Raw genomic sequence first — 144,179 nt, 5'->3', positions numbered from 1 at the left:
TAACAGAACAGAATAACAGAGTTGGATGGGACCTTGGAGGTGTTCTAGTCTAACCCGCTGCATAGGCAGGAAACCCTACACCATTTCAGACAAATGGTTATACAACATCTTAAAAACTTCCAGTGTTGGAGCATTCACTACTTCTGGAAGCAAGTTGTTCCACTGATTAATTGTTGATGTACTAATGATTTCCCCGATTCCAAATACTTTAACTGTAAATATAAATATAAATATATACATATACATATACATACATACATACATACATACATACATATACACACACACACACACACACACACATACATACATACATACATAATCACAATAAAAATAATACCAGTACAATTATAAAATCCTAAATCTACCTATCATTTAATTTTGCCAATAAGAATTACAAAACATCCATTCAGCAACTGCTCACAATCACTTCCACTAATTGGTCAATTTCATTTAATATAATGGTTTTCAAATCTTTTTAAGTGCATTCCAAGAGTGCAGTTCATACCAAAGCTTGTGATGAGATAAAAGATGAATGCAAGCACACCTAGTTATATGCACAAATTTAGGCGTTGTTAGTCAAGTGTACATTCCAATGAATCTCTAAATGAATGAAATACTATCTCTTTCTGGTATAAATATTATCTATTTGAATACATTCTTTTTTTATATATAATTTTTTTTTATTTTTGTTACATAGACAACATATACACACAACAATAGAAAAAGAAAAGCAAAAAAGAAAAAAAAGAGAGAGAAAAGAAACAAATGTATTTGAATACATTCTTACTATTTAATGCAGTTGTTTGCAGATACAAAATATGAAATGGACTGGGGGGGGAGCTTTCTACCTTGTAGATATTGTTTCTGTTCATTTGGAGATTCACTAATATGATCTGAGAAGTGTAATGGAGTCTCGGTAGCATTGTCAAGAGGAGCAATGTTGTCCATTTTTATTGCTGATATATTTTTAAAAGACTAGCATACTTGGATAACAAGTGGTTCAGCATATTGAAGGACTGGCTAAACCAGCTGTTGGTTGAAAGATATTTCATTAACTGAATCTGCCATGGAAAAATGGTCCTTGAAGAGAAATAACATTTCTCAATTAGCGATGGCACCATACATATTTTCTTCTGAAAGTGCTTTACCCACAAAGTGAAATTTATTTTCTGTGTACTGCAAAACTCAAAAGTTCCAGTTATCTGGATGCAGCTAAGAAAAATATCCTAGATAGGTGGCTTTCACACATTCTACCACTAATTTTTTTTCATAAGCTATAATGTGCAACACACTGAAATTACCAAAATTGATTGATTTGTATTTGTATTATGGATTTGTGTTATGTTAAAGGTGTGCTATGAACATGAGGAAGAGAGAAGACTGAAGTGCTAAACCAGGCTGTTTTGTGTGAATGTACCATTTTTCACATTCCATGGGCTCAGATATCTCCCATAAACATCCATCAGAGGGCTTTATTCTTACTTCCATAGAGATATCCAGTTCCTTTCTCTACAAGAGAAAAATAGGTGGGTCTTTTGAGAACAAAGCACAGCTGCATTGAGAAGAAAGTGGGAGAGGGAGTCTAGACAATAGTATTGTTTTCCTATGTAATCTGATTAAAGTGAAATGTCACACACACAGCCCAGCATTCCAGATAAATGAACCAAACTCTAGCTTCAGAAAATTGATGGGGTTTTTTTTTTGTGCAAAGATAGCCAGGAACTATCCACTAGATTCTTGATCTGATGTCCTATAAGATTCTATTTTTTTCTGTACAAATTATGTATTAAGTATATACTGGACTTTAGCCTTGACTTCCATTGTTCAGATTGGGCAGGAAGAAATTATTTTTATTTATACATTCCAGGGAGTTTGTGTCATATCTAAATGCAACTTCTCCCTTCTCAATGGGAGAAAATATTCACTGGTAGCATCTTATGGTCTGTTTGAAACACAACATCTACTTTAAAGTGTATCCTTTTTTTAAAAAAAATCCCTAAAGTTGTGAAATAGACCGTTGGCTTACCTGAACGGTCATTCTCGGGGCACTGCGAAGAGAGCCCAAATGCTGGGTTAACACAGCCTATCTGCCCTTGGACTGAGTGATGTTTTTCTTGACCACGCCTCCCTTTGCCTGCACATGCTCAATTCGAAAACGAAGGAACCGTCCTGTAATCAATTACAGTCAATACAGCCACATCGTTCAAATACAAACACCCGGGTGGGTTTGGGCTCTCTTCGCAGTGCCCCGAGAACGACCGTTCAGGTAAGCCAACGGTCTTTCTCCAGTGCACTGCTCAGAGAGCCCAAATGCTGGGACATGCCCAAGCTATTGAGTCCCAGGGTGGGGAAGCGCCGAAGCCTCTGGCATTTCAGCCACTCTTTGTAATACTCTTCTGCCAAGGAGGCTTCGGCTGAGGCAAAGGTGTCAATCTTATAGTTTCTAATAAAGGCCGTGGGGGAAGCCCAGGTGGCCGCTCTACAAATGTCTAGGATAGAGGCCTGGGTTGCCCAGGCTGCAGACGTTGCAGCGCTCCTGGTGGAGTGAGCGGTGATTCGTCTCAGAGCCGTCTTGCCCTGGTGCTCATATGCCAGTTTGATGCAAGCACGTAGCCAACGTCCCACAGTGTGAGAGGAGACCTTGCGGCCCAGGGACGCAGGGAGGAAGGAGACAAATAAAACCTCTGACCGGCGGTAGTCCTTTGTTCTCTTTACATACGTGCGCACGGCCCGTCTCACGTCCAGCTTGTGCCACTCACGCTCCTTAGGGTGAGAGGGATGGGGACAGAAGTTGGGCAAAATAAGTTCTTGAGTCCTGTGAAACAGGGAGTTAATTTTCGGAGCAAATAACGGATCAAGTCTCAATATTACTCTGTCCGGGTGAACTACGCACAAATCCTCCCTGACAGAGAGCGCAGCAAGCTCGGCTACCCTGCGAGCGGATGTAATGGCCACCAGGAAAGCGGTTTTGATGGTGAGGTAGTGCAGACTGGTCTTTTTCAAAGGCTCAAATGGGGCTTTGGTCAGGGCCTTAAGCACAAATGGAAGATCCCATGACGGATACCGGTGAACAGTTGGAGGGCTGATGTTCGCTGCTCCCTTGAGAAAGCTCTTGATCTGGGGGAGCTGACTCAGCAAGCGAGAGGAGCCCTTTGCCAGGATGGTAGACAACGCTGCAACCTGGCGTCTGAGGGTGCTGACTGCAAGGCCCTTATCCAGACCCTCTTGCAAAAGTCTAGGGTCTGGGGGATCGAGGCTGAGGAGGCCTCTATGTTCCTAGTCTTGCACCACCGTGAGAAGGCGGCCCAGGTGGCATCGTAGATTCTAGTCGTAGAGGGCTTCCTGGACGCTTGGATTGTTCGAATGACCTGGTCAGAGAATTTTTGCTTTCTCAGGAGCTCCCCTTCAAGTGCCAAACGGCTAGCTGCAGCCACTGGGGCTCCGGATGGGTGATGGCCCCCTGGCTGAGGGCAATCTTGTCCCGGGGGATTCTCCAAGGTCTTTGAACTGAGAGGCTGACCAGGTCTGTGTACCAGGGCCTTCTGGGCCAGAAGGGAGCCACCAGAATGAGGTCTGCCTTTCGGTCAGGAGCTTGTTCACCACTTGAGGGATGAGCGGAAGTGGAGGGAAGGCATACAGAAGTCCCTGAGGCCACGCTGACCTCAGAGCATTTGTTCCCTCCGCCTGGGGCGAGTGGTAGCGACTGAAGAAGCGTGGGAGCTGTGTGTTGTTGTGTGTGGCAACAGGTCTACCTGTGGCTTGCCGAACCTCCTCACGATCTGCTGGAACAGGTCCGGGTGCAGGCGCCACTCCGAGTGGTCGATGCGTTGGCGGCTCAGCCAGTCTGCTTCCCGGTTGCTTACGCCGGAGATGTGATCTGCACTGAGAGAAGCCAGATGACGTTCCGCCCACCTGCCCAGCGCTTCTGCCTCGAGCATGAGGGCCTTTGATCGAGTGCCCCCTTGCCGGTTTATGTGCGCTTTTGTCGCCACATTGTCTGTCATCAACAGTACATGAGCCCCTCTTACTAGAGATGCGAACTTTCTCAGCGCTAGGCGAGCTGCCCTCAGTTCCAGCCAATTGATGCTGTGGGCGGCCTCCCTCTGAGTCCATCGGCCTTGGGCTAGGTGGCCCTGACAGTGAGCGCCCCACCCCAGGAGGCTGGCATCCGTGGTGACAACTAGTCTCTCTGGCTCCTTGAACAGGCAGCCCTTCCTGACTGCCTTGGACCTCCACCATGCCAGAGACCGGATCACCTTTCGTGGGAGCCGAACCCGCCTGAGTGAGTTGCTGTTCCTGGCCCTCTGCACTGGCAGCAGAAACCACTGCAGCTCCCTGGCGTGAAGGCGAGCCCAGGGAACCACCCCCAGGCACGAGATCATTATCCCTAGGAGCTGGGACAGCTGAATGATGGGTACCGACCTGGCAAGGCTGCAGTGCTTCACTCTGCGTCTCAGGTTCGACAGCCGGTCTGGCGAAAGAATACCTGGCAGGAGGTGGAGTTGATGACCGCACCCAGGTGCTGTATACAGGTGGATGGTCGGAACTGGCTCTTCTCCATGTTGACAGAGAAGCCATGGTACTGCAAGGTCTGCACAGTTAGAGAAACATCGCGGTGTGCCTGCTTGGTGGTGAGAGAGTTAATGATTATGTCGTCTAAATAACATTCCAGACGAACCGGATGGTTGCAGAGATGAGCCGCTAGCACTGCCAGAATTTTGGTGAATGTTCTGGGCGCAGATGATAGCCCGAAGGGAAGAGCCCTGTACTGGAAAAGCTTCCCTTCCGCGTAGAACCTCAGGAACCGCCTGTGGGCCACATGGATGGGGACATGCAGGTAGGCCTCTTTGAGATCTATTGATGTCAATAGGTCCCCCTCCCTCACACAGCCCAGGATGGAGTGGAGTGACTGCATCTTGAACCTCTTGTAAGCCAGATTGCTGATTTAGGCTCTTGAGGTCCAAGATGGCCCTCCACCCCCCTGAACTTTTGGGCACTAGGAAGAGGATCGAATAGAAGCCCCTCCCCTGCTGATCCCTGGGGACTGGCTCTATCGCCTCTATCTCTAGGAGATGGCAGATTTCTGCCCTCATGCGTTCCCTCTTTTCTGGGTTCCTGGGGGTAGGACAGCGGATAACCTTTCTTTGGGGAAAGGATAGGAAGTCCAGGAGAAGGCCCTTGCGAATGGTGTTGAGGACCCACTTGTCCGATGTTATCTCCTCCCACCTGTCGGCATACAGCCGTAGCCGACCCCCGATGGGGGGATCCCTGTGACCGTCACTTTCCCTTACGAAAGGGCCGGGATCCACCACTGTTGTTTCCTCCTCCTCGGAATGGTCTCCGAAGGAAGACTGGGATTGGTTGGCACGAGCCCCGAAGGATCTGTCTTGGTGCCTATCCCCCCCTGCCTGAAAGGGCCTCTGATAGGGGGAAGGGTGAGAAGATTGTCCTGTTTCCTGGCTCCTGTAGGGTCTCTTACGAAAGGACCCCGCCCGTTTCCGGTCACCCCTTTTAAAGGTTGCCGGAAGGATCTTGCGTTTGTCCTTGGTTTCGGTGACAAACTTGTCCAGGGCCTCTCCAAACAGAAAGCCCCCTTTAAATGGGGCCGATGCCAGCTTCCATTTAGCCTTCATTTCGGCCTGCCAGTGCCTGAGCCATAGGAGGCGGCGGGAGGTGATATTGGAAGCTAGAGCTCTGGAAGAGAATTTTGCTGCTGTCAAGGTGGCATCCGCCGAATACTCGACAGCGGTAATAATCTTGGTTAGCTCATGGCGCCACCTAGATTTCCTGGGCGGGGGTCTGGACCTGAGTTGGCGCAGCCAGAATAGGGTGGCCCTAATAAAAAAAGGAGGCAGAGGTGGATGCCTTGATGGCCCAGGCAGACACCATGTGTGTTTTCTGACATGCCTTTTCTGACCTCTTATCTTCTGCCTTAAGTCCCTCTAGGAGCTCAGCTGGCAGGTTGGAATTGGAAGTCAGAGACACGACTGGGGCATCTACTTCTGGGAATTTGAGGATTTCCTCCATTTTATCTTCTACTGCATATAGAGTTCTATCCCCCCCACTGGGGTTTGTCTCTTTGAACAACCCATGCTTAAGATCCTTGGAAGTGGAAGCCTGAGAGGCCTCAGGCCTGGAGGTGGGGCCTAACTCTGTGGCCGTCATGGCTTTGTGCAAGATAGACTTGAATAATGATGGTTGAAACAGGCCAGAGAATTTTGGCTTGTCAGGGGTGGGGTTTTCGTCTTCGGAAAGGGCGAAAATCTCCCCTTCTTCCTGCTCAGAACTTGATAACCCAGAGTGAGAGGGGCTTGAAGATGGGGAGGAGGATACAGGCTCCCTAGAGGTGGAGGCCCTAGGTTTGCGTTTCTCCTTTGGGGCCTTGCCCTTGCGAGAGCCCTTGCGCTTAATGCCTTCAGCTATCCCTTGGGAGATGGCTAAGGCAATTACCTCCCTCATTTCATCCGAGAGAGCAGGACTTTTCCCCCTTTTTTTCTTTTGCTTACTGGGCCTGCGCTGGCTAGGCCTGCCTGAGCTGGATCCACCCTTCCCAAAGGGGGAATTCTGGACAGAATCTCGTTCCTCTCCGATGGAGGAGCTAGGGGAGTCGGGGTACCCCCAAGATGCTTCAGGAGATGGATCCCTGGATGCATAGTTATCCCCAGACAAGAATTCACTGTCCCCGGGGGATTGGGCCTCACGATCAGGGGAAGCTGACTCCCTGCTGCGACGGTCTGGGCTAGGTTCTGGCTGAAGGGGCCCTGAAACCTCCCTGGGATCCACTGTGGCTCTTGGAGAAGACCTTTCAAGTGAGCCTTTGTGCCCTTTGCCTTTATTTACAGAGGGATCCAGCTTGCAGCGCTTGCTGGAGGGCCCCACCTGATCCCCTAAGGCCTCCCTGCATTCCTCAGCCATTTCAGGTCCCCACGAGGCCTGGAAGATGGCTGGAGTTGGGATGGGCACGCGCTGGCCTTTGCAGTCCAAAAGCGCTGGCAGAATCTCCAGGAGGGAAGGGCCGCCTTGGGGTCGGATTTCCTTCCTCCCACCGCCCTCGGTTCCCCGAGACTTAGCTTATCTTCCGGAGGGAGAGACTAGCTGGCTTCCCAGACTAGCCCCCAGCCTCCCCGCGGCGTTCTGCAGTCGTTGAGGGCTCGCTGAGGCTCCGTTGGCTGGCTGGGCTCTTCTTGCTGCCTTGTTCCTAGCACGCTCTGAGCTCTGTCGCTCTGCCCAGTGAGTCGGAGCGATCCAAAATGGCGGGGGGTGCGCACGCAGCCGCTTCCCGCTCTTTCCAGCCCTGAAAGGCGCGCGAAGGCTCCAGCCGTCGCTGCTGTTGCCGGGCAAAATGGAGCAGGCGAGGGAATCCTAGCAATCCGGCTCACCTGCTTTAGAGCCTTCTCAGAGCCTTGCTGGACTTTTCCTCCCCCTGGGACGCCCCTGTTCCAACAGGGAACTTGGTTTATCCCACTAATTGCTCCCTTGCTAGCCAGCCCCCGCTGTGCAAGCCTTTCCAACCCCCTGCAGTGCTTGCAATTAGCAACAGCAGGGAAAACCCGCAGCCCTTCTCTTAAAGCGACGGAAGCCTCACTGGAGGCAAATAGACAGACCTGATGTAGAAGCGTGATTTCCTCTATCTGAGAATTTAAACGTGGTCCAAATTGGGAAACTTTTTCCAGCCTTTCTGCTCTTAGACTGGAGCTCTCCCAAAACAGCCCTAACTCGGGCGGACTGAGTTTTCGAATTGAGCATGTGCAGGCAAAGGGAGGCGTGGTCAAGAAAAACATCACTCAGTCCAAGGGCAGATAGGCTGTGTTAACCCAGCATTTGGGCTCTCTGAGCAGTGCACTGGAGAATGACCTATTACCCAAAAGGGTTAAACTCTTTAGCCATACACCTGTAATCTTCACGGTTAAGTTGTGAAATTATTTCATTCCTGCTTTCGGTGATAGTTACCTTTTAAGTGTCAGAAAAGTAGCATAAGTTGTGACAGCCTTATTTCTGTGCTCTGACTAGAAGGTAGGTGGTATGAGCAAGAACTATCAAGCTGCTACCCAAGGCAGGAAAGAGGCCTTTGTTCTCAAAAGAAATCAGAATTCTTAAAAAGAGGTTTGAGGCCTCTAGACTACCACCCACAGGTTCAGTTGAGAGTCTGATGATGATTTTCATCCATCGTGTTCAAAGAGAACCTTGACATCTAACAGGTTGTGGGCTGTCCACAATGTGTCCACAGGTGGCTGGTAAGGCCTATATGGGCAAGAAATGTTCTGCCACATGTCGGGCAGACGTGTGGGTACCATTGTTGCAGTATCTGCAGCTCTGGCTTTGTGGAGTGCTCGCTTCTCTTGTGCTGTGGTTGTTCTTCTGTCCTCAGATGTCTGGCAGCCTTGGTGGATCAGCGTACATCGTGTTGATCGATCTTGTGCCAGGGTTTCCCAGAAGGCGGTGTCAATTTCCAGGGACTTAAGGAGGCTTTCAACATGTCTTTGTGTCGCTTCCTTTGTCCCCCATTCAAGCATGTCTGGGCTTTCATCAGCAGGGTGTGAACTGATGGCAGGCTTGCTCTGGAGAGGACTTCTGTGTCTGGCACTTTCTCCTGCCACTGGATCCTCAGTATTCAATTGGCCTAGCATGCCTCTTGTATACAGTCCAAGTCTCACTGGCATATATCAGGGTAGTTAGCACTACTGCTCGGTAGACTGATATACAAGGGGATATACACGAGAGTCTGACATACAAAGGGAGACCCCCATCTTTCTGTAATGGAATATTTACAGATCAGGACTTATCAGCTTGCACTTTCAAAATATTAAGCAAGAGTCTGATAAAGCAATCCCTTGGTTTATGAAAGCCCCTAAAAGGATAAACATGGCTTCAAAATGACACAGAAACCTTTGTTAAGAATCAAAGTCTTGCTTAAACTTGGGATAATTAGGTTATTTCTATGACACTTTTAGGATTATATCCTGAAAGAACTGTGAGCCTTGCTGACTTGGTGGTTAACAGAGAAAATTGACCTGCATGTTTCTTTAGATACATCCAGTAGAGTTGAATAATTAAAAAAGCAGTAATCATTGAAGACACAAACACTGATGATTTAAATTTAAAAGAAACAAAGGCACATTGTTTATTACTGGAGGTTCGCTGAAGGGAACTGACTTCTCGGTCTGCAAATACAGGATTGCATTAGAAATGAAGGCAATTCCAAGAGATACTTGGGCTATTTATGGGCAAGGAAGCAAAATATTCTCATTTTTAATTCACCGGACCAGAATAATAAACACTTCCTATTATAATGTAGCCTCCCAATAAATTATTCATATTGGTTTGGGATTTTGGATTAGGAATCTTCTTTGCCAAAACTGAACAAATATATCTAATAGTTGGGTTATTGTGGGCAAAGTTTCTCATGAAGTCATGCTGCCTTGTGCCAATCCTGTGGCTTTAAATCAATGTCCTATATTATGTGTTGTAATGAAGTTTAAACTGAGTACTAATAACAAGTAATTGACCATGAACACAAGCATTAATTAGTACACGAAGAGCAGGATTAATTAGTATCTTGTCGTGTCACATCATGCACCAAAGGAGAAGCAGCTGATATCCAAGTGAGCCCTATTAACTAAGGATATTGATATAACTTCAAAGATCCTAATATGATTCATATTCAGGACTGCCAGATCACCAAGAAGTGTTGTTCAGTGATATGGAAGTTTAATTTATAATGGAGAACATTTTCTGTAGTTGAGGGAATATGTTACCCTTCAGGAATTGCAGCTAACTTTGCTTCTCATATTTTGAAGTGCATTTTGTGTCAGTATCACAAGAGAGGTTATAAAAGCTTTACATAACACTCCAGATAGCAACATAGTTCCATGCACATTCTTTCAGCACCAATAAATGCACATTCTACTCTGTTAACAGAGCTTGCCTGCTGCTAAGTGCTTAAGGAGTTTATTACTTATTTATTTAATCCACTTACTCTCTGTGTATGTATGTGTGTGAAAAGGTAGATCAAAGCACCATTATCTCACTTTGCCCTTTAGTATATATATATATATATCTAGAAATGGATTTCCTTCTTGGGAAAAGAATGGAGAAGAATAGGAGACAGGAAATTTTTCCCACATGGTTAATTAGTTTATTACAAATTATAAGCATTTTCATAATGAAGACATATAGGACATCAAAAATGGAAACAGAAACAAGAGCGCAAATCATATATACAAATAAATACAGTAATCAGTTTGGAACCAGATTTAGCCTTTTACGTAGTTTCTGGCTACATTTTCATATCAGAAATTTAGCTACTGTTTTTGAGTATCCTTTTCACTGCCCAACAGATGTTCTCAATATTACTACAAAGAACTGCCAGGTTGCTTTGCTGTAATCAGAGTTATGAAGCTGGCACATTTATTCTTGCAAAAGGTACAAAAGAGAAATATGCAAGTGAATTACTGCACTCTAACTCTTTCAAGAGCAGATGTTCTGTTCAGGGTATATCTACTGTACCTTGCCTGCAGATGGCATAATATTATATTGGGGCCTAGTGAAAAGATCTTATAACTGTGTACTGTATGAAGTGATTTTTCAAATAGCTAGGACATCCATCATAAATCATAAATAATTGATCTATGCTGATCTTCAAGAGATCTTAACTTCAAGCAAAACATCCCCTTGAAATTGTACTGTACAGCAACATGCCCCCATAAGATCCTACTTGTTCTGCTCTACAGCTTTCTCTTGCAATTGATAGAAATAATTTTTGTGTTAGAAACTATCAATCAATATATACAGAAGTCCTTTTAACTTTTCATAAGTATTGGTCAAGGCTGTTAGGTGATACAAATCATCTCATTGTTCAGAGCCAAGCCAGAATGGAGCAACATAGAAATCTTGGTAATAAACAAATACAGCATACAGCTTGCACTGCTTCTTCACTTTGATGGGCAAAGTGCTTCACTGAGATGAATCAAAGCTGTTTTGCACAGGTGTAATAATCCAAAACAAACTGAGATTAAACTGGCTGCATCACCATCACATAAAATACCATGGCAAAGTATTATTTATTCATGCATTCCTGAGCACATTTTCTTGAAGAATCATTCAAACTGTTATTGCTAACCTCAGGCAGGACTTCTTAGAACTAAAAAGCAGTCTTGCATGTAATACAAGCTCCTGAAAGTACAACTGAACTTCTGGATGATCACTGTCATAGCTCATTTAAAGGCACGTAGAAAAATATTTAGACCTGCTAAAGTTATGACATCTCCATCTTCCTAAAACCAGGCACACATAGAGTAGAAAAGTAAAGGTGTGGTTATTAAAATATACACTTGCTACAGAATTTGATTTGTAGAACAACTGTGATATTAAGTGATCTGCCAACCCTTCCAGCATTTTTCAAGTGGTCTGTGAAATAAAATTAAGCTGAATTATTTTCCTCAAATGAGTGTGTGACATTATCTATTACTTTCCATGGGGCTCAATGGGCCACATTCACATTAAGATAATTCTCAGCTTTATAGTCTAATGTATTAGTTTGCTTTAAAAGAGTAATAATGTCTGTGATGGAAGAAAATATGTTCATTAACATGCCATTTCATTAAAATTAAAAAAAAACTTTATTTCATAGTAGTTTGGACTGAATGTTAGTAAGATCAATGTCTAATTTCTATCTGGTCCTTTCTACCTGGCAATCTGTAAAAAGTATCACACATGCCATAATATAATGTATATACCAGGATTCTCGAAGAAAACCCTCATCCTGTCTCATCTTGACTAGAAAGGGAAGATGGAATACTCAAATACCAGTAAAATTAGGTCAATTTCTGAACACAAGGACTTAATCAAGTTGAAGCTTCCAGTAAAATGACTGCTAATTTGGGAGAGAAGGTAATTAGGTAAAGTGTGATTTCCATATTTAATATTCAGAAAACTACCCTCTGGTTATATCAAAAAGTTGTGACTGCTCAGATTATACCAGTTTATACTGTAAATTACTCTATCTTGCTTGCTTCTTTGCATAAACAGTTCTGTGATTATTGTTTGAGGTAGTTTGTAATATTCACATTTTGTTGATTATATTGCTTGCAGTACAAATGTGAGTCCACAATTCTCCTATAGGAAGAAAAGTACAAGGGAGTTAAGTCACTCAGAGACACCCCATAAAAGTGGCCGAAACTGTAGCTATCTAAGCCAGATCCAGAAGTGATGAACTATGAAATGTGAATATAAAGGCAAACACTAATAACAATTAATTTGAAATTATATAAACACAAAATATACACTGAAGTTGACCTGGTATGTTGAGTTCTTGATTCTGGAGTTTTGATCAAGGATGTTGCATGTAGATGAATACAGCTAATCAGTTCACCCAATGATTAAAGGGAATGGCAAGTCTTTCATGGTTGCTTCATTGTGGCCAAAAAGGGTGATCATGGAATGAATTGGCAAAGGACAAAAGGAGCATATGCTTTAAATTCCAATAAGGTCATCCTAGCTGCCTAGCTAAAGCAAGTATGCACCTATATTGAACATCAGTGATATAAAAAGATGATTGAGGCAGATTATCACTTTCAAGAAAATGGCAAAGAAAGTATTACTTATGAAGTGCCTAAAACTCAATCACGTGACCTACCAACACTCATAAGTGTGAGGACCAGTCATAAAGTTATTTTTCCAGTGACCTAGTAATTTTGAACAGTCACTAAACAGGCAAGCAACTTCTACCAGTAGTATAGCAACATCTATGAAGATATTGGAGATAGAAATAGACATGGGGAAAAAAGCCTTCCAAAAGGAAACTAACGATCTGCAATGACCTGCTGTAGCACCCTACGCCCGAACATAATGGATGACGCCATTGCCCTGGAAGCAAACTTCATGGCATTCAACATGGCATCAGCTGAGAACTGTGCAACTGCCACTAACTTGTTTAGGTCTTGGTGTAGCCACACATCTTCTGGGGGGATGTGTTCCTGGATCTTCTCCATCCACAAGATAGCTGCAGGATTGAAGAACGAGGCTGACGTTGCTGCCTTGATAGCCCAGGCTGCCAACTGGAATGTCTTCCTCAGCATCATCTCTGCTTTCCTGTCATCCTCCTTAAGGTTGTCAGCCACATCTTTGGCCACCAGAGAGGTAAGTGACGCCCAAGCGACCACAGTTGGGTTCACGGTGGGCAGCTGCAATGCCTGGGAGAAATCTGACTCAATATTATAAAAACGCCTATCATTACTGACAGAGTTGGGAAAGGCGGTATGTTTTTCCCATTGTTTCTTTACCACCTCCAGAAATAGGTGAGGGGCAGCAATCTCCTCCTTAACCATCTTGGATTCAGAGAAGGCTGGGCCCCGAGGCTTCTTTACTGCACTCCCCTCCTTGGACCCCTCTGTAGTTCCATCCTTAGCTCCTTCCTTGGACTCTTCACCCTCCTCAACCTGTGCAGTGGCGCATGCCTTGTGCAGGAGGGATCAGAATAAATTTGGCAGAAAAAGGCCAGTGAAGGCTGGAGGATCTGGCTTGGAATCATCCTCATCCTCAAACAAGTCAAGATCCCACTGGGCCTTATCCCCTGACACTGATCCTTCGCTAACTAGGGAAGGAGACACACGACGGCTCACTGGGGCAGAGAGAGGACATGTCTGAGAGGAGCTGGGCCTGGGGACCTTGCCCTGGCCAAAGCTAAGGACTGGGCGGCCTGCTGCTATAGGCCAGCAGCAATGCCAGAGGAAATGGTCCTCTCAATAAGATTCTGCAACCCCCTGGGAAGGTCATCGATATCCAATGAATCCCAGCCTGGATTCACTGGATCCTGAACTGCCCCAGCCTGGGGAGTCAGGATAGGCCTAGGCAAGGCCTGATCCCCAGTGGGATCCACCTGAATGCAGGAATCCTCCAAATCCAGATCCTGGTCTTCCAGGGAAATAGGTGGTGAAGGGGAAGTCTCCCTCCAAAACCTCCCAAGGGAATCTGGAGAACCTGGGTGGAGGGAACTGGCTGTGGTGTACCCCCCCAAAGGAGACTTGGAGGAGAGGCACTTAGCCTGCTGTGCTGGGCCCTTAGCTTTTCTGCCCTGGAAAAGGTCTTAGATAGGGCCTTGTGCCTCCTAAGCTCATCCCTCTGTGTGGCACATGAGGGATGAGAGGCAGCAGCCACTCTTTGAGCCCTAGCCAATGCTGTGGGGCACTGCCTGGAAGAGGAGGTTCTCCCCAGGGAAGGGTGGAAGAGAAGGGGACCTTTGTGCCTCCTCCGCCATTTGCCATGTGGCAATACTCATGGCCCTCCAAGCAAAGCCTCCTCGATGCTCCCTCCGCTTCACTCTTCAGCTGCAGCAAGGCAAAGAAATGGGAAAGATACCTCCCAGGCAGTCCAAAAGCTAGCACTGAGCTCGGTGGGCTCAGGGACTGCTGCCGAGGCTTCTCTCGGCTTGAGACATCCATGCGCCATTTCACACTCCGTAGCTTGCCTCGCAGCCTCAGAAAGCCTTCACACTGTTCCCAGCACTGCAGTGGCTCGATCCCAGCTGCCAAAGCCACCGCAAGGGATTTAGAGTGATGAGAGGCCATGGGGCTGGAAATGCCAAGCCCTCAAGCCTCCCGATCTCTCAGGGACAAGAGCTGCCACCACATGGCCAGCACGGCTCCAAATGGCTCACCGCAATGGCGACTGAGCCTTCCCAGCCTTCAACAAGGCAAATAGTGTCCCTAGAGGCCAGAAATAGAATGCCTCAGCCAGGCAACTTACTGGCAGAAGGAGAGGGCGATTCCAAAGGAGAATGCAATTGCAAGGAGGGTCCAGTAATGGTAAAATATAGGAGAGAAAAATTATAGGTTTTGTTTTTGGCCGGATTGAGATGAAACTGAAAGTCAAGGGTGGAGCACATAGGCATGGCTTCAGCTTCATCCCAGTCTCGTGGCCAATTGGGCGTGTTAATACTACTACTGGAGCCTCCTGTTCCTTGCTCCGGAAAATGTATTAAAGCAAATGTAGAGCATTACCTTTCCCCTTCATTTAAGTATCTTAACTGAACTGGACAGCACCATTTCTCTACGTAGTGAGCCAAACGTTGCCAAGGCTGGAGTAGAATTGCTTTAGCTGAATGAGTAAACAAATATAAGATTTCAATCATCCCATCATCATGACAAAGGTGGGAGGCAGAGTTTCTGCTTCTCTTTTTAGGGGAAATATTCTGCCTTTTTAATATTTCCCTAAATATTTCATCTTCTTGGAGAGGGGTGGATTTTAACTTCCTAAAGTACAAAAGAATATCATCTCAAAAATGATAAAATGGTGCTTACTACTGGAAGGAAAACATCATATAAGTTTGATTCTTGGTAAATCATGTAGTTTGACACAGCATAGCAATGATGTTCCGTTGCCTTCTTTGCAGAAGTTTCTTTTTCTATTATTCAGTCTAGCCTATAATTTTGGGATATCCCATCTAAAGCAACTGAATTTGTTCATATTTACCTTAGTTTTTATACATGTTGTTCAATGCAGTTATTTTTAATGTGCGGACAAATAGTACAATTACGATACTGTGAGTTGTTAATTATTGGGTGTCCAGTAGGTATTATCAGGAAATTAAATCAATTCTTTCTGGGATAAAATCTCAACTGTCACTAATAAGGATTCTCCTAGAAAGCAAAAGGTTTCTTAAGAACAAAAACCATTTCTTACTTCATGGCTGCTAGAGTTGAAATTTACTTTTGCCATTCTGATAATTATTAGCTTATCTTTCCAGTGGCATTTTTTTGCAAATAGCTTGCAAATACACAGTTAATGCAGTTTGTAATATGACCCTGACATTATGTGCTTTCTAAGTTTTATGAAATAATTCAAACACATGTGCATGTATAAAATATATTTTGCTTCCTCTTTTATAGGAATGTTGGAAGAAATGCCCTTCTGGGTTTAGTTCCAAGTGGGGAGACAGACACTGGAAACATGGTGGCTGTTTGGAAATATGGTTTTAATGGTGGACAGGATCACATGCCTTGAAGATGTTGGGTAAAGAAAAAAAGGGAAGAGATGCTGAGAGTGCCTGACTTTTATACCCTCTGGGCTTTTGAATTTGAGCTTGTATTCTGATTGGCTGATTGGCCTCTGTAGGCTATCCTGAGTCCCAAGCTTGGTTGACTCTTGCTGGTTGATAATGTAATGAAAGCGCTGTTCCTATTATGACTCTGCCTGAAGGAAGTAGATCTTCATTATATAGAATAGACTGACCCAGGCCTTAATGGTCCATTGACAAAGGGTGTGTGTGAGTTTCTTCCTCCCTTTTAGGGGAAATATTCTGCCCTTTTAATATTTCCTAAAATATCTCATTTTTCTAGGAGATAGGCGGGTGCTAACTTCCTACAGGAAGAATAAAATCTACCAACTGGAAGATAAATTGAAGCTGGGAATTGAGCATCAGTGTTTTCTCAAGTTTGTATTTAACTCTTTTTGAAATGCATATACCCCATTTAAAGATAAAAAAGAAACGTACATAGATTATACTTGGAACCAACAGTTATTCATTTTTGCACAGGTGCCAATTATTTCAACCGTGTTTATACTGGAGATTTCCTAACAGATTGTGTTCAATTACTAATTTTTGTTTTTAAAAATAAGCAGGGATCTGGCCTGTACTTTTTAAATTCAGCAGATTAAATTATGTGTTTGGATAGTGACACATGATATTCTTGAGCTGTCACTCAACGAGCAGGATCTCTTGAACCTATGGTGTCTGTTTTTCCTTCCTTCCTTTCTCCTGCTGACTGAAGCATGAAGTGTTAATTAACTGCAAACATGCAGAAACAAAGACAAAAATCTTTCAGCCAACCATTTGTTTTCTTTACAATTCTAAAGGGCATAAATACCATTTAATATCTGTGAGACTTTGTATGCAAACTCTAATCACTTAAAATTGAGGTATTACTTGATCATTATTGAACTTGCCTTTAGAGGACACATTGGACCATCGTTACAAATATCTTAAAATACTAATGAAGGTTAGAATTAAGTTCGACAAAATGTTCTAGGAAAAAATAGTGTGTCACATTGTAGATAATCTTATTGTGATATCTCTTGTAATAAATGCAAACTGTTTTCTTACTTATGGTTTATCTCAATAGATAAAGGTCTATAACAGTGGGTCGCAACCTTCCTAATGCCACGACCCTTTAATAAGGTTCCTTATGTTGTGATGACCCCCAACACAAAATTATTTTATGTTTTCCGTAGTTTTTTAAAATATGTGTTTTCTGATGGTCTTAGGTGACCCCTGTGAATGGGTCGTTCGACCCCCAAAGAGGTCCCGACCCACAGGTTGTGAGCTGCTAGTCTATAACAATCTTTTCTTTGAAAACATTAATAATCAGTACCAAAATCTACTCCAGAATGCAAACTTCCTAAGTTAAATAGAAGCTGACTGTTTGATGGAATACAATTTTTTCCATACAATTTGCATTGTTAATTAACGATTTAAACTGTATTCAGCAAATCTCTTTCCAATCACTTTTTCAATTTTTCCATGTCTCTCTAGAAAGACTTCGTTGGGAGTAAACCCCACATTCTATTCAATATATAACAGTATGCAATACAGGGATATTGTGCATTTTGGCTTCCCTAGCCAGTCATGTATAAGGGGCAACCCTGGAATACTAATTCAGATTCAAGCATTGACTTCCCATTATTTGAGATCCAGGCTTATAGAAAATGCAATAATTAGCTCAGATGGCATAGCAAAATAAACTGGTTTACCAAAATTGTAAGTCTTCAATTAAGGAAATAAGAAGAAAATGGAGTCGTGTACACATGTAACAATTGTACATTAATTTAACATTATGTATTTGTTACCACTAGCTGTTCTGCCCCAGGTCACGTACGCAGATGCAGGTACAAATAAATCTTTTATTGCACTGTTAAACCACAACTGTGTTAGTAAGCCTGCACTCCACCTTTCCCCACAAAACAACCACACCGTCAATGTAACCCAGCTGGGTCCACTGGTCACCAGAACCAACTAGCCCCCCAGGCAGAAAGAAAGTCTAAGTCCACAAACCAGGTGCAGAGTTTTCCAAACTATTGTCTGTAAGTTAAAACCTAGAGTCAGAGTCCGCAAAACAAAGTATGCAAATCCAAAGGCTGAAACTTGAGTCAAAGTCCACAAGTCAAGTTTACCAAAAATCAGGGGAGCATGTGCCAAGACAAATGGTTGTTCTTGATGAAAACACTCTCCCCCCACAATCTGGTTAAATCACCCTGAGCCAGGTGTTCCTTATAATATTGCCTCCTTGCAAGCAGCCTCACAACCTCCTCTGCACTTCCTTTTGGGCCCATATATTGGATGTGGGGGCAGCTGTTCCTTATCAGAGATCTGTTGCCTCTTGTCGCAGCTGCCCCAGGCGGCTGTGAAAGACAAGGCAGCGAACCCCACATGGCTTGTTCAAACAGCAGAAGAAGGAACAGGAGGGGAGGATTCATTGGACAAGCCCACTGGCGCACACTGCTCTCTCCTCTGACAGCCGCCTCATCTCCAGCAGAGATGGGCAATCCATGCAATTTCCTCCCTCTGTATGGATTCCCCACTACCTTCATTGGAAACAAGGTGGTTATCAGAGAGAAGTGGGCAGCGCACGCCACGTGGGCTTGTCAGGGGCCTCCGGAAGAACCGGTACACTAAGGCACACTAAATTTCACCAACCAGTATGCCCGTACCGGTCTGTACCTGCTGAAACTCACCCCGATGTATCCTGTTTTGCCCTTTTTTAGGCAAGTGGGTTCAACTGAAAACCATTTAAAATCACATAATATTAATGATACACCGAAATGCTATTTTATACTATCTTTTTCTTAGCTGGAGTCTTCCAGATGTGCTGGGACTTCAACTTCCTAGCTGTAGTAGCCACTAATCACACTGTCTGGGATACACAGTCCCAGCACATCTGCAGCATGCTGATTGGAGAAGGTTGTTATATGCTGTTATAAAGGAACAAACTCAATATACACCAGAATAGACATGCATAGAACTAATTCAATATTTCAACTTCTTCGACTTCTACTTCCCTACCACTTCTGTGGATGGATGGAGGATTTCTATTTCCAATTTGGTAGTCTATTCCCTGCTGCCTTTAACATGCAAACACAGAGCTTTCTAAAAAGTTGAAAAATCTATTTACAAGGGCTCCCAGCTGAAATTAGTTAAAAGAAAATTGTGGATAGAACTGCCATTGTTTTCACTAATTCATGCTTTTTGTGAGCAAAAGGTCTTGCCCCTAGGACAGAACCCTAGAGAGAAAATTAATGAGCCCTTAGCAGTCCCTAAGTGTAAATGGCAATATTTTTCAGCTGTTCTTCGTTGTTACAAAGGACTGCAAAAAAAGAAACTTTATGAACGGTCATGTAATTTAAGGATAATTTGGCCAGGAAAGGCTTTGATAATCTAAAAAGATAGCTACCCAGAGGAAATCCTGGAATTACGATACATAAATGACTTTGATGTTTCCAGGTTTCAGACTATAGATATAATTTTTCAATTCTAATGAGTTTACAATTATTTTTTCCTGCCAATACTGAACTCAGGAATCCAATCATGCAATAAAGTTCAGACAATCAAACAGTAAATCACCAAAGGCAGTGACAAGGCAAGCCACGGTACAGAAACAAAGAGTCAGCCCCTCTCTCTTTTAACACTGTAGATATTACCTTGCTGGGTAACAAAATGTCTGCAGGAAAATAAGCAATGTCAGAGAGCATCAAGGGCTTCTCATTTTTACCATGAGCTACATATATGTTCTTCTATTGAAAGAACAACTGTAAAGAACTGAAAGTACACCTCTGTAAAAGCTTGAAAACAAAAATCTTGGAGACACAAAATTGAATTCTTTTTCTGCAGAACTTCTGGAAGCTCGGGGAGAAATTTCAGCCCATTGTCATTGTATTGGTTTGGGACTTAGAAATCATTTTAAAAAGCACATACACACACCAAAGAAAATGGGAGCTTCACTAAGGCCTACATAACATAACCCAGACAAGTTGTACTATTCACCATTAGAAGTCTAAAACTTCCCACTTTATAATCCCATAAGGGAAAAGCAGAATACTATGTAGTTCATTTTAACTTACTACATATGTCCTTTCAATTATGCGGCAATCTCTCCATCGTCCTTCTTTCTACATCACTAATTGGAGACTATTACTGCATGTTAGGAATACATTTCCATTCCATTTAAGACAACCTTTGTAAACTGTCTGACCTAGTTTTAAGCTCTTCCTTTAACTCAAGACAATTGTATTTTATATACTTCTTTATAAGCTCTTATGTAACTAAAACAGCATTTTTGAAACAGAAGTTACACCTCCTATATGCGATATAATGAATAGAAGGCAATTCTTTTTGATAGAAGGCAAAAAAACCCCATCTATTAAATATGAAGCTTTTGAAGTTCTTGTTACAGTTCAAAAACACCATTTTCCAATTCTCTCTAAAAGGTTTTTTATACTAATCTGGAAATTTATCTGATCAGTCAAACCCAACTTTTAGTGTTATCTAGTTGTTCTTTATAACATATCCCCAAAATTCCCACCAGTATGGCTGATCTCACTGGGAATTCTCGAAACTGTAGTCCAACGCATCAGGAGAGGACTAGGCTGGGAGAGCTGTGTTAAACTGAACATGTTTTTTTCTTCTCTTCCCACTTAAAGCTTTATAGTTCTTTGAGATTTTACCTATCAGGGCTGTTTTTAGTACTTTAAGCTAATTTAACAGGTAATGATATATAATTTATTACATAACATACTTACCTTTTAAGCATGAACTGATAATTGCCTTTATATGACTAATATAAGAACCATTGATTCTAATATAACTGGTTGTAATTAACAATGTAGATGGACAAATAGCACATAATGTTTTATGTTGTACTTCCTTGTTTTAATATAGATCACATTTGAATTTATGTGGTCAGGTCAGGTTGGCATTAGTCACACCCAAAGTAAATGCAGCCCCTTCAGTTGTGTATTATGATCTTTCAATTACAGAACAAATGCTCCTTCATCCTCCGTTTTTAATTCTGTAATGCCAGGCAGGAAGTAAAACCAAACTTATTAAGCCTCATTTGTTGCTAACACACCACATTCCATTCAATGGTTAAAAAATATGGCTTAATCTTAAGAAGACAAAATTGTTACTGCAGTAATAAGAACGTGTTGAAAAACCATAACAAAGGGTATGGAATTTAATTCTTAGTGTGTAAGACTAAGGAGACTTTGGATATGACGTGTACTGAAGCACTTCAAACGTTCTCTGCACTGAAGTCATCTAAAAGTTTAGGCTCTGCATGAATATGAAAAATGTTTCTGCTAGTTTAAGGAATCCCATCATTAAAGACAATTCAAGTTTTGAAAGCAGTCACACCTTTTTCAGGCTTCTGCAGACACCTGAAAAAAAATCAACTCATAGTCCTTATGAACACAACTGAGCCCCTAATTTATCTTGCTAAATGAGGCAGTTGTTAAGTGAATTTTGCCGCACTTTACGACTTTTCTTACCACACTTGTTAAATGAATCACAGCAGTGTTTCAGTCAGTAACATGGTTGTTAAAGTGAATCTGGCTTCCCAGTGGTCTTTGCTTGTCAGAAGGTTGCAAAAGATGATAATGTGACCTTGGGATACTGCAACTGTCATAAATATGAACCAGTTGCCAAGCATCTAAATTTTGATCTTGTGACCATGAGGATGCTGAAGAGTTCATGTGGAAAATGGTCATAAATCTTTTTTTTTCAGTGCCATTATAACTTTGAACAGTCACTAAATGAACTGCTGTAAATCAAGTACTACCTGTACTTTAATAAATACCAGAGAAATGCTGTGTTTTCACAAGATCCAAATCACTTCTTCCAAATCATTTTTCAAGTATCTAATGGTTGGAATGAAATATGACTGAGCAACTCGCTTTGCTAGTTTTTTGAACAGCAAAAAAATAAAATAAAATAATAAAATAAAATAAAATAATAAAACTTGAATACGTCCAGCTGCCAGTTATTTGCCACGATTCTCCAAGGTCCATACATCCCTATGAAAGTTTTATTTTCAGATTTTTCATTTGTAAGACTGTCAAATACTTACAAAGGGCTTTTGTACAGCCATGTCAGCAGTTTATAAGAACTACATTGTTCTAAAACTATGGCAAAGGATAAGTCCGTATCTATAACCAATATCCAGGTCTCTCAGTATATCACCTACTCACTGCATTGAAAATGGAGTTGGTTCTGTTTTTTCCTGCAGAATATTTAAATTGGAAAACATTTGTTTTGATTTCAAGACAGAATATTTTTGTATTTGTATCACACTTTTGTAGTAATTTGTATAACCACAGAAAGGCCACAATAAATGGAGGATCAGTAGCAGAATTGATAAAAGAGAAAAAACATTCACTTTCTAGATGAGACTCTACCAACTCAGCACTATTTGCTTCCTGGTCTAGTCCCTCCCTGAAAAACACTTTAAACAGTCACATATTCAGTCAAGAAGAGGACAACTGCCCAACCAAGGAGAGATAATAATGTTATATACCTGAGGGAAATATGAATATCTGCCACCATAAAATTCTGTATGATGAGTACAAATGGGAAAAAAATCATCAAAAAAACCCCAAACAAAACCCACAAGAAAAAACAGCTTCCTTCATTTCATAAAAAACATGTTAAGAAAAGCTCTACTTTTAAGATCTTAAAATTCTGTTTCTTTTTTAAAACGTTTAAACTGCCAGCCAAGAGTATCTCAATTTCTAAACATAAGAAACTTAGGTGGGCTGGGAAGAAGGATATTGTGGCAGTGATTTACCATCATGAAAAGACCAAACAAATAATCAGAACATTTTTGAGTTACAATTGTATTACTTTGTATGCTCCATTGGTTACTGACTCTGATTCAGAACTGAACAAACTGCCTTTTGTAATACTATGTTTGTGAATAGGTCTCCTTTAGGTGTCACTTCCTGAAATAAAACTGAGATGAGTACCACTAAGGCTGCAGTGCATTTGCATAGAAATAATCTGAGAAATTTATTAAACTTCTTTGCAGAATAGATATGATGCAGCCACAGCTATGTATTTGTGCAATGATACTTTACTGGTTTTAGTTGGGATTTAGTCCAAGCCATATGAGTGCAGAAGCATAACTTTTGATATGCACTTCATACCCTTGCTAAAAACAGTATACAATGTTGGGAATATAAAACCCAGAAGCGATAGGGTTAAAACTAGAACAGGGTCATTTCAGCTTAAGTTTGAAAAAAATAGCACAAGTCTTTGAATAGTTGTTACTATGACAGACTGAATTTTATCATAGATTTTATCTGTTATTATTTTATTCTACAATTTTAATTGTATATTTACTGTGTGTTTTTATTGGTTCTGGTCTATGGTCTATGGCTGTAATAAATTGAATTGACATTTAAATTTTGAAGTCAATAAGTATTATGAATATGTAGAATCTGTTATATTACTAAACTTTGGTCTTAGCATATTTCAAAACAAGCAAGTAAATAATATTAAGATAGCCTTGCCTCACTTGCAGGTAGTTCTCCACTTATGACCACAATAGACCCAAAATGACCCAAACTATGTTGCTAATCAAGGCAGCTGTCAAGTGAGTTGTGCCTCATTTTGCAATCTTTTTTTGCCACAGCTGTTCAATGAATCATTGTATTTAAGTGAATCATGTGCTCATTAAATTAATCTGTTTTCTCCCATTGACTTTACTTATTGAAAACTAGCTGGGAAGGTTACAAATGGTGAACATATGACTCCAGGACAATGTAACTGTCACAAGTACATGCCAGTTGCCAGGTACTCAAGTTACGATCACATGACCATAGGGATGATGCAATGTTTTTTCCCCCCAGTGCTGTTGTAACTTCAAATGATCACTAAATGAATAAGTCGATGACTACCTACATTTTAAATATCAGTAAATCTGACAAAAAAGAATGTCTCTTGTAATATCAAAATGCCATGCCTTTGATTAAGAAAAGAACAAAATGGTTATAGCTGTTCAGTGTGTACAATAATTCTATTTTTGTAATTGTACAAATGATAAGTAAAGTCAAATCTCTATAAAATCTTGGAAATAATCCTCTTTTTCTCATTATTCAATATTAGTTACATTTTAAGATGTAACATGTAGGCAATATATGAAAAATAATCTTAATTCCTATCGAAATCACACTTTGGAATGTTCTTTATAAGAAATATTACTTAGCTTATTAGCTCTTATCTGCAAATTACTACATTTTCACTATACGGTAATCTTAAAATGAAAATGTTCCTTTTAAGGCTTACAGTGACTACTATAGGTATATAACACAGTGCCACTAATATAAATGGATTATATAAGGTTTCCACATAGTCATATTTTAGTAACATATGGATTTAAACTTGATCCCTAGTAATTATATGACAATGTTTTTCAAACTTGGAAACTTTTAAGATGTGTGGATTCAATTCCCAGAATTCTCCACCCAGAAAGTCTACAGACTTAAAGTTGTTACATAGCATGGCCATGTTCTTAGTTAATCATATGCTGGTAGTTCTCAACTTGGAACTATTTATTTAGAGACCATTTGAAGCTACAAAAAACACAGAAAAAAGTAACTCATGACCATTTTTCAGAGTTTCAACTGTTGCAGCAGCATCATGGTCATGTGATCAAAATTCAAACACTTGGCAACTGGCATGTATTTATAGTGGTTGCAGTGTTCTGGGCTCATGGATCACCCTTTGCAACATTCTCACAAACCAAGTCAATGGGCAAGCCAGATTTATTTAACTGTTTGACTAACTGAGTTATGGCAGATTTTAACTGACTTGGTTTGATATCCTAATTATAAATGTGTTCCTTGGAAGTTGAAATTGCTCTAATGTGCAAGCAAGCATTTTTTTTAAAGTTTTCCCAATCTTTTGACATATTTTACCTATGTAAATCACTTTTATGCTGTCTTGCTTAGTTTACTCTGCAAGTTGATTTTTACTCTTTTTTAGAATAGTAGCATTTAATGATGTTTTACCTTCTCTCGTTATAATTTGTATTCATTATAAGACTGTCTGAATTATTTCTAGATGTTATTTTATCTTGGTATCTTATTTAAGAATAGAACCCTCATGTGAAATATTTTGTTCTTCAGTTAATCGATTATTTAATATTTTTTTGATATCTCAAAGCCTAGAATATTATTTTTACAAGCTGCATTTTGATAAAACATAGTCCAGATAAATGAGAATAGAAAAACTACTTAGCCTCAGTAAGCAGCATTTGAGAACTGATCAGGTCTGCATTTCTGCTATTAGTAAACAATATTTTCAGAGTTTTCTGAAAAACTGTAATGTTGAGCAGGTTTATTTGACATGCCAAGTAGTGAATGATTAACAAAATTGCCATGTTAAGTCTGCCCAACTGCCTTTGATGTTACTATTGTTGGACTGCATAAGTTTTGTATTTTATACAAACCAGGAACAGCAACTATTTATCAGTACCAATCTTGCTTAATTGTTAACAGAAATATAAACCAAATTATATTGTGTAAATCATGTCAAAAGGTTTTATTTAAAGTGAGTGATTTAAAAGTACAGGTAGTCCTTGACTTACAACAATTCATTTAATGACCATTCAAAGTTACAACAACACTGAAAAAAGTGACTTATGACTGTTTTTCACACAACCTTTGCAGCATCCTCATGGTCATATGATCAAAACTAATCTGCTTTGGTAACTGATTTGTATTTATGATGGTTACAGTGTCCCAGGGTCATGTGATCACCTTTTGCGACCTTCTTTCAAGTAGTCAGTGGGGAAGCCACATTCACTCAACCATGTTACTAACTTAATAACTGCAGCGATTCACTTAACAATTGTGATCATAAAATGGGGCAAAATTCACTTAACAAATGTTTCACTTAGCAACATAAGTGTTGGGCTCAAGGACGACTACACCTGTATAAAAATGTCAGGCATTTTTTATTCTTATGCCAGCCCTCCCTTCTTGTCACCTACAATTAAAATTGCCCAACTTCCCCCATCAGAAAAGAATCTTGCTAATCCAGTTAGTGGACAGAGCAAGGAGCTGCTCCATTTGCAACTCTTTGAAGAGCTTTCTCACCACCTACTCATTTCAACACAGACTTGATAGGGATGGACTACTCCTCCAAGGAGCCTTGTAGTAGAAAACTCCAATCTTCACACACCCTTATATTTTTAAGTAAATTAAAGATACATAATAAGGCACAAAGCCGGAGTTTGTAGCAAACTCCTACAATTTGAATATGATAATATGCCAAAAGATTTTGGCTTTCACAATTAGTGCTCATCAGGTGGGGTGGACCACAACTTCCCTAATTCTCAGACCTTTGATCACAGGCTGGAAATCACATGAATAGACAACCTGCAGTTTGAGAAAAGCTGTTCCACTTCCTTCCCTCCCTTTATTAACCCACCCTACATTCATCTCCACTTCCCCTTCTTGTTCCCAGGGACATTCTCACTCGCGAGGAGAGCCAACCACCTGCAACAACTCCGCGGATATTGCTAACTCATCCCACACCTTCTCCTCGCCGCTTCCTCCTCCAGGTCGGCGCCCAAACCTGAACTTAAGCTCCTGAGGTGATCACATGGGACAAGCAAGAAGGAGGGAGGGCAGAGCTAGGAAGGTTCCGCGGCTGCCTCTTTCCATTGGCTCCGCGGAGGCACGTGGTGCTCCTCTTCCCACCGCTGGCTCACAGCTGGGCAGCCCCGCTCTGCTGGCAGGGAAAGAGCAGTAAGAGCCGCTCCAGTTAAAGTGCCTTAGAGGAGCGTGGAAGAGGAGGAGGAGGAGGAAGAAGAAGAAGGCGGCAAAGTGTTTTTTTTTATTCCCTTGGATTCAGGGGTCTGATTGAGTAATTACTGTTTGTTTTAGTGGCCGAACTCTTCATTTCCCTTGGAGCCATAGAAGGCAGAGATCAGAGCTGCGGAACGGGCGGCGGGAAGGTAGGTCTCGCTGAAGGTAGTTGCGACGTACGGGTTTTTTTTCCCCCCAAAGCGCCGGGATACACCAATCTCTTTCGCCCGTTCTTTCTGCTTTTTCCCGCGCAACTCGCCCTGAAGTTGCGGGCTGATTCAGAAAGAACCAGGCTAGGCTCTCCCAAGAGGGGGAACGGCGAGGTGAGTGAGACGCGCCCGCGCTCCTTCTGCGACTTCCCCGCTCGCTTCTCCGGGGCTGGTTCTCTTTCGTGGGGTGGAGAGCGCGAGTTTTGGGGGGGTAGACCGATCGCGGGCTGTCGACGCGCGGAGAAAGGGAGGGAGTGTCTTTGCGTCTAAAGCCTGGCGCGAAAGCTCGCCCCGTCCAGCCCGCCCGGTTGGCTGAAAAGAGATTTGGGATGGCGCGGTAAATATTTTGCCCAGGCTCCTAAGAAAAAGAGATCTGCACGGGATAGATCTAATCGTTTTTTCCGGGTTTGCTTATTGTGCTGGTGCATATATAGATAGATTGTATACTGTGCTGCATAGGAATCTCAATACATTTTGCGTTGGGGGAGAAAAAAGTTCTTTGGGCTAGCTTACATATATTAAACAATTTTCAAGTGGCCGGAAAGATGTTCGGTTCCGTACTGCGTAAAATAGGAGTTGCGTGGCGATTGGGGGGGGAGGTTAAAAAAAAAACCCTCCAAAACTGAAGCTGGAATCGCCTCCATTTTCCTAAGCGCCCGGGGCAAACTCGGCGAGGCTGCCTTCGGGAAAGGCTAAACAGAGCAAGCGGCTTCATCTCCGGATTGGAAAGCGGGCAGCTCACGCCCTGAACGCGCCTCTTGGCACTTCGCCTCTTCTCCTTCCCTTCCGACTTTTTCATTTATGCAGAGCGCTGCTGGAATTTAGCAGTTTGGCCACGCGAGCTTCATTCAATTTAATGGGGAGAAGTTGCATTCCCTTCTGTCTTGCCCTGCATTGTTTCTGTCTCTTGGCTCTCTTTCGTCCTTCTCCCAAAAATCTATTAGTCAGTTTGCCTGATGCTGGACTTGTGGGGTTTAAAAGCCTGTGTGTAGTGGGAAATGGTCCAAGCCTTCTTATGCAGTCCAGAAATGGATGCTCCTTACACCCACTCGTTCCTCTAGTGGTTAGATTTTTCATTATTGTAATCCTTTATTTTAAGCCCGAGATCAAAACACACTTAACTTGATGTAAGCAGTAGAATTTGTTTTGAGGCAATAATGAAGATGGGGTAGAAATCCATCAGTAATTCTAGTACTCCGAAGCCTATGCTTCAATTCTTCTAATGATTGCAGTTCTAATTAGTGCTAGGAGATATATTCTAATATGTTAACTATAAATGCCCATTTTTTTATATTCCTCATGGCACAGTTAACAGTCAAGAAGATTAATTTGGCCATAGATTGCACTTCAATACTTTTTCAAAGATTTTAAAATAAAAGCATATACTTTGAAAAGCAGAAAGGCTCTGGTAGTTTTTCTATCAAAACAGAATTTATCATCATGAATCTCTCAGTCTTAAGTGTTCAGTTTTTTACAATTTAATTCTTTTACTTCCCTCAGTAACAGGTTGCTATGATTTTATATTTTTTTATTCAAATGTATATTTCTTAAAAAATTCCCAAGAATTGTAGTTGAAGAGAAAGAATAATCCTGGGAACATTTCCTGACATAACTTTGCTTTAGTATGAAGATTGGACCTCCCTAAAATAATGTGTATGGGTGTATGTGTGTGTGTGTAACTAATATATGTCTGTTTTTCTTATCAAAGCCTAGTCAGCAATTATAAAAGTAATTTATTTTAATAATATTAAATATATATTTAGATAGAACTTTGGAATATTTAAGATCTACTGATACACAAGAGTTGCAATAGGCATTTTGAAGTTAACAGTAAAAATCATACCCAATGATTTCGATCCATCAATAAAAGGATAACAGATTAAAGTCTTAAATTTTTTAATTGTTTTCTTTTCTTGTTTGAGAACTTTCAGATCTATTGCTTGTTGAGTCTTGAAAATAATTTCAGCAACTGATTGCCATTTGATATAATTATCAAAAGTCAGCATCTTAGCTAGGAAACCATTCTTAAAAGAAAAGCTGTTATTTTTTTTTAACTTACAAGTTTCTTAAGGAAAAAAAAACAAGCACACATTTTAGGAAGGTAGAAGTTGCCTCTGAAAGATCAAAAAAGTTCCACTACAGGAAAAGGCCTCTTTTCAATGGGCTCAATTGTTAACATAATTGGAATTTAGCCTAAACTGTGCAAACCTTTTGTAGGAAAACTTTGTATTTTCCTATTCTCGAGCAATGTTTATTTTAATATAAATCGTTGGTTGAAACCCTATGGCCTATATTTCTACGTCAATCTTATTTAGTAATTTTAGGAGCCATAAAGGAATATCTATGAATATCTATGATGTAAACTTTGTGAGTTGCATCCAGTTAGTAGGTGCAGGGACAATTTATATTTTCCTCACACTATCCAAACCCTGCTGGGGAATCATTCAGAGCACATCTGGGAAATAAAAGGAAGGGAAAAGTCCTGCTGCACGGGCAGAAATCTTTTCCATATGGTTGGATTTTAGTCTGTGTTTCGTTCTACAGATAAAATAGTTTGAGTAGTGGAATGTGACTATAGATTTTTCATGTGACTGAGAAACATTTGAATGTTTAAAATATAGGTGAATGCCTAGAAGGCTGTATGCATATGCATAAGGTATAGTTGACATTTTTAAAGTGATTTGAATAATAGTGCATTTTCCTTGATCAGTCATATTCTGAACTCTCTTTAGAAGTGCTTTGAGTTTATTCTAGGTAATGGCTCTTCAAGCACAAAAGTTGCACTAGACTCTTTCTGTTGTGTCTTGTTTATCTTTATCTTCCATTCAAACCAATTCTAACATTGTTGGAAATGTTTTATTGTTGCTTTTATAGAGGTTTTTTTTTAAAAAAAATATTTACTTGCATTTCAGTTAATCTGCCTTCTGAAACTAGCCATTTGGCAATATTTTTACAGTTTAGCATTAGAACTATTCCATGTTTCATATTCAATTCCAAAAATACCTTTTGGAGTGTATGATAATGTGAAGCCAATACTAGCTCTTTTTAAAATAATTACATAACAAGTCAGAAGCAATGCATAGACCCCATAAGGTGAGCTAACCAAATCAGCACTATTAAATCATCTGCCAAATTATAAATACACTATGAGGCAGAGGTATTTGTTACAGGCAATTGATAAGCAATTCTTACACACACACACACACACACACACACACACACTTTGGAATGTTAACTACCCTAGGCAAGAACAATAGGAGCACTATTGGGAGGTAGCAGAAGAGAAGAATAACATGAACACCTTTTTAAATATACAGGTAAAAAGTGAAAAATTAGAATATCGTGCAAAAGTAAATTTATTTCAGTAATGCAACTTAAAAGGTAAAACTAATATATGAGATAAGACTCATTACATGCAAAGCAAGATAGTTGAAGCCGTGATTTGTCATAATTGTGATGATTATGGCGTACAGCTCATGAAAACTTCAAATCCACCATCTCAGAAAATTAGAATATTATATGCAATCAATAAAACAAGGATTGTACAGAGAACAATATCAGACCTCTGAAAAATATAAGCATGCATATGTACTCAGTAATTGGCTTGGGCCCCTTTTACAGCAATTACTGCCTCAATGCGGGTGTGGCATTGTTGCCACATCCTGTTGCTCCTTGGTCCAATGTCCTCTTTTCTGATGAGAGCAACCTTTGCCAAAAGCACTAAAAACTGGTTCAATGAATGTGGGATTACTGTGCTTGATTGGCCTCCCCATTTTTCCTCCATACTCTGGGTCCTTGGTTTCCAAATGAGATGCAAAAGTTGCTCTCATCAGAAAAGAGAACTTTGGACCACTGAGCAACAGGACTTTGAACCACTGTGCTTCATTAAGACCATGGTCAACACAGCTGTCTACCAAGAAATTTTGGAGCACTTCATGCTTCCTTCCACAGACAAGATTTATGGGGATGCTGACTTCATTTTCCAGCTGCCCACACGGCCAAAAGCACCAAAACCTGGTTCAATGACTGTGGGATTACTGTGGTTTTTTGGCCAGCAAACTTGCCTGACCTGAATCCCATAGAGAATCTATGGGGCATTGCCAAGAGAAAGATGAGAGACATGAGACCGAACAATTCAGAAGAGCTGAAGGCCGCTATTGAAGCATCCTGGTCTTCCATAACACCTCAGCAGTGCCACAGGCTGATAGCTTCCATGCCACGCCACATTGAGGCAGTAATAGCTGCAAAAGGGGCCCAAACCAAGTACTGTGTACATATGCATGCTTATACTTTTCAGAGGTCCGATATTGTTCTATGTACAATCCTTGTTTTATTGATTGCATGTAATATTCTAATTTTCTGAGATGGTGGATTTGGGGTTTTCATGAGCTGTACGCCATAATCATCACAATTATGACAAAGCACGGCTTGAACTATCTTGCTTTGCATGTAATGAGTCTTATCTCATATATTAGTTTCACCTTTTAAGTTGCATTACTGAAATAAATGAACTTTTGCACGATATTCTAAATTTTTGAATTTCACCTGTATTTTCTTGTATTCTTCTGTCATGTTTCTCCTTTGTAGTTAGAAAGTCCTAGAGTTCTATACAATTCTAATCTTGAGCATTTCAAGGGTAGGAACAGAAAGGAGCTGCTAGACAGCAATAGCTTCCTCCAGTTCCAGGTGGTCCCTGGAATGTATTTAGAATGGGTTCCCCTGCTCCTCCTCTCTTTCTGCATGTGTGTGAAATATAGTATCATAGATACTATATTTCTGAATAGATTTATTTTTGTTTTGAAGTGTTAGATTTGGGAACTGATTTGTAGTCTTGTAATGTTTTTTGTGTTAATATGTCTCAAAGCAGTTTACAATATATCAGCCACAACTATTATTATTATTATTTGCCCCTGGAATTTTATGTTGTCAGTTAGTCTGGAATAGTATGTTGTACAAACCCGGCCTGAAACCTTATATCAAGTTGTACATTCCAATAGCATTTTTATGCTTTTGATTAGAAAAACTTTTAATTCATATACATCATAACATTTGGAGTAAGCTGGTATCTTGGCAGACTTTATAAATCCCACTTAATATTATTTTATTTAATTTAACTCTGATATTATTGATAGTAGGTTTAGGCTTCTAGTAAATCTGCAAACCTATGCAATTTGTTCAGAAAAAGAAAAAAGTATTTTTGGATATAAAGCAGTCACTAGTTAAACAGGACAAAATCAGAATAATTTGCTATGTTGTGATGTCAGAAACTGCAACATGATTTATACTGCAGCAGGATAGATGAACACATGATTTCCTGTCCTCAAAGGATTGCAAGGAATGTTTATTACTTTTAATTTCCTTGATTTATAAAATCTCATGGTATTCAGTCACTGTCTCAATATTTCCAGCATGCATCTGAGCAAAAAAAAAAAAAAGATTTGTACAGTATTTAATTTGTCACTAGCAAATAACTAATTTTTAAATGAAGTCAGGTTCTTGATTTGTGCACGATACAAATTCTTAAGTCTTCATTTTAATATTTTTGTTAACTTTTCTCTTACAGTATGGAAAGCGTTCATTCTGAGTTATGGGGGGGGGGGGACTTATTGAATGTGCTAATATCTTAGCCAGTAGCGTGGAGTCTCTATTCATACCACGATGATTACTTTTTAATATTTTTTAAAATGAAAATATTAAATTTTCTATGGGATTTCTGATGTGATGCATGGTCATATATACTGTGTGGGTAACTTTTAGTTAGGCTTTAAACTGAATGATGATATTAATTTTTTCAGCCTGAAAGTCATTGATATTTTTAACCTTCTCTCTTTTACCAATATTGCCTAATTCAGTACAATAAAACTTCTAGTTTGGAAGAATAAAATTGTTACGTTTGTATTTCTCTTACATCTCAGAAAACTTAACGGTAGCCAATTATTTGTGCTTTTCTGCAGCTCCCAAAGAATTGTATAAAGATCTAGGCAGAAAATCCATGAATTCCTTTAATATCTGTCCCCTTATGAGGTAGACCAGACAAGCAACATAACCAGATAAGCAAATTCTACTTTATTGTAAAGCTACATTAACAGAATCTTTCAAGTCTTGGCAATACTGACTTTATTTAATGATAAATATACATAATTATTTAAATAGTTAATATTTAATAATAAATAGTATTTGATAATAATCCCCTCATCTCCTTTACAACCTAAGAAACTAGGGAGAGTCCCTTCTGAACCTCTTTCTCTGTCCATTATCCATCTCTGGGCCTTGTCCTCTTTTATCTGACTTTTCCCAGTATTTCTTTATCCCATCTCCCAAGGTCTTTCTCACATACAATTATAGTTTCCTAGGATTTAATTCATCTGGCCCTGGACATTTAAATCCATTCAAAGTAAGTATTCTAAAAATTTGCTTCTATTACCTTAGATACAGTCTTGTTGCTTTATCCAGCTCACAGGGGCACTTGCCTGCAGTTCGCATACATGGAACTATGGGCCTATCTGCCACTCTCATGCCCACCCCACCCCTCCCCACATGCCAAGCCATCAAGCTGGGAAGGTTACGGATCGTTGTCCTAGAACTGTAGAACAACTACTTTTTATATCAGTTCTAGAGAGGGGACATGAGTGAGTGGATGAAATTATCCAGAACAGTGGAATCCAGAAATGATTTCTTGAGAAGAGGGCACATCAATACCTCTTTAAATAGTTCTAGAAATGCCCATTCCCTCAAGGTCAATTGACCATTACTAGGACCCACCCATATATCACTTCCAGGATGACTTTTACTCTGTCCACACTTCCTTGGGTCCAACAGAATCAAAATGTTCCCAGATAACTGGGTAAGTTCTTCTCTCCAGACACCCTTGAAGGACCTGCAGCATGCTTGGTCTCCAACTAAGAATAGATCTGAGCAATTTTATCTGTTAGATGAACTTAATTGTTGCTCTAGGGTTATTGAAATAAGTTCTTTGAAGTTTAAGATAAATATTTGACTATACAGTATTTAGTTTTATTTTTTCCTTAAAATCAAGAATTCTAACACTACACACTCATCTAAAGTCCCAGGATCAATAACTTCAATTCCCAGTAGAGGGTTTGAACCCATCAAATAAATATCTGGCTACCCAAATCTGAGAAATCCCAATTCATATGATTTAATATCCATATCTCCTTGCTCTGAGGCAATAAGGGAAGATGGGCTGTATACATCTCATGGATAAAGTTTTAAAGAAATGAATAATATACTTTATAGGTATATAGAGCCTAGTAAGATTTGAAACTTTGCAGTAATCAACTACTCAAGTTTCAGCAGTATAACTATGGGGCTATAAATGTGTCAAGCTATTTACTTTTAAATATAAGCTGGTTTTAAGTTCATTGGTGTGTTATGGTTCAGTGATTATGGTATTTTTACAGGTTGATGGTCTGGGCTTTTTGACCAGTTATGATACTGTTGGCCTACTTTAGTCAGGACTTTAACGTTAATTTTTGTAGGGCAGTGATTTGCTAGCTCAGAACTGAAGTTTCAACATTCACCAGGTCAAAATGGTTACATCAGGATAATTGGAATTGTGATCCATTCATTTATTTTCTAAAGCAGGGGTCCTTAAACTATGGCCCGGAGGCCAAATACGGCCCACCAAAGTTATTAATCTGCACCTGAGGAACAACAAGGCTGCCCCACCCACATCGGCACAACGCCTCCTCTATCTTCTGGAGACCGAGGAAGCCAAAAATGGGACACTCAGAAGCTTCAGGAGGCCAAAAATGGGCCCGTTTTGGGGCGACAAAATGGTTCTGGAGGCCAAAATGGGTCTGTTTTTGGCCTCCCCAGCTTCCAGAGGGAGGGAGGGAGAGGGGGAGAGAGAGAGAGAGAGAGACCACCTAGCCACACCCGCCCAGCCAGTCCAACCCCCCAACAGTCTGAGAGACCGTGAATTGGTCCCCTGTTTAAAAAGTTTGAGGACCCCTGTTCTAAAGCTATCCAGTTGCTTGTATCTTTGGGCAACTTAGTAGGGTTTAAAACACTTGGCCTTGCGTGATGTCAGAATATAGTCAAAGGTAAGCAGAAAATTTTAACATGAAAACACTATGTTCTGTTTTGAGAATCCTGGTAACCAAACAGCATTAATTATCTAGCAGTTCTCTAAAGTTTCCCTTTAATATGAGCAATGTTTTCTCCACAATAATTAAACATTATTGCTTTGTGTTTATGTTTTACTTTGTTCCTATCCAGACTTCTTGTACGGCTCTCACATATTTGCTTCATTATATTTTTATGTGGTAGTGTATGAAATGAACTGAGATTTCAAAAATATTCTCCTTTTTGCTTCTGCATTTGAATTATGATTTGAGTATAGAAAACAGCCAGCAAGCCATCAGATGGCATTAATCTATGTATATAGTTGTACATAGATTCACATGTGCACTTTTCCATAATGGAAATTATTGTTATGCATTCTGTAACGGCATATTTTGGATGTGCTTCTTAGGACCTAAAACTTAAAAAAATAGAATTGTTTCTTTACTCCCAATTTAGACAATAAAAATATTGCCATAAAGCATGTTAGGAAAGGAGGAATGCTAACTTTGTATTAGAAAGGTTCAGGTACAATTAATCAGGTGTGGGGTAATAAAGCCAATTCTACACTAAGATAAAATGTTTCTTGTTTTAAAATTCCTGTGTTGGCTTGCTGCCTCATCTGATTTGAAGGGTGGTAGTGTTAGTTTTACGTATGTTGGATCAGCTTGGCTGCTTTTTTTGTTCATTTTGTCAAGGTGTATCTTTTCATAAAAAGTAAATAGCAGTTCAATCCTTGGTTCTGAAAGACAGGACTTACTATTATGTAATCAAACCTTTTGTTCTTTAGTAACACCCATTCATCTTCATGTTGCTTCACCAAATAATTGTTACCTTTTCAGGAATGTTGTTAATAATTTCATATTTTAAAACGATCAGAAATGTCGGCAGGTCGGCGGTTCGAATCCCTAGCACTGCGTAACGCAGTGAGCTCCCATTACTTGTCCCAGCTTCTTTCTGCCAACCTAGCAGTTCGAAAGCAAGTAAAAAATACAGGTAGAAAAATAGGGACTACCTTTGGTGGGAAGTTAACAGTGTTCCGTGCACCTGTGGTGTTTAGTCATGCTGGCTATATGACCACAGAGACTTCTTCGGACAGCACTGGCTCTTCAGCTTTGAAAAGGAGATGAGCACCGCCCCTAGAGTTGGGAATGACTAGCACATATGTGCGAGGAGAACCTTTATCTTAATCCTAGTTATGTGTCCAGAAATGCTGTTGAACACAAATATTCTTAAAGAGTAACCATGTAGCCTCAAATTTATTTTTATAATTTTTAAAAATACCCTTTGTAACTTTTCAAGCTAGGCAAAGAATTATTTTGTACTGGCAAATGAATTGTATATGCTACAGAACCTACTATAGTTGTCTTGTGAACTTCAATAGACCTATGTATTTAAATAAGCTGAAATTTTCTAGGATTGACATGTAAAACATCTTTTCTTTAGACTAGGCATGTCCAACTCACCGCTTGTAGGCTGCATGGGCAGCAAGTACTGCAACCCCACAAGATCATAATTTTTAACATTATTATATGATTTAAATACATTAACTATATTATATATGCAGCCCAAGATAATTCCTCTTCATTCAATGGGGCTCTGGCAAACCAATACATTAGAGACTTTATTGCAGTAGAATTGAAGTATTTACTTCTGCAAGTGCTTAAATTTAGAATAGTGCAATTCTTTCTTCTAGAATGCTAACACATTCTTAAATCAATATGTGAATCCAGAGATGATATGAAGGTTTTTGAAATTCTTTTGGGGACTGGAAGAATCCTTTACCCTTTCTTTTGGACAATCTAAGTGTTAATTCAAAAAGGCTCAAAAAAATACTTGCTGCCAACATTGTCTTTAAAAAAATACCCAAGTTGAATTGATGTTGCATTATTTTCTAGAACATTTTTTTTTACAACTTCATCAAATGTACTAGTTGTGGAGAGAAGAGAGGGGGGGAACATACAAAGATGTTAATTTATGTTTCATCTGATAGTATGCTTATAGTTTAATGTTTCACCACACGAGGTAAGAAAAACCTAGTATATAATTATTCACAAGGTTCTACTTAATTTAATAGCCTACTTTAAGAATAAAACAACGGAATGGATTCCTTAGTCTTCTGTGTTTCTTTCAACAACAACAACTAAGCTGTATATGTGAAAACAAAAAGAAGAAATTGCACCAGTATTTGGTTCCAATATGTGGAGTATATTTCCTCATCAAAGGAAATCTGTTGCAATCTCACCAAGAAAAACCTGAGAATGTTTATTAATGCAATTGCCGTCTTTCTTTTCTTTCTGCTTAGCCTTCACTGTACAGTGTGCCTTTTGGAAATGAAAAGGAGAGCTGATAGAACATTCCCTCTAGCAGTTCATATTATACTCAATAATATTAAGAAACATTTTCTGATTTAGCCAATTGTGCAATATTTTTCTACAGAAATAGCTGGTCTACAGCAGCCTGGCTCATTTTTCATGTTAACACTTATGTTTGTTAAGATGGGCTAGCCAAAAATTGTTTTTTTGCAACTGCCTACTATTTAGAATTTGACATGGCTTATATATTGCTTCTAAATAAATATGATGTAATTAGAATGGGACTGTTTTCTGAGACTGGATTTGTGGGCTTAAGTCAGATGAAGTTACCCTTACTGAGAGAAATGGAGAACTCTATAGCAACTTGAATTAGTTTTTCAATCAAGTGGGATACTGAACGTATTTTGAACTGCTTTACCATTCAAAAAAAAAAAGATTTGTGTATATTAACAGTGTTTAGTGATATTGAAAATATGCAGTTATTGCATACCGATACAAGTCAGAAAACTGAGAATTACAACGTAATGTGCCGAGTTGTAAGAGAATTACATCTGCATCTATTTCTCTTTTTGCAGTTCACACGTCCTTCTTTAGAAAACAGAATTATTTAACATGTTGTCTATTTGTTGTTTCAGCTTTAGTGTCTAATTGGTTTTTAAAACAAGCCTATATTGTATTTAGAGCCGTCTAAGTTGAATGTGAGAAAGCTATATGTCACAGTAGCTGCATCTGACATCTCCATGAAATGTCACAGTAGGCACATTATTTATGTATTAACCATATAGCTTCCCTGCCGCAATCCAGTGTCTCTCAGTGCCTTGCATAAAGCACATAAAAATCAGTGTAATTTAACAACAAAATAACCCAAAAGAAACAAGAATACCTTTACAGGTTCAGACAACTCCCAAATTGAGCAAAGATGTTGAGATACTTTAATTTTTATTTGAATCTGCAAACCATTAGATTTCTCCTTTTTTAATTCTCTCACAGACATATACACAGCTAGACACCAGTTGGATGTCTTCCAAAGTATGACATCACACTTAATTCACATGAAGTTTTCGACAATAAAGTGTATCTTCCCAAAAGGTTCTTTTCAAAATCTATTGTACACTAAGAAATTCTGCCTTCTATTGAATGCTTCTAGATTTCTATGCCTACTCATTTAACATATATACATATAGAAGTAAGATAAAAAAGGAATTGAAAACAAAACGTATTTCTTTGCAGTTAGCAAATCATGCAATGCTTCTGCTCTTCTTTTAGGCATTTGGAAAGCATCTTCTAGTGGTTACTATGTTCATGCTCTTATTCGAGATACGTTGTGCTTGATTATTCAAAATCCATATTTTACTTCAGCAGTGTGCAACCTTTGTGGCTTGGTGGCCCAGCTGGAGAAAGACAGAGGGAAACTGGGCCATGGGAGTGGTGGGCTATCATGTGCGATGCACATGCACCTAGCTCAACTTACACAAGGAGCGGGCCGACTTGTAGAAGTGCCCACCACCCCACCGCTCATGCAAGTTGATCTGCGTGCACATGCGTGTATACTCCAGCCAGCCCCTCACATGGCCCAATTCTGAATAGTCCATGGCCCTGTAGTGGGCAGTGGCCTGAGGGTTGGGTAGTCCTGTTTTACTTAAGGAAAGTAATTATTGCCTTTATTTGCCATTATGAATAGCCAATAGAGGTAGTTCTCAAATTATGACCAGTCTTTTGGTGACTGTTTAGAATTATACTAGTGGTCAATCAGGGATTGCATGACTGATCTGTGAAGTTGCAGCTGTCACAGTCTCCCCACAATCACCTGGTTCTGTTCTGGGTGCTCAGGCACCTGGCTTGTGATTACAATGTCACAGTGAATTGCAAACATGTGATTGCCATTTATGCCATTGCAACCTTCCTTGTCAGCTTCCCACAAGCAAAGTCAATAAAAGGGTTGACAAGAAGGAAGGTCACAAGTCTGCTCCTGTAAGTCTGTCGCAGATCTCATACTCTATAGCAGTGGTTCCCAAGGTGGGCCCCACACCCCACAGAGGGACAATTTGATTTTTAGTGGGGGCAATTTGAACCTTGTTTAAACCAAGTTAATGGCCTTTTGAGTTTCCTCTGTGTGAGGAATTCACTTTAGAGTTCACTTTTTGAGTAAAGTAAGAATTATATGTCATGGGAGGAGGGCATCAGGATTTTAAAGATGCTTAGGTGGGGCATGGCCAAAAAAGGGGGGAACCACTGCTCTATAGTGTGGACCTGCCCTCAGTAGCCCCCCACCTGCACTCCATAGTGTCCATCAATCCACTTCCCTCTCCAGCCAATCCATTCTTCCCACCAAGCTACGTGCTGCAGCACCCTCCCACCCCCACCCCCAAGCTACATAACCTGGGACTTCCTCCTCTTACCATTTAGTAACATATGTTACAATGGCAGCCAGGACTGGCGGGATTGTCATTTCTAAGCAATGTTTTCATATGATATTGTGCTTTATGATCACATCACTTAGTGACAATCCTGTTCCCAACTGCTGTTGTAATCTGGAGATTAGTGTAAACCAATAAAATCATTGCTTTTAAAAAAAAGTGGTATCAAATTTTCCTAGATCAATTGGCTTCTTGTTTTTTTTTTGCACTTTGCATTCGGATAGGACTATTTGGAAATAGTTTAAGCAGTCAGAGCAAAAACTGCTTCTGATAATAAAGCAAGGTGCTGGATTCATGCTTCTAATATTTACTTAATTATGTTCATGTGCTAATCTCATCATTTATTAATCTTTCTCAATTATTTGAACTATTGCTTATGACCTCCTGAATTCAGCTTCTGTGTCATGTGCGGTATGTGACTTGAGAAATAGCTGCATCCATTGTGTCCACATGAAATCATATTCATTACTCATCAAAATATGCTGTAAGCAAAACACATCTATCTCATGACTGATGCAACAGAATGACTAAATATTCTGAAAACAATTTGTAAATCTAGGTATTGTAAGGTCATTCAAACTTGATCTTCTTTAGAAGGATGTATTAAAAGCACTATAGATAAAAGACATTCTGAGCCCTTTATTTAAAATGAATAAGTTTAACGTCACTTGATTGTTGTCACTATAAATTCATGGAATGAAATAATAATATTTTTTTCTCATGCTCATTGGGTTTCTTTAAGCAGTTTCCTACCCTCACCCTTCAAAATAAAGAGATGCTTAAATTCTGTGTTGCAGTTGGGTCCGTCCCCCCTCCCATGTTTGGCTTCCTGCCATTTCTAGAAACTGAGATATTGGTGTTTTATCTCAGTTTCATGCTTGGGATATTGGGAGAAAGCCAAGTAAATGCCATGGCTGTGATGCTTTAATGGTATCTCACATAACAGTAATAGAAAAGACTTGCTCATTATTCATTCTGCAGTGAAGAATCTTTCACACCATAGGAATAGTATTTGTAATATAAAATGGTCTTTATTTCATATGGTGAACTATTATTCCCTTTTCTGCACATTATCTTTTAAAATAATGGAATGATTTATAGAGGATTCTGTAAGTCCTCTTTTCAGTAACTTTCCTGTGCACTACTTGGCGAGTCTAAGCATGGGTTAAATTAGTCTGGTTGCCCAGGACTGAGGAATCATTTTCCTTGGCCACGCCTCCTGGTGCTCCTTAACGCCATATTTTTTCCTCAATCTGCCTGATTAAGGACTAAAATTGTGAGCTCCAGCTTCTGTTTAAATCAGGGTTGGACTCTCCTTTTTTTTTACCTTCATTGTTTTTCCTTGCCATTTATCTTTTTTTTTTTGTCTTCCTGAAATTCATTTTTGTTCTTTTTAACCTCCTTTTTCTTCGTTTTCCCTTTCCTTCTGCATAGGACAGCGTGTGAGGTAGGAGCGAAGGTGTGGGGTGCTCCGTTGACCGCACTGCTTGAATGCTGCACTGCTTAAAGAGGTTTTTTTCCTTCCCGAAGGGCGGCAGAGCTCTGGGCGGCAGCCGAGAGCGCTCAGTAGTCTAATTTTAGCCTTTTGTCTGCCGCCAAGCCGCAGAGAGCCTAGCAGTTGCTTTTAAACCGCTCAGCCACCATTTTCTCCTCTTCCACCCTCGCACCAGTGCGCTGGCCATTTTGAAGGGCCATTTTGAAGGGCTTATTTGCTGACTTGTCCGGCTCCCGCAGATCACCGCCAGTGGCCAGCTGGATAGGACGGGCAGAAGACAAGAAGGCGGAGAAGGCCTTCCACAAGACCCATCAAGTGGCAGCCTGGGCCATTAAGGCGTCTTCCTCCTCGTCGTTCTTTAACAGGGCTTCCATCATTTGGCTATGTGAGCTGCAGTGTAAGCTTCCAGTGGAGGACACTCACCTCTTCCAGGATGTGACAAAGATCATTGCAGCAGCCCGGTACTCGGCTGACACCTCGCTTAATGCGGCAAAATTTGCCTCGAGGGTGTTAGCATCCAATGTCACCTCTAGACACCTCGTCTGGCTTCGCCACTTGCAGGCTGACCAGAAGGCCAAGTGGAAGCTTGCTTGTGCTCCCTTCAAGGGAACCAAGCTATTTGGGGAGATCTTGGACCCTTTCCTAATTGAATCTACGGATAAGCGGAAGATCCTTCCCACCCTGACCAAGAAGCAGGATCGTAAGTCCACTCCTTATTTCAGGAGGCAGTCCTTTTGTACCAACTCCTCATTCTCTTCCTCCACGGCCCCCAGATCGTACAATTAACCCACCAATCGATCCCAAGACAGACAGTCCTTTCGGGACAGGGGTAGGCAGCAGTTCAACTTCCACAGATCCAACCATGTCGGTGCTTCCCACAGGCCCTTCCACAAATCCAAGTGACCACCAAAGGTCTCTTCCCATCGGGGAGTTCGTATCCCAATGGGAACAGACCGCCTGGGTCCTGCAGACTGTCAGGGAGGGACTCTTGCTAGAGTTCGTCTCATGCCCCCCCCCAAGGAATTTCATCCAATGCCCCACCCCCTCCTGCCCTCTCAAGAGGGACCTCATGACCCAGGAGATCCATCATCTCCTGGAGATCAATGCCATAGAGCAGGTACCATCTGACCAGGAGCAGAGGGGATTTTATTCCATCCTCTTCCTGGTGCTTAAGAGCTCAGAGGGGTGGAGGGCAATCTTGGACCTCAAGAACAGACCTCAAGAACCTCAACTATCATCTTGCATACAGGAGGTTCAAAATGCAATCCCTGCAAACCATCCTGTCAGAGATTCTCCAAGGAGACCTCCTAATGTCCGTAGATTTAAAGGAAGCATACCTACAAATCCCAATTCGGCCACAACACTGAAGGTTCCTCGAGTTCTTCTACGGAAGAGATGATACGTACCATCTAGGCATCCAGGCGACGACCAGAATTTATGACTCCACGTGACCACTTTCACCAAGTGGTGTGACAACTTCCAGCTTGATCCAGTCACAGCACCAGTTCCCCGTATATTGGACTTTCTACAGGAGGGCCTCGATAGGGGAATCACTCCCAACACCCTTCGACGCCAGGTTGCTGCATTATCCACCATTTGGTCTGGGGCTTCGGCTCAGCCCCTCAGCAGAATACCAAGGGTTCAGTGCTTCCTTAAGGGTGCCTCCAATCCGTGCCTTCCCCTCCGGTGGTCCACCAGTACCCAACCTGGCAGTTATCGGTGGTCCTACAGTCTCTCACTTTAGCTCCTTTTAAGCCCCTTCACACGACTTCTCTTCAGCACCTCACTCTTAAGATTGTCTGTCTAATTGCTATAACATCTGCAAGGAGAATATCAGAACTGGCAGCTCTATCTGTCCAAGAGGACTTATGTATCATGCATCCGGACAGAGTTGTACTTCACCTGATCCCAGCCTACTCTACAAGGAGTGCTGCCATCACCGCTGCCTGGACAACCCAGGCTACCATAGACGAAATCTGCAGAGCAGCTACGTGGTCATCCGCATTGCCCTTTTTCAGAAACTATAAATTGGACATGCTTGCCTCAGCTGAGGCATCTTTCGGCAGGCGGGTTCTCCAGGGGGTTGTTTCCATGACCCAATCCCAGGATAGAACTTCTTCTCACCCTAGTGACATGTAACTTGGGTATGCCCCATGCTTGGACTCTCCAAGTAGTGCACAGGAAAATGACCATTGGCTTACCTGAAGGGTCCTTTTCTGTTTACTGCAGGAGAGTCCAAACCCGCCCTGGGTCTTCAGGTCCAGAGATTTGGGACCATCGCGTCAACTCGGAGTTCCTTCTATTGTATCATCAGAACTTCAGCCTTCACTGGTTCCAGGACTGGTCAAAAATCTGGCGTTAAGGAGCACCAAGAGGCGCGGCTAAGGAAAACGATTCCTCAGTCCCAGGGCAACCAGGCTAATTTAACCCATGCTTGGACTCTCCCGCAGTGCACAGAAAAGGACCCTTCAGGTAAGCCAATGGTCATTCTCCATTTTGTTTGCCATTTATGTCCTGATCCTCTTATTTTGTCTTGAAATACTTATATCTGAAATTGTGCTTGGATATGACTAGATAGATTCCAAATCTAGACGGCTATAAAAAAAGGCTGCTATCTTTATTCTTGTTACTACTTTAAATGTACTGGCCTTACAAAACACCCATAAAGGCAAAAATAAAAGTCCTGATACATGAAAAAAAAACATTTTATTGTAGTGTCAGATCGTTCTCATAAGGCTCATGAAGCAGCTAAAATTCCTTTGGCTGTTCATTCCTTACTGCAATGTGTGAAAGAAGTAGTCAGCTCTTAAAACAGAGACGGGTATGCATACATGTTTCAATATTCTTATAGTTGTATTCCACATTTCATGATATGAATTACATTTCATAAAGTTTCATTGTAAAAGAGTCAAGGTTATGTCTTGCCACTATTGACTATCTTAGAGAGATTTCTCATGCCTGAAATAAAACTGCAAGCAATGTGGAATCTTATTTACTACATAATTCAATTTCTGATAAATGTAGAATAGTTTTTCTTTAAAGCAAAAATCTTAACACTCTTAATAATTGTTAATAACTGTTAACATTGCCTCTTATTTTGGACACTGCTCTTATTCTACTATGTTCTTCCTTATTATGTTCACACAAAAATATAAGGGTTTTTAAAATCAAAGATAACTGCCAAAGTTATGATGGCCTACTTTGTACATAATATTAACATAGAGTTGAACAATTGAGATGCTGCACTACTTGAAAACAAATTTTGCTAAACCCAACTATTTATTTTTATTTATGTTTGTTTGTTAAATTTACTTCCAGACCAGTTCAGAATATTACCAATTTCATGTTAATGTACCCACACCTTGAAAGTACATGTCTAATTTCTTTTTCAGGCTATCAAAAGGAAAAGAAAGTAACAAGTTGTCTACTGAGACGAATTTTCCCTGATTTTCTGCCTTCATATTCTACAGCAGGGGTATCAAATTCAAGGCCCGGGGGCTGGTTTTTTGGCCTGTGGGGTATTTAGATCTGGCCAATGGGGTAGTTAGATCTGGCCCCAGGGCTGTCGCGAAGGACTGGTCTCCGGTGCCTCTGCCAGCAAAAATGGAGCTCAGGAAGGCTGCTTTGTTTTTGCTGGCAGAGGGTTGCAGGAGACAGTTGCAGCTGAAAACGGAGCTTGGGAGCCTGTTTTCTCCGGCAGAATGCTCAGGCCATCACAGGCATCCTTCGCTAAAAGTGACATTGAGCTAGCCACGCCCACCATGGCTACGCCCACTCCGCCCACCCACCCCAAAGTCAAACACAACCCTGATGCGGCCCTCAATGAAATTGAGTTTGACACTCCTGTTCTACAGCAATGTAAACCAAATCTTTAAATTGTCTTTTAACCTGGAGTTCTGGAAAACTCTCAATTTTTTTAACAATGTTCTTCATGATGAGAAATAAATCTGAAGTTGTCACCTATTGCTAATTCAGTAGAAAGATGCTGCCAATTGGAAATTGGTGAGATATATGGTACAATAACAAATTGCCTGTCCCTCATAAAACATACAGTAATTACTAGGTTTTACTTTGGGGTTTTGTTATATGAATTGGCTGTTGTAGTTTAGAAATCATGATTTATTATTAAATTTGACATGTGAACTTAATCAGTTATTCAATTTAGTTAGCAAGCAATGTTAAACCAAATATCAATATTTGGGGTTTATCTAGCACTCTCTGTATTGAGCCTGTTTGCACCTGCTTGTTGCATACCTGCATTTCACTCTGCTTTTTTTAAAATATGGCCATATAAATTTAGCAAATTTATATGGCCATTTAACTCACTGAACATGACTCTGGGTGATGTACAACTAGCAACAATTAAAACAACTATACTGCTGTGTAATTGAAACTATAATGTTCCTGTGAATTGCCTTGTTATCAACTTTGTGAAAGCAACAATGAACTGGTATCCTTGTGACTTTAACATATTGAGAATGTTTATATAAGACAAGAAATACAGTATGTAAATAGTTTTTTTTGTATGAAATGCTGATGGAGCTGCTGATGAAACATTTTCCAAGGTTTTAATGGTTAACCTTGCACCGTGAATACTTTTGTTTCCTGTTTAAGTTCAAAACCTTGGATTATAGCAACTTTCCCTACATTGTGTTAATAACCTTTCTTGCATAATAATACAAGAGTAACACAATAAATAGTTTTTCACCTGTTCCTGCATTTTGTAAGGCAAGCTAGTAAAAAATGCAGTTTTATACAGTGGTGAATTATTGCTCTGTATTATGAAAGCTTCAATCTTATAAATTCTCATGAACTATAATCGGGAAGAGTCAGGTTTCAATCCAGCCACTCAGAAATCTTTGTATAAATCAGCATTTCTCAAATATGGCAGCTTAAAATGCAAGAACTTCAACTCTATGCTGGCTGGGAAATTCTAAATCTTAAAAAGTCTCCATATCTTAAAAGTTCAAAAAATATTCAAAAAAGGATAAACAGTACCTCTGCTTTATAGTATGGTTGCTGTGGGAAAATAGGAATGCTATATGTATACGTCCTGGAAGAAGAGATTAATAAGAGAATAAATAACTTCCTAATCAGGTTTTGAGTCCAGCTATGGGCAGAAACAATGTTGATCTGTACCAAGAGTAAGGTAGAAATAGTACAGCCATCCTTGCTTTCTTTGATTTTATGTGCTTTTAATACTGTCAACCACAATATTCTTTTGGGCTGGTTGTAAGACTTGGGGCTGGGGGGCACAGTTAGGCTCCTTTTTCAAAGGATGGTCCCAGTCACTGTTGATAAGGAGTGAGAGGTCCAGCCCTGAACTTTCCTCTGTGGAGAGCTGTTGCTGCTGCTGCAGTGCTTGGTGTGCTGTCTCTGTTCCTTTTTAAAATCTATATGAAACTGCTGGGTGAGCTCATCCAGCACTATGGAATAAAGTATCATCACTTAAGATGATAATACTCAACTCTATACTTGTGTTTCCCTGAAAATAAGACCGAATCTTATTTTCTTTTGACCCCCAAAATAAGCACATGGTTTATTTTCAGGTGATGTCTTATGTTTTTCCCATGTACAGGAGGCCCACTTCTTCTGCTTGCGCATGGTGTAACTGGAGGCTACGCAGCACACCAGTACTGCTGTGAGAGAGGGGTGGTAGAGCTGCCCCACCACTCCCCACAATAGCTTACCTCAGGGCCCCTGCAGCCAGTCAACCATACCTTGACACCTGCCTTGCCCCCTGCACCAACATGCTACTCAGCTTCTTGCTCTGTTGCAGCCATGAGCAAGCAGAAGTGGGCTGGCGGCCAAGTGGGCTCCTGCTGCACATGCCTGCCATTGCTGCCACCACAAAGTAGGTGTCATGGAATGGATGGCCTGGCTGCAGGGGCCCTGAGGTAAATAGGTGCAGGGTGTGTGAGGCAGGTCACCTCCCCTTGTGGCCGCAGCACTGCGAGCAACCAGATGAAATTGGTGGCCAGGTGGCCGCACAGGTTCTTAAGTAGGGCTTATTTTGGAGGTAGGACTTATATTAGGCACATGCATTTAAAATCATGCTAGGTCTTATTTTCAGGAAAACGGTATCTCAATCATGGGTGACCCAAATGATGATGTGTCTGCCCTTTTGTAGTGCTTGGAAGCTGTGGAGATCTGGATGGGGGACAGTAGCTTCAGCTGAACCCTGAAAAGATGGAGTGGCTATGGGTGCATGGAGTCTCAGGATCTGGAATTTATCTCTCACTATCTCAGACAGTCCCAGTGTGCAACTTGGGGGTCCTTCTGGACTCACAACCCCTTCTCAGAGATCAAGTGGCAGTCATGGCTAGGAGGATCTTTGTGGAAATTTGGGTTGTAGCCAGTTGTGCTCTTTCCTGAATCGTGAAACCCAGTCACTCATCTTTTTGTCCTGGTCATCTTCCATTTGGATTATTGCAGTGTGTCCTATAAAGCTATCTTTGAAGAGTACGGAGAAGTTGCAGCTGGTACAGAATGCAATGGTATGGAAAGTATTGGCCATCCCTAGGATGGTACATGTAGCACCGCTGTTATGTGAGCTGCATTGGCTGCCAGTTTGCTTTCAAATCCAATTCATGCCAATGTTGGCTATCATCTTTAAGGCCCCCACTATATGTTGATATTTATTTCTGCTTTATACTTTTGTGGAAATTGTAACCAATTACTACATTGTCCATTACAGTACAGGTGGCAACTTCAGGGCATGCTGGGATAGTAATAATGCCAGTCCTATCCAGCTAAAAGTAGTGCAGCTGGTGATGACAAACTGAACTCAGTGAACTATACCTATTCATGCTGCTTTTATCCAGCACTTTACATCCCATGTCACTCATCCAACTTAATCTAGAAACAGTTTATGCCATGGTCATTTGGGCTGTGCAAAACCATTCATAAGGCTGCTTTATGAAGCAGATAAAGTGCTCCTCTGGACATGTTATTTAAAACTTAGAACCTCTGTCTCATAAAGACTTGGCAAAATCGTTTTGAGAGGCTTTGCGCATTGTCCAGGTATATGTGAATACACAGATGGCAAAGAGAAGTTCCCATAGTAGCTGCTCCAAACCTTTGAGATAATGTGGCTGCTGAACATTTTGATGCTTAGGAGTTACTTTAGATGGGAAAAATTCTCCCTCAAAGGTTGTGCACACCTGTAATGACAGATCTCTGTTGCTATATTGACTAGGATGAGAAAAAGTTGGGAAAAAATCATGCCCTAAGCGCAGACCACAGAACAGCTTAATGGCAGAATTTGGAACAGCTGGAGTTTTGCTTTATTCTGATTTTAATGCTAAATTCTTAGAACTTAAGTATTTTGTTTCAAGTTTGTTGAAACATCTGTAGATCCATGCAGATTTCTGGCAGGTAACTGATAACTAGATATTGTTGTCTTCAAAAAACTAAGAAGGTTTGGCTGAAATGCAAACTTTCTTGGAGAGATATCAAGGGATAAGAGAAAAAAGTAATATATTTAAAACCAATTGAATACTTTTTTTGATACCACTGGAAGTGTAGCTTACTCCTGTATATTTGTATGTTTCTTGCTGAGAACTGCCATGCCATATTAAGGTCGCTATTGTAAATAGGTAGAAATGTATCTTTTCCATCAGCATGTGAGGTACTTGCAAAAAGAGTCATCTAAAACAGTGATCCCCAACCCCCGGTCCGCGGACCGGTGCCGGGCCGTGGAGTACCTGGCACCGGGCTGCGCAGCGGCCGGGGGCCATGCAACGGCCGACTCTTCACTCATGCAGCGCCGTCGCCGGAGGGGGGGAGCTGCGCGGAAGCACAGGAGCAAGTGAGGCGAGGAGGAACAATCCCCCGCTACTACACCACCTCCGCCCCCTCCCCGAGTCAGCCGTCCCCTCAGTGAACGCCTCCGCCTCTTTCTCCTTTCTCGCCTCAGTCGGCTCGCCTGGAAGCGAGGCGAGGAGGGGGCGGACCATGCGCTGGAAGCGGAGCCCTTGGAGGCCCTGGCGGCTTCCCCGGCGGTCGTTGCTGGCCGCTCTCTTCTTTTTCTCGCTGTCCTCCTCGGCTCAGTCGTCTCCGAGTTGCCCAGGGAGGGGCGGCGCGCCCGGGACGGAGACGGCGCTTCCCCGCCCGGCCTTGGCTTGTGAGAAGGAACGGCGGGAGAGGTAGAGAGAGAGAGAGAGAGAGAACGTCGGGCAGCCGAGGGCGGGGGGGTCTTTTGAGAGGAGATGGGGGGTGCGCGATTTTGGCGTGCGGGCGCCCTCCGCGGGCGTGGGTGGGGGGCTGAGAGGAGTCTAATGGTAGCGCAGGAAAGGGGAGGGTATGAGCGCCGCCTGAGGTGGTGAGGGGCAGTCGCCAGATTCAGGCTGCCGCTGCCGCTATTGCAGCGCATGGTGGAAAAGCGGCGGTCTTGCCCACCCCTTCCCTGCCTCCCGCCCGCTCCAGTTGCCGCAGCCAGGGGTGGGGGCTCGGTGCCTGAAGTCTCTTGCCTCTCTTCCGAAATTTCGCCAACGGGCATCGGTGAAGCGCGCTCTTTCTCTTCCTCACAAAACACATTTCCTTTCCCCCCACGTGTAGTTATTGGCGATATGGACTCTTGGACTCTTACCCAGCCAGATCAGTATCAAACATTTCCCTGACCTCAGCAGAAGCGAGGTTTTTTCTTCTCCTTTCTCTCCTTAATACTGTATTCTTTTTACATTGCTATCCTCTGGCTTATTTAATTTTGCCCTTGCTCTTTTTATCTTTGACCTTGATTAATTCAGCTGTTTATTCCTTAAAATCTACATACAAAATGGAAGGTGGGATATGATTCAGGTGTTGAATTGGGAAGGTGGATTTAAAACAACGCCCCCCCCACCCCTGCGCGCGCTCAGCGGGCCACGGTAAAATTATCAAAGGCGGACTGGTCCGCGGCGATAAAAAGGTTGGGGACCACTGATCTAAAACAAGATGGGTGGCAAATTGAATGAATGAATAAATGAGAGGCCCCACTTTTGATAAGGCCATTCTGGACAATGTTATTATGTCTTGAATAAGAAGCATCTGAGTAGCAGTAAACTGGTTTGCTCTGCTGCTGTATCAAAAAATAAAACAAATTCATAATGAAATTAATAAATTTTCTATAATTTCTTTTCATATCCCATTTCACTTTATAAGCTTACTAAAGATGTATTTGGTAAACCTAGCTATCTAATAATGCTTATGATTTGAGTGCTGTTACATTTCAAGATGATCAATGGGTCCATCGCTTGGCACATCTATTTAAATGCTGGTAACAAATGGAATAATGACTATGATTATGTATGTATGTATGTATGTATGTATGTATGTATGTATGTAATGAAATAAAGACAGTACAGGTTGCTTAGAATCAATTAGGTCAATTAGGGAGAGTGACTACAGTTTTGGATAAAGTTGCACCTGAATTTCTCCATGTCCACAGTTCCCATAGCTCTTCATGATATGTGAAAGAGCTGAGGGAATGAAAAAGACCCAAGAGATGGTAGAAAGCTGCTGGCAAAAGACAAGAGTTAAATATGATTGAAGAGCTGCTAGAACTGCTATTAGAGCCTACCTTGTTATGTAAAAGGGCAAAATGTAACTGTGTCTCCACCGATAGTGACTCAGTGAATGTTTCAGATGACTGAGTTCCTCCTTAGAAGAAGTTCTACTAAGATCGGGAGAGGGAGGATGTCTCTCTAAGAATATGCTGTCCATCTAGCAAATAAAGTTGCTCATATTTGGTCTAGATTGAACTTCGGTCTTGAGGCAGAACCAATGGAGGTTATGGGAGCTAAGGCTCCCGTACTTTGAGAGTAGTTTGATGCTGTTGGACCTAAGGAAATGGACAAACCGTTGCAATTGCTGGCTCGGCCACACCTGTGCTCTTCCTGGCTGGTTAAGGCTGCCTGCATGATTGGGTCTGGTTAGTGATTAATTCTTTCTTGAGGGAGAAAATGGTCTTACTGGCTCTTAAGGAGGCCTTGGTAAACCCTCTCCTCAAGAAACTATCACTTGACTTTATCAGGATCACCCAGCCAGCTTTCATGCCTAAGGTGGGACTAGAATTCTAGCCTGATGTATATCAGACTGATTCTGAAGTTCCATGTTGTAAGGAATGGAACATTATTCTGTATATTAAATATTTCAGCTTTCTTGAATTCTACAAATAATCTAGATCTGTGATGGCGAACCTATGGCACGTGTGCCATATTTACTGGCACGAAAGCCATAAGCTCTGGTGCACTGGCCAGCTGATTCTCGGCCTTCCGGAGGGCCGGGGAGGTCATTTTCACCCTCCCCAGGCTTCAGAAAAGCCCCCAGAGCCTGGGGAGGGTGAAAACTCCCCCCCCAGGGAGATCACATATGTATGTGTAGGTGGGTGGGGCTCATTGAATTCTGGGTGTGGGCACGCCTTTACCATCACTTATGTAGATAATGGTTTGGATTTTTAATTTGATGAATCGTGTTGAATACTTTTGGTGTAGTTCTTTAAAATCTATTTCAGCTAACCATCAAAAAATGGCCATAAAGATAATCTATACGTGGTGTAGTGAGTGGTAAACAGATTGGCACATATAATCTTCTTAATGACCAATTAAGTCTTTTTGGTTGAAAGTTTTGAAAGCATTAGGAAAGTCAGCATTCTTTCATCATGAATCCTTTTGATTTAATATCCATATTTCCTCAGTCAGATAGATTAATGTTTTATTAAAAATCAATAATTATGGTTTTTGCTAGGTTTGCCATTACATTACAGTAGAAAACCAAAATGTACACAGAGCCAGTAATATTTCAAAGCATACAAATAGTTCTGAGAAATGAATACCGAATAACAAAATCCCTGTTTAAGAGTTCCTTTCATGTATTCAACTCAACATGAAAGGAACAGGAACACCTAGCAAATAAATGTTAACTAACAAAAGTTTCTTGGAAAGAAAGCTGGCTTTGGTTTCACTTTGAAACAGGACAAGCATAAGAGTAATCAAACTCCAGTCCAAAGTTCAGAATCAGGTTTGTCAGCCATTCAAAAATCAGAGTTCTACAAGCACTGTTCACAGGAATGCCACACCCTAAAGCAGGAAATCGGACAGTTGCTTCCAATGAAGAAGCATGGCTCCAGGCTGCCTTTTAAATCAGGCTGCTGCTAGCTGCCTTTAATCAAGAGAGCTACTCCTTTACTTGGCAAGGAGCTTCATTGAATATCTTTGATTTGTTCAATGGATACAAGGGATTGGAGGTCTTATCTTATCATCTGACTGCTCCAGCTGTTCTGATGGTGCCTGTGTTAGATCAATCTGAAGTGATTCCTGACTTGGTTTCTCCTGAGACTGACATTCCACTTGGATAGTTGGAACAGGTTTTTTTTGGGGGTGGGGGAGCAAAATTTGGAACCTGAGCCATGATGCTAAGTCTCATCAGGCTCACATGAGAATTTGCCACTTGAAATATTGGGTAAAGACTAAAGTTAGAGATCCAAGCAGTCCTCCCAACAATTTTACCTCCTCCAGGGAAAAGTATATCCTTGGATCGTCCTCCTTTCAGTCAATACCTGCTAATGATTGGATCAGGAAAAAAAATATGGTAGAGATCAAAAGAGCCTTTGATTTGGATCTGCAGAAAGACCATCCAAGGATGAAATCATTGTTATGAAAGCTGCTGCAGTAGCTCTTTTTGGTTTTCCACCATTCTCTCTCTTACACATAAGAAGTGTTTCCACTGACAATCTTGAAGTGCTTTACCTTCAAACATTTTGGAAGGGAGGTTGAGCAGCATGCTATACTTAGAGCACCATTATTCAGGCATGGACATGGCTATAAAAGATAGGTCTGCCTCTTTTTCTATTCTTCCTTGTAGACATATTCTGCACTTCGTGCTTTTAATTAATATATTTACCAAATACGCAGAGTAGCCTGAAATGAAATTTGATGCTTTTTGCCAAGATTTCTATGAAAGTTGCTCAGTTATGATTGCATCTGAATTCACCTCATGTTTAGATACTCTGGGATTTTTTTATGCCATGTGTGAATATTTAACATTTATCATTAATATCTGGCCCTCTAACTTGCTAATTTCTCATATCATTATATTGTAAACCCTACTTGCTTCATCTTTGACTGTAAACTGTTTTATTAAAACAAAAAAAGCCAAAAAGCCCTCTTCCCTTCAATATTAACCCTCAGTTTCATCCTTTCATATTGAAGATAATAATCATCCAGACCCATGTTGACCAAGCTGACTCTGAACTGCTTTCTGTTGTTCAAAATGGCAGATTATTCTAGATTTGAATAAGTTATTTGCTATTTTGGCTACATGTGTGTATGCAAGTATGTACTTTTATTAGAGGGGAGGGGACAGAAAGCCAGTTTGTTATATAAATATTTCTTCAAAAATGTAATACTTGCTGTACAAATTCATTTTAGGAACATCTTCCATCTGTGTCTGATTTATAATGAGTGCCAAATCTGCTATCAATAAAGAGATTTTTGCACCACATGATGAAAGGATGCTGGGTGCAGTCCAAGTAAAAAGGAGAACGAAGAAAAAGATTCCTTTCCTGGCAACTGGGGGTCAGGGTGAATACTTAACCTACATTTGCTTGTCAGGTATGCTAAATCATTTTGAAATCCTGCTATCCTTTCAGTTTGTTTGTAAAAGTTGATTGATGTTGTATGTGGATAAAAATAATGTGCCATCATGAATTTTAATTAGACAATTAGATGAAAAATCAGAGCATAAACTTTCAGTATTCCTATATTTAAATCACAAAGGGAAGGTATGGGCAGAGTTTTGTCAGTACAGATAGAGTCAGTAATATACTTATATAGACTTTCAAATATTTCTCAATATTTGGCCATAGTCTTCACAAGATCTATTCTTTTAGGCATTAATGTGGCCCCCAAAGCCCTGGGACCAGAGTGGTTAAAGTGTAGTATTGCAAGCAAACTCTGCCCACTGCCTGGAGTTCAATGCTGACCGGGCTCAAGATTGACTCAGCCTTCCATCCTTCCAAGGTTGGTTAAATGAGGATCCAGATTGGTGAGGGGCAATATGCTACAAAGCACTATGAGCCCGTTTATAAGGCCAAATGCCATTGCTAATGTGTCAGTGAAAGAATGGACCTGGATTTTTGGTATTGCATTGAGAAATTTCTGTATGTATATTTCCTATGTTTTTAAAGGAGACATTATCATACATGCTTGTAGATCAATCAAGAATTTTGGGTGCGCAAATAGACAAAAAAAATTAGTTCATCTTATTCCATGTATAGACAGCACAGGTATTCCTCAACCTACGACCATAATTGAGCCCAAAATTTCGGTCATAAGTCATGATGGTAATAAAGCAGGCATCTCTTTCGTGGCAGTTGTTAAGCAAATGCTATTAAGTGAACCCATTGTTTGCTATGGGACATGTTTTGCTGGAAACTGGAAGTAAGGACCAGTTTCTGGCAAAAATTATTTTGTAAATGTGACCACAGGGCACTGCGAACCCATCAAAAGGAATTGAATGTGTAGATTGTATGCTAGGCAAATGCAAAGGACCCAATGCAGTGTGCTGTTGAGATTTCCAGATTATAAATGGTAAATTCCAACATTGTATTGTTGTTTGTGTGTGTTAGTGTGCAACATTTAAGCAACCAGACCATTACAGTTCCAGAATATATTTACTCTGTTGTGTTGGTTTTGTTGGCTTGTTGAACTTTAGTGTGTTTGTGTTGGGCATGGTTTCTACATGGTCCTATTTCTTGTTGATAACTGGACTTTTCTAGGTAGATTTGCAAGTTAAGAATAGCTGACAATAGATGACATCACCTTTAGAAAAAGCAAAGAAAGAATATTGCTTATCCCAACTCAAACACGTGCAGGCAGATTTCTTGGTAGAGATTTTTCCATATATTTTTAAGCTATGAAGTTATTGAATTGTCCATATCAAGGATTTTTTCCTGCCTTAAAGATGGAATTTTCTCCTCTGCCCCCTTTGCTGTTGTTGAAATATATGTGTATTGCTCATCAACCTGTAAAACTATAATGGTAAAAGATTATCCTCTACTTTTCTACACCAGTAATATTAAAATTGTAAAATTTATATCTAAGCATACATTTAGGCAGTTAATAGCATTTCATGTATTTGATGCTCTGATGAATATCACTTCATTCCATTGCATCAGTGCTTACTTTGCTTGTCAAATTGGTAGTTTAAGCCTCGTTGCTTTTACCTAATCAATTTGTATTTCATCTTTCAAAAGCTTGGGGCTGCTGAAAGTTTTCTTTTGGATGAACTTGGCTACCAAAGCAAAACAAAATCAAAGTTACCTTATTTACTTGCATACCTGTCAACTTGACATCGGTGTACCAGGCAAGTCCTCATATTATTTTTTAGCACTACTTTTGGAAACTCTCGTAGATGGTTGCTTCAATTAAAAAGAGCCAATATGAGTGATCTGCAGACAAATCATGCAGAACCAACTTTTATCTTCTTCAGATTGATGTAATATATCAAGGGAATGACATAGAAAGTGTAACTGCATCTCAGTAAAGTCTTTGAGAAAGTGTCTTATGATATCACCCTTAGCAAAAAAAAACAACAACAACAACATGCTGGATCCTAGATACTATATCTAACCTACAAAATATGATGATAGTCTAAAGGGCTATCTAAAGGGCAGTCGTATAGAAATTATTCTCTATTGTCCTGGAGGGCAGGACCAGAATCAGTGGGTTATAACTACAAGAAGGGTCAGATTAAAGATCTAAAGGAAGTTCTTGATTGTATCAATTGTTAGCCAGTGGAATTGACTTCTGGACAGACTGGAGTGAGTTCTCTTTTGCTGAAGATATTCAAACAAACTACATCGTCATTTGTTAGATATACTCTGGTAAATCCTATACTGATTGTGGAGCTGAAACAACAGTAAGGTCATTTCCAGATCTATGATTCTTTGTTGAAATGTGCTCTGCTCTGAGAATTCTGGCTCTTGACTTATTTCTCACCCAGCCTATGTTATGATCTTTTTTTTAAATGACATTTTATTTTTATAAGCTGCGTACACTCGCTTGAAGAGAAAAAGAAATGCCTTAAATGTAAAAATTGTCACAGCATGCTAATTCTTTTAAATTATATAAATTCATAGATTGTGCACACCAAGTTCTAAGGACAGAGATTAACCCAAAAAAGAACAACTTGCCAATGGTCTCTGTATTTAATATGTATTTTTTCCACAAAAAAATATAGTGGTGCAATCAGCTCCACAAATCCTTTTACTTTATTTTATAGTGCTTCGAATCTTTCCCAGTTACAAAATACTTTGAATGACATACAGTAACAACAGACAGAAACTCAAAGACATAATAACAAATAAGGGAGTCAGAATAACCATAGAAACAAAAACAGTAAATATAAAAGCCCAATAAAAACCAAGATACAGTAGATAGCCACAGTTAGTCAGCAAGGACTGAAACTACTTTTAAATAAAATTGTTTCCATGTGTTTCTGGAATTGCAACAAAGTGTGAGCTTGTACTTTCTTCTGGAAAGAACGGGGTGTTATACAGAAGGCTTGCCATTTCATTCATGCTCTGGGACCTTAACAATTAGAGGGAATTTTCAGCAGATGTGCTCTCTCAATGGTCAGACTAGACATGCCAATTCAATTCTGACAAGGCATTGCTTGTTGTATCCTGGTGCTGTTCTGTTTAGGGCAGAATGTGATTCTTTATTTGACAGGGCTGTCAGGCTCATGATCTTGTCGCCATATTTTGTATTAGCTGCAGCTTCTAGGTTGTCTCCAAGACAAGTTGCAAAGGTCCAGTTCAGTAGAATTGCTGAATTAGGCTGGAGGGGGATTGCTTGTCCTAATCAGTTTTGGTGACCTTCCAATATTTTAGTTGTAGTTTTTCTAACGAAAAGTAAACAGTAGTGGGATCAAAGGGGGAGATTTTATGATCAAAGAGAAATATGAGGAGGAAGACAAATTATTAAGCCATTTGATTATGGCTGATTCTAGTAAAAGTTTGGAAAACTCTGGATCTGCAATTGTGAAATTTTATTGCTTCTAGGAAAGAAATTTGGAAAACCACAGGAGACTAAAACTTTACTTTTTGAGTTACACGTTCATATTCTGCAGTTGAGCATTTGACTTATAAAGATTTTTATAAATTATTTTGGACAGAATTTTAAAGTGAGGATTCCTGCTTTAAAAATCCCCACTACACTCTGAAAAAAAAAATCTTTACTTTTTGTTTTGCCATCCTGAAATAGGACAGTGCCCACAATTATGTATTTATAATTGTTAGTTATCAAATCAGTGGAATAGCTTGTTTAATGTAAAAACGTAGCTGTTTCTCACCTATTAATTGGTTTCAATCATTACATGAGTCATGAAAAACTAGCAGTATTCTATTCATGCTGTGAGCCATATCTAGTTCAATAGAGGTGGACTTAAGAACAGGAGAAAGAGACTGGCTGCTGCTTGGAGGCATGTCAATCAAAACCTGTAGAACTTGCCAAAACATTTTATGTCATCATCATCCACTCTCACAGCTGATTAGCAGCAGGATATTCATTCACTGTTTAAGTATGCCTATTCTTAATTTGTCCTTGCTGTGAAATGTAATTTTCTACTTCCCATTTGTCATGCTTGTTAGAGGAAAGGAAATCTACATCTACGAAAACCAAGATCATTCAGGGAATGGTTTTCTTGGGATACTCTAGGGAAGTGAAAGTTCGACTTTGGGGTGGGGGGAGGACAAAGAGAAAATTCATGAGAATATCATCAATAATTTAAGAAACAAACGGATGGTTCCCAGAACAATTGAATCCAGAGTTTTCAGTCAAGGCACAAAGACTCTCATTATAATGTTTGGACACATTTTGGAAAGATCTAGCTCTGTGGAGAAGTCTACGATGCTGAGAAAACTGGAAAAAATGAGCAGGAAGGTGGATATTGGGCAGGAAGGTGGATGGACTTGATTACAACAGCCATGAGTTGACTTGAAAGACCTGAAGGGCTGGATTTACAATAGATCATCCTGGAAATGTTCTATTATGTGGCTGCTAAGTGTCAGCACTGACTTGATAGCACATAATCAATCTAAAGAAAATGAAATTCAAGTGTCAGTTTTGGGAGAATGCTGAGTTAGTCATATTAAAGTCCTTTTTTATAAGCTAGTTCAGATAAGTATGAAGCAAATGCCTACAAATAATTCTTGTCAATGAATTTGGCCACATCCCTTGCCTTGGAAGAAAGCAAAGTTCTATCCACTACATCTGAAACATATGCTTTTCAAGCCAGTACAGAGGCTATTTTATTTGTAGGCCCTGTATAAATTGGACTCTATATAGTTATTTCTTGTGAGCTAAAATTTAATAGCCCTTTGTTTAATATTCAACAACTAGGATGGATCCCAATTTGTGTCCTAGAAATAACACACATGGCTCTTACTTTATGGGGTAATCTTGTTTTTAATATCAGACTCACCTCAACTGTGATGGCCATTTCATCAGAGTTCTGGGAAAAGCCTTCCCAGGATTGTTTAAAAATCCATTTCTCTTGAAAGCTTGCATTTGCTTTTACTTCCATTTTCTTTATAAAGGGGAACAATAGCAGTGGTCTGCCAATCTTCATGCACAGATATAATATTCATATGCATGTTTAACAAGTACCTTACCATAGTTTAGCAATTTCAGTTAATCACTTAACATTATTGTCTTACAAATGTCTAACACTTTCACAGCATTCATGAAGGTTTTTCCTATCATTTTGTTCGCACACTAATATTCTTTCATTTCAGTTTCACCCTAGATATTTTCATTACTTTTATTTTTAATTCTATTTCATTCTGCTGGAGTTTTTAGCCCTTCCCATGGCTCCAAAATAATTATAGATTTTCATCAAAATTGTTCTGATTTTCTCAGCTGTTTTTAATATTTTTTATTTTGAGTTTTTTGTTCGGTTCTTTTGATCAATATAATTTGTAACTACCTTTTTCTCTGTCTTTGAAAATAATATTTATATCAGTCATTTTTCCTGTGCGCTGCTCGGACAGTCCAGGCATGGGTTAAACTCAGCCAATCTGCCCAGGACTAAATTGAAAATTTTAGCCACGCCTCTGGTGTTGTCTTGACTGCCAGTTTTTCAGTTCAGTCAAAGCCCAGTGGACATGTTTTCATTTTCTCTCAGTTCTAGGCAGAGTGCTTGGACTCTCCTTTGTTTTATTTGTTTTCTCTCTCTATATATATATATATATATTGTGTGTGTGTGTGTGTGTGTGTGTGTGTGTGTGTTGCATTTGTGCTGATAAATAAATATATATATTTCCTTCTTTTCTCCCTTCTTTCCTTCCCCAGAAAGCAGGCTTGTTGAGTTTATTTTTTTTTTCAATTGTCTTCTCACCGGTGCGGTTTCAGGGGTCCTGGGGTTGCCTGGGTGCCTGTTACTGCCCGACAGACAATCGGAGACCAGGAGAGTGCGGGTGGCGGGCACCACTGCTCCCTATTTTCAGAGGCTGCAGACTCTGTTGGCAGTTTTTAAGGCTTCTCGCTGCTGGCGTTGGAGGTCCCTTGATCCTTTTTACTGGCAGTGGCCATTTTGGAGCCTTTTCTTTTCTGCAGCAGCCATTTTGGACTGTTTATTTTTGGCACAAAGCCTCATTTCTGTGTGGCCATTTTATTTGCATTTTTGGCGCCATTTTCGCTACAGATAGCCAGCCGGCTGCCTAGGTCTGTGCAGAATGACCAAGGAGCTTTCCTGTCTGGAGCTGTTTCAGTGGATCTGCTCTCCTGTTCTGACATAGCTTGAGTGGTATAGGAGTTTTTGGCCTTGTCTGGTCATACCCCTTCACAGCCTTTTCTGTGCTGGTGCTGGGAGCGCTTCAGCTTGCATCGGGGATTCTTCTCTGCCTCTGCCTCCAGTCTATTGGCCTTGCTCCAATCCTGTGGCTTCAATGTCTCCATTGCGGGAGCGCTTCAGCCTCTTGTTTGCTTTGGTAGCAGGTGGTGAGTGATTCAGTCCCTGGTCTACCTACTCCTTCATAAGGGCCCCACCAGAGAGAGTTGACTGAGCAAGATCCCAGGGTTTCAGAGCAGCCAGGCCCCTCTGCCAGCAGGGACCTATCCAGGTAAGCTGGCAGGGCAGCTAGGGAGTTCCTTAAGGCAGCTTTACCTTCTTCCAGGCAAGGCCCAGGGACAGGACAGGGATGCCTTATGTCGCCAGAAGGCGCTGGACAAACATTTCTCCAAGGCCCAGACTCAGACTCAGACTCAGGCCACAGTTCCCCCTCAGGAGCCTGCCAGGCAAGCCCCCCTTGGTGGATCGGGCCAGGCCTGCATCTCCTATCTCAGACAGTGAGGATGAGGAGCAGGAGTTTTCCCCTGGAGTTTCCTTGGTCACAGTTGGTTCCACCGGGCCCCCGATGATTGAGCCATCTGGAGGTGGAGGAGGAGGTTGCACCTGCGGGTCCCTTCGCCCTTCAACAGGCCTTGCCCTCACCACTGAAAAGGGCCCACAGTGGATTGGGGCCCCAAGCTCTCCACAGAGATGCAGAAAGTCAAGGAATTTAGGCTGGCATGCAATGCAAGGCCAAGCGCGGACAGAGGCCTTGGTATAGCCCGTGTCCCTTTGACCTGCAGGGGACAGACCAGGCCCAGAGACCAGGGTCTCCCCATTCCTCGCTGGGCAGTGGGGAGTCAGATTGGGAGGAGGACATTCTTCCAGGCAGGAACCCAAGTTTTCGGGGGATGAAGGAACCATACCTGACAAGCCTGCATTTGCTGGCTTATTCAAATATCCCAATTTCAAGACTATTTTGGATAAGGTTAAAGGCTTGACCCGATTGGGTTCGTCCACCCCTGACCAGATAGCTTCAGATCCCACGGACCTAACCCTAACACTCTCAGGCATCAGGTGGCTGCCCTATCCATGATCCTCACACCTGATAGTCATTCGTCACTTGGCTGTCACCATTATCCGTAGTTTCCTGCAGGGGGCCACCAACCTGAGGCCCCCAATCATCTATCAATACCCGTCATGGGAACTCGAGGCCATGTTACGGGCCCTGATATGCACACCTTTTGAGCCACTACAGTCCGCCAGTCTGAAACATCTGACATTTAAGACCGTCTTCTTAATTGCCATCACTTCTGCGCGATGGATCTCGGAGTTGGCAGCCCTGTCAGTTCAGGAGGACTTCTGTCTGATTCATCCTGACAGGGTGATCCTTCGGCTGGACCTGAACTTTAGTCCCAAGATCAACTCCTGGTTTCACCGGGCCCAGGAGGTTATCCTTCCAGATTTCTGTCCACATCCCAAACATCCAAAGGGAAAAAAGATGGCACATGTTTGATGTTCGTCGCACTCTACATAAGTACATCAGGCATACGGCAGCGTTCAGACATTCTGAATAACTCTTCGTGTCCTTTCAACCTGCTTCCCAAGGCCACAAAGTCTCTTCCTCTACCATTGGTCGTTGGCTGCATGTTTGCATTGCCTTCGCTCACGTTCTGCAATCCAAGCGCCATATTAACGCACATTCTACAAGGAGCGCCGCCACCACCATGGCCTGGGTGACCTAGGCACCAATAGAGGAGATCTGCAGGGCTGCAACTTGGACTTCCTTATCTCTGTTTGTTCGGAACTATAAATTGGACAAATTCGCTTCTGGGGAAGGGGCATTTGGGAGACGAGTCCTGCAGGGTATTCATACCAGCGGAGAGACCCTGGACCTATCAGCTTCTCGCCCTAGTGACATTTAGCTTGGGTATGTCCCATGCTTGGACTCTCCAAGCAGTGCACAGGAAAATGACCATTGGCTTATCTGAAGGGTCATTTTCTGGACGCTGCGAAGAGAGTCCAACCCCACCCTGGGGTCTTTCTCTGCTGTTCGATACATAATTTGGACTCTTTTTTGGACTTACTTGGACTACCTTTCAAAGCGTACAGATCCACGCCTTCATTGCAAAAACTGGCAGTCAAGACAACACTAGAGGCGTGGCTAAAATTTTCAGTTCACTCCTGGGCAGGTTGGCTGAGTTTATCCCATGCTTGGACTCTCCTCGCAGCACCCAGAAAACGACCCTTCAGGTAAGCCGATGGTCAATCTCTGTTTAATTCATGCAGGGTTAAGTCTTTCACTCTAGTTCTTTTCTTTCCTATTCATTTCCCCTCAAAACATCAGGTGTCCTCTACTGTATCTCCACATAAGCTATCTGTTTTCTGTTCAAATACCAGTCATTTGTCTCATTCATTCTTGGATCTCCAAAAGGCCACATCACTTCTTCTATAGAGTTAGTCTTCATTTAACAACTGTTCACAGTTATGAAGGTGATGAAAAATAAGATTGTAACCAGTCCTCACACTTGTAACATTTGTAGGTCTGTAAAGCAAAAGAAAGCTGAAGAAGTAAGATAGTAAAATAATGGTTTTCAATTGGTAAATATTTAATGACTGAGTTGCCTGTCACAATTGTGATTGCTAAAAGAGGACTATCTGTATTATAAATAAATTTCCTTCCTTCCTTCCTTCCTTCCTTCCTTCCTTCCTTCCTTCCTTCCTTCCTTCCTTCCTTTTCAATTTTTCCTCATACTCAGGCCTGGTTCTTCAATTATCTCTGGATTCCTATTTTTACACACACCAAGGACAACCTAAGTGACATAGATTAATAACTTCTGACATATAGTTTAGTTATTCATAATGAAATCTACAGCTTTAGTTCATGTATGTCTTCCACAATTACACTCCTAAAGATCAGGCCATTTTCATTCAATTTTATTATATCATTCTGTTTTAGCCAATCCCATTTACCTGAGATATTGATTTCTCTCAAATCTCCTTCCCTTTATAAAACAAAATTAAGAATAGTGTGCTCTAATTTCTCCAAAAGTTCCTATACCAGTATTTCTACCAATTATCTAGTTTTCTATAGCTTATGTCCTTACCAATATTTCTGAGATTGTATTTACTCTGAATTATAATATTAGTATTAACATTATATATACTTTGTAATCATGGCTTAAGGATGATTGGAATTTTAAGAAGTTAGTACTTGACTCAACTGTATTAAGCAATCTGCCCTTAACATTCCGCTTTATTTTATTTTGTTTTGTTTTTTAAATTAATAAAAATGGTGGTGAGGCTGCAGTTAAAAAGGGCACTGGATAAAGTGATATTATTCGGATCCCATACAATTGGGATTCACACCTGAGCATGGGATAGAAACTTCATTGATCACTTTTCTGCATGATCTCTGGTTGGAGGTAGTCTTGTTAACTCTCTTCATTTCTATCAACAGTAGTATCCTTTTTTATCACCTCTGAGGATTGAGTTTCCTTTTTGGAGTGTTTTTGCTCCTTCTTAAGCAAGCAGTTCAATTCAGTGTTGATGGCATAATAGACATTAAGTCTTTTGAGCATTTCATTATGATGTGCCTCAGGGCTCCTCTTTAACAGCTCTATGAAGCTGCTAAGAGAGATGCCATCACATTGGGCTGAAATAGCATCAGTATGTTGATGATACCCATTATAGATCACCATCCCAAGCCAAACAGAAGATCTACTGGAAATCTTTAATAGAGGACCTACAAGTTGTGAAAGACTAGATAGTGGGAATGAGACTTTTGCCTTATTCCATCACATTTGAATTGTTAATGCAGGTATCCTCAGATATAAAGTTACATCCAAAACTTTTGGATTTGCATTTCCCTTAAAGAGAAGGTAGAAGTTTTGTTAGATTCATGGCGTCTGACAAATTTGTTTTATTATGCAAGGACAATATTTAAAGTAGTAATATGCATGTCACTGATCAGAGGCATTTGTAGCGGTCACATGTTTTCATTAGGATCCTCTAATGACTGAACAAATACATGCCTACCATCTAGGTCTTTCTTTCATAAGAGTTCTGTGATTTGTTTAATCTCCTTTGTGTACTTTATCTACTTTCATCACCTTGACAAGCATATTTTACCTAATTTATCATCTGCTCACATCCAGATATTTAATGTATGTGAGTGATATGAGTAAATGAGCTTGGTGATCACAATCTTAAGGGGATATTTGTTTTTATTTGTCCCAGGATTGATTGCTATTTTTAAGGGTCCATTATGCTCATCCTGTGTCAGTTGTGCAGCCATATAAATGTGTTTAATAAATAAGAAATCCTTTTCACTACAAAGGTGACATTTATTATTGTTTATTGCATAATGACTGTACTTTCATACAGTTAACAAACCTGGTTTGTGAGTCTCTAAACTGGAGCCTTCAGTTTCTTTCTTTAACAATTCTGATCTTAATCAGCTTCATGTGAAGCTTTTTCTTTCTATGTCCTTCAAGTATTTACCATGCATTGGTTTCTCTCAGTTGACAAATTGGTTTTCTATTGTTCTTTTCAGCAGTCACTTTAGTTGTTTTCAAAAGCTTCCCTTAATTGACTTACTCAATAAGGGTTGTTCACTTTTCTTAATATAGCAATAGCAATAGCAGTTAGACTTATATACTGCTTCATAGGGCTTTCAGCCCTCTCGCCCCCACAGTCTGGGTCCTCATTTCACCCACCTTGGAAGGATGGAAGGCTGAGTCAACCTTGAGCCGGTGAGATTAGAACCGCTGAACTGCAGATAATAGTCAGCTGAAGTGGGCTGCAGTACTGCACCCTAACCACTGCGCCACCTCGGCTCCTATATATATTTCATACCTATTTGTTTCACCTGTAGGAGTCTTTTCCCCTTGTTATTATTATATTAGCTACTTGATTCATTATCTGCCTTTTCAGAAAATGTTCAATTGATTCATCATATTTTCTCCATGTATAGTCTTTTCTCCTTGAAAAGAAATCCATTATACTGATCTCTCACTTATCAAGAAAGAATGTGTGTGTGAAATTAGTACATTGTTTTATAACAGATACATTATCTTGCATATACTTCGTTGTTTTGTCCATCTGTCTGTCTCTGTCTCTCCCCATGTGTGTGTCTGTGTGTGTCTCTGTCTTTGTCTTTTCTGCTGTATTGACCACATAGCCCTGTTTCATATTAGTTGAAACTTTAACTGATGCTTCTGCTGCAGGTTTGAACAGTCAATGAATATTTGATTTTAAAGTGCATATTCTATAGTTCCTGTATTTTATTCTATAGGAAATGCAAAACTACGTACATGAGATTGTGCAACCCTGAAGGAAACATTTTTGTTAATTGAGGATCTATATATTTTTATCCTTAATCTGTTATCATCCAGTCACAGCATAGTTGTCATATAATTCAGCAAATAGTTCATGAAATATGAGTGTTGTTGTGGAATTTACTTTGTGATGTGCAAATACCTTGTTATTAATTAGTGCTGTGTTGAGTCCAGAGTAATGTAATGAAAGAGGCACAGAATATGTGAAAAAGGCTTACACTTTTATTAAAGGTCATTTTTGGATCCTAGACAGGAATTTGTAGCACTTTAGAAGGTTGTCTTGTTGAAGCCTGTTCACAGAAATGTGATTTGATAAGAGGCAGGGTAAGTGTTGAATGGAGTGAGAGTTATTCTTTCAGTATTTTAGCTATATCCATTTGAAATGCAGCTTCAACACTTCTTGGACTAGTGATTTAGAATCAATATCTTACATTAGATTTGAATCTGACATTCTCCTTGAATTGCAATATCTGTAGCTCAGGTGTAGGGTGAGGATGAAGGTTTATTCTCCGAGCTTGTGGGTTGGTTTCAAAACATTTTGTTACCAGACTAGGTAACAACTTGAAGATGTTACCTAGCCTGGTAAAAAAAATATTCAAAAACCAACCCACAAGCTCGGAGAACAAAACTCCACCCTCAGTCTTCTTGAATGTTCGTTATTATTTGGGAATACATTGGAATGGACCAACCTATGTTTGCCTTTATAAGACTAAAAATAGAACTGTGTAAATAAGTTACCATTTATCAGAAAAATTTCCTGAAGGCTTCCTGCATCAGCCAACACAAAGTTGAATAATCAATTTCCTATGTATATACAGTTAGATGGAAGTTTCATTAAAACTTTTAAGCCTCTTTAACTTCTATATTAATCCCCTGGTTGATCTCTTACAGAACCCTGATTTCCATCCTCCTAACCTAGCAAAACACAAAGTGCCAATTCTCTTATTTGCTGCTGCTGCTGCTATCATTTCGCAAACCTCTGTAGGACTGAAGAGAGCAATTAGGGCAACACTCGGCTATTGCAGGCAAAACAAGCTGGTCCTTAACTTTGATAAATCAAAAATTTTAGTTTTTGCTAAGAGACCAAGCCAATACTCCTGGAAAATAGAAGGACATAGTGTGGAAGAGGTTAGAACATTTAGATACCTTGGGGGGGGGGGGGTCCACTCGCAAGGGACATGGAAGGCACACCTGGATCACACATTGCAAGTAGCCAATAGGTCCTCAAATGCAATTAAACATTTCTTTTATACAGGTGGAGGTCAGTTAGTACCTGCTGCCTTAAAACTTTTTGAGAGCAAAACATTGACACAAATTCTATATGGGGCACAAACAGGAATCCTTGCAAAGAAAGACTTGCTAGAAACTATACAAACCAAATTCCTGCAAGACATCTTAGCTGCACCCAACGGAACTCCAAATGCCCAGTTAAGAATTGAGACAGGCATGCCTCAAATTCAGGTAAGAGCCTGGAAGAAGATGATCATTCATTGGCTTAAAATGCATTTCTTTCCAGAGGGAGGGACTGTCTCCACTAGTGTTGACTGACCATTTCTCTTCCCCCTGGAAACAGGCAGTTGATCACAAGCTGGGCTCTTATGGCCTTTCACCAGTATTCTTAATGTCCCTAGGCTTTGATCAAGCAAAGCAAGTAGTAATTAATAGAATGAAGGACATGGAGTTCCAAGAAGAACTAAATAGGTTGCCTTTCCACAGTAGGGACAGAATCAAACAGGATGGGTGGGAATCGGCAAGATATCTAAATGACCTGATCTTCCCAAAACAAAGAATAGCTTTCTTCAGAGCCAGATTTAACATTCTTCCTTCAGTACTCCTCCAAGGCAGGTATAAGAGAACACCTATAGCAGAACGGGTTTGTATATGTGGTAAAGGAGAGGTGGAACATAATTCACATGTTCTATTACACTGCAAGCTATACAGAGCCCTGTAGGTCTGCACATATTCTCCCCTTATTAGAGAGATTGCCAGGGAGGGCAGACAATTTTTATCTAGGCTTTCTCCTCCAGGACACTAACCCGGTTAACACGTATGCGGTGGCAAAGTTCTGTGCTGCTGCAATGTCCATAAGAAAAATATTGGCTACAGAAGTATAGTTGTCAGCTTGTACCGATTATCTGGACATATCTCTAACAATTTTTGGACCATTGTATTTACTCCTATACTTAAGGGTGTTGCACCCAGGTAAATCAGGGATTGCCAGAACAATCTGAGAACATGTATGTTATTTTCCGCTTTTAACATCAATACTTTTTAATTATATCTTAATGTCAGTACTTTTTAACATATTATAAAAACTAATGTGTATTGCTAGTCTTTGACCGTAATAAAGATTTATACTTATACATTAAAACTTAAATGATAAAACACAAAGTAAAATTATGAAAAATTTCTATAATGATTATGCTATTTTTTGAAAGGTTGATCCTTTGTAAAGTGTTACTAGATTCAATATTATTCTATATTCAACATTAAATACGTGTTCTCTCATATTTTAAAACTGCAACAATTTTTCCCTGCCTTTCTGCCTCTCTGTTAGATATTTTTCCATAGTTTAAGGCCCTTCAGAAAGAAAATATGGCATATAACATTAGACTCTCATCTAATGTGCATACTAGTTCTAAGGATATAAAAAGATTCAACCTGTTTTCTAATTCTGACAAATCAGATTTATAATTTGCTGCCGTGTACGACAGGAAAATTATAGAGATTATATTATACAGGTTATAATTATACAGATGCTGAATGTGCTTCAAAGCTTGTGAGATATGTTCCCATAGTCATTTTCAGTTATGGATGTACAGCATTATGTAATCATCCAGGTTTATATCTGCAAAAGTAATTTCACATATTACACAATGTCTATCAAAATTGAATTAAACATCTCATATACATTGGGCCTTTTTTATCTAGTCATTCCCAGATTGACTGAACTGACAGAAATTTCCCATTACAGTGTTTGTTTTATCAGAATTCAGCTTAGATGTTTGCATATGAACACAATCCCACCCACCACCCCAAGTCCTGCTTTGCTACTTCATTATGGCAGTAGAATGTGTTCCTGGGTGGAATGAGCAAAAAATATTAAGCGCTAAGAGTATATATTCCTACCACCCAAGATATTACGGTCACCCCAGCTGTCCAGGCATGTATATTAAGCAGCAGCAATACAGAAAGATAGCAATAGCACTTAGTCTTATATACTGCTTTATAAGCTGTCTTTAAACGGTTTACAGTGTCAGCATATTGCCCCTTACAATTTGGATCCTCATGCTAGAAACATATTATCACTTTAGTGGCCATGACAAAGAGATGAATTCATATTGTACAGGAAAACCCTATGGATGGAAAATATAACATAATTGATGATACGGTGTTGGATGATGGGAAGGCAGGTCAGATCCTCAGGTTGGATGGCACTCAACATGATGCTGAGGATGAGCTCAGGAACTTTCAGATTATTAATGATGTTTATGATGTGGCTAGATTAAAATAATCAATGCTGATGCTGCCAGAAAAAGAAAATTTAAAGGTACAAATATAAAATTACAATAGGATCATGGAAGGTAAGAAGCATGAAAGCACAATACTTTGAAAGATGAAACGAACCAACTACAAATTGACATCAGCAAATTGAGATGGACTGGATTGGACACTTTCAGTCAGGAGATCACTATGTGTATTACTCAGGACATGAAAAAAGTAATGAAGTTACTTCTATAGTTAAGAAGCATGTAGGAAAAATAATACCTGGCTACAATGCTATCAGTGACTGACAATCATTCAAGTTTATGCTCCAATCACCAATGAAGAAGAGGAGGTTGATGACTTCTATGATCAGGCTCAATTCAAAATCAACAGCACATGCAAGCAAGATGGTATTGTTTGCACTGGTGAGTGGAATGTCATAGTTCCAAATTCAGAAATGTGAAAGAGGAAAATGTTAGATTGCATGGTTTGAGAAAACAATATGGAGCAGAAGACAAGTTTTGCCATTTCAGCCTCATAGCTAGCAGTCTTGTCAAATATCTAAAATGAAATCTCTCTATATATCAACATCACCAGATAGAGCATAGAGAATAAAATGTATTTATTCATTTAACTTGTGTCCTAAATGGAGATGGAGGGGCCTAATTATAACATCAAACACATGACAAGGTGCTGACTGGTACAGGCCACAAACTACACAGGTGCAAGCTAAAGAAGAAGAAAACCAGTTTTCACAATATGATCTTGAACACAATACCCACCATTTTTGAGGAGAACATCAGGAATCACTTTGAAGTCCTCAGCCTCAATGCTAGACAACCAGAGGATTCATTAAGATGACCAAGTCATTGAAAATGAATATGAAAATAGGCTACCAAAAATAGAGAAGAAAGCAAACTAATGTCAGAACAAAGTGTGTGTCAGCCTCTGCTTTGCTGTTGCTTCAACTGCCATGAAACGGGGAGGGAGGGCATGGTATTTGGGAGGGGTTACTCATTGTGCTGGAGGAAGGTTCTGGAGTTCAGCTGCCTGTCTGACTATGCATGCGTAGGAGATTCTCGCCAGGACTAACGGCACCGACATTCCATCTTCATGATGCCTTTTGAAGTTATCTCACACCTGACACTTGGGAGAATTATGATTGGACTGTAGCTGTGATGCCAAGGGGTGGGGAATGGGCTATTCTATATATCAATTGCTTTCGCGCCTAAATAATCAGACTTCGCTTCGCTATGCCTTTAATCATTTATAATTAGTAAAAGTACACTTGATTTCTATGCATGGAGTCTCGTGGTCTTCTTTCCTAATTATCTAATGGAGAGGTTCTGACAGTAAGCGAAGTCTCACTCACACCCCACCAGGAGATTTCAACCTTCCGTGGGGGGTGTACTTACAAGAAGAAACGAGGGAGATGTCTTTGCGAGCAAGCAATGAAGAGATTGAAAGGGAAACCGCTGACCCATCATTACCTGGAAGAATGGCTGGACTAGGAATAGCAGACCCTGTGATTCCCCCTCGATGGTCCTTGAATGTGGGGCAAAAAGAGGACAGCGAAAGTTGGGATGCTGGAGTTACCAGGAGAAAACAAAGGGCGAAGCCAGTCAAATTGGAAGAAATCTTGCCCGAACGAAAACCCCGAGAAAGAGACCAAACGGAAGACTTTGAACAAAGGTACTCTATGCAAAAATTTAGGGAGGGTGAAGAGGCTGAGGGAGGATGGGAGCAAACTAACTCAGAAACAGCTTCTCCCCCTCCCCCAGCCAGGGCGGTTGCCAGAGCAGGGGGGCCCCCCAGAAGACGCAGAATGGCAAAAGTCCCTCCCTTAACTGTAAAATATGACGGGAATCCCAAAAAACTGGGTCTCTCTTCATTATACAAGTTTATAACTTTATGGAAATTTATGGACCCGATTTAGAATCAGATGAAATGAAAGTGCGAATGGTGTTACTTGCTTTGGAGGAAGAGGCGGCCGAATGGATGATGAGCCTGCACCAAAGCAATTCCCCCCTCCTGAGGAATTTTGACGCTTTTATGACTGCATTTAAGAGAAGATTTGATGACCCCCTAATTGAGAAACGGGGAAAGTTGAAATTTATGACCCTCAGGCAGGGAGATAGACCGGTGACTCAGTACATTCAGGAGTTTCAACAACTCTCTTCTTATATGAGAGGCTGGTCTCAGGATGCCCTTTTGGACCAATTTGCATTAGGATTAAATGAGGACATTTATCAACAATGTGTTAACAGACACCTTCCCAAGCGCGTTACAGCTTGGTATGAAAATGCAGCAGACATTGAGCTCGATTTGATTAGACTTCAACGTGCGAGGGAAGAGAAAGCAGGAAAATCACCCCCCCCCAACTCAGAAGCCCTCTTTCCGAATCAGGAGTGAAGGAAAGGGAAGCTCCACTGGTAAAGTCAAGCCATTCACATGCTTCCGTTGCGGGAGGGGAGGCCACCGTGCCCCAGAGTGCCGCGCTAAACTTCCCACAACCACCCCACCCCCTGCCAAGAGGGAAGGGAAGACAAGCAGAGCCCCAGACAAGAAGAAAGAGGCTGCTTTCACTGCTGATACCACCCCCCCGCGCTTCAGGCAGGACGTGGAGGAAGAAGCTGACGCCACCGCCAGCTCCTCTGATGACTCCGATGACGACGCCTCGCCTCGCTGGGTGAGTTCAAATAAAGGCCCCATGCTGATCCCAATAGAATTAAGGGTACCGCCCGATGGGGTGTCAGAACAGCTTCCCGCCCTCCTTGACTCGGGCTGTTCCAGATGTATGATCAACCCTGCAATGGTGGAAAAACTGGGCCTCAAATTAAGGACTTTGAAAACCCCTATTGTGTTTTGCCAAATAGATGGGTCCATAGCAGGGGGTGGCCCGGCCCATTTCTATACTGAACCTCTAGAGATGAAAATGGGCACCCACATAGAATTGATCTCTTTTATTGTGGCTCCTGGAATGGACAGACCCCTGATTTTGGGCCTCCCCTGGCTTCGTAAATGGAACCCTCGCATAAATTGGAGGGAGGGATGGCTGCGCATTCGCACGAGCACAGCTCCAGACGGGGAGGGCGTTTCCCCAGAGCCTGCTGGCTGCAGCCCCGCTTTGGCCGCCAAGGGTCAGGAGAGAATTGAGGGAGAAGAAAAGATTCCGAAAGTGTATTGGGACCTGAGAGGAGTTTTTAGTGAAAAATCTTCAGATAAACTTCCGCCCCACAGACCTACTGATTGCTCCATCGATATTTTGCCCAGTGTTAAGCTTCCAAAGCCCCAAATATATTCCATGTCCCCTAGAGAGATGGAGGAAATGAGAAAATTCATTGATAAAAACTTGGAAAGAGGTTTCATCGAGCCAGCACGACCCAAGGTAGCTGCACCCGTATTATTCAGAGAGAAGAAGGATGGCTCCCTGAGATTATGTGTTAATTTCAAAAACCTAAACTGTATCTCTGCCCAAAACCTCTACGCGTTGCCACTGATGAAGGACATGTTAGCCCAATTGGGGAAGGGCCGCATTTTCACTAAATTGGACCTCAGAGAAGCGTACTATAGAGTCCGCATAAAGGAGGGGGATGAGTGGAAGACTGCTTTCAACTGCCCCCTCGGTTGCTTCCAGTTCCGAGTGATGCCCTTTGGCCTGCAGGGGGCGCCTGCAGTTTTCATGCAATTAATTAATGAGATCTTGCATGACCATCTTTACAAAGGCGTTATCGTATATTTGGATGATATCCTTATTTACACTCAGACTTATGACAAACACGTCACATTGGTCCGCACTGGCTTGAAAAAGCTCCGGGCTGCTGAACTGTATGCCAAGTTGTCCAAGTGTGAGTTTCACCAGGAGAAAATTGAATACCTGGGGTATCGTATCTCCCCCGCTGGTATTGAGATGGACCCTGGTAAGGTGAAGGCAGTCACTGAGTGGGAGGCGCCCCGTACACGCAGGCAATTGCAGAAATTTTTGGGTTTTGCCAATTTCTATCATCAGTTCATCCCTTCTTTTGCCAAAATTGCGCTTCCTATCACTAACTTGTTGAAGTCCAAAGGTGGGCCTAAACCTAAGCCTAGCAAGCCATTGGATTGGACCATGGAGTGTCAGGCTGCTTTCGAGAAGTTGAAACGCCTCTTTGCGGCAGAACCAGTTCTGAAGCATCCAGACATGGACAAGCCTTTCGTCGTCCAAGCTGATGCCAGCGACGTGGCTGTTGGGGCCGTCTTGCTTCAAGCCAACGACCAAGGTAATTTGCAACCTTGCGCTTACACCTCCCGCAAGCTCACGGACACTGAAAGACGTTGGGCAATCTGGGAGAAAGAGGCATTTACAGTATGCTGGGCCTTGGCCACGTGGCGCCACTTCTAGAGGGCGCTAAGCACCCCTTTGAGGTGTGGACTGACCATAAAAACTTAGAGGCTTTGAGGACTCCACGCCGCCTCTCCCCTAAGCAGATGCGCTGGGCTCAGCATTTCAACCACTTCAATTTCACCCTCAAGTACATCCCGGGAGGGAAGAATTTCATGGCTGATGCTTTGTCCAGACTCCCTCAATACAACTGCTCTAAACTGAGTATTGTTCAGCCTGTCGTTCCCGCATCCAGCCTTGCCGCTCCGGTGGTCACTCGACAGCAGGCGCGCTCGAAATTGGAGGTTCCTCAAGATTTCCTTTCTGACCTCAAACGGGCCCTTCCCCAGGATGACTGGTTCCAGCAGCATCAGGGTGAGTGCACAATGAGGGACGATTACCGTGGATCGGGGCTAAGCTTTATGTCCCCACCTCTCTTTGTCTCGTCGTTCTCCAACGGGCTCACGATTCCAAGTTGGCAGGTCACTTTGGATTTGTAAAGACATTGCATTTGGTGAAGAGGCAGTTTTGGTGGCCCTCTTTGAAAAAGGACATTGAACTTTATGTTGCCAGTTGTCCAGTCTGTGCAGCCGCTAAACGGCCACCTGGGAAACCGCAAGGCCTACTCCAATCTGTAGCCCGCCCTGTCGCCCCTTGGAAGGAAATTTCTATGGACTTCATTGTCAAACTTCCCAAGAGCCAGGGGCACACCGTCATTTGGGTGGTTACTGACTTATTTTCAAAACAAGTTCATTTTATTCCGTGCCACAAGATTCCTTCTGCGAAGGCACTGGCTAAACTCTTCATTTCTCACATTTACCGTTTGCATGGGGTGCCTGATCGCATCATTTCCGATAGAGGTTTCCAGTTCACTTCTGTTTTCTGGAAGGAATTTCTTAAACGCATTGGCTCCGCCCAGGGACTAAGCTCCGCCCACCACCCTCAGACTAATGGGGCTTGCGAGAGGACTAATTCTGTTCTAGAACAATATTTACGTTGTTTCATCAATTATCAACAAGATGATTGGGTGGACTTGTTGCCGCACGCTGAAGTGGCCTATAATAATTCTGTCCATAGCAGCACTGGGTTCACTCCTTTTCGTGTCGTTTTTGGTCGGGATTTTGTTCCTATTCCTGAACTTCCCCTTGAGCAGCCACAAGTTTCTTCCGTCTCTGAATGGAGCGAACGTTTGAGCCATGTTTGGCCTTTAGCTCTTGGTACTTTGGATGCTGCGCATCGTGCTCATAAGAAACAGGCTGATAAGAAGCGTGCGCAACCTTACCAGTACAGAGAGGGTGACCTAGTTTATTTGTCCACGAAGTTCCTTCAAACTACACAAAAGTCTAAGAAATTGGGACCTAAGTACGTGGGCCCGTTTCCCATCATCAAGATCATCAATCCTGTTTCAGTTCGTTTGCCCAAGCATCTCAACCGTGTTTATCCTGTGTTCCTCGTTAACCTCATTAAGCCCGTTCGTGTCTCCTCTTTACATCCACCTGTGGACCCTCCGCCTGCCCCCCTGTTGATTGATGGTGAACGACATTTTGAAGTTCGTGAGATATTGGACTCTCGATGGTGGTGGAATTGGATACAGTACCTAGTGGCTTGGAAGCATTTTCCTCTATCTCATACCGAGTGGGTGGACAAGTCCCATGTCTGTGCTCCCCGACTGCTTCGACAGTTTTATTCTGCTTATCCTGACAAGCCTTCCCCCCCCCCTTTTTTTCTCTTCTGTTCTTTGTTGTTCGTCTGTTTGTCTGTGTTTTGTCGTTTTCCAGGCCTGAATGCCTTTTTCCAGAGGACGGCCGGATGTCAGCCTCTGCTTTGCTATTGCTTCGACTGCCATGAAACGGGGAGGGAGGGCATGGTATTTGGGAGGGGTTACTCATTGTGCTGGAGGAAGGTTCTGGAGTTCAGCTGCCTGTCTGATTACGCATGCGTAGGAGATTCCCGCCAGGACTAACGGCACCAACATTCCATCTTCATGATGCCTTTTGAAGTTATCTCACACCTGACACTTGGGAGAATTATGATTGGACTGTAGCTGTGATGCGTAGGGGTGGGGAATGGGTTATTCTATATATCAATTGCTTTCGCGCCTAAATAATCAGACTTCGCTTCGCTATGCCTTTAATCATTTATAATTAGTAAAAGTACACTTGATTTCTATGCATGGAGTCTTGTGGTCTTCTTTTCTAATTATCTAATGGAGAGGTTCTGACAGTGTGCAAATTGCAAAGAAGAGAAGGGAAGCCAAAGCCAAGAAAGATACAATTCTCAGAAAGCAATGTAACAAAGAGTTTCAGAGAACTGTTAAAAACACATTGAGGAGGGGAGCAATCATGGAAAAACAAGGAAAGTCTTTCAAAAGATCTCTGAACTCAGAAGGACATTCCATCCTTGGACTAGAATATTAAATGATGCCAACTGATGGAGAGTAACCAATTCAAAAGAAGATGCAAGGAGTGTACTGAAACACTATGTAGTAGATGTCAATATCCAGATACCTTACAATACAATACAATAGCAAAGTTGGAAGGGACCTTGGAGGTCTTCTAGTCCAACTTTATAGGCTCAGGCTATTTGCTGATATTCTGCCTTAGTTATGTCCTCCTCTTTCCACTTTTTAAGCTTATCTTTTTTGTCTTTCAATTTGTCAGAGAGTTCTTTATGAAGCCATGCTGGTTTCTTTGGGGAGCTGTTATTTTTCTGCTTCATTGGTATTGTGCTAGACTGGGCTTTTGTAATCTCATTTTTCAAAATTTCCCAAGCTTCTTGAGTTGTTCTCCCCTTGAGAATTCTCATCCATGGAATTTTTCCCAAGCTCTCTCTAAGTTTATTGAAATTAGCTTTCTTAAAGTCCAAGACTCTAGTTTGACTTTGTTCTACTACTTGTGTTTTCATAATGTTGAATTCCAATATTGCATGGTCACTTGCCCCCAGGGTTCCTGTGACTTCAACACCTTCTATCATTTCCTCTCTGTTAGTGAGAATTAAGTCCAATATGGCTGATCCCCGTGTTCCCTTCTCTACTTTTTAGCAGATATACCTTACTTATAAGAACTTCTAGTACTAGAAGATGAAATTACATCACCCTCCATTGGCAATTTGTAAAATTATAGGAAATGATGGAATAACCACTTATGTATGGCAAGCAACAGAAGAAAAATCAGTCAAGATTCCAATCAACTTATATCAGCATTTTTGGAGAATGACATAGTAGCCAACCAATTGGAAGTCTACAGTCCAATATCAAAAAAAGGGTCTTACAGAATGTGCAAACTAACATGGAATATCCTTGTGCGACTGGCTCTAGACAAAAGAAAATTGTCTCCCTTTATTCAATTTATATGCAGAATATATATTAAGGAAAGTTGTATTAGAAAAAGATAAGTATAGTTTTGAAATTGTGGAAAAAACTTCAATAATCTGCACTCTACTGATAACACTACTTGATAGCTGAAAATGCAAAGGATCTGCAAGCCATAGTACTAAAACTCAAATAGCACAGTGAAAAAATGAAACTAAAATTAAATATAAAGAAATCCTTTTTTTTTCATTCTAAAATGTGGATTCTGAGCTAAAATTATCTTGCTGCTTTATTCCCCCTGAGTATTGGTTCAGGTTTCAAGTAATAAAAATGCCACGTCTTCTGTAGAGTTTTGCAATTTATAGTATTTCTTGCAGCCAATATTAAAACCTACCATAGTTTGTCAAAATCCTTCTTAAAAAGCAATGGAAATGGCATTCCAAATAGATGGAAGCTAAAAGAAAGTATAGTTAAAGAGAGAAACTGTGACAGTAGGAAAATTTTAGTAGACAACCTAGTAACCTTTCATTTTTGTACAAATGTTATACTACTTATAGCAATACCTAAAGAAATAACAATAAAAGCTGTAGATTATGAATTCCAGTATTCGCACAGGAACTTCTGTGATATAAAGTATGCCAATTTATTTGCTGTGAGTTATTTTCAGTAAAAAAAAATGCTCTAAATAAAAGCACATTTTACATGCACTGAATAGATGTTAATAGTGTGATAAAGCTAAAAATATATTCTACTTTTCAAACTACTGTTTCAAAGCTTTGGGGTTTATAAAAATATATTATGCATTTGAAATACTCTTAAAACAGAGATTAATACCAAATAATATGGCTTTGTAATTGTAGAGAGGTACCCTAGTGGATAATGCCTAAAATGTAATTAAAACATTGACAGACCTGATGTTTAATTTATGAAGAAATTTCTGTACATTTGTACATGTTAATTCTGAGTTTGACATAGGGGTACATATACGCTGAAATTAAACAACAAAAATCCAGAGAGCTAAACTTGATATGTATACCTCACAATTAAACCCAGTGAATGTTATGTGGGATAAACAGTTTTATTAAATGATTGATGAATTGTATTCTGATGTTATAGATTGTGCAGTAATTATATTTATGTGGAATACATAGTATGTCTATTATTAGCAGGCTCAAGCTTCAACACATTGTGCTGCTTAATTCTTAAAAAATGAATATCATTCTGTTCCTGTACAAAACTTCATACTTAAGTCTTCTATATGTGGACAAATTATCTCCATTGGCATCACCCTCCCATACATCATTTGGATATTTTTGAAGGATAAAATTTTGATGTTGATGGATTCATAACTAGTCAAAAGCCACAAGTTGATTTTTTTTTATTTTGACAGTACAATAGTGAATCCTGACATTGTGGTTTATATGCTATTATAAGTATATAGGACTTAGGGATTATACTTTATTCAGTAAATTATGCTTAAAAGAAATCATAGATTAGGCTAATATGTGAACTGAGCCAATATGACTTTTCCTTTCACATCCTTGCTAAAAGAGTGGAGTATGCTGTAGTTCAATATGATGTTAGACAGCCAGTTTGGTTTAGTGGTTAAGGGACCAGACTATAAAGCTCCTTCCTTAGCCATGAAAGCCAGCCTGGTGACCTTGGACCAGTCACTCTTTCTCAGCCCAAATTACCTCACAAGGTGGTTGTTTTGGAAAAACAGGTCTGCTGATTATATTTGCTGTCTTGAGTTATTTGTGTAGAATATTCTAAAATATTCTAAATTTGTAAAAATAATACATTTGGAAAATAAATATATTAATAAATTGAGAAGTATAGTGTGAAATAAACCTCAGATAGATGCAGAAGTAGAACCTGAAAAGACAAAAGTTATGTGAAGAGGCAGAGATGAATGAGATAAGGAGTTGGAGCTTTAATTTCTTTGAGTGATCAATCCAATCTTTCTCCACCGAACATATTTAGCTTATCATTTCTTAAGAACTAATGTTTACATTTAATAATTTGTTCCTGAAAGTGCATTTTCCTCCTCTCTTGTATATACCATTTCCCCCCAAAATAAGATCTACCCCCCCAATATAAACCCTAGCATGTTTTAATGCATGTGCCTAATATAAGCCCTACCACCCCTCCCCAAAATAAGCCCTATCCCCCCCCAAAAAAGTCCTACTTAAATGCCTGTGCAGCTGACCAGCCAGCCATTCCATCTGGTTGCTCATGCCACTGACACAAAGTGAGATGAGCTGGTGGGGGGTGAAGCTGCCCCACACACCTTGCACTGACATACCTAAGGGCCCCCTCAGGCCATCCACACCATGACAACTGCCTTGTGGCGCCAGCACCAGTGGCCATGTGCAGCAGGGGCCCATGTGGCCTCCAGCCCACTTCTTGCTGGCAGCCGCAATGGAACAGGAGGCTGAGCAATTTGCCTGTGCTGCGGCCATGAAGTGAGGCAGGTGTCGGGGTATGGGTAACCTAGCTGTGGTGGCCCTAAGGAACGCCAGTGCAGGGTATGTGGGGCAGCTCCACCCCCTCCATGCCTTGTGGTGGGGGCACTGACACACCACATGTTTCCTCTCCCACCATGAGCAAGCAGAAGAAGTGGGTCTCCCATATATGGAAAAAATAATCCTCCCAAAATAAGCTTTAGTGCTTATTTTGGAGCCCCCCCAAAAAATAAAATCTGGTCTTGGGGAAACACAGGTATGCATACTATATCTTGATTATAGGCAGATATTTTGGGAGGCTTTTGAGCTAAAGATTGGATTGAACATGATATACATAAATCAAAAATTGCCAAGGACCAGATGATTCCCAAACAAAATAAGTTTACAGTGTTTTAATATTTGTTTCTCTGTAGTTGGGCTTTATCTTTTAAACGCATAGCGTACCATTCTACACAATGCAAATACTATAGGTGGTCTTCAGCTTACAACTATTTGTTTAGCAATCGTTCAAAGTTACAGTGGGACTGAAAAAAAGTGTATTATTGGTCCTCAGAACCATTACAACATCTCTATGGTTACATGATGAAAATTTGGGTGCATGGTAACCAGCATGTATTATGATGGTTGCAGCATTCCAGAGTGATGGGATCATACTTGCAACCTTTCAATCTAGGTTCTGATAAACAAATTTGATGGGGGCAGTTGGATTTGCTTAAAACAGGTGAGTCACTTAACAGTTGTGGCAAAAAGGTCATAAAATCAAGTGCAAATCAATACCTTGCTTAGCAATGGAAATTCTGATCCCAAATGTGGTTGTAAGTCAAGGACTACCTGTATTTTTTTCTTTATTACTTATAATTCTGGAATATACTCCAAAGATTCTGCAACAATGAAGTTCAGATCTTAGGAACTAAAATGCCCTACCCTGTAAAATGAGAATAGCCATATACAGCTCTGGAATTTTATAACATGTATGGCCCGTTTTTAAATATAAGAAATAATGGAGAAATGAACTTTGATTTTAAATTTGGGCAGCAAAAAAATAGTTTAATTAGTACCTATTAGTTTAACCATAACCAACTATTACTCCTATTTCTGTTTCAGATCTTCTGAAAACCAAGATCATGTGATCATTAATTATACTTCAGCATTATTTTTAATAGCTTTATTAATGGCCTCTCTACTTGAAAAGGCCTTTAAATTGTACTTTGTAATAGGACAGCAGGAAAGGACAAAGTTGGCTCTCTTTTAGGAAATTATTGCTGCTCATTTTTTTCTGGCATCCTTGTAAAAACTTTGACAGTATTTAAGAGAGATTTATTGCTTCCCTGGATGCAAGGACTAATTGAAATTATTTGCCTTTTCCCCCTAATGTGTATCCAGCTAAGTGAAAGTTAATAAAAATACCAAAGCTTAAAGGTGATGATTATTTCACAAAGGATGCTAAAGTCTCTCTACCAAAGGTAGAAGATTGTTTTGCCTTTGTGTGTGGACTCACTAATTAAAATAATACTTTCATCTGGACAAAACCTCACAAATTATATGGACAAAGAAGACTATTTTTTTTACTACAACTTTTAACACTATAATTATTTTCAAATTAAAACAGCAAGACGTGAGGAAACTAAACCCAGATGGATTGGAATAAGGGGAATGTTTAATGAAAAATCAGTCTGTTGGATATATGTGGAATCAAGTGTTAACAATATTTATTTTGAGAAGGTGTACAGATGATCTTTGTCTGGAACAGATGTTTGATTTAAGATGAAAATTTGGCCAGAAACCTGAGCCTATTCCTTCTGTTTCAGTAATGGTTTTTCAATAAAATACAAGTTACTTTATTTGTTGGAATAGTGTTGGACTAGGTTCAAACCCAACAACTTATGACATGTTAGAAATTGTATCTTAGAAAAAATAGTGGCTGTATTTACAGACCTTTCTGAAATATTACTGAAAGAATATTAGTATTTTCCAGTAAGCTGCTTGGAGAGTCCAAGCAATGGGTTAAAATCAGCCAATCTGCCCAGGACTTAATTGAAACTTTAGCCACGCCTCTGCTGTTGCCTTGACTTGCCATATTTTCAATTCAGTCAAAGCCCGGTGGATGCGTTTCTCAGTTTATTTTCAGTCCTTTTCAGATTAGCTTGAACTCTCCAAAGGTTTTTTTATTTTTATTTTGCTTTGTTTTGTGTTTTCCTTCCCTAGGGACCAGGAGAGGTAAGAAGTTCCATTTATATTTTCTTTTCATCCTTTCTCACCTTTCCCGGTTTCCACGGTGTCCTTGGCTCGCTCGGGCGCTGCGGAAGTCGCTAGCAACTGCCGGTGGGAGCGTGGGGTGCCAACACCCATGTGCTCGTGCTTTTTTCCACTTGTCTGCGCAATTGTTTTTTACCAGCAGGGGTTTCTGTTGCCGCTGTCCATGCTCGCGGGGGAGCCGGCTGTTGGCACGGAGCCTCGGCAGGCATTTCTTTGCTTCTGGTGGCCATTTTGGATTGCCTTTTTGGCGTGGCCACCATTTTAGTTTCGCTTTTCCTTCCCATGTTTTTCTGCCTGCCGGTGTCTCTCTTCCTGCCTTGCTCCCTGCAGATCGCCGCTGCAGACTTTTTGTCCAGTCCTCCAGCAAAGTCTTTGTTGGGGGGATTTTTCCCTGTGGCTCGAGCCCTTTCTTTACATCAGAATCAGGCTCGCAATTTCTACATCTGCGCTGGTGATGGGAATGAAATTAACTCGCACCCGAGGGACTGCCTTTGCTCTTTCCTGCCTGCCACCTTCAGTGTCTCCCCCTGCAGAGCGCTAAGGCGTTTATGTGCCAAATCCACCAGGTGGTGAGTGAAGAACCCCCTGGTCCCTTCCAGTCACCCAGATTGCTATTATGGCGGAGCAGGCCCCTCGGGATAATAGCCAGCCTAGTCCTCACAGAGAAGCATAGGTGCTGAATTTTATGTCAGTCATCCTTACATCGGTTATTTGATGGTAAAACATTGCTGAGTATTACCATCAAGCTTGTTTGAACTATATTTAAGATGTTTAAGGCAATCTGAAAACTATCTAGAGAAGGTTCTTGGAATTTGGTGAAGCATGGAAAGTAAATGATTTGATAGGATGTGTAGGTTTGAAAGACCAGGGTACAGAGCATTTTATTTCTGATCACTTAAAATGATCTTTCTTTGTATGTTTGTGTACCTTTTTTCATTTTTTAAAGCTTATTTCGGAATATAGACAATATCTTGTTTCTTCTTCAAAAGCAACCCCACTCTCCATACAAGTCATGTTTTTCTTGTTAATAAAGTCTTCATTGTAAAACCATACATAATCGCTTTAACGAAAATTAAGATTGCTTCACATTATCCCAGTAGGAAGACTATTTTCTTTAGTGTTTACTTTTTATATTTTCAATGGACTGAATTATTTAAAAGCTTTTGAACCCCCAGTTCCAGCATGTACGTAGAGCACCAGCATTTAAGTATTAGAATACTAAATAATGCCAGCCAATTCAGTTTAATGAATTTGACAATGCTTTGAGGTCACTTCATAATAGTCCAGCTTTGGAAATATACATTACATATTATTTTTTTAATTGCACTTTAGTCATTTAATTTTTTTAAGTGGAAAAAATCACTTCTGGTTTGCTTGTAGGGTTGTTTTTCATCCTCCGGAGCCTTCAGGGAGGCCTCGGGAAGGGCCCTGAAGGCTCCGGAGAGCTTAAACCAGCCCTACGAGCAAATCGGAAGTCTGTTCCTGAACTTCTGGTTTGCTCCTAGGGCCATTTTTTTGCGCTTCAGAGGCTTCAGGGAAGCTCCTGAAGCCTCCGGAGGGCCTCCAGAGGGGCAGAGGAGGCTGCTTTCGCCCTCTCCATGGTCCTATAAAGTCTCTGGAGCCTGGAGAGGACAAAGAAAAGCATGTAAAAAATGGGGTCGTGTCTGTCATGCGCACATGCACGCTGGGGGGGATCGTGCATTTCATTATGGGTGCGGCACCCTTGCACATGACCCCCCTGTGCTCCCTCCGCTTATGGCATGCGAGCCAAAAAAGGTTCACCATCACCATGATACCTCAAGCTTCTGTAATACAATCCCACAGAGCAACTACAGCGACTTGTAATCACAATGGAGTCTGTTGCTAAGTGAGACATTTCTTAAGTGACCTTTGTCCCATTTTACGACCTTTCTTGCCACAGTTGTTAAGTGAATCATTGCAGCTGTTCAGTTAGGAACACAATTGCTAAAGTGAATTGGGCTTCCCCCATTGACTCTGCTGGTCAGACGGTTACAAAAGGGGATCACATGATCTCAGGACACTGCAACCATCATAAATACGAGCCAATTTCCAAGCATCTGAATTTTGATCATGTGACCATGGGGATGCTGCATTGGTCATAAGTCTGAAAAACAGTCATATGTCACTTTTTAAAGTGCTGTTGTAACTGTGAACGGTTACTAAATGAATTGTTGTAAGTTGAGGACTATGTGTATTCCCAGCCTCCTGCTTCAGATGGCATGAAATGCTGTTTCTTGCCATGTATAAAAAATATACTGATGTATGTTTTAAAATTTGTTTAAATATTTAAAAAGATTGAAGATTGTTAGGAAGAAAACCATATTTTAAATATAACAGTCAATTTTGCTTGACTCAGCAAAATAAAAAGACCTTATTTTAAACATTGTGCACTATAAATTGAGATATCTTATACCTTAAAATGGAATGGAATCATGGGGCTGGAAGGGACCTTGGAGGTCTTGTAGTCTAGCCCCACTGCTCAAGGCAGGAGACCTTATACCATCCTGGACAACTGGTTGTCCAATCTTGTCTTGGAAACTTCCAGCTATGGAGGACCCACAACTCTGGGAAGCAACCTGTTTCATTGATTAATTGTTCTCACTGTTGGGAAATTTCCCCTTAGTTCTTAGATCTTTTTGGCAAGCTTCCACCCATTCCTTCTTGACATATACTCTTATTTTGGATAATAAGCCAAATGCAGTTTCACTTACAGGGATGCATTCTATGTAGGCAAAAAGCGAAGGAAGTTTGATAGCACCGTTTTCAGATTAACACATTTTATTGAAAGGTTTATACTTTTAAATGAAAAATGCCACTAAGTTCACATAATCAGAACTGTTGATGTATATTATTTGGGCAGTCTCTTACTCAATTGTGCTGGTAAAATTTCCTTTTTCCAAAATAGCTACTTTGAGATCTGTAATAGAATGTCCAGAAGAGTAAAATATTCTAATATTACTTTATTGTTGTGAATCTTAATGTCAAACTTCCATCCACCAGTTCTTTTTTCCTCTGGATTCTTCATAGGATTAAACAGAACAAAGTTTGTACAACATAGGAACGCCACACTTGTATAGAATGTATAGAAATGACAAATGACACACATAAAATTTTTATTGTAGAATGATTGAAACTTTGAAATTGATTTAATAGCAATATTTGTTCAAATGACAGAACATCTGATAAATAAAATACCAGCAAATAATAGTAAATATTCCAAACAATTACAGCTAAACACTACATTATAAATAGCCAAAATTACAGCAAAGATCTATTTAGCAGTGAGGTTAACTTTACAGAATACACATAAAACAGACAGCACTATTTCTTCCCATAAACCCATGCAGTCAAAAGTCTGCATGAAATTTTGGATGAATTTCTTTGAAAATGAACATCTATTTTCCTTTACTGGACATTTTGTCTGAAAAATAAAATTTGAAGAAGTGTGTAAAGTGAGTGTCAATTAATTTCTACAATACTTTAGGGGCTATAAATACAATTAAACAGTAAAATCTTTTTCAAGTCAAGCTCAGCCCCTGATGATTTCTCAGATACTTTCCATACAGCTTTTTTTTGGCAATATACAAACATAGTTTCTAATGCCTTCTTTGGGAAAGTTTTATGGAATAGCCTCCCTGTGGACATTAGATTGTCCCTTATTACAGCTTTCCAAAAAGCATTAAAAAGCTGAACTACTCCAGAGGGTCTTTTGGAACTAAACATTATCTTATTGATGCTCTGTTAGCTGTGATCTTCTTGGATGTAATGTAATAGGGATTATTAGTTTTTTATGATACTAAAGTTTTACTGTGTTTGCTTTATTACTGTATACTGTTCCATTTTAGTGACTGTTACTTATCATGGATACGTCAGTTGCAGGATCCAATCTAGATTGGTCACCAGGACCAGAGGTTTTGTCTTCTGAGCTTTCGGACTTGTGCCATCTTCAGAGTGTGTCTGCTAGAAGCTAGAGCGAAGTTCCCTAACAATGGCCTCTGAGTCCGAAAGCTCAGAAGACAAAACCTCTGGTCCCAGTGACCGACCCAAATTGGATCCTGCAACAGTATCCTGGAACACGTATATTTGCTGTCATTTATGGATATTTTAGTGGCTTCTCTTTTTTGGCATAGATGCTTTATTGTTTCATTGTTGATCATACAGTATATACCTTAATACTTTCTATTTATTTTAGATTGTTTAGATTGTTTATTTACTTATTTTTATTTGTTAAGCCACCATGAGTCAATTGAAATTGGTGACAAACAATTTTTTTAATAAATGTTTCCCAGTCTAGCCCTTAGCGCAGTATTCTTCTGTCTAAATACTAATGAGTCTTAATCTTGCTTAGTTTCCAAGTTGAGACAAGATCATCTGAATGCTTCATGAGAGGTCATAAATAAAGTTGATGTGTACTAAAAAGCAAACAAAACATTTTCCTATTTTAATTCAACCCAATATCTACAGTACAGTCCCAAAGTAGCATTCGTGTTCAGTCCTCTCCACAACTGAGATAAAAATATTCCATATTTCTTCTTTTCTTCTTTTTCACCACCACCACTCTGCTTTTAAAACAGAAAGAGACTATTTGAAAAGCCCACATACTGTGGAATACTTCTTTATTAATCCAATGATTTTGGAAAATTGTCGTGCTATAGAAATGTAAAATGAATGAAATCTTTCTCTGCAAATCATTAAAGTAGACTTGTTTTTTTTCCAGACTGCATAGCTTCATAATACGTACCATCCTCTATGCAATAACCTTTATCCTCTTGTAATAATTCCTTGTTATCATGTAAACTATGAAGTAGGTCTTTCCCAGCGCTGACATTCTAGTGATAGCGGCTGCCTTACATGAAGAAACCGTTTGATGGGTTTCTCTGGACAAATGATAATAATATTTTAGTTTAAATTAAACTCATTTGGTCCTTCAGGTGAAAACACACACGCACATACAGATGTCAGTTGATACAGACAGGGATGCATGCATAAAATGTTGTAAGTATATTTATATGCAGACACAGATATAGACTTTTTATTATTATTGTTATCATTATCATCATTATTATCATTATATGTATAGGTTTTGACTTGAAAAAGAAGCCAAAATCTGTGATTTTTGTAAGTATCCAAACACGACCTCTATAAAATACAGTTTTAAAGAGATTCGTATATACTTAGATCTGAATGCTGTGGACATGGAAAATAAAGCTTGCAAGGGAAAGCCTAAGGGCCGATGAGGACAGAGATTAATAGGAGAGTTGTTTTCATCTATTTTGCTGAAGGTTGTTTTTGGCAGACATTCTCAGTATTACATGGAATTTCCTCCCTCCTTTGCTCATACTACTTTTTAGTACCTTCTACAATTCCACTTTTCCTAAAATAAATATTAGTTACCGGCAGTGGAGCAGCTGTATGAAAGCATAACACCTTGTTCATTTAAACATTGTATAGTATATTAGAATTTTTATACTAGAATATTTTATCTCTACAAATGCTGCTGATTTGCTTGATTTTACACTCAACTAAACTCGATTGCATATGTTGTGTTTGAATGTTAGGAATGTACAGAATTTCAGGGTGGGGACTAAAACTTACTGAGTGATCATTACATAATTTTTCCCTACTTAAATGCTTAGCTATTCATTTTCTATTTAACCTCTCATAGGAATGATGATAATTGGCATAGTGTTTTGTATTGAACATTTTCAGCAAACTTCTTAGTAGCCACCAAATCAGCAAAGAATCTGAATTTAAGTGGTCTTTATTCATCACAATTTACAATTCACTCGTGAATTTCCAATTTTCATTTAAACAAAACTCTTCCTTATTTAACTATCAATGATAGTGGGGAGGGGGGGAGATCTTCAGCACCACATTTACTTCAGCAGCAAAGTTTTATAATTGTCATTTTCTCAGAGGGCTTTGTACAGGCATGGTATTTCTCAGAGTTAGGATTTACTAATGGTATTCAAACTGTTCCATGAAGCTATGCCTGAGTATTTCTGATGGTATTTTTGTCATCTATTAGAATATGAATTCGGAAATTACTGTTAACTCTTTAATAGTTTAACTGGTACAGAAAAATGATGAAATGCAGGGACATTGATTTATTAATAGAATTAATTTATTAATGTAATTAAATAATTTTGAAAACAAAATGAAAGATGGATATCTTTCTGCTGAAAATGTGAGGGCTGTCCAGCATAATCATTTTTGCCGCTTTAACCTTCCAATTTAGCATTGCAAATTTGTTGTTTATACTTTCCAATTATTATTAAAAAGAGAGGCAGCAGTTGAAAACTTTAAGCTGCATTTTGGACAAACATGGAATAATGATCAAATACAGGGATTAACTCTCAGGTTCTACCTTCTGATTCAGAGCAGGTTTTTCTAAGTAAAGCTATAAATTTAATTAAAGCAATGGATGAGCAATGGAACAATAAAGTTTATTGGTTTAATTAGGAGATTTGGATATCAATATATAACATTTCTGGAACTGAATAAAAATTAGGTAAATAAACAGTAATGTACTGGGATTTGAAGAATGTTTGCAGTCTGTGATCCCTGTAGTCAGATTTGATTTGGTATGGCTTTGGGAATTTGAATGTCAAAATTTCAGTCAGTGAACTTTCTCTAAGATGCCTCAAAGAAAACTGCATTTATCAGGAGGTTAAAACTGCAAATAAATTGATTGATTTACTTGACTTATATTCTTTGGAGGATACAGAAGTGAAACATATCATCTGAACAGTGAATGTTTGATTTAAAATGTCATTTCTTGTATGTCTTTGTTCAAGAGGGGGTGCTGTATTCTCATAGCCAAATAGACATTGTTAGACAATGAATGCAACATGCATACTAATATCTATTTTTTCCGTCAATCCATCCATCCATCCAATAGCTCAGCAGTTCAGTGAGAATTTACAATGGATAAGAAAGAAAGGTTGAGAAAAGAAGGGAATGCATCATCTTACTAGTTTTGTGCTGATCGATTCTCCTTCAAGGTATGAGCCATGGTAGTTATAATGCAGTACTGCAGGCTACTTCTGTTGATTGCCAGCTGTCTGCAGTTTGAATCTCACCAGGCTCACGGCTGACTTAGCCTTCCATCCTTTTAAGGTTGGTAAAATGAGGAGCCAGATTGTTAGGGGCAATATGCTGACTCTGTAAACCGCTTAGAGAGGGCAATAAAGCACTGTAAAGTCTAAGTGCTATTGCTATGATTAACCACAGAAACCAGTTTGCATTAGAATTTCACCCTTTTTCTTCAACTTAATCTCTTTCCATATCCACACGTCCAATGACTCAGTGGTGGGTTCTGGATCCCGTCACATCTGGTTCGCTGCAATAGGGCCGGGCATCCACCATGGGCATACACGTTGCACATGCATGCGCATCCACTGCCCTGCAATGCTCCAGCTGCTTGTCAGGGTGTTGTGCAGGTGCCGTAAACTGCATATGTGTGCACAAATGGCCCGCTAGATTAAAAGGACATAAGGAACGAGGGCGGGTGGGTGGGCCCAACGGAAACACCATACCGGGGCGTACCACCCAGAACCCACCACTGCAATGACTCCTTCAGCTATGGAAGCACTGAATAGTCATTCTAACTGATCTTATACTGTATAGATGAAGGGAGGGGGCTGCAAGTTGAGCAACTTTGCTCAAACATGTTCCCTTTGAAGATATTCCATTCTGTTCTCTCTCATACATATTTCCTACTTTCATCAACTAATGCATGCCAATTAATATGCTTAACTCTCATTTGCCTATTTCGAGCTTCTCCATCCCATCTCCATTCTTTTCTAATTCTTATAAACTTTGCAATTATTTGAGCCTGTTGATTATTCTTTCTCATACTGTATGTAAACAGAGCTCTTCATATCCAGACTTAGGAAGTAACTTCAAGACAGGTACTCCTCAACTTACAGCAGTTCGTATAGTGACCATTCAAAGTTATAACAGCGCTGAAAAAAGTAACTTAAGCCCATTTTTCACCCTTACGACCATTGCAGCATCACATGATCAAAATTCAGATGCTTGATTCATATATATGACAGTTTAGTATCCCAGGATCATGTGCTCATCTTTTGTGACCAGTCATCGCCTATGGCTGGCCCCTCGACTTTCGCTGTTATATCCGCCACCTACGGCCTACTTGCCTCCAAAACATTTTTCGCCTTGCCCTCCGGATCATCTTTGGGGAGCGAATTGAGGCCTATGACTCTGTCGTCGGCCATTCTGGGCCCCCCGTTTATACCTCTACCGACTATTCTACAAGCTTATTCCGGTAGAGAGAGAGGGCATTGGAAGAGAAGGATGCATTTGGGAAGTGTGGCTCCCTCTCCAGTTGCTTCTACCATACTGTTCTCCCAACTTTTTTGGACCTCGGGCCCCTTGTGAGGGAGGACCTGGACATTAATTTTCCTCGTCTATATCGGACCAATTTCGAGCAAATTTCGCCCTTCCGCGCAGTTTTTATAATTTTAAATTGTATGGGGAGTGCTTGGTATGACTGTGGTTGATTGAATGTACCCACTTTCATTGATGATATTGCTGTTCCCTTGTTTTTAACTTGTTTGTGGGGATTGACTGATTGTATGTGTGTGTATGTGTGTGTAGGCCGGGACCACAGCCGGGTACCTCCTGCACTGAGTGCTTTGCAGAAGTGTCAGGGGGGCCTAGGCCTAATCCCGTCCTCAGGATGTTTGTGTCGAAGGGCCTGCTGGTGAACCCGGTGGCCAGAGGGGAGGGTGGAGGGACCACAGATGCAGGAGTGGGCCGGAACATTAGGGTCATAACGGGGAGGGGCAGATATGGTGGGAACTTTAGGGCGAGCCATTACCGGGGAAGGAGGGTTCCCTCGTCACAGGGATCCCTCCTTCCGGCCCTATTAGTTCCACTCCAAGGCCAGATGGCGTGAGTAGTCAGGACCCTGGTCTCAGGCTGTTGTTGCTAAATGCCAGGTCTGTGGTTCACAAGGCTCCCCTCGTCCAGGACCTAATTTTAGACGAGAGGGCAGACCTGGCATGTATTACTGAAACCTGGCTGGGCCCGGAGGGAGGAGTCCCCCTCACTGAAATGTGCCCAGAGAGTTTTCAGGTGCTTCATCAACCGCGACCCCAGGGAAGAGGTGGAGGAGTGGCCATTGTTATCCAGGAGTCCTTAGTTCCTCGTAGGATCCCTGCTCCGGAGCTTGTCGGGTGTGAGTCCTTGCTGGTGAAGTTGGACCTTGTGGGTCAAGTGGACTTGTTAATGTACCTGCCTCCCAACAGTGTGACAACAGCTCTCCCCTCGCTTCTCGAGTCAGTAGCCAAGCTGGTAGTTGAGTTCCCCAGGCTTATGGTGCTGGGGGACTTCAATCTGCCTTCGCTCAGCGAGCACTCTGATGGAGCGCAGGAATTCATGGCTTCCATGACAGCCATGGGCTTGACTCAAGTAATTCGGGGCCCGACTGACTTAGCGGGTCACACGCTCGACCTCGTATTTCTCTCGGAGCAATGGAGTTGTGATCTTGGTTTGAGGGGTAGTGAGATCTTGCCCCTGTCATGGTCGGACCACTTCCTACTGAGGCTCGACTTTTGGAGGCCAATCCCCCACTGTAGGGAGGAGGAACCGATTAGGTGGTTCCACCCCAGGCGCCTTATGGATCCTCAGGGTTTTCAGACGGCACTTGGTGTTGTGCCTGATACTCTCGCCCACAGTCCGGCGGAGACCTTAGTTGCTGCTTGGAACTCAGCAGCGTCCGAGGCTCTCCACCGGATTGCGCCTTTATGGCTGATCTGAGGCAGTGGATCCAGGAGGGTTCCTTGGTTTACTGAGGATCTCTGGGAGATGAAATGCCAAAAGAGACGCCTAGAGCGCCGCTGGAGGTCCAGTAAATCCGTGTCAGACCGAGCACTGTTAAAAGCCTGCATCAGAGCTTACCTTCTGGCAATTCGGACTTCTAAGAACACATATATTGCCGCTCTGATTGCATCCGCTGAGTCGCACCCAACCGCCTTGTTCAGGATAACCCGCTCCCTCCTGAATGGGAGGGATACGGGCAATCCTTTTTGAGGTAGAGCTGAGGAATTCGTCCAATTTCTCGTGTATAAAGTCGCTCGGCTTCGGACAGACCTGGACTCCAATTGCGCAGAGCCAGCCGGGGTACCGGGGGTGGGTCTTGAGCGACATCTTTGGATTGATTTTCAACTTGTTACTCCTGAGGAAGTGGACAAGGCCATGGGAGCGGTGAGTGCCTCCACGTGTGCACTGGACCCATGCCCCTCCTGGCTGGTCGTGAACAGCAGGGAGGTGACACGGGGCTGGATCCAGGCGATAGTTAACGCCTTCCTTTGGGAGGGCTTCTTTCCCCCTCTATTAAAGACAGCGGTGGTGAGACCCCTCCTGAAGAAGCCATCTCTTGATCCAGCCATTTTAAATAGCTATCGTCCAGTCTCCAACCTCCCCTTTGTTGGGAAGGTTGTTGAGAAAGTGGTGGCCTCTCAGCTCCGGCGGTCCTTGGATGAAACCGATTATCTAGATCCCTTTCAGTCTGGATTCAGGCCTGGCTACAGCATGGAAACTGCTTTGGTCGTACTAACCGATGATCTCTGGAGAGCCAGGGACGGGGGTCATGCCTCCGTCCTAGTGCTTCTTGACCTCTCAGCGGCCTTCGATACCATCGACCATGGTATCCTTCTGCGGCGGTTACGAGAGGTGGGGGTGGGAGGCACCGTTCTTCGGTGGTTCTCCTCCTACCTCTCGGACAGGTCGCAGTCGGTGTTGGTTGGAGGGCAGAGGTCGATCCCTAGGCCCCTGAAATACGGGGTGCCGCAGGGTTCTGTCCTGTCCCCCCTCCTGTTTAACATCTACATGAAGCCGTTGGGTGAGATCATTCAACGGCATGGGATAAAATATCACCAGTATGCGGACGATACACAGTTGTATCTGTCCGCCCCGTGCCAACTCAGTGAAGCGGTTGACGTGATGTGTCAGTGCCTGGAGGCTGTTAGGGTCTGGATGGGGGTAAACAAGCTTGCACTCAATCCCGACAAGACCGAGTAGCTTGTGTGTTTCCCTCCCAATAATTGGCTAGGTATTCCATCTCTCAGGCTGGGAGGTGAAATTCTACGCCCCTCAGACAGGGTTCACAATTTGGGAGTCTTCCTGGATCCAAAGCTGACTTTAGAACATCATCTGTTGGCTGTGACCAGGGGGGCATTTGCCCAGGTTCACCTGGTGCACCAATTGCGTCCCTACCTGAACCGGGAGGCTCTCGCAACAGTCACTCACGCCCTTGTGACCTCAAGACTGGACTACTGCAATGCGCTCTACATGGGGCAGCCCCTGAAGAGCATTTGGAGACTTCAGCTTGTCCAGAATGCAGCCGCGCGAGCGATTGTGGGTACGCCACGGTACACCCACGTCACATCTATCCTCCGCGAGCTGCACTGGCTGCCTATTGGTCTCTGGATACGCTTCAAGGTGCTAGTCGTCACTTATAAAGCCCTTCATGGTATTGGACCTGGGTACTTGAGAGACCGCCTGCTGCCAATTACCTCCCAAAGACCCATCAGATCCCACAGATTAGGCCTCCTCCTCCTACCGGCCAATGTCGATTGGCGAACACCCAGAGGAGGGCCTTCTCTGTGGCTGCTCCGCCCTTTGTAACGAACTCCCTGCGAAGATTTGGACCCTCACCTCCCTTCAGGCTTTCCGTAAAGCCGTTAAACCTGGCTGTTCCGGCAGGCCTGGGGTTGATGAGTTCCCTTTCCTGCTCGAATTGTGTGACTCTTGACTGTTTTTAAATTTTCTCTGTATCCTGTTTGTTGTTTTTGCCTTGTCTGTATTACCCCCCCTCCCCTGGGTTTGTTAGCCGCCCTGAGTCCCTCCGGGAATAGGGTAGCATATAAATGAAATAAACCTAACCTAACAAACAAAATCATTGGAGAAGCCAGATTCACTTAACAACCATGTCCCTAACTTAACAACTGGAACGATTCACTTAACAAATGCGTTAAGAAAGGTCATAAAATGGGGCAAAATTCATTTAGCAAATGTCTCACTTACCAACATACATTTTGGGATCCATTGTGGTCATAAGTCGAGGACTACCTGTAGTATTCTAGAAATGTTACCCAGAAATCATATTAGTTAACAATTTGTGGTTAATACTAAATTGATACCCTCCAAATGTTTTCCTCGCTCTTCTTATCTTTTATGGTTGCCATGGTTGTCCCAAAGGTGCTTTTTCAAGAGGCAACTGGACTTTCTGGAAAATCCAGTTGCCTCTTTAAAAAGCACCTTTGGAACGCTCTTCTTATTGTATATGCTGGTTGAAATTGATGGCAATTGAAGTGAAAAGCATCTAGAGAACATGAAGCTGCTTATCTTTGTTTTCTACCAAGATTTTTTATACAGGCATATTCTACTTCACTTTGCAATACTCTTTAGATGAGATTATTTCAGCACACAACTATTTTGCTCTGGCATTACATTCATTACTCACTTGCTCAGGACCAGGTAAGAGGAATAAAAATGCAACTAAGAAGATATATGTGCTGTCATAATTATAAGGTTTGGTGAGATTCTTAATATAGAAGGCTTTATTATAACCATTTTTCAGTGCACCAATGTTTCTCCTATATCCCTCTCATTCTGGTCTTTTCAAATTGAAAGAGATTTAAATAGGCAAAAATATGCTCCCCCTTTTTCAATTAAGGACATGCCTTTTTTTAGTCACTGTAGCACTGTTTAAAATTGCAAAATGCAGCATTTTTTAAATTTCTGTCTTGCACGAAGTAATGGAAGCTTTTTTTAAAGATTTAAACTAATAAGTATTGGGGTGTAGTAATGTCGGTATTCAGCTTTTTATGTAAGCAAAACATTCATGATTTTTCATTCCCTTGATAACCAAAAGAGAAAAATAAAAAGCTAAATGCAGAGCATATCATGGGAACTTTTTCTGATTTTACAGTTCAACCTAAAGGTCTTTTGGGGAATAAAATGTAAACAATTATAGTCATCATTTCCCTTTTTAACAACTTAGGCATGAAATACTTATGTGCATCGGTTCATTTTTTTTATGCCATCAGCAGTTTATAAATATATAGAAGGCTTTTCTAGGAAAGCAATCAAGCTATTTGTCAAAAGAGTTATGATGATGAAAAGGGTTTTACATTTTCTCAATACTATACAGGCTCTTAATTTTTACCAGGCCTTTTATTACAAGTAGTCTTTTGGGGTTGTCCGTATGTCTCAGAATTTGCTGCAAGCACCACACTGGAGAAGACTCTTTCTCAGTAGTGCTAAATATCAATCATCTCAAAATCAAAACTAGTTTCAAGGGTCAAATCTCCCTAGGACTGGAAGTTACCAGGCCATCCTATTTTTCTAGCATGAATCATTAGATCAATAAATATCAAGTTTTTTTAATTGTCCAATCAGTGAATCCAAATACTGTCTGTCATCCCTGTCATGCTCATCTTCTCCTCTCTGCTAAAATGGCTTATGTTAATATCTGGCCTTTCTTCAGTCCAAGAAGTGTCTGTCTGTCTGTCTGTCTCCCCACCCCTGCCTCTCTCTGTCTCTCTCTGTCTCTGTCTGTCTGTCTGTCTCTCTCTCTCTCTCTCTCTCTCTCACACACACACACACACACATACACACAGTTGACTATGACTTCAGTTGTTTCATATTTTTCTGATGTGCTTGTTGCAGATGTGATAACTTTGTTTCATATCTCCAACACCAATAACATAGGTTTTTTTTTTTTGCTCTGTTCCACCTGGAATCACTAGTAGCTGTTTTCAGATAATCTTGTGTAAGGTATTCAGTTCATGCCTTCTTACATGACACTTATTCTCACTACTAAATCAGACATATCCAGAGGGGAAACTCAGTTCAAGCTCTCTGCAACTGAGGTGCCGTGTCAAGCATAAAGCATCAAGACATATGAATAAACTCCAATTTCTTGCAATTTGAAGGTATTACAAGTCTTTCTCTTGAGTAGATTCTCTTCATGGTCAGATTGCCAAAGTTATAAACATAATCTGATATATAAACAAAAAGTCAGCCCAAATGCCATCCTTCTTTTGCACTTTACAGTACAAATATGGCATTGTTGCATCTGTCATTTCATCTTCAGACCAACCGTAGATCATTCTCTTCCTGGCTGATCATTAAAAGTCTAACCAGCTCAGCACACTTTAGGAGAATCAGTAGCTATAGTTTGTCCTATTCTCAATTTCAATATCCTTTCCATCCATCAAAGAAAAGCCTTTTACTCAGACCTTATAGCTCTCATTACATCTTGGAGAATTCGACAATCCTTCCAGGTTAGGTAGGCTTCTCAGGAATCCTGCAATGACAAAGAAACATGAAAATAATTGGGCAAGAGATAACACTTCTTTCACATTTTGTAAAAAGTGAGGCTTACTCATTCTTACATATTCTTTGAAGCATATCTTTCTTTTTCTTCTTTTATCAGGATGTACTTTTTCTTCTAACTTACTAATGGATAATTTTTTAAAAGACAGGTAGAGTTTTATCCCTTAGTGCCCTTGTTCTTTCTGTTAATGCTTTTTGAACCAATGACTGCTGCCCTGATTCACTGCTTATGAAAAGTACCTGATAACAAAGGAAATTTGTGTGCCTTACCAAGAAAATCTTCATTCCTTTATTTTTTTCATAGGAGTCAAATAACCCTATGCCCTTCTTTCCAGGATCAGATTCAATGTTCTGCTTGAATCAGAACATCATACTATTTCCCCAGCCCTTAACATAATTGAAAACAAGGATTCACTCTTTGTGTGTTTGTTGATCTTGCCAGTATTTCTCCAAATGGATGGTGACAAGCGACAAGTTTTGCTATGCACTGGTCAAACCTTCACGCCCACTTCCAATCTGTACTGATCATATTTCAACAGCTACAACTTTAACAAATTTTATTGGAGTACTACCCTTTGTCATATAGCAGCAAGGGCTCAGCCCACGACATTCACAAAGTGCTGCAGCCATTGGCCAATGCTTCCAAAGAAAGTAACATTTGGAAGGGGTATCCTTTCTTTTGTTGTGTTATGACAAGCAGCCATCCTTGTAAAAAGGATAAAACTCACTATGTATTTGCTTGTGTGTGAGTCAAAGAGACAATGGTGAAGACCTGGTTATTTCCCTGTAACTGCAGTTTTTCAAGGGGTGATGTTCACACAACCCATCGTTGTCTTCTTCTTCCAATGACCTTACACTTTGTACAAATGTACTTTAGCAATCTTAGGAGTTGAAGGGATTTGGCAGGAGACTAATTGAGCTGTCTGGTACAGGTGGAATCTAAGACTTCCCCAACAATTCTGTATGCATTAGAAAAATCCAATTAAGGTTTTGCACAAAGGCACAATTTTGCAATGTGAACTCACATTTTGCTTTCTAAAGAATTGCAGATGCAGGTAAATAATATAATTGTGTTTTTGCTTTCTTTCTTTGGCTTAGAAATGATACCTCATTATAGAAGACTATAGTGAGGCTCATTAGACATTAGCATTCAGATTTTTAAGTTTTTTATTCCCCCCAGGTTTATTAATTTACAGAGGTTAAAAAATAAAGATGTTACTAGCTTTTTATGAATTTGTGATTAATTGTAAGTTGTTTTAAAATTATAAAGACAATAAATAGCACCTTATAGAGTCAAATATAATAAAAAGCACTATGAAGAATATTTTATATAAACATCATTAGATAAAATTCAGATAAAATTGTATTTAATTCTGTAATGTATACACAAATATAACACTTATACCCAACTTCTATCCATCCCCCAAAATAAAAATTACATTATTATATTTTTAGCTGTGTTTGTCATGATTGACTGAACTGATAAAATGTTGCTTTTATAAACAAACTATTTTAAGCTTGTGTGCAATTCTCAAAGACATTTGCAAGCTTATATACAATCCTTTTTTGTTTTATGTTTACAGTGACAAACAAGAGACCTGCACAAGCATATATTACAAAAGTTAAACAATTTGAAGGTACTACATCTTTTGCACGAAGGTCACAATGGATGCTTGAACAGCTTCGCCAGGTTAATGGATTAGATCCTCATCGGGTAAGTGTATGATAATAGAGATGCTAAAAGGTCCTTTTACTTGTCTGTTGTTTCTTATGATTGCTCAGACTGCCTTCATCCTTTCTTTTTTGGGAACAATTCAATCATTAGTACATGTGGAGAAGGGCAATTGCTTTGATTTTATTTTAAAAAATAGGTGCTGTAATAGGTATTTTGAGATGATAGTCATAAATCTTTATTACTCAAGATCCTGAGTAATGATTCCAGATATTCTTGGTTTCTTTCTAAATTATTATATATTTTATCACTTTATTATATCCAGTAAGCAATTAGTCTAATGGACTATTTGGATAGAGGCTAATAATACGTATTTCTACTCATTGCTGTTTTTAACCAGTTAGTAATTCATAAAAGGACACATTCTCTGATCCCATGACTGTCCAGTTTACTCAAGATCCTTGGAAAGGAACTTTGAAAGGTTTATGAACATTCAAGAATGTCTACTTCATTTAATGCCAAATGGCACTAAATGTATATTGGCAAGACAGGGCTGCCTTTGCAAAATCCATGCTAATTTTCCTTTAGTAATTTTTGATTCTTCAAATATTTATTTATTTTTAATTTGTTTGTCATTTCTACCAATTTATTCAGAATTGATATTAAAGTGGCTGGCCTATAGCTTGAAAGATTTTAACAGATCACTTTAAAAATTGGTGCTATACTGATCTTCTACCCTGGTACTGAGACTTGATTTAAGGTACAAGTTGACTGTTGGGAGATCAATAGTTTTACATTTAAATTCTTTAAAAACCTTCCATTGAGTGCAGTCAGAACCTTGTGGTTTGTAACTGTCTTTCGAGATGTCCTAGAATTGTTCCCTCACTTTGCTTTAGTTGTTCCAATTACTTCTCTGAGAAAATCAATGTAAGCTCCAATATCTGTGCTATATATGTACAGAAAAGATGGATGTAGAAATTAGTTTCATTTCTTTGCAATTCTCATGGCCACTTTGAATCCCTTTTGTTGTTTTTGTTGTCTAATAATTTCCCTGGGCACTTCTTTGTTCTGACTATATTTAAAGTTCTTACTGTTTTCTATAATGTTGCTCTACATCCTTGAGTTCTTCAGTTTGCTCCTTTATACTATATCAGAACTAGTAGGCTCTTTCCTATCATTTCTATAATGCTTATATCCAGGAATTAATACATACCATTGATTCTCTCCATTGTACAAGGATGGGCAGCACTCCCAAGCTCCATTTTTTCTGGCAGAGGGTTGCAGGAGGCCGTCACAGCCAAAATGGAGCTCAGGAACCCATTTTTGCTGACAGAGCACTCAGGCCACCACAAGCGCGCCCGACACAAATGACATTGAGCTGGCCATGCCCACTCTGCCCCCCACACCAGGGGGCATATCACAACCCTGATACGACCCGCAATGAAATTGAGTTTGACACCCCTGTTCTAAAGGAAGCCACTTTCCTATAGAGTCAGCTTAGAAGTTGCTCTGTCATATTTTTGACCACCAGGCTAGCTTCATTTGGGTTCAACAAAGCCCATCTCTATTGTATAGGGTTGGCCTGTCTTCAAAGATTCATAGTGTTTAGCACTATGAATCTAAGTCTTTGTACCTTATACCAGTGTGTCACTCACTCACTGAAAATTTCTCATCTTTGCATATCTAACTGGCTTTGTCCATATAACAAAGAACATTTTTAAGAATGCTACATTTATAGCTCCAAACATCAGCCTGCTAACAAACAATCTAATTCTGGCTTCCAAGATTGGCCAACTATATTGTACAATGGTATTGATATTAACATGGACCACATCAGTGATCATTTTCCTCCAGTATCCAGAGATTTACATATATACAGTGTATGATCACTTTTTCACAAGCCAGACAAGCTTCAGGGTCATCTTCATACTTCTCACAAACTTATATATTTATGTTTTTCACGAAATGATTAATGAATCACCTGCCACTGCCTCCAGAGGAATATTTTGGAAGCAGAATGAGCAAATATGAGTTTATTGCCTAAATATCAGATTCCTCTTATTGGAAGAAAGAGTTCAGTGCTGTAGTTAAGGCATTAAGGTAGAAACTAGGATGCTGTAAGTTCATGTTTCATTTAAGGCATGAAGCCAGCTGTGTGACCTTGGGCTAGTCACTCTCTTATAGAATCCTAGGAAGAAGGCAATAGCAAATCACTTAACAAAAATCTTGCCAAGAAAACTGCAGGAACTATTCCAGGCAGCCAAGGCACATACAGCATGCACACACACATGTATACCCACACACAGAAAGACAGACAGACAAACTTCTTTGTGGGACCATCTTTTATCCTTGAAATGATAACATCATTTCCCAAAGAGATTCTCCGTAACAAGGAATATCTATTAGTAGGTAGTTAGTAGAAATAGGCCTTCAGGAAACTGACTCCAAAATTTTAATTATTTCAGCTATCTTAAGAGAATCTTGAAAACCAGACTCTTTCGTTTCCTCCCTTTTACACCAAATTGGATTAGGGTGGATCCAGTCTGAGTTTCTTCCTCTGTTTCTTGGATTTAACACATATTTTTGTTTTGTTCTACAATTCTCTACTGGGTCATTTCTATGACTCTCTAAACTAACATTCTGGAAGTGGGACAAAGCTTTCGAATCTTGTTTACATATCTCTCTGATTCTCAGTATCTGCCACCTTAGTTTCAATGGAACAGACTTGATCTGTAAGAGTTCATTGTATTGGGTATGAAGCTTTATCATGTACCCAACAGGCAGGTAGTGATATACAATGAAGTGAAAACTGGAAAGCAGTTTCTCTCTTACTTTTATCTTTTTACCAGTTACATTTATAAACATGGTTTGTTTGTTTTTTTGGTTGACCTAAAAGATAGATAGGTGCTACATTTTTACCTAGTTCCAAAGCCTGGGTTTCTCACAATGGAGAAGAATGATCACTGAGCTTTTTCCTCCCTTCTACTCCTTTGCAAAGCTTTCTGTCCTCACTCTGGCCATGTCCCAAATGCCTATCTTTTTATAAAGAGGCAAAGAAAACTTCCTTTTTATCTATCCTAAATTTATTAGCAGGAGACATATTTCATTTCAAGAGCAGATTCTCGGAGTTCCAAATGATTAGCAAAAATAGCACCTACTATTGACCACCTGAAACTCAAGACTAAAACATTCATCATAACGTGTCAGTATGATCTATGTTTGGAGATTATGGAAACTAATTCAAAAATATTTCAGGGATCCAGAATAATAGAAGATTCTTTATCATGCTGTCTTCCAGCAGTGTGACCATGTAATACATTCTGAAATGGACTCTTGTAACTTGACAACAGATTACCGTATATACTCGAGTATAGGCCGACCCGAATATAAGCCGAGGCACCTAATTTTACCACAAAAAAACTGGAAAAGTTATTGACTCGAGTATAAGCCTAGGGTGGGAAATGCAGCAGCTACCGGTAAATTTCAAAAATAAAAATAGATACCAATAATGTTTTTGAATATTTATTTCAAAGAAAAACAGTAAACTAGCGGTGTATTCAATGAAATACTTCACTCACCTCATGATGCTGATGTCCCGCTGTGATGATGATGTCCCGTGCAGCCGCGGGAGCGATGTCCCGCCTCCTATGACACACGGCACAGTGATTCCTATCATTGGATCACTGTACCAGAGGAGGTGGGACATCGCTATGTGGCTGCTTGCCATAACAAGGAGGAGGTGGGACATCGTTGGAGAGCGGCAGGAGGGGGAGGAAGGGGAATCGTAAGACAGCCCTGCATTACATTAGAACGTGAGGAGGGGGGATGGTGCGGTGCGCGCTGCGCGGCAAACTGACACAGAGGGAGGGGAAACTCACAGGGGCACTGGGCCATTCACGAGTGTCACCCAGCGGCATGGCCCCGCCCCTTTTTCTCCTCCATTTCGGGCAAATTTTTCACTGACTCGAGTATAAGCCGAGGCGGCTTTTTTCAGCCCAAAAAGTGGGCTGAAAAACTAGGCTTATACTCGAGTATATACAGTATTTCAGGGCCAGATAGATTCAATGTTTGTTTCCAGTATTACATTTAGAATGGTTGCCTTCCAGCTGCTATTGAATTACCTATTTGTTTTCAAATAGTGTTTTATAATAGCATTGAATTAAAACTATTATATAATACAATTATTGTACAAAAGTTGGTTATGAACTTTTGCATAATGTTTTAGTGTGTTGTTAAAGGAAAATCTAATATAGCAAGTAAGCCTTTGTAACATTAAAATATTTCCCTGGTAATCTGATCTTTTTCTTTCAAGGATTCCCCAGAATTTGATTTGTTGTTTGAAAATGCTTTTGACCAGTGGGTGGCGAGTACATCCTCTGAGAAATGTACATTCTTTCAAATTCTCCATCATACTTGTCAGCGGTATCTTACAGACAAAAAGCCAGAATTTATTAATTGCCAGTCTAAAGCTATTGGAGGTAAGTGCTACATGTTTTAATCCCTGAAGATTTTTGTTTTAGGACATTTCATTGATTATAAATTCTATAATATAAATCTATTTATATTTATAGTTTATTTATAATCTAGAGCAGTTTGGCCTAGTGTTTAAGGCAGAAGGCTAGAAAGTGGGAGTCCGTGAGTTCTAGTCTTGCCATAGCCATGAAAGCACAGGATGACCTTGGATCAGTCACTGTCTCTCAGCTCAGCTCACCTCACAGGGTTGTTGTTGGGAGAAAATAGGATGAAAGGGTATTATACACGGTATGTTTGTAACCTTGAGTTATTTTGGAAAATAATTAAGGCAGGATACAAATAAATATATGCATACATATAAATACCATATTGTTTCAACTATAAGACACACATTTTTGTCTCCCAAAAAGGAGTGTAAATGTCTGTGTGTTTTATAGACCAAATATTGCCGAAGCCCCGCCCACCCACCAGACATTTATTGCCTCTGCATGCCGCTTTTTGAGGCCCATTTTTGAGACTTTTTATAACCCGTTTTTTAGGCTTTTTTCGGGCCATTTCTTTTGGAAAAAAGGGCCCAAAAAGTTTCAAAAACAGGCCAAAAAAGCCTCAAAAATGGGCTGAAAAAAGCCCCCAAAATGGGCCTAAAAACCTTTTAAAAAGGCTGAAAAAACTCTTAAAAATGGGTGGAAAAAAGGCTGGGAAAGGGTTGAAAAAAGGCCCCCAAAAAGGGCTGAAAATGTAGCACGCGGAAGCCAAAAACTTTTTTTTCTTCTTCTAAATTTAGGTGCATCTTATAGTCAGGTGCATTTTATAATCCAAAAAATACGGTACGTACGTACATACATACATACATACATACATACTGCTACTGTTTTTAAAATTCATCCGGACTTGTTGGTAATATACATATACAAGATTAACTTTGATCCTAATAAAAAATATTAAAACATTCTTCTGGGCTTTGAAGTAAGATTTATAGACATTCTAATTATTCAACTAAAGCATCATTTGATAATGCTAGGAGAAGATTTTCCCACATAATCATTTTCTGCCTGGTTTTAATCTGTTTTGCTTCACTGCATAAGTATATTCCCTATGGAACATGTGTCACTTTTTAATTCCTTTCTCTATTGGTTTTATTGTTTCCTATTTAGCAATAATTGATTTTACAAGTCTTACTAAAAGAGAAATTTCTAAACTAGACTGGGAGTTGTTGGACAATAATCACTTCTCTTAATGCACTTAATTTTATTGTACTAAAAAATTCTTTCTGAATCAGCATCATTGGTAACTGCAGATCTTGCAAATATTAATGTGCATCAGATCTTTTAAGATAAAATTATTATGTGTGGCCCACTCAGTGTTTGTGATTTTCAGGAAGAAATTTTGCAATTATATTTGTTAGGTCTTAAATTATATTAAGTCTTCTTGTAAATGTGTTTTTATTTTCCATTTTCATTTTCGTACAGTCACATATATACTGTGCATAACTGGGGTCATATAACATTAAACAATAAACACAGCCATTCCTCTTGTCAACAAAACCCCCCAAAATAAAGACCCAATCTCCCGACCCTCCATACACCCTTTCTTCGACCCTCCATACACTCTTTCTTTCGCCCCCTCCAACTTTCCATCTTCCCTCCATCATTCCCCTCTACCCTACTTCCCCTCCCCCTCTACCACTCCCCTCTCCCGGTACATTAAGTCTTGGGGGCCCAATTTTAGAACCGGTATAAAGTGTGTAGCTTGTATATTGCAGCAACAAATTTGCTGCTCCAAATTCTTTATTCATGGTCACTTGATCTCTAAAGAGAAGAGGTCTTGCTACATAATTTAAAATTGCTTTGAAATCCTGTAATTTAGAACCAGCTGAAGTTCAGAAATTGGCAAATGCTCTAGTGCACTTCTTCTCCCTGTAGGCCCAAGTGAAGGAAAGTTTATGTTGGTACTTCAGCAGCAAGAACTAAAATGCCTGACTGAATAATGTTTTATGATTGCAATGCTTTTGAAATAATTAAAGCTTCCATTTTTATCTCCCAAACCCATTAATTGGAATATCAAAGGGATAATAGATTGATTCTGTACTTATTCCCTATTATTAATATTCATTATGTGTGCTTGCTGTACTTTTCTTTCTGTACAAATTCATACTGTCAAAGGGAAAGAAGGACACTGATGATGACATACTGTAGAGACATAGTCTTTTATATGTTCCCTTAGTTTCTCATGGCTTTGACAGTGGACTAGATCAGTAATGGCTAACCTTTTCCAGACCGAGTGCCTAAAGTGTGTGTGCAAATGCGTGTGCGTGCCCCTGAACCCCCAAAATTCAATGTGTGTGCATCCCCATGCATGCGCCACACATGCACCCCATGCATGTGCATGCGACCCCATGCATACACTTGTGGTCCCTGCATACACGCATGGTCCCCGCATGCATACGTCCCTGCATGCACCCTGCCTCGCGCATGCGGGGCAGAGACCCAAAAACCAGCTTGCTAGTGGGAGGCGTGCGCGCAAGCGCGGCAGACCTGAACTGGGGCAATGGCTCATGTGCCATCAGAGAGGGTACTGCGTGCCATAGGTTCGCCATCACAGCACTAGATTATAGTAGTCCTCAACTTAAGACCATTCATTTAACTACCATTCTAAAGATTTGCTGAAAAAAGTGACTTACACAGTTACAATTTGTAACACGTTTCAACCATTTCAACAAACCCCAGGATCAGATGTTTGTAATTTGGGAGCTGAGCAATTGGCTTCCTTTTACAATGGTCCTGAGGCCATATGATTCCTGTTCATGGTTAATGATGTAATTCGCTTAACAACAATAGTAGAAATGGTCAAAAATTTGATCTGGTCATGCAATGACTTGCTTAATGATGGCATTGCATAGCAACCAAAATTACAGTCCCGGTTGTGGTCATAAATCAAAGACTACCTGTATAATCTGTATAATCTATAAATGAAAAGCCTTGTACAAGAATTCATGTTGGAGCTTCAAAATGTCATGCAGTGATTAAGATGTTATTCTGGCTGCAGGAGATCTGTAGGGTTCAGTCATAGAAGCTCCCTAGGAGACTTGGGTCAGATTGTCTCTCAGGCTAAGCTACTACAGAAGGCTGTTGTTATGAAGAGAAATAAAATAGAGGCTATTATTATGAGGAAAAATATGAGGCTATATGCTACCTTGAGCCTGTGAATGAAAGGCAAGATAGCTCTTAACATTATTATTTTGGAATTAAATATTTTATAGGGTTTCATGTTCATTTTTATCGTATTATTGGAATACATAATTCCCATTGAAAGGTATTGTGTGTTTGATTTCTGAAGGACAGAGTGACTTTACATGAAAAAGAGTGACCTGTCTATGGAGATTCTCAATCATCCAGATCATGGTTGTCCTAATGGTGATTTTTCAAAAATGCAATAGGTCTTTTTTTTGGGGGGGGTGTTCTTTGAAAAGGCTTAGCTTGAAGCTTCTTTTTTTTTTTTTTAAATATATTTTATTCATTTTTCACATTCCATTTGCAATCACTTATATACAGGGTATTTACTATAAGAAAAGAAAAAAAAGAAAAAGGGAATAAAACGAACAAATAAAAAGGAAACACAACTCATCATTCACAACCCCACCTAACCCTTCCATCCTCCATACACCCCATCTACCCCCTCCAACTTTCCTTTCTCCCTCTAACACTCCCCTCCTACTTCCCTTTCCCCTCAAACCTTCCTTCTCCCCTTACTCCCCGGACACCCTCCTTACATTCCCCTTACTCCTTCCTCTTCTTTCCCTCTACCTCCCTCCTTGGTGTATGCCTTTATTCGAGTGTTGTTTGATCTGATAAAAGTAAAATGGACCAAGGAAAAAAGAAAAAAAAAAAAGAAAAAAAAAAGAACCACCGTATATAAATACATTCTTGTTCTTATTAAGACTATGTTAACACCCACCCACCCCACCCCCCACAAATCCCCATCCCTAATCCTCCCGACTTCCCAGGGCCCACACCTGGCACTACCTTCTGTCTAAATTATCTTGTATACATATGGATTAAAAAATAAAAGTAATATATCGAAAGAAAAAAAAACAGAGAAAAAAAAAGAGAGAAAAGAAAAGAGAAAAGAAAAAAAGAAAAAAAAAAAGAAACCACTCTTTGTGTTGATCTCAGCCCCCCATCTTTATCTATGCTTAAATAGTATAAATCATTCTATCTATATTTTATTCTCGTCTCTTACTTCTTTGCTATTTACCCCAACCTTCTGTAGATTCTCCCGTTCCTCTTCCTAAACCTCATGATCCCTTCCGATAAAATTTAAGCAACGTGGTTCATGCCATATATTCAAATATAACTTTACAGACAAGTAATCAAACTTTCCCTTCTAGTAAAATTTAAACAGTGTAAATGATCTTTCTTAACCCCCTTTTCAAACAGTAATTCAAAATAATCTAGCCAAGCTTCCCCTTCTTAGTAAAATTAAGCAGCGTAGATCAAATATTACTTTACACAGGAATCAATTTCTATCTTAAGATAATTCCAACCGACTTCCTCTTCTAATAGGATTTAAATAACGTAGTTCATTCCACATGCATTTTACCCTCATCCCTTACTTGTCTGATATTTACCACTATCAAATTTATACTAGCATTTGTTTAAAATGTAACTCAGAGCGATTTCAACCAACTTTCCCTTCAAATAAAAGTTAAATAGCATGGATCATTCCACATATTCAAATAATACTTTCAGCAAGAGTCAGTTAACCTTCTATTTTAAAGTAGTCCCTTCTAACAAAGTTTAGACAACATAAATCATTCCGCATTCTTTTTACACTTATCTTAAGATAATCCCAACCGGCTTTCTGTTCTAATAAGCTTTAAACAACGTAAATTTTACCCTCATCCCTTGCTTGTCTGATGTTTACCACTATCAAATTTATGCTAACGTTGATTTAGAATCTAGCTCAAAGTAGTTTCACCCAGCTTTCCCTTCTGATAAAAATTAGTCCGCTTTTTCTACCGGAGAGAGGTCTCAAACCCCCATTCAGTCCTCAACTTTAGCAAGCATTTTGAAATGTCTAAATTCTCGATCTCCGTTTTTCTGCTTCTCCGAGGGAGGAGGGGCTACCCCCTCCATCTTGCAGCCACATGGCCGGCCGTTTGCCTTCTCCTTCCACTTGTCTCTCCTCTCTTCCAAGCGCATCAGGAAGTCCCGCCTTCAGAGTCCTACAATAGAAATCTTGAGCCTCCGAAACAGAGTTAAGACGAAATCTTTGATTCTCAAATGTAACCGTGATACCGGCAGGGGCCTCCCATCTGTATCGAATCTGTTGACTCCTAAGCTCCTTAGTTAAAAAGGTGTAGTCCCTTCTTGCTTTCAGCATCTGAAAAGGAATATCTTTGAAAACAATCAGGTCCTGGCCGTCAACTCGGAGACTGTTATTATGAAACTTTTGCACAATCGCATTTCTAGATTCTTTTGTAGAGAAATGTATAATTACGTCCCTCGGGAGCTGTCGCTGTTCCGCTATCAATGAGTTCTGGCGATAGATTTTCCGAATCTGCCAATCAAAGTTAAGTCCCGGGCTTCCCAGCGCATGGCTGAAGGCTTCAGCAAAGGTCTGTTTCAAATTCTCTTGCTCCTTTTCACAGAATCCTCTGACTCTTATTGCAAATGCCTTCCTATTAAAATTTATCATCATAAGCTGTTCTTCGTTGTCCCTAATTTTTTGTTGTAAAATTTGAATATATTTCTTGTTTAAAGGCATTAAACATTTTAAAGAGATATTCCTGTGTTAAAAATTCTCCAGTAGAGGGCATAGGAGACAAAGGCTGTGTTTCCAGTAAAAATTCTTTAAATTCTTTAGACACATTTGTAGCAAGACGCTTCTTTGACCTGGGTGCCATAATAAATAAACAAGTAAGCAGCGCTTCGCTCCCCTCTATTTCCAAAGAAGAAGAGTTTATTTTGTTAAGGAGCGGTCTGCAGGAAGATAAAACCGGCTAAGTACATCCAGTATCAATCATCCACGGAGAGAAATCGCCATCTTGAGGTCTATTTAGACAAAGAAGTCTCTAAGACAAATGGTGCTGGTATTTAAGATAGTAATAAAAGCATAAATCTCACAGGGGTGGGACCCGCCCGTATCAATTCTAGCTTGAAAAAACTTTGTTTTGTCCTGGGGGGGGCTAGCCTGTCTGGGGCTGCCAAAAAAAAAAAGGCAGCTGAGAAGAACTGGCTGGAGGTAAAAGCTCCGCTCCGGCTGGATCTAATCTCTTTCCACAGCCAAAAAAAAGAAAAAGGCTGTGGCTTACGAATAGACCCTAGTCTACGGAACTATCCTCCCTGCCCCTTTCTTAGCCAAAAAGGGGTGCTATCTATGATCTTATTTAGATATACAGACCAGATCTCTGAGGAGCTCGGTGGAGCCCTCCTCGGCAACAGGCCACGCCCCCAGGAAGTCAGCTTGAAGCTTCTTCAGTTCTAACTGAACAGTTCTAACAGATCTAACTAGTTAGGAGTGAAGAAGGTTTTTTGGATGAGAAACGAAATCCTTTCAAAGAAAATAACCAAGAAAGTCCAGTTGCCTTTTGGCAAAAGCACCTTTGGGACAAAATAATGATGCGATGAAGAGATGTTTGCACTTTATCAGACCATTGAGAAATTGGTGTAGGTTAGAAAGTTAGTTGTACATTTGTTGGTTGAGAGAATACATTTGATTAAATGAATAAGTCTGAACCGTAGAATATCAAACTATGGATTTGAAACCTGGTTGCTAAATCTTATAAGAACAGTGAATGAATAATGTAAAACACATATAAGAATGAACAGAATGTAAATGATTCAGCCTTCAGCACAAAATTAAATAAAGATGTGTGTTGTTTAAGATATTTACAGACCAATGTTTATAGTGTTGTTAGAGGTATGATTATATGTACTTTTGGATGCCAATGGGCCATGTCTTGTCTAAAAACTCAGGTGATATACAGCAGACCTTGGATTTATCTTAGTTCATCCTTTTTTTAATACTTTCCATAATATTTTCCCCCAAAAGGGAATATCACAATGTGCATGCATACAATATTGTATAAGTTCTCAAATAATAATCATTGCCATAAAAGATCAGAATTACCTCAATATTTAATACGCAACCGCAGTTATCAGCTTCACAGATGTTTAGCTGTCATATAAAAATCAAAATGCTAAATTTTCCACCTACGTTACTCAGAATTAAAAAGGGACTAAAAATATAAATGGGGAAGAGATGGATTGACTGATGATTGATTGATTGATTGACTGACTTTTGAATATCGTTTGAAATTTGGTTCCTGTTAAAGAAATATATATTGACATATTTTTGAAGTACAGATGGTATTATATATGTACAGATTTGATATTTTGTGTAATTTGCACCATGGTAGATGGCAGTCTGATAGAATATCCAGAACTAATTTATCATCTTACAGCTCAATTTGCTATGCATTACATTGGGGAGACATAATTCACCATATTTAAATGGTTTAGTGGGAAGTTCACAACATATATTAATTAGCCATAACCCCAGGCACCCAACAATATTCATTTATCTCAACAAACGAAAAAGAATCACTGAAAAAAAATATCTTATACTGAACCTATCTTCAGGTCCATCTCTTGCAGCCTTTCAGAATCTATGCCTTCCTGGATTGTGACATATGAGATTCACATGGTGAAGCAGATTATTAGAGTGGTGCTTTTTAATACATGTGGTTGAGGAAAAATTGTTGGATGTCAGAGATTAGGAGACGTGTTAGTATTCCAGTATTGAGGGGCTGCCACAAAGAGGAAGAGGTTGATTTGGATTCCTAAGCACCAAAGGGCAGGACAAGGAACAAACAATGGATAGAAACTAATCAAGGAGAGAAGCAACTTGGAATTAAGGAGAAACTTCCTAACAGTGAAGACAATTAACCAGCGGAACAACTTGCCTTCAGACATTGTGGGTGCTTCATCGGTGGAGGATTATAAGAAGAGACTGGACAGCAGCTTGTCTGAAATAATATAGGATCTATTGCTTGAGCAGGGGCTGGACTAGAAGACCTCCAAGGTCCCTTCCAGCTCTGTTCTGATTCTGATTCAGTCCTTTTCAGATAGAATGCTCATTTGAGAGTTACTTTATTTCAACATAATCTTTTCTCTGGCAAATATAAAGAGAGAAATGTATGTACAAGTAGTCATCAACTTATAACCACAATTGGGTCCAGAAATTTCATCACTAAGCAAGGTGGTTCTTAAACGAGTTTCACTTGATTTTACATCATTTTTACCATGGCTGTTAAGCCCATCACTGCAGTTGTTAAGTGACTTTTTCTGTCATTAAGCAATTCCGACTTCACCCATTGTCTTTGCTTATCAGAAGCCGGCAGGGGAGGTGACAAATGGCAATCACGCATGGCTCCTACATGCCACAACCATCATAATTATATACCAGTTGCTAAGCACACAAATTTTGATCATATGATCATGGGGATGCTGTAGCCGCCATAAGTGTGAGGACTGGTCATAAACCATTTTTTCCAATGCCATTGTAATTTCAAGGGGTCACTAAACCAATGGTTCTAAGTCAAGGGCTACCTGTAAGATAAGGATTACCTCTCTGGACTTTTGAAGAAAGGGAAGTATATAGGAAACCCTCAACTTACAACCACAAAATTTCTGTTGCTAAGTGAGACAGTTGCTAAGTGAATTTTGCTCGATTTTACGACCTCTCATGCCACAGTTGTTAAACGAATCACTGTAGTTGTGAAATTGGTAACACCAGTGAAAACAAGTGAATCTGGTTTCCCCATTGACTTGACAGAAGATTATTCCCATGACCCTGGGACACTGCAACCATCATAATTATGAGTCAGTTGCCAAGTGCCTGAATTTGGATCAGGTGACCATGGGGATGCTGCAACGGTTGTAAATGTGAAAAATGGTCATAAGCCATTTTTTCCGGTGCCATTGTAAGCTGAGGTCTACTGTACAGACATAGATACATACACGTAATGTCTGTGCAGCTCACTATTTTAAAATTCAGAAGAAGAGGTCGAATTCTTTTTGATGAACTTATCCAGTGGTAGAAACTTGGAAGAGAACCAACACACAGCCATTGATTTCCTTAATGTCTTCGGTGAAGCTATAATATTTCAGCCACATGCAGATGTTATGACTGATGCTGTAAATGATTTGGCAAACTGAAGTGCTATACAAATACCCAATAGAATGACCATTATACAGATGGAGCATCTCTCCTGATTCCACAGACATAGGGCTCCACTTCTAATTCTTTGTCATTCAAAGCAAAGGGATCGGGGATCAGGGAACAAAGGAGCAAAATCGACACTGTTTTTCAGTCGGACTGGAGCACATGGCCTCATTGTAAATCAAACAGCCACAAAATAGACATTATACCTAAGACAGCGGTCAGCAACCTACGGCTCTGGAGCCACATGTGGCTCTTTCATCCTTCTGCTGTGGCTCCCTATCTATCGCCTGTTGGCTCCACAATTGATAGGAGTTTTTGGTTGGACAAGTAGAGGAAAAAGGACTCAGTGCTAGGAGGAGACTCTATGGTGGGGGAACCGGATTTCCAGTCGGCTTCAGAATTGAACCGGGGGGAGGGGTGTCCAGTTAGGACCTTTGTAGTTCTTTGAGTGTTTAAGGTTGCCAACCCCTGCCTTAAGAGGATATAAATCGCTGCAGATGCTTCCCTAATATTAAACTTTACTTTTTCCGTTGTTGATTCACCTAGTCCACATTGACAGTTTGTTGTAAAACTAATGATAGCCCTGGTATCACTTCCCAAAATGGATATTGATTGCTTCTGAAAAAAGAACAATTGTCTCTCTGTTGTTCCAAACGTTTTTCTCTTGGCCTTTTTACGTGGTCAGGTAATTAGTGAGAATTCTGCAAGAGACAAAAGTTAGCTATATGGCCAACATATATCACATTGCAGTTTTAACCGAAGGATTACGTTTGTGGAGGGTTTGAAGCATTTCATTCCATTCTGAGGATTCTGTAGTTTAGCCAGGACCATGATATTTTATTACAGCCACGATAGAAGTTTGCTAAATAAATAAATGGAATATTAAACCATTCAGACTCAGCTTAGGTCACAGTCAATGCAGTAAAATATTTTGCTTCATTTCCGTTCTGATTCTGAAAATATCTATCCATTATTATTTATATGATTTATATTTATATTATTTTATATGAGTTCTATGTGGTCTAAGAATTTGGGCTGATATTAAAACTGGCACATAATCACTGGTAATTTTCCTCTCTCACAGAGGAGAGCTATAACTTTTTTTACACTATTCTGTAAACCTCTTCTAAAATCAATACTTCACAGTTGGAAATAGTATCATTTTCTTTTTTAAAAAAATCAAAAGGCTTTTCTGATGTTTTTGCTCATGGAAAAGTGTTTTTTAATCTGGAGGCCTCAGGTATAAGGTATGAGATTCTTCAAAAGGCATATTTCCAGTGGAAAATTCCTCCATAAAATGTTTAATAAGAGGTTTTGTTAAATTCAAGGAGTTTTAGTAAATGTTTATGGAATTTAAGTTTTTTCTAAAATATTTGTTTTTTCTAAAATGTATTTTCCACATTATTCAAGATCAGTTTGTGATGGAGAAAATCTCAAAGTTAATAGCAAATTTTATTGGTGAAAAGGAAATATATATTTTGTAGAAAAATGACACAGAAATGATCATTTGTGATCCTGATCTAGATCAGACATTAATTTACTGTTGTTTATTTAAAAGAAGAAAATCCCAAACAAGATTATTGATCTAAAACCATATATATTTTTACTGGAGTTCCATGTAAATTTAGAAGTTTGCAATAATGATAGCATAATAAATTACTGGTGAGAATTATTGGTGGCACATAGAGGTAAAGACTAGGAATTGCAAGGTTTTTTAACATAACAAAAATGAGAAAAAGAACTTGTAAGATTATTGGTATTTTGCATAAGGATGAGGATGTTTATTAGCTAAATTAAAGAATTTGCTGGCTGAGTGTCGGACATAAAAAAAGAAAACATCTATAATTTTTCCCCTAGTTCGATTCTCTTTAGACCATACTTGGTCCTTCGCTGTTATAGTTAATCATTGTTTTTCTCCAGCCAAATATTGGTTGAAATAAATTAGATATCATTTAAATATAATAATAAGATATTATATAAATATAATAATTACAATTATTATATTTAATGTAATAATGACAATACTGACATGGATCACAAAAAGTAGGAGTATGGAATAAGATATAAAATTCATTAAAAATGCTTTAAAGTCCACCAAAATTGTTTTTCTTTTATCCTCATAAAAATATGTAACAGATCTGATCTCAGTGTGGCATTTTGGGGTCTTCTGCTATAATTAAATAGGCAGCACATAAATATAATAAATATATAAATAAATTAAATCTGAATTCTGTATTTAGTATTATAACCTGAATATAATGCCAGCTTGTGAGTGATAGCAGAGTACACAAGCATGAATCCGTATTTTGTTTATTTATTTCTGCGATTTCTTAAAACAAAGAAAGCAGCTCATTTCCTCTTCTGTCCTCGTTGCAGTAGAGATGGAAGTGAAAAATAAACTCTGAGTTTCCAGGATAGTTATCTGAAGCAAGCAATCTAGCTGACATGGAAGTAAACAAGTCTAAAGCTAGGCCTTCCATGATTGTCTCCTAGGTCTTTCTCACTAATTAACATTAGGAAAATGCTACCGAGTAATGCTTATATGGTGAGTAGAACTATTCTCGTCTGAATCCAGCTGCTGTTATATTAAACTATACTAAGAAACAAAACTAAAGAAAATGATGCATTAATAGGGGTATCTATTAATAGGGGTATCCTATAAACTGCTGTTGTTTTCTGCCTGCTTTTAAATTACAGTTAGTCCTTGACTTATGACTGGCCGCTTAACAACTCAGGTAGCCCTTGACTTATGACTGGCTGCTTAACAAGTATTTAAAATTATGACAGAAGTAACAAAAGCTACTTACAATTCATCCTCAAAATTGCCACATATATATCAATAGCATTTAGACGTAAATACCGCTTCACAGTGCTTTAGGAATAGGAATAGGAATAGGAATAAGTTTATTTATAGGCCGCCCTTTTCCCTGAGGGGACTCAGGGCGGCTAACAACTTATATGGGAGGGGGGTACATACAGTAACATATAACATAACACGTAATTAAAAGAATAACAACATTCATTCAGCATTCGGGTGGGGGCGAATCAAATCTTTACCCCCAGGCCTGACGGGATAGCCAGTTCTTGAGGGCTGCGCGGAAGGTCTGAAGGGTGGTGAGGGTACGAATCTCCATGGGGAGATCGTTCCAAAGGGTCGGAGCTGCTACTGAAAAGGCTCTCCTCCGCGTAGTGGCCAGCCGGCACTGGCTGGCAGATGGCGCTCGGAGGAGGCCTAATCTGTGAGATCTGATAGGTCTCGAGGAGGTAATTGGCAGGAGGCGGTCTCTCAAGTACCCAGATCCACTACCATGAAGGGCTTTATGGGTGGTAAGAAGCACCTTGAAGCGCACACGGAGATCAACAGGTAGCCAGCACAGCTCGCGGAGGATAGGTGTTATGTGGGCGAACCGAGGTGCACCCACAATCACTCGCGCGGCCGCATTCTGGACTAGCTGAAGCCGCCGGATGCTCTTCAAGGGCAGCCCCATGTAGAGCACGTTGCAGTATTCCAGCCTAGAGGTCACAAGGGCGCGAGTGACTGTTGTGAGAGCCTCCTGATTCAGGTAGGGTCGCAACTGGCGCACCAGGCGAACCTGGGCGAATGCCCCCCTGGTCACAGCCGACAGGTGGTAATCAAAGGTCAGCTGTGGATCCAGGAGGACTCCCAAGTTGCGAACCCTGTCTGAGGGGTGTAAAATTTGGCCCCCCAGCCTGAGCGATGGAACACTAACCAAATTATTGGGAGGGAAACACAACAGCCACTCGGTCTTTTCCGGGTTGAGTACAAGCTTGTTAGCCCTCATCCAGTCCCTGACAGCCTCAAGACCCTGGTTCATCACGTCCACCGCTTCATTGAGTTGGCACGGGGCGGACAGATACAGCTGCGTATTGTCCGCATATTGATGGTATCTTATCCCGTGCCTCCGAATGATCTCACCCAGCGGTTTCATGTAGATGTTAAATAGTATGGGGGACAGAACCGACCCCTGCGGCACCCCATATGTTAGGGGCCTCGTGGTCGATCTCTGTCCCCCGACCAACACCGACTGCGACCTGTCCGAGAGGTAGGAGGAGAACCACTGCAAAACAGTGCCTCCCACCCCCACCTCCCGCAGTCGTCGCAGAAGGATACCATGGTCGATGGTATCGAAAGCCGCCGAGAGGTCAAGAAGAACCAAGATGGAGGCGTGGCCTCCATCCCTGGCTCTCCAGAGATCATCGGTCAATGCGACCAAAGCGGTTTCTGTGCTGTAACCAGGTCTAAAGCCGGACTGGAAGGGGTCAAGGTAATCTGCTTCCTCCAAGGACCGCTGAAGCTGGTAGGCCACCACCTTCTCAACAACCTTCCCAATAAAGGGGAGGTTGGAGACTGGACGGTAATTGTTAAGTACGGCTGGATCCAAAGATGGTTTCTTCAGGAGGGGTCTCACCACCGCTGTTTTAAGTGTGGCGGGGAAGTGCCCCTCCCGAAGCGAGGCGGTAATAACCGCTTGGATCCAGCTCCGTGTCACCTCCCTGCTGTTAGCAACCAGCCAGGAGGGACACGGGTCCAGTACACAGGTGGAGGCACTCACAGCCCTCATGGCCTTGTCCACGTCCCCGGGGGTAACATCCTGAAACTCAACCCAGCGATGGTCTGCCAAATCATCCACTCGTGCCTCGGCTGGATCTGCAAAGGTGGAGTCCAAATCCGACCGAAACCGAGCAACTTTGTCCGCCAAGAACTGGGCATAATCTTCAGCCCTACCCTGCAAGGGGTCCCCCATATCCCTCTTATTTAAGAGGGAACGGGTTATCCTAAACAGGGCGGCTGGACGGGACTCGGCGGACGCAACCAAGGAGGCAATATATGATCTTTTTGTTGCCCTAAGTGCCCTGATGTATTCCTTGGTGCAAGTTGTTAAAAGTGCTCGGTTCGATTCGGATTTATCGGACCTCCACAGGTGCTCTAGGCGTCTCCTTCGGTGTTTCCTCTCCCGGAGCTCCTCGCTAAACCAAGGAGGCCTCCGGGATCCACCACCTCGGAGTGGCCGTAGTGGCGCAATCCGGTCCAGGGACTCCGATGCTGCCGAGTGCCAGGCAGCAACCAGAGTCTCTACTGGACTGTGGGCAAGAGTATCAGGAATAACCCCAAGCTCCGTCTGGAACCTCAAAGGGTCCATAAGTCGCCTGGGGCAGAACCACTTGGTCGGTTCCTCCTCCCTACAGTGGGGGTTTGGTCTCCGGAACTCAAGCCTCAGTAGGCAGTGGTCTGACCACGACAGGGGTATGATCTCATTACCCCTCAGACCAAGATCACAAGTCCACTGCTCCGAGAGGAATACGAGGTCGAGCGTGTGACCCGCTGAGTGGGTTGGGCCCCGAATTACCTGGGTCAAGCCCATGGCTGTCATGGAGGCCATGAACTCCTGCGCCCCATCAGAGTGTTCACCGAGCGTAGGCAAATTGAAATCCCCCAGGACCATAAACCTGGGGAACTCAATTGCTAGCTCGGCTACCAACTCGAGGAGCGAGGGGAGGGCTGCTGCAACGCAGTTGGGAGGCAGGTACGTTAACAGCAGGCCCACTTGACCCTTGAGGTCCAACTTCACCAGCAGGGACTCACACCCGACAAGCTCCGGAGCAGGGATCCTACGAGGTACTAAAGACTCCCGAATAACAATAGCCACACCCCCACCCCTTCCCTGAGCTCTCGGCTGATGAAGCACCTGAAATCCTTCTGGGCACATCTCTACGAGGGGGACTCCTCCCTCCGGGCCCAGCCAGGTTTCAGTAATACACGCCAGGTCTGCCCCCTCGTCTAAAATTAAGTCCCGGACGAGGGGAGCTTTGTGAACTACAGACCTGGCGTTTAGCGACAACAGCCGGAGACCAGGGTCCTTATTACTCGCGCCATCTGGCCTCGGAGTGGGACTCATAGGGCCAGAAGGAGGGATCTCTATAACGTAGCGAGCCCTCCTTCCCCGGTAATGGCCAGCCCTAAAGTCCCCGCCATATCTGCCCCTCCCCGTTACGACCGTAATGCTCCGACCCACTCCCGTGTCCGTGGTCCCCCCCAACCACACCTATAGCTCCCGCATTCCCTGCCAGGCCCTCCGAATCAGACACATTCATTCGTTCACTCAACCAATCCCCACGTAATTGTTAAAAAACATAAAATACAGCAAAATAGGGCAATAAAAGTGGGCACATTCACACAATCATGCGCATCTTCCAAACATATCCCAAACAAAGGAAGAAAGAAGACAAGAGAAGAAAAAGAATAGAAAGAAAAATTGCGCTAAAAATTAAAAATTAAGGTGCGAAACCGGCCAAGGCTGAATAGTTCTTAGCGTTCAGAATGGCTGAAGACCAGCTATAACCCGGGCGGGGTTTACGGGGGAATAAGTTGAGTCCTCCTCTTAAAGGCCAGAAAAGTCCAAGATAGTTGGGAGCAAACAGGTGACTTTTTCCATAAGTTGTGTTCCGGATAGAGCCCCCAAGACAATGATGGAAAATAATAGTAATCAAAGTAGATGTCAAAAGCAGCTGTACCAACAGGCCGAAAGGTCCAAAGTCCACAGTTGGAGGCGGCCAGGTGATGGAGTGCCTCAATAGGGGGATGCCAGGAATCCAGCAAGAGAGCACCAGGGGAGAGTCAGATGGTAGAGATGACAAAATAAAGGGAGTAGTCTCCATAGTCGTTAGAATAATATAAGGGAGGGGTAGGCGCCTGGGGGGGGGCGTAGCAGCGGCGCCAGGGCCTGCTAGACAATCCCCTCTGTTGGTATCCAGGGTAGCTGCCCTCTCCCTGACACGACAGTTCCCACTTTAACTCCCGGTTCAATTCAATCCATAAAAGGACTATTTGATCTCTCACCCAGTAAATCAAGATGTAAATCACCGGCCTCGTTAACACTATCGGGCCCAAGTAAGCTTGTAAGAAATCCAGGGGCTCCTTCAGGCTCCTCTCAGTTGTAAATAACAAAACCAAAAGCTTGGAGAAGGCCAGGGAAAGGCTGGGATGTGTCCAGATCGTCGCCAGCTGATAAAGCGATGGGGGGGGCCTCCGGGAGGAACGCAGCGGCGGCGGGCAAAGCAAACGAAGCCAGTCGCCAGGTCTCCTCAGTGCCACCCGAATTCAGCCACCCCCTCTCCAGCACCACTATCCACCAAAAATCCGAATTCGGGGCTTCTCCCGGTCGAGAGCTCTGCACAAAGTCAAAAGACGCTGAGCGCGTTGAAAACCGCCGGGGAGCAGCGCCGTCAGCATGCCGCCATTTCCTCTATCATTAGAGAGTCAGAGGACTACCAGGGGCAATCGTACACCCTGGGAGCCGTTCGGAGAGCCGCAACCCTCCGACAGCCTCCCATTCATGACCCCCGAATTACCCTCTACCTTTAAGATTCCCTCTCGCATCTGTTCTGACCAGGCTCGGTGATGTTTCCAGTGTTTTTCCGTCCACCTAGTCGGAGCGAGGAAGGAATAGCAGCCATTCGTGGTTCGCACATTTACATCCCTCTCTAAGCAATTTACAGAGGCAGCATATTGCACCCAACAATCTGGGTCCTCATTTTACCAATCTCTGAAGGTTGGAAGGCTGAGTCAATTTTCAGCCACTCAGAATCAAACCCTTGGAGTGAGCAATGAGTAACCCTGCACCCACTGTGCACCACGGTGCTATATACCCCACAATCACATGATTGCATAATGGGCTCTTGATAACCAGCTTGCATTTATGATTGTTGCACACCCCACAATCACATAACCACAATTTGCAACAATTTTTGCTGTTTTCCAGCAGAAAATGGCAAAAAAAAAATCTATTTAATAAGCTGGATTTATTTAATGATCACATGGCTCACTTAACTTACTCTACCGCTGTCATAAAAACAGTCATAAAATGAAGTATTATCATTTGGTGCCTCAACTTAGCCATCGCAATGACTTACGACTAATTCTCCACTGTGGTCATAAGTCAAGGACTATCTGTAGTACAATATGACCATATGAACTCCTGAAGATTTAATTTCTGTTTATCCAAGTAAGGACAATTTTCTTTCTTAACTCTGTTGAGAATATTACAAGCTTCTAATAATTTCTCGCAGTAAGATTACATTTAAACCTAGGTTAACCTTGTGTGTACAGTATTTTGCTATTGGAGTCCATGTTATATCCTTGATGCTGTCTGCTTCAAAATTACAAATGATTTTGAGAAAGATCATCTTTGTACCTAAATACCACTTTCACAGGGACTAGTGCAGGCTATTTGGGAATTTGGCTATTCCCAAATTCTAAATGTTAGAAATGTGTGATATTTTCTAATAGTGGCCTTATTTAAAGTAGGCTTTAATGCCTGAATCTTGTACCTGCCAACTATACCTCAGGAATGAATAGGAGCTGGAGGGCATTGCATTGGAGAAGCTTGCTGTGTATATAAAATTCAGCAGTTGCCTATGTATCTGTGCAGTGCTTGAACTTGATATCGTGAGTCATCCTTTCCTGCAAAGAATTAATAAACGTCTGTGGTGTATTAGATGCATGATGTAAGAGTAAACATCTCCAACAGATGCCTCATGTATTAAATCACTACACATTTGCTGACTTGGGAGACTGCTCAGCCTGGACTTTTAACAGTACCCAACTCTTTCCTATCATCACAATACATTTCTGGCTTTCAGCTGGTGAAAACAAACAAGGGAAGACATGGATAGTGATTGTTTCTCTCCCAGGTAGTTGACAATTTTTGTGGCTTGCCATATGTTGATCCTACTTAACATTTCTATCCTCGATAGGAGCGGACAGCATCAGAGGACTCTCTTGAGTCTCTTACACTGCCTGCTTTGTGTGTGTTTTCCCCCCCACTACTTCAGGAGAGGCAGTCGGTTAAAAAAAAATCTGCTGCTGAAGAGAGCCAATTTTCCCTGCTTCCTAATAAGGCTATAATTTCCAATCCCATCCACCCATTAAAAATTGTAAGAAGTCCCATATGATGACCAGATAATTCTGGGCATTCACATTTTGCAGAGGCTTCCTCTTTGCAGATGCCTGCAAAACAGTCCAGCTAAGAGAAAAGAAAAAGTTGTTTTCCCTTAATAGGATATTTTTTGTAAATATATTTATTTGCTTTAAAATGATTTGAGGTAAGCACTTTTGACTGCAGAAAAGAATCATTAAGGTCTATTAGGTTCAGAATATTTAGCTCAGTAATGAAATTAAATATAATTGTATATTCTTTGAGACTCTTGTGTCCTGCGGTTAAAGAGGATAGGAAAAGATGTATAAAAAGCTCAAACCGTGCCATTCTGGTACTTAACCTATTATCGTTGTAAATATAAATAAAACGATCCTGCTCAAGGGGCTTTTCTCCAGAAGCAGGCAACCTTATCTGTAGGCTACAGTATTTTTGTCACCGAAAGGCCATAAGATAGTGGCAGAGGTGATGCAATAAGCCAGCCCTATAGTGGTATGTGAAAGAGAGGTTTACCAAAAATGGGAACAATAAGCCTACTAATTGGTTTAATGCAGCTGTTTTTCTTCTTTCTTTACTGAATAGAAGATTGTGCCATTGTTATATAAAAATGAGTGGAAATGTCTGTGCGTCTTATACTCCGAATATTGCGGTGGGGGGAGGGGGATTTGTATGGCGCCGATCAGCTGTTCTAGAACGGGCGGCGATGGCGAATGGGCTGCAGCAAAAAGGCAGCGGTGAATGGGCCAGATGGATACCGGATGGATGCTGGGAGGCAGAGGCAGATTTTTTCCCCCTTGTTTTCCTCCCCAAAAGATAGATGTGTCTTATAGTCCAAAAAATACTCTATATTTTCAGACAAATGCAAACAAAATAAAAAGACCTCTTTATATAGTGTCGAAGCACCTAGCATTGGAAATTGAACAGGACAAAAGGAATTAAAATACAGGCAGAAAATGATTTTTTTTCTTCATTTTCACAGAAAACAGCATTCCATTCTGCTCAGACCATGCTGCCATTAAGCATTCTAAACTCCAACCCCGGCACTTGGAAATCAGAAGGGATTATTTTGTATAAGAAATAATAATAAAAGTAAAATTGTATATACAGTCCTAAGCTCCTTACTTAAAAATAAACATTAAAGTTAAATGATTATTTAAAAAGTAAATATTCTGAAGTAGTTTGCATTAGCTTGAAAAAATTGAGATCAAAAAGGGATTTTTTTTCAACACAAACAATAACTCAAAATGGCACTTTACAGATATAAAGATTAGCTACAATTTTAACTTTAGAGAAATAATTCTATATCCACTTATCTTGGGGTAAATCTTATTTTGCATATTTGGGCTTCTGCATAAAAATGTACTGTGCTGGAGAATTGTATGAAGAAAATTTGAAAAAGAAGTGTTGAAAGATGGAAAATATATGATTATTGGATACAATGCAGAAAATTGAGATGATATAGAAATAGAGATATTTTCCTGATAATAATTCACAATCCCTCATATGGTTTGGTTTAGCTTTCATTTCATTTATTTGGATGTCAGCCTATATGATTTCATCTTACAGAGTGGGAAACAAACATCCTCTTCCTAGATCAGGAGTGTCTAACCTTGGCAACTTTAAGATCCATGGACTTCAACTCCCAGAATTCCCTAGCCAAGTTTTTTAAATCCACAGGTCTTAAAGTTGCCTTGGAGCCTAAAGCCATCTTCGTTAGAATTACTTCCAACAAAGTCACTTGAATCGGGTGAAGCAAAAAATATATATTTTATTTTCCATCCACAATTCTCACAAAGGTTTTGCTGTGCTACATGTTTCAGAAAATAAGCCATTCCATTCCAACCACGTGTGATGTGTTTCAGGAAACAGCATATTACATTCAGCAGCAGACAGCGTGACGAGTGCAGTACAGAAAGCAAGCCAGGCTTTGAATGAGCGTGGTGAAAGATTAGGTCGAACTGAAGAAAAGACAGAGGATATGAAAAACAGTGCTCAGAAGTTTGCAGAAACTGCACACAAGGTATTCCTTTATGTTTTCATTATCATATTTATTCCTTCTTTTTCTGTTGTACAAACACTCATGAATCAAATAACATTCAATTTAAAACAATACTATCGGTATGAATCAGGTTGCAAGGAGATAATATGGATGTGAAATATTTTCAAATATTGTCTTTATTTTTTTCTTATAATTACAGAGAATGACAATTTTATAAAAGAGCTGTGATAGATTCAAGGTCCAACTATTAACTAAGTTGGCACTGAAGGAAATACAACATTGTATTAGATATTGCTCCCTCAGTGTTAAGATCAGCTGATGTGGCCCAACATCAAATCAAAATGCTTTTAAGAATGTCCACCTTGACGCAAAATACAATTGAGCCTATGGATTCATTGAATCTATTCTTACATGCAGTTGTCATCTGAAAATTGATGGGCTCTTGGATATAAAGTTGTCCTATTTCAAATGAGAATTTAACCTGAATCCCATTGGGTATCTCAGCAGCTGTCTGCTCTAAGAAAAACTGATTGCTGTTGAACATGCTTTGTTTTAAGAAAATGTATCCACTCTTTTTATATGTCATTTAAGTGGCCACTCATATAATCCTGAAATTCCTCAGAGAACACTTTAAAAGTCACTGCTTCATAATACATAATAAGAATCCTAAGGAATGGGACAATAACGATAGCGGTTTATAGACTTTATGAAATACTGAGAACATTTTTATAGAGTAACTTAAATTATGGATAGGTCAGGGTTTACTGTGCTGTTTTATAGCATTCTTCTTCATTTCACTTACTGTTAGGTTGTTTTCTATGCTGCATTCAAGTAGAATATTATAAGCTACAACCCAGGAACTCCACTGATCAAAGAAAATGTCTTTTATTATGATTCTAGATTGCCCCTTCTTTTAGGATCCCCTTGGCATCAGAGATTGCCACTATAAGATAATTATTTTGATTACAATCAATTAAAAAACAGCATCTTCCTGCTGTTTTCATTGCCTAAAGCTGACAGAGTGTTAGAATTATTTAAAACAATTCTTGCATCTCATATTACTATGAAGAACGTATCTAACAGTGCTTACAAATATCAAGCATTTCTTTTCACTGCATTATATTTTCATAGAATCATAAAGTTGGAAGATATCTCAATGAAAATCTATTTCAACTCATGCGTAGTGCAGGATCCAGTAAAGCATCTCTCACTGTCTCCAGGTTTGAAAATCTGTAGCAATAGAGACTTACCATCATACGCAGTTGGCAGATCATATACGCAGGACAATAACTCATTTGATTTGCAGCCACCCCAGATACCTAGAGTCCTTTGATACTCATTACTACCAAGCCAGATTTTCCCTATCCTATATTTATGCATTACATTTTTGCCACTCTGATATATAACATTGCATTTCTGCCTTTAAGAATATAAGCAGTGCCGGGGGCGGCGCTTGATGTCGCAACGGCACGGCATACTATCTTGGGTCTCCAGGATTGCTGTTGATATCTCTGTTTCTGGACGATCCTTTTGGACCTAAACTGTTCTGAAGGAACAGTGATAGAGAAGAGCATGTCCTGCTGATCTCAGAGGCAGCGCAAACAGAAACAGAAGCTATGCAGGAGTGTGTCAAATTGGTGAGAAAAAAATTTATTATTAGAGAAGGGAAAACCCAAAAGAATTGGAATTTAAAATAAAATTGAAGACAGAATGAAAACAAGCAGCGAATCAACTCTGGTCCAAGACGATCGTGTTATCTTTTCTACCTTAACTTTATTTGTTTTCTATGGATGGACTCTTTACAAATGCCTCTTACTTTTAAACTGGATTGGTCTCTTTTTCTTTCTTCTTCCTCTATACTTTCTCCATTTTTGGTATTCGTGGATTAAAAGCTTCTTCTCTCGTAAGGCTGGGATGCAGCATAATTTTTTCAGGTTTTTTTTTTTCTCTCAGGCAGAGCGTCAGAAACAGATGGGAAAGAGGTAACACTGCCATCTAGTGTCTGGAGGCTTGGCAATATCTGATAAAGCTATAAGCTTTGTTTACTGAAAGGCACAGTGGAAAACGTTTTGTTGATACAGGTGTTCCTTTGAAGGAAAGAGAAAGCTTTGATTTGAAAAACTCCACTGAATTTGTTTGACCTAAAAAGTCTCGGATGTTTTGGCAGTGTTTATAACCTGGAAAATAGCACAACGTGAAGAAGAAAAGGCACTAACTTTGCAAAGAATTTTCTTAGAAATTCAAAAAGTTTTAATAATTACAGAGAGAATTGAAGAGATTTGAAATTATAGATCAAAATACAAAAAATATGGGGACAGCGATGAAGTTTGAGCGCTGAAAAAATAATAGAGACATATGAAAGTGATAAGAAAATTGTTGACACTGACAGCAAACTGAAGTGGAGGGAAATGACAGGTGTGAAATACAGAAAGGAGAAATTGATGAACCAGATCTTCATTTTGGATGTCAGAAAATAGATGAAGAAAGGAGAGAAAATTTGGCAGAAATAATGAGAGTAATCTTGGCAAAAGCACTAATAACAAAAGTGAAGCTGATAAACAGAGCAGATAAAGGGTTTCGAATTCTTACAATGAACAACAAGTTCTTAAGAGAAATCCACATAAGACTTATCAAGAAAACATTTAGAATACAGACTTTACAAATGGCAAGAGATATTGGACTACACTATCTCTGGAAGGATACAGGATGATGAAATGAAATGTCACAATAAATTTTAGTTAAATGTAGTTAAATTTTGAGTGCTATGTATAACGTAATAATAGCTAGAGTCAAATAAATGATTAATAATGATAACAAAGCATTTATATATACTGGATTGATAATATGAAATTTTATACAATACTGTAAGTGAGGATATGGAGATGATGTTGAAAAGCCTTTTTATAAAAGATAAACAATTCTATATAGAATAGATTAGAAAGACATATTATAGGATGATTTCAGGATAATGTAATAAAATGTTATAATATAAATTTACTTCAAATTTAGTATGCCTTATGTTGAAAGGATGTAATAATAGCTGGGCTGAATGGATGCTTAATAAGTATAACAATTTGTATACATGTATATTAGATGATACTAATAATGGAGAAAAAACATTGAATTGGAAACTATAAGAGAATGTTATCAATGCTAAAATGATTGAATGACTTAGAATAGGAGGAAGCATAGTAACAATGTATATAAAGATATCTTGATTGTCAATATGTGAATTTTGATAAAATTCAAGTGATCCCTGGCCTATTTAGTACAGGAGTCTGTTTTCACCATAGCCAACTACCTGCACAAAAGTACCCAACAGTTTCCTCACAGAGGCTATCACACTTCCATCAGGGCTAATAACCACTGATTCCCATGATTTCCATGAATAGATCCAACTCATTTTTGAAGCCAGCCAAGCTGGTAGTAAGTGCCATATCTTATAGTACTAAATTCCAAAGTTGAATTATATATTATGTAAATTCCATCCTAATTCATTCCAACCCACTGTTCAAACCTATGTAGATTAGTTTGCATCTTTACTTTGTGTTCTAAAGTATTAACTATTCCTTCCAGCATTGTGCTATTGGCATCATCCATTTATCTTCATCTTTAATTATAATATACAGAGCCTAGGTCAGGTATGTGTGGTATTCTGCTTGATAATTCCATCCAAGATGAAGTGAAGGCATTAACAAGCACTTATTGGGGGTAGTCATTCAGCTAACTCTGAGTCATATAACACAAGTAGAAGCTAACCCATATTTTACAGTTTTACTAAGGACGGTATCATTAAGGTGCTCTTTGGAGGCTTTCCTGAGATCCAGGTACACTATTTCTGGGGTAATTTCAGCCATTAACCAAGAAAGAGATAAGGTTAATCTGCAATTTCTTTGCAACAAGCCTTTGCTGTCTCTTGCTTGATAACTTCTTCAAAGGTTTTGTGTAGTCTTCAAATCTATAGTTTCCTAACTTCTCTTTTCTCTTTTTAAAAATAAGAATATTTGCTCTCTTCCAGACTTCTTGGGCTATATGAGTCCTCTAGGAACTGTCAAACCTACCAAGAGTCACTCTGCTCTGCTAGTTCCTTTAGTAATATATTTCTAACATATTCTCAGGACTCAATTTTTCCTTTCTTTGATCTTGCATATAAAATTGATTCTTAGAACAGACATTATTGAAGAGTCTATTGGTCTTATAAAATGTCAGAGTAACCAGCCAATGTAAGGCTGTAAACCAAGATGGTGAACTGAGGATGAGTCAGTAGGGTTACTACCATTTAAGAAGCTGTCTTTATAAGAGAAGCCATGTGAGGGCATCTCCCTCTCCTAGTGTATCTTTCTTGTCGTGCATCTGATTTTCTCTACCTCTGTAACATAGCTGAGTGGTAAGGAATTTATTTACCAATGTGTATGTTTGTCTATAGTTGTATATAAACCACTATTAATTATCTAAAGGTGCTGTGTGCTGTGTTTTGCTCCTGGGTTTATCTCATAGTACTAGTCACACTGCCAAAAATGACATAAAACTTCATAAAATGGAATAGTATTAATTAAAATTTCCTGTCCTCAATGGGAATATCTCCCTTGACACCCGAAGCAGTAAACGAGGAAGTAAAGGAGAAGAAAAAGAGATCCTCGATGAATAAGTGCTATGCTTTTCTTGAATCTTTAATATTTACAGCCAAAACTGAATCATAAACATCAGTGATGAGCTGACAGCTCCTTAAGCAATATGGCATGTGTTTAGATGGCTAGAGATAGAATTGGCATTCACTGGCAAATGTCAACATTTTATTAATAGAATTAACATAATGAAAAAGTAGCCAATTTTCAAAGTGTGTCACTTTATATTCTTCAAGCATTTAAAATTACTGCTTATTCGTGTAACAAAATATAGTGGGTAAATTGAATCCTGCTGGAATGCAAGATGATGGGTTGGTTTTTCCTATATAGCCCTTATGTCCTTATACTTTATATTTCATTGCCTTGTGTCACATGCCAGGAAAATCAGGAAGCCCAGTCAGTTCAAATGAATGCAAAGGTTTATTGCAAGCTTAAGCTTTCTACAAGAATCTGTACTACTAACAGCCAAAGCAAATTGGCAATAGATAAAGAGTCTGTGGAATTCAAAGTGGGCCGGGCTTAGATCTCTTGTGGGCAGGAAGAGATTCAAGATTATGCATTTGATCCGTCCCTCGGGCTCAGCCTCTCCTACATTCTGTGTGATAACGCCACCCTTTCAGAGAAGAAAAGACCTATCTATGACTATCTTCTCTAGTTTCTTAGTTTAATTATAAGTTTTACTCGTTTCAGTCTTCCCACTCTTTACCCCCATAGGATTTTCTTCTTAAGCACTTAAGAGAAGAACCGAACTATACCTTTGCATTAGCAGAAGCAGTTTCAGCTACCAGAATGGGACATAATTTTGCCCTTTCTTCTACCTTTTTTTTAAAATATCATGAGTGGAAAGTTTTTTGGGAGAGTTCTGAATTCATCTGGGCAGAAGTAAAGAAAAATCCTATTGAATTAATGGAAATGTGACATATAGCGTAACACAGATTCAACATGTAACCCAATTAATTTTGTTGTTTCTAACCAATAATCAGATTTGACATATTTTAACTTTTCCCCATATTGTTGGTTTCTTCACTAGGCAATTGTTCTTGCATGCATTCTTTGATAGGTTCACTCAGATATATCAAAATACATGTCAGTACTATTATCTGGATGCTCCCATAGTTATATTAATTGCAATGCAAATCATAAAACACTTTGAAGTAACACCAAATGTCAGTTATTATGTTTGAATAACCATAATTAAAACAGAAGTAGAAATTGCTTGGGTGACTGTTCTGACCCCTCTGGTCCCACACCAACACACACTCCGAGCCAAAGCTAAGTTACAGTTGCATTTAATTAACAGACACACAGGTCCTTGGCAGCAAACCAACACAGACAAGCTTGGGCAGCAATCCAGCACAGATAAGCCGTGGCAGCAACCCAGCCTGCCAAGCTCACAATAATGTTCTCCGACATTAGTTCCTGTGTTGACTTCTGCAAAAGGGGCGTGTGCACAAGCAGTCCTTTTATAGTCTGGAGAGGAGCCTAATGACCACCAGCTGAGTGCAATTACCTCCTGTAATCGCGTAATTGTTTCTTACGCCTATTAGCTCTCCAGTGCTGGGCATATAGGAACAACTCCCTTGGCTCCTCCCCACTGCTGACGTCCAGATCACACTACCTTGTCTCCTCCACACCTGGTCCAAGGCTCAGGCGCTTCCTGGTGGCCAACCAGCCTCTCTGTGCCCTGCTCGGAGTCGGAACCCTGTCCAGGGTCTTCCACATCCTCCAAAGCCGACTCATAGGGCCCCTTGCTGTCGGAGTCTGGTGGCAGCTCCAACGGCTTCTGCTGGGCCACAACAGGTGACTATAGATAGTAAAGAATAGTTGTGGTTATTCAGTCGCTAAGTTGTATCTGACTCTTCACAACCCCTTGAACCATAGCACATCAGGCTCCTCTGTCCTTCACTGTCTCCCAAAGTTTGTTCAGATTCATGTTCATTGGGTTGATGATGTTATCTAACCATCTTATCTTCTGCCATCTCCTCCTTTTGTCTTCAGTTCTTTTCAACATCAAGGTCTTTTCCAGTGAGTCTTCTCTTGTCATTAGATGGCCAAAGTATCTGAGCTTCAGCATCTGTCCTTCCAAAGAACAGTCAGGGTTGGTTTCCTTTGGAATTGACTGATATGGTCTTTCAGTTCAAGGGACTCTTAAGAGTTTTCTCCACACCACAATTCAAAAGCATCAATTTCTTCAGGACTTAACCTTCATTGTATTATGATCCAACTTCACACCCATACATTACTACCAGGAAAACCATAGCTTTAACTATATGGACTTTTGTGAGCAAGGTGATGTCTCTGCTTTTTAGTAATCTGTCTATGATTGCTTTCTTTCCAAGGAATAAGTATCTTTTAATTTCATGGCTTCTGTCACCATGTGGTTATAATACTGATATAAAATATATTCACAACAGAAATACACAATTACAAAACAAGATTGTTGTTTCCAAACACTTATTTGCTTCCTGTAATTATATTTCCTATAATTTAATTATAGATATGTATTGAAGAAAAACATTCAAGATCTCCAAATACTTTAGAACATTTTTGAGATGCAGATTATTTGAGACACATCACACAATTGATAATTAAAATAACAGAGTTAGGCTTTTCCTAGTTCATTTTACAATCACAGAATATGATGATGGAAGAGGAGGAGCAGGAGCAGGAGGAGCGGCAGCAGGAGGAGGAGGAGGAAAAAAAGAAAAGAAAGAAAGAAAGAAAATCCATTTTAGATCAACTTGATGTCTAACTAGTGTGCAGGCTTGTGGCATGAAAACTATAGGAGAAATACATGTGAACAGGATTCAACATATGCCTGTATCTTATACCGTGTTAGAGAATTCTATGGGCAAAATTAGTAATCATCAGACACAAAGATCAAGCTGCAACTTTCCCCGAAATTTGTGGTAGGAATCTTACAATACAAGTCTTTTTCCTATTTGTGTATATTTCTGTGTCTGCCTGCCTGCCTGCCTGTCATTCGTGTGTGTGTGAGAGAGGATGTGTGTATGTGCATGGGTGTGCTGTATATTTGTACTGCCTTACCAATCTGCCTGGGAAAGAAGTTCTTGAAATTAAATTATTTCCATATTATGGTCTGGCATTACTTGGCTTAATGAACATTTACAAGAATAATTTTATTTTGTATTTGAGTTTTTCTATAACTAAGAACCTAAATGATATTTTAAAAAGAAAAAAGAAAAGAAAAAATATATTCCAATGCTTCATTCTTTTCTACCTCCTACCTGCTTCTGATGAAAAAAAAAAACCACCTAATTATTCCCGCTCTTGCTTACTTTTGAACACTTTAAAATGACTTCAGAATCACTGTTGCAAAAGTCAATTATTTATACAAATTATTGGCTTGTATGTGGATGAAATATTTATCTGTGAAGTGCCTGAAAGTAAACTTACTCTATACTGGAAAAAGACGCTGAGCATTTATGTTATTTTTTCTAAATTAAAAAAAGAATATGAGTAAGATAATTATTTTAATACTGTAGTCTATTAAAAAGCCTTGCTTCAAATGAAATGGCAAAAATGCTATGAGACATCCTTGACTCCTAATCGCATTCTTTAAATGTTGTAATGAGATCTTAGATTGCTTTGTGCTAGATGGCTGCATGTCAAGTTAATTTTGCAGTTAAGCAGGGGAGATGTGGTGAGACATATTTCCTGGCACCTCTCAAGAATAAGCTGTGCTGTGTGGATCTAAAATAACCAGATCCCTTGCCAATATAACTGAAGCTGATAATTGAAAGATGCAGCTGTTTACTTGCCATCTACGCTGGTATTTCAAATATTCTCCAAATAAAAGAAAAGAAAAATATTGTGGTAGATGGGTATGGCTCTTCTTTAGCCTTCAAATGACCCAATTACATTATCAAACACCTGAAATTGGAGCGAACTGGACAAAAATTATTGACTTCACTTACTGCAAGTAAATGCAAGTATTAATATCTGATAATTCCAGGAATTGATACAATGATTCTGCTTTAAAGACATATACCAGGCAACACAGTTAATACTGAATTAGATGGAAAAATGTATTATATACAGCTCTGGTAATTATAAGAAGCCTCCCTTCAGCTTGTAGTGTTACTTTGAAAAGACTCCAAGCCTATTCTCAAGGCCAAATATTAAAATATGTGAACACTGTGTATTATTTCCATCACTACTGCTTGCAACACTGACAGCTAAGAGTTTATCCGTGTTTTGGATTCTTTGGGTGACTTCATTCAGAAAATCCTCCAAAGGATAGTTTGGGAAAATGTGATTATGACAAATGTTTTTTTTTTTTTAATCTTTCCTTGCACCCAAAGGATTGAATCAGAGTTAACAGAATTGGAAGAGACCTTGGAGGTCTTCTAGTCCAACCCCCTACTCAAGCAGGAGAACCTATACCATTTCAGACAAATGGCTGTTCAAACTCTTCTTAAAAACCTCCAGTGTTGGAGCACCCACAACTTCTAGAAGCCATTCCTCTGATTAATTGTCTGTCAGGAAATTTATCCTTAGTTCTAGTTTGGTTCCCTCCTTGATTAGTTTCCATCCATTGCTTTTGCTCTGCTTTCAGGTGCTTTGGAGAATATGTTGACACCTCCACCACTTCTTAATGGCAGCCCCTTACTTATTGGAACACTGATATCATGTCATCCCTAGTCTTCGTTAAACTAGACATATCAAATTCTTGCAACCGTTATTCTTTATTTCTTATATGACTCAATCTGGTACCCTGAAGCATCCTGATCTTGAAACTATGGTTTGTACTAAGTTTGCATCATAGAGTTAGATATAGTTTGATCAGCTCTTTGCTTGTATAAGAGAGAAGAGAAAATACACTTTCTTGCTTCAGTATAGTGTTTCTTTAAGTTAGAATTGGCTGTAAAATAACTAGAAGCCAATGTGTTTTTAAACAGCACTTGAGATGTTATAATTCAGTATTGGTTAGCACTAATATTATTTCTTTCTTTATCCTAATTAATTTTCAGCAGGTTGGAACTGCCATTCAAACAGAATACAGATAGTCCTTGACTTATGACCACAATTGAGCCCAAAATTTCTGTTGCTAACTGAAACATTTGTTAAGGGAATTTTATGATCTATCTTGCCATGATTGTTAAGTAAATTACTGCAATTGTTCAGTTACTTTGTTAAGTGAATCTGGTTTCTCCATTGACTTTGCTTGTGAAAAGGTTACAGAAGGTGATCACATGACCCCGGGACACTGCAACCATCATAAATATGAGTCACTTGCCAAGCATCTGAATTTTGATTACGTGACCTTGGGGATGCTGCAAAGGTTGTAAGTGTGAAAAACGGTCATAAGTCACTTTTTTCAATGATATAACTTCGGGCACAAAATGAATGTAACATTACATCAAATGTTGTAAGTCGAGGACTACCTATAAACCAAACTTAGATCCCTTCTTTTTTTTTCAATAACATCAGCTCTTAATATAATAGGCAGTATAAGTACAGACTTCCCACAACAAGAAAAAGTTTAACTTTCATTACAGTTTCTGCAGACACAATGCTATTTTGCTTTCTATTTTCATTATTTTCAAATCCTAAGAAATCAGAGTTGTGGCCAAAATTGCAGAAAAGTATCTTAACATGGTCTCTTCTTTTTCCCCTCTGCAGCTTGCCATGAAACACAAGTGTTGAAAATGACGGTGTGGAGATCTTTCTGAATGGAACTGCAAAAATAGGATTGCCCATTTTTAGTGAAAATGCAAGTCTGTCTCTTTTCCAACAATTTGGTAATCAGTTCCAATTATCATGTAGGAAATTAGTATTCCTACTTTTTCTATTGCTAGGCCATTCAGTGTCTGTCTTTTTTTAATATTTAAAATGAGATGGTGTTAATATGTAAATTGGACCAAAGGATATACTAAACTGCACTGAAATGCAAGAATCTATTGTTCCCAATATTGTGTAGGAATACAGTATTGTAGCTGCAGGAAAGGTGATCAAGTGACAGTGAAATTCAGTAATTGTTATAAAATGGTTTCTTAGAGCAAATTTTGAAGTAAACGTGTTCATAACTTATGAAGTGTTCATAACTTCTATCACAGGGCAACAAAACTAGGTTGCTATGAAAAACAGCTTGACTTCTCAGTTCTACCATTTTTAGTCAGCTTATTTTGCACATTTCATCACTAACATGGTAAATTTCAATTTGAATTGTCCATCATGTTGTCAACACTATTTTTTTCCTTATGGTCTGAGTTTATTTTAATGTTACCAAAAACACATTAGAAATGTTAAGGAAAGGCTAATTAAATTGATAAATATGTCAATATTTTATCTGGAATCTAACTCTTACCTTTTTTAAATGGAACAAAATGTCCTTCTAAATAAACATTATATTGAAACTGCTTCAAGAATTAATACATGCACAAGCACTATTGTAAGTGTTTTGAATTCTTCTATTGATAAGCATGCTTCAAATTTATTGCTCAAAGTAAGACTTGCTAGAGTTTTCCTAAATAGTGTAATCTGGACCTATGAAGAGCATATAGAAGTACTTCAGTCTATTTGCAGTCATTGGATCATATTCATTCATTATAATTAACATTATTTATAATAAAATACACATTTCCACTTTTCATTTTATAAAACGCAAAGTTTTCTTATTTGCAAAAAAATATATCCTTTAAAACAGATTTTTACATGCATTGAAGCCTTCTGGCTTATTCCTGGTTTTCATCCTTCCAATGCTAGTCTGGAGAACTGAATTGAACATTCAGTCTAGATAGTTATGTCAGATTTGTCAGCACGCAATAATTGGAGTGGTAATGTAGAACCATTAACTTCCAAATTTTGGCTGGGGGAAAGGAGCTGATTAGGAAGCTTTTTCTCCTGTTAGCACTGAATTTATGTCTGACCTAAAATGAAAAATGCACAAACTGCTTAAACAGCCCCATAATGAATCTATAAAATTCTGGGTAGAATCATGGGCATGCATAGCCCATTACAAAAAACTCCTAAAAGCTTGAAATTTACAGTGTTTGAAATTCAAATGTCTAGGTCAAAAGAAAAAGAAAAAGAAACCCTTACACCTACAGGGTTTAATATTTGGGTGACAATGAGAAAAGCAATATAAGGCAGTCTAGGGATATTTTGAATGGAGTGATAATTCTTATGGAAAGTCACTTTTATATTCTCTCATGTTTGTATAATTATGAACCAAGAGGGAAAAACAGTATAGGTAAAGAATTAAATCATTATGGAGAAAAGGCATCCAGTTAACTGCGTATTGTATGTCATCATAATGTAAACATTTTATAGGCTCTATTTATTTTTATGGGTAATTTACTGACTGATAGCCCAGGTTTGACAGCTGCATGGACTTCCATCAATATGGTCTCTATAGCATACTGTGGGCTACATTCGATTATAAGTTTACATAGAAGTTATTTTTATTTCCTTTGTTAAATCATTTTAATGTATTATCATTATTTATTTTGCACATTTTTTAAAAAAAGTTCATCTCAGTTGATGAAACTGGCTTTTTGTCAATGCAGGGATTTTTTTTCACATGCCAAAAAATAAAATTCTCAAGTCATTTCATCGACTTGATACATTCAGAAACTAAAACCTAATTTCTGTTTCTACTACTAAGTAAATTTAAGTTACGTGATGTTTTCTTAGGATAATTAGAAACAAGTGTGCTTATACTGAAAATAAATGTGATTGTATTAAAAAATGTCCTCCTGGAAAATTGATGTAATAGTCAATTATAGTGTTAGATATTTGTGTACATAAATTATACAGTAATATTTCATATTAAAATGTATTTGTAAAAAGTAGCAAGATCAATAGTTTCATTATCACCTTTTTAAAGTTCTGCAAAGAATAAAAAATCAGAAGTTATTAAGATAGTCATACCTGCCTCATGCTGTTGCTAGCAACATGTTGTAAGTTAATGTGAAAATATTTAACAGAATTGCTCTCTTAATGAGTGAACCTAACCTTTATTTTAATATGCCAAAATTGTCAATATTTTCTGTTGTCCTGAAGCTTAATTTTTTGCTACTCTAAAATAAATGAAGGTACTTTGCTCCATTGCTATATTTCACAGACATTATGTTTGTCATTTAAAGTTTTAGCCATTAATTGAAATATACTTTAGTATCAATGATAGACAACCTTAAGACAGTATATAATTCCCATACCTATTTTTGTAGCCATCTAGAAGGACCCCCTACCTTTTAAAATCACTTTTGATCATCTCCCAAGTTGAGTTTTAAAATAGATGTATTAATGCTTTGGGAGGCTCTTGTACTACTTCCGTATTCACTCTCTCCCAGGACTACCATCCTCCCCATTTGAAAAAGGGCTGAACATTTCTTCTCACAGACTCTGCTGTTGTCCCCGCACAACTATCACATTCCCTGTGGCCCTCAGATGCCAGGAAACAGATACAGCTCTAAGAAAGTGGAGAAAACTAATCCTTATCTATATTATTGAAGAGGTAGGAAGGGTGTACATTATAGCTACACATGTTGAATCCACATGCATTCATTTTTTTGGCTTACATTCTTTTGGGAAAAGACAGCTTTAATGAGTTATATATGAAAGCATATCTTGACTGCATATGTTATCATTACTGCTAGATCTCATTGCCATAATTTACCTGGTTTCAAGTAGGTTCAAATTCATAATGAACGAAACGTTATGACGTGTTGGCTGATTCAGCTTTTTCTTTGCCTTAGATCCAATAGAGCCAAGATTTCTGTCTGTGGTTACTAAACAAATAGTGTGATCCCGTCTCAACATTTCTTATTTAAAGTGGGCATGGACCATCAACCTGGACCTCTAAATTATATCTTTGGACCATGTGCAAAAGTGATTCTCTTCAGCTTTTCATGGCTTACACTCTGTGCATAGGCTAAAATGTCACCATTTTATTTTACCTGCATAGTATATAGAAGGCAACTTATACGAGGGCCTGCAAACACGTTAAATGCAAACTGAGGCATAGCTGCACCTCAGCAAACATATCATATGTGCAAATAGCCTATGTGTTTTTATGTTGTGCACATGTTTATATACTTGCATACCATATAGCTTTTCTAAGTTTCATCTGTCCCATTTAGAGGTTGCCTCTTGTGGAATCTTAGCTTTAATCCCTTCCTTCCTTCCTTCTGGCAGAAGTGCCTAATAAAATATTAACATATTAAAGGCCCATAAGGAATCAGCCACTCAAACTGAAGATTTCATGGCTCAACTTATTGTATATATGCCTTAACAAAATGATTTACACAACCCTGGCCATGGGTTTTAATCATTACTTCAGAAAGATGACTGACTATGAAGAATGTAATTATATCCTGTGGCCTGATAATGTGTGCAGTTTCTTGTAGAACAACTTCGTTGTTCAGCATTGTCATATCTTGCTTTGCTTTGTTGAGAATTATTTTGTTTTGTTTTTATCTGTATTGTAAATATTCACTTTGCTAAAAATATTATTTAGCCATATGTTGCAGGCACATTATTAAGTTGTTTCAGCCATATACTCTCTCAAAAGTTAAAAACACTGTAGCTATAATTATTCCCAGGACCTACATCACATTGCTGAAGGTTGAGAATGAATTGCCATCCCTCTGAAGGTTGAGAATGAATTGCCGTCCCTCTCTTAGCCTAGGACTATCTGGACTCATGAATTAAGATGCTGGTTGTATACAATTTATATTTTGGCAACATTAGAATTTATTATATGCAATATTTTGGTTTTCATTGTACTGTATGTAATTCATATCAAATTGTACAGTTACAATTCAGTTTTCATAATAAATATTTTATTAAGTATGTGAATGTTGAATTTTACTTATAAATGTGTGATGAAATTTGTTTAAATTGTGAACTGGATAATTGGGGGAAATAGCAATTATAAATTATACAGTACATTGCAATCATCCACAAAAACAACTTTCTAGGCTGAAGGTCACACCTGGCTTTTGAATGTCATGATAGGACACGTTCCCAAGTTTTGATAGTCTTGGTAGGAAGAAAGCTACAGTTAAATATAAAATTAAATCAAAATATAGTTTATGTAATTTCTCCACTATGTTCATAATTAACAATTATGATGCAATTAAAAACTTTTGTTAATGCTCTGTTATTCCCAAGAAGAAAAGTTTTCAGGAGTTGTTTATAAACATGGAGGCGTGCAGAAGAATCAAAGTGGCTATAACAGGAGTCAAAGCTCCAGCACACACACATTGCACACAAGCAAAAAAGTGAATGGAGCTTCCATCTGACATGGTCACATGCAACATTCCCACAATTTTTGACAGCCTACAGATACCAGTAGACATAAAACTTCTATTTCTGCTACCCTGAATTAAACTATGGCAGGTTATGGGACGGGTTTTTTTTTTTTTTTTTAAGGTATTCAGGATTTTTCTGGACCAGCAACAACCACTTTCAGTCTTTGAAAACTTTTTATATCCTTAGCTCTGTAACAGAATTTATTTTCATTAATTGTTATTTATATGGATGTTTTAAACCATGTTTGCTGGCCAGACATTGTTAGATTAGTAACTACATTAAACGAATGCAACAAATAAATACATAATAAGCTTCCATGACATAATTTTCAGTCCCCACAGTCTTTCCATCTAAGGATTTGTGGTATTTTCATTGTTCTTTCTTAAAATGATAGAATCTACAGGCTGGCTTCTTAGGCCATGGGGGACCTGGGGGTGGGGGGACCACAATTACATACTTGAGGTTTTGTAATAGGGCTTTTGTATTTTGATTGAAAAATACAATTCTAGCAAAATAATCAAACCCCCTCCCCCCAAAAAGAATTAAGTGAACACTAACAAGGAGATTGTTTGATATAGGAACCAGAACATTTTATCATTTGAAGTCTATTATTAAAAGTATCTGATGAATTATTTGCTGGTACAACCCAGAAAACAATATGGCTACTCCAGTCCGTCAATGGTTCACATTTGTAGACCTGTTGCCAAAGCATAACAGACCACAGAGAGAAAAAAATGTGTTCCTTGACAATTACACATAACTTTTTTTTTGTTTCAAGGCAATTCATCCTTTCACAAATTGATTTAGAATTTGCACATGAGCAATTTGTGATTTGTTCCACCTTAGGTCTTGGCTATGTTTTTGCTGTTATAATTGAGTTCCTCTGCTTTCTTGTTCCAAATCTGTAGTCAATTTGATTTCTATATACTCCACCTGATGACATCCTTTTATTTAAGCACAATTTTGTTAGAAGACTGTGTTAGCAATTAAGAAATCATTGGACTGGCAGAATTTGATGTCATTCTTTATTTCAGCTTCCAAAGCCATAGAATCCAAGTACATTCCCCCCCTTAATATCTCCATTGTTAATATTCCACTCTCTAACCACAAGCAGCACAGCTTGTTTGTATATTCTATCAATTTCATCCTACCCTCCCTGAAAAATACACACTGAGTAGTGAATATCAGAAAACAGTTGTATGCTTCCTTCTAACTCAAATTTGTCCAGCATCTGTGAAAATAGTATAACCAGGAGACAGCAGGACCATTTCTGCTTAAGATGAGCCTTGCCCCAAACTGTGTGTTACTTAGATTTGTAAGATGTGTATCTCTCTGCTGCTTTGTGCTGCCATAGCACCTCTGCAAATAGTACTTCTGGTGTTGGGAGCCAGTTATATTTCCTGAATAATGAGCCTATAGCTCTCTGATGAGAGAGTCATGTGGTTTCAAAATTAATGCCATCCCCTGTGAGACTGGTAATCTGAACAAACAAGAACTACTTGGATTTCTGGAAAAGACTATTGCTAGGAGTGTAACAATCTTAAAAGCCGCCTAAAGCATTTTTTCAGATCATTTTATGTATAACGTAACTAAAGTGGAGTTATTCTGCATCTCTTTCTCACCCTTCACCCCTCTGGGTTGAGGTGTCTGTTTTTCAATGACACTGTTATGTTCCCCATGTTTGACATTCCAATGACAGTTGCGTCTCTTCACAAGAAACCATGTGCTGCATAGTTCTTCTGGTAACGTGCCAAAGTGGAAGCTGCCCTTCAAACTCCGTACCGTATATTAGCAGGAGCTTGATTTTGATGGCTTTTAGCAGAGTCGCTCATTCAAAAGAAAAGTGAGATGACTAATGTCCGTTATGAGTCTATAATATATGTATTAACAGAAGAAATTCAGTGGGCCATATGGAGGGATTTATACAATACTTCTCTGCTTTTGTGCCTCAAAGATAACCAAGAACTTCCTGCTTTATTCAGGCAACCCATCTACTGTATAGTACTAGCTGCTTTGTAATCTGACTTGCATTGTTTAACTGATGAACTCCATGAAGAAACCCATTTAGTTTGTACAAGAAGACACAGAGCCAAGCACATTAAAAGAAAAACCCTGAAGGTATTTTCAGCCAAGTCTTTTCATCATGCAAGTAATGCTGTCCAGATGTCATCTTCCACTGTTACCTATCACGTATTTGCTCTTCTTCCTTTCTGCAAAATAAATACAGACTGACAGAGAGACAGACAGACAATATGTTACGGGAAAAACATGGAATTGCAATATAATGCCTAAATTTGTTGTACTAGACTTTTCCATCTAGAAACATCACATCATTCTATTATGTAGAATCTGTTCTCCTTAAATAGAAATATGTCTAAGTGCAATGTGAAATATTTAATGTGACATGTTCCCCAGCAAGCAAAAATATATATCTTGTTTTTAAACACTATGGACCTTTCATTAATGTGGCATTCTTTCAAGTGTAAATAAAATTTACTTAGGAAACTATTAAATAATTATTGTTTAAAGTGTGGGCTGAAACTTCAGGAATTAGGAAGTCAGTGACATGCAAGTGAAATGGGCAATAGCAGTAGCCCTTAAACATATATACTACTTGATAGTACTTTACAGCCCTCTCTTAGCGGGTTACAGAGTCAGCATATTGCCCCCAAAATCTGGGTGTTCATTTTACAAACCTCAGAAGGATGGAAGGCTGATTCAACCTTGAGCCAGTCAGGATCGAATTCCTGACAGTGAACAGTAAGTTAACCCGCAATACTTCATGCTAACCACTGTCACCACAGCTCATAAATTCAGCTACATAAATTCAATAAATCAGTAAATCTTGCCAGAAACGTTTGAGTCCATATATTTTATATTTATATAAATATTTATGTGTGTGTGTATGATTGACCCCTTGCATTGCAATACATGTTTACTGAAAAGCTAGCCTTATTGACTTCATTCGGGTTTATTAGGTACGTGGATGTAGAATTTCAGCCTTAATTACATTGAAGCAAGAAATAAATTAATCCCACAGTGCTAAATTAACTGCATGCCGCTAGCTAGCACAACCATTTTTTTTCTTGCCTTGTAAAAATTCCATCTACCGCCAAATGAGGCTTCCTACTGAAGCTGTAAAAACACTTGGGTTATCACCTTTCCTTTTTAAAACCATTTTTTAAATTCACTGATCTGTGCTGCATTGAAGTTCTGTGAAAATAATTTTAATTGTTGTGAATTGCTCCTGAAACTAGTGCAGTAGAAAAAACTGATGTCAGGAAAGTCAAGTAAGTTTTTCTGACCCAAAATGCAATTTATAGCTCGGCTATAAACATTCAGACACAAAAAACATTGATTTGGGGTACCAAGAAATGGGAACAGTGCTAGGAAACAAGGCCATTGGGAGATAATACCTATGGAAAATAAGTATTAATTCTTACCCAGAGTACATAACTTCTCTGTAATTCATTGAGCTATCTTCTGCCAAACTTACTAAGTTATTCTTGCCTCATCACCATGCATATCCAATCAAGCTATGTTGCTATAACCATTACTACATGTATAGTATGCATGCTATGTATATTACAATCAGCAAAAGTCTGTGTAACAGCATTCCATCTCTGCCTTTAGGTTTGTTTTCTGCTCCCTCTGGTGCCATAATAAACAATTTGTGCTTCAAAGGAAGTATATGCTGATCTCCCAATATAAACTGACAAGTTCTGGATAAAGTTTGTGACAGATTTCTCCTACATTACTTTCATTAGTGATAAGGCTGCATCACCCCTACTATCTCACTTGAATTTACTCTGCACCAAATTCAATATCAATTTTTCATGAAAGAAACACAGTGCTAACAAAACTCAGAAGTGAGAGGTTTTCCCTGCAGATTCATTTATTCAGAATGGATTTTTTGCTTGAGAAAAAAATATGAAAAGACTGGTTGTAGAATATAAACAACACATGTGGTATACAGTATATCCAGGGAAGTTTGAAAGTATGCTAACGTTAGAGACAATATCTAATTCCTTCATCTGTGTTTTATCATTTTTATTATACCCTTGTTGAAATGTGGAATATTTGTTTGTAAAACATACATTGTTAAGGAAATTGAGAATTCAGTAGCTAAAATACTTAGGAATTGTAGCCAAAACATCAGAATGACACCAGATTGGGAAGGACTGTGGTACAGTTATTCCTCGGTTTGAAAACAGATGAAGGCAAGGATCAGAATCAAAAGTTGTACCCACCATTATCAACCCAGTAATGATCAAGCAAGTTCAAGAATTTCAAAGTTTTTCAGTTGTGAAACTGATTTTGTCACAAGTAAAATGTCCTGCCCCATTTACATATGAAACAAATACATTTATTTCGATCCCAAAACCGATTCTAACCACGCTGTAACACCTTATTACATTTATCTATTTCATTTCCTCCCTGCTTGGGCCCTGATTCCACTCAGTGACTGTTCCATCTACAACAGGGGTATCAAACTTGATTTCATTGAGGGCACATCAGTGTTGTGTTTGACCTCGTGAGGCGGGGTGGGGTTGGCCAGCTTGTGTCAGGGGTGACTGGCAGCCTGAGAGCTCTCTCAGCGAAAATGGGCTGTTTCCAGGGTGACTCTGCAGGTCAGATCTAAGCACCTTGTGGGCCAGATCCGGTCCCCAGGCCTTGAGTTTGACACTTCTGATCTACAACTTTCTTTTCTTCCTTTGTGAACTAAGAACACCTTCTATGATGGTTCTAAGAACGGGCAATATTTTTACTCTGTTCCTAAATCTGACTTTATTTACTCTTGCCTCAGGGCATCTCTGACCTAGAACTATCCCAGGTACAGGACATCATTCATCCTGATCAGCTACAGAAGATTTGTCCTTTATCTTCTTCCCAATGATGGTTAGACCAATCCAAGTGTTGTTCTCTCTAGCAGGAGATAATACCTGTTCAGGTAGCACATTGGTAATTACATCCTTTTAATGATCACATATTTTCACAAAACAGTGCCCTATGGGCTTCAAAAACTGATTTCCTTGTGGTTTTGTCCCAATTTGTTGTTTGTTTGCAGGAGACATGGATGCTAGAACAGGGGTCCCCAATCCCTGGGCTGCAGACCGCTACTGGGCTGCAGACCATTGGGAAACTGGTTCATCAAAGCATCATGCAAGTGCACAAAGCATCATTTACACATGCGCAGGATTTAGGTTGTGTGCATGAAACCATTCCTCTGCAGCCACTAAAACTGCCAAAGCTGCAGCCACAGGTCCATAGAATCAAAAAGGTTGGGGACCCCTGTGCCGGAGTTCAATCTCTTCCTGTGCAAACTAGAGGTAGCATACACAAAGAAGGGACCTGATATATTTAGAGCTTTCAACTTGCACATTGCTTTTTAATGCATTAACTCTCTGATTAAAACTCTCCAAAGTGTTGAAATCCAAGTGGCCAAACTAACTGACACCACCTCCTAATCCTACTTTATGCAGAAGATGCTATTCTTTTCTCCCTCTTTAATGTAGGACTTAAAAAAAACCTGGCACCCTATTTTAAAGAGGAACAGTTGGTCATTAATTACAATAAATCTAAATGTTCCCAGCATTCTGGAAAATTCAAGGAAATTAACAGTTCAGATTAATTCTGACACTTCTGCTACCCAAAAGATTGCTTTAGCTATTATTAAATTTTATAGACAACAAGGGCAAATTCCATTCTAGTGGCATGTAAATTGCTTATGGCTCAACTATTACAACCCTAAGGGCATATAAAATCATTCGATGCAGCTTCCTTTGGACTCTGTCACTTTTCCAAAATATGTCCCTAGTGTAGTTTTGAAGCTTGAAGCTCCTGTTTAAGGCTCGGGCTTGGACCCAGATTTAAACATTGTGGCTCAGAATCAAATTTGAACCTATGGAGCTGTAATCTCTACTATTCAGAGACAGCTATGCATCTCATTGGTATTAAACTTGTATGGAAAAAATTATATAGTCTTGGCTTTCCCAATTGTCGGCAATATAACAATTGGTTGTTTAACGACTGTTAAAACGTATGAGAAAAGCTAGTTACAATCTCAAGACTTAAAACTGCTTCTCCCCCCTTGCAGTCATGTGCTTGCATTTTGAGTACTTGACAACCAGATTGCATTTATGACCAGTTGCAACATCCCACACTCATATAACCACAATTTGCTATGTTTTTGCCAGTTTCTAGCCTTTTTTGCTTTTTTCCAGGATGCCCATTTAAAAGAATGGATTCACGGATTAATCATGGTGACTCACTTTACGAGCATTATAAAATCAACTTAACAACAATGACTTATAACAAAAAATGAATCTCAATTGTAGTCACAAGTCAAGAACTACTTGTAGGCTAATTGATCTTTATGGAGGCCAAATCAGTGGTAAAATAATCAGTTAGGAACATATATCTTCTGAATGATCTCACCAGCTCCTAGACATTATTCCCAAATTTTAAACTGCCACCGTTTATTTATTGCTGAATATTTACATAATCTAATTCTGAATAAATATAGATGGATATTTTTTTCTGGAATCCATCTTAATGTTCTTTCTGTACATTGATGGATAGATTGCATGAGTCTCCTTATCCTCAGAGACTTTGCCATCCTAAGTTTAGAAAAGTACACACTCTTTCCCACATCTTCTTACAGTGATCCTTATAAGATATCCCAAGATTCACTTGGTTCTCAATTATTTTCATTTCAAGGCCATATCATTAAATGCTGAATGCACCCTATATTCAACTTCTTTTTCTGCATGATTATTGGCTAGAATTGCTAACTTGGGAAATGTTCTTAAAGGGTGCCCTCAGTCCCCAACCAACCCTAATCTGAATATACTATTGAGATGGTATTGATAACACATGGAGGCCCACCGATTCCGAAGATCATTTTTATTTCTGAAGGGGGTTGAATTGGCCCAATCAGAAGTGGACATCTGGGATCTCCCTGGACTCTAGATTGTTTTTTGAGAAGTAGATGGAGTCATATGTAGAAAGGCTTTTATATAAATACAACTATACCAGTTTTCCCTATTCCTGGATTGGGAGGTCCTGCTCACAGAACTCATGCATTGGTCACTTCTTGATCATATTATTGCAATGTGCTCTGTATGAAAACCACTAAGAAACTGTACCT

At 40.0% G+C, this 144,179-nt stretch overlaps 1 protein-coding gene across 3 annotated transcripts; it reads left to right on the top strand.

The window, feature by feature from the left end:
• The first annotated feature begins 26,763 nt into the window (after nt 1-26,763).
• On the top strand, nt 26,764-136,567 carry STXBP6 (syntaxin binding protein 6). Of its 3 annotated transcripts, none has more exons than XR_004256429.1 (7): nt 26,764-27,008; nt 53,788-53,970; nt 97,381-97,511; nt 101,782-101,947; nt 121,987-122,144; nt 132,395-132,513; nt 135,472-136,567. XR_004256429.1 is itself a non-coding variant. In XM_032230110.1 (6 exons), the coding sequence occupies exons 2-6, from the start codon at nt 53,817-53,819 to the stop codon at nt 132,416-132,418; spliced, it is 633 nt and encodes a 210-aa protein (XP_032086001.1). In that variant the 5' UTR covers nt 26,764-27,008; nt 53,788-53,816; the 3' UTR covers nt 132,419-136,567. The 3 variants fall into 3 exon arrangements, 1 of the variants encoding a protein (XP_032086001.1); XR_004256428.1 differs by having other exon boundaries at nt 132,395-135,230; XM_032230110.1 differs by having other exon boundaries at nt 132,395-136,567.
• The last annotated feature ends 7,612 nt before the right edge of the window (nt 136,568-144,179 follow it).

This window comes from Thamnophis elegans, chromosome 1, assembly GCF_009769535.1.
Source record: "Thamnophis elegans isolate rThaEle1 chromosome 1, rThaEle1.pri, whole genome shotgun sequence".
NCBI classification, from domain to species: domain Eukaryota; kingdom Metazoa; phylum Chordata; class Lepidosauria; order Squamata; family Colubridae; genus Thamnophis; species Thamnophis elegans.
This window is presented reverse-complemented; position numbering and strand designations above follow the sequence as displayed.

Coding starts and splice junctions, on each gene's coding strand:
- STXBP6 (XM_032230110.1), top strand. CDS start 53,817: ATGAGTGCCAAATCTGCTATCAATAAAGAGATTTTTGCACCACATGAT. Junction 53,971..97,380: donor AACCTACATTTGCTTGTCAG/GTATGCTAAATC, acceptor TTATGTTTACAG/TGACAAACAAGAGACCTGCA. Junction 97,512..101,781: donor ATGGATTAGATCCTCATCGG/GTAAGTGTATGA, acceptor TTTTCTTTCAAG/GATTCCCCAGAATTTGATTT.